The 130,988-nt window shown below is 46.3% G+C and overlaps 2 protein-coding genes across 2 annotated transcripts; one reads left to right on the top strand and one right to left on the bottom strand.

Annotated features, from left to right (window-relative positions):
• Window positions 1–33,866: 33,866 nt before the first annotated feature.
• On the top strand, window positions 33,867–53,942 carry LOC142563350 (uncharacterized). Its single transcript, XM_075673912.1, has 5 exons — window positions 33,867–33,989; window positions 40,925–41,103; window positions 48,886–48,965; window positions 52,425–52,523; window positions 53,778–53,942. Exons 1-5 carry the CDS (start codon window positions 33,867–33,869, stop codon window positions 53,924–53,926), a joined length of 630 nt encoding a protein of 209 aa, XP_075530027.1. The 3' UTR covers window positions 53,927–53,942.
• A 3,750-nt stretch (window positions 53,943–57,692) lies between these two features.
• LOC142564629 (uncharacterized) lies at window positions 57,693–110,619 on the bottom strand. The gene is made up of 5 exons (XM_075675698.1): window positions 110,463–110,619; window positions 105,552–105,709; window positions 90,290–90,366; window positions 62,435–62,518; window positions 57,693–57,891 (listed from the first exon to the last, which is right to left on the bottom strand). Exons 1-5 carry the CDS (start codon window positions 110,550–110,552, stop codon window positions 57,755–57,757), a joined length of 546 nt encoding a protein of 181 aa, XP_075531813.1. The 5' UTR covers window positions 110,553–110,619; the 3' UTR covers window positions 57,693–57,754.
• Between the last annotated feature and the right edge of the window lie 20,369 nt (window positions 110,620–130,988).

The raw sequence follows: 130,988 nt of genomic DNA, 5'->3' as shown, positions 1-130,988 counted from the left end.
TAAAGCATTGAGAGCTATGGAAAGCGGGAAGGCAGCTGGGGAGGATCAGGTAACAGCAGATTTGTTGAAGGATGGTGGGCAGATTGTTCTAGAGAAACTGGCCACCCTGTATACGCAATGCCTCATGACCTCGAGCGTACCGGAATCTTGGAAGAACGCTAACATAATCCTGATCCATAAGAAAGGCGACGCCAAAGACTTGAAAAATTATAGACCGATCAGTTTACTGTCCGTTGCCTACAAACTATTTACTAAGGTAATCGCAAATGGAATCAGCAACACCTTACACTTCTGTCAGCGAAAGGACCAGGCATGATTTCGTGAAGGCTACTCAACAATAGGCCATATTCATACTATCAGTCAGGTGATAGATAAATGTGCGGAATATAACCAATCCTTATATATAGCTTTCATTCATTACGAGAAAGCGTTGATTCAGTCGAAACATCAGCAGTCATGCAGGCATTAAGGAATCAGGGTGGAGACAAGCCATAATAAATATAATGAAATATATCTATAGCGGCTCCACAGCCACCGTAGCCCTCCATAAAGAAAGCAACAAAATCCAAATAAAGAGGGGCGTCAGGCTGGGAGATATGATCTCTCCAATTGTATTCACAGCGTACTTCAGGAGGTATTCAGAGACCTGGATTGGGAAGAATTGGGGATAAGAGTTAATGGAGAATACTTTAGTAACTTGCAATTGAATGATGATATCGCCTTGCTTAGTAACTCAGGGGACCAATTGCAATGCATGTTCACTGACTTGGACAGGCAAAGCAGGCAAAGCAAGCAGCAGCAGCTAAGATGTCATTAACTCGTCTTTGTTCCCTCATTCAATCTGCTCTTTTCTAAACCCTTAACGTTACACCCATCATTCTTCTTTCCATAGCCCGTTGCGTGGTCCTGAATTTAGGTAGAACCGTTTTCGTAAGCCTCCTGGTTTCCCCCCTGTAGGTGAGTACTGGTAAGACACGGCCGTTGTACACTTTTCTCCTAAGGAATAATGGCAGCCTTCTGTTCATGATCTGAGAATGCCTGCCAAACGCACCCCAGCCCATACTTATACTTCTGATTATTTCAGTCTGATGATCAGGATCCACTGTCACTACCTGCCCTAAGTAGATATATTTCCTTACCACTTCCAGTGCTTCGCTACCTATCGCAAACTGCTGTTCTCTTCCGATACACTTAAACATTAGTTTTCTGCAGATTAATTTTTAGCGTCTAAAAATTAATCTGCAGAAAACTAATGTTTAAGAAAAGTGTACAACGGCCGTGTCTTACCAGTATTCACCTACAGGGGGGAAACCAGGAGGCTTACGAAAACGGTTCTACCTAAATTCAGGACGAGGCAACGGGCTATGGAAAGAAGAATGATGGGTGTAACGTTAAGGGTTTAGAAAAGAGCAGATTGAATGAGGGAACAAAGACGAGTTAATGACATCTTAGCTGAAATCAAGAAAAAGAAATGGGCATGGGCAGGACATGTAAGGAGGAGGGAAGATAACCACCCATAAGGGTTACGGATTGGATTCCAAGAGAAGGAAAGCGTAGCAGGAGGCGGCAGAAAGATACGTGGGCGGATGAGATTAAGAAGCTTGCAGGGATGACATGGCCACAATTAGCACATGACCGGGGTAGTTGGAGATGTATGGGAGAGGCCTTTGCCCTGCAGTGGGGGTAGTCAGGCTGATGATGATGATGATGAAGATGATGATTAAGTCGTGAATACCTGTTGCTAGAATAAACCACATTTCTTTTTGCCTCTTCCTCACAATGTGTGAAGTGTTGTCTTGCCGAGGAGACATGTTGGGCCACAGAGTATGTGCAACTAGGCATGTAGAAATGTATTCGCGCCTATTCTTGGCTAATGCCCCTGAAAAGAGAGACAGAGAAACAGAGGACAGGTATGTTAACCAGATGCGTGTCGGGTTTGCCAACCTTCTCTGGGGAAGGGAATGTAAGGATGCTTTCGAAAGTTTTTTCCACTTGTTAAGTGCCCAACTGCGCAACCAGAGCAGGAAGTCAGAAGGAAAAAAAATCAGATGGGATGCAAAAAAATTGTGCGTCGTTCTTTGACTGCAAAATAGATTCACAAGTGGTTGAAATAAATTCTAAGGTTTCGAACTATTCCAGTGAACTCCAATTATTTCAGAGCCTCCAAATACGGGATGTCGAGGCTTGAATGTACACCTTTGAATACAATTTATCTTTATTCACTCCGGCACAATCAGTCTTAAAGTAAGCGTAGACGTCAGAACTCGTTTATACATTAGGGCCTCTATTAACAAAAGCTGTTGCGCTAGTACTGATAAAGTTGATAGCTTATAAAACATTTGGTGGGCCTTTACTTGAATATGCCTCAGTCATCTGGTGCTCTTATCAGAACGCAATGACTAAAGGTTAGAAAACCTTTGCCATTGTGCCATGCGTTTCATATGCGGAAAGTACCGTCGTTTAGATTCCGTCACACAGACGTTGCAGTCGTGTGAACTGGGAACACTAGAAGCGAGAAGGTAGAATAATCGGCTCAGTGTTTTTTTAGGATATTACACGGATATTTAAGAATTAACAAAGATGAGTATTTGTAACTTCCAGGGAAACGAAGTAGTCGTGTTAACCACTAATATGTTTTACAACCATACTTCGCTCACAGTACTGTGTTCCGCTATTCATTTCTCCCTGCCACTATTGGACTGTGGAACGCGATACCATGCTTTGTGGCAAATGGCAGTGATGTTTGTGAACTTGAAAAATCCTTAAACATGTATTTCTGTGATTCCTCTGCCGCTTGATGTAGCTGTTTACACGGTTTGTCTGTATTTAAAACCCTCCCTGTAAGAACACTCAGCAGAGGGTTGACAGTATGAAATAAATAAATAAATAAATAAATTTTTCTTGAGAGAAAACGACAGTCGGTCATTATGCTGGACATGTTATCAGCGACGGAGGCCAACTAACGGCAAGCTCGGCCAAATGGAATTCCTTGCAATATTGTAGGGAAAATTACTGACAACAAAGTTTTACAGGATGGCGACGGAAGAAGCTTCGTCTCGCCACGTTGATTTTAGTTCTGCTAGCGTTTTTTTCCACCTGTAGGAACTATCTTATTATTTATTACTAGGCAGAAACGCGCCCCACAAACCACTCTACTTGAATATTTTTATAAAACGTCCTAACCGATCAGCCTGACCTCCCACTTCAAACAGTTTTGTTTTTTTTGTTGATGGAAATGGTGGACTTATCAAAATTATCGACAATAATATTTCTAATATCAATTATGAGCTTAGTCTTCGTGATGATCTTGATGCTTTCATTGAAGCTTTTGAGCACACTGTAAAAGGTGTGCATTTCTAAGTTGGTTTACCTGAAGAATAAAACGGAAAAGCCAGTAAGGTTCCCTCAATAAACAACAGTATACTACAACCAGTGTACCTTCTCTGTCGTGTGTGACGAAAGGGATAAAGCAAACAATCATAATAACATCGCTAGATTTAGCATTGCTAAAGGAGAAACGCCTACCCATTTAAACTCAGCTAACTTTTAGTCCTGTATCCAATTCTCGGGGTTATTACGAGCTAACCCACGGAAATTCTGCTGCTACAATTCCCGACACCACCGCTGTAGTATCTTTTCGATAATTTTTCCCTTCATAGAAGTTGAGCGTTGCCTATGCTTCAGTCCCCGAGTTGATGCAACTGTAGAGGATGCTCTTTCTTAGGCATCGGTAATACTCCTTGCTAGAGGAAGAAGAAGGCGCCAACTAGTGCGGACCTGGGAAGATCCGCTCCCGCTTTCGTAAATGTTTTCAGTCTGCTTTTGTGTCACTTATCGCTGAAGTGCACTCCATTCTACGCGGCTTTTTCCTGAGGACTTCCTTCTGTGAGGGGCCCTTGTGCGTAAATTGTGGAACTTTTTTGTGCCGACCACGTCGCGGCTACGCTAGGCACGTGTAGGCTTAGGCCCAACCCGAAGAAGAAGGGCATTATGCCCGAAGTAGAAATGGTGGCAGGACAGGAAAAATCCTTCGAAGAAGTCAACAACCCAGGTTGAACGACAGCGCTGCGCAAGAAGAAGAAAGCTCGGCAAGAAACACCAGCTTCAAGGAGCGAGAAATACCACGTGGGCTCGAAGGGTGGCTGCCGCACGGCTGACCCTCAAGACGTGCTGAAACTTTTCGCAGCCTCGTCGAGGCTCCCCCGACTACCTAGCGAGTACATACGAATTATCTTCTGCCCAAGGGGCGGGCTGGACGTCAAGAAGATAAGCCAAGTTCGGCTGGCTCAAGCCATGCACTTGTAGAGGGGTCATACGAGGGGTCGATGAAGACATCAGCCATGCCTAACCATGTCTGTTAGGGTACGTAAGATAAACTTTATACAAAACTCTGAAAAGGACTAAATTGTTAAGCAGAAATCTCCGATTGGTTTTGTTTTAGAGTACGTCTTGTGTATTTGCAACCTATATAAGCAGTGTGCAATTCAAGAAATGGGATCTACAAAGAAAAGGAATTCGTTTCATTTGTCATCGCTCGAATCAGCATTTCGCACCATCGTTCGCCTTGACTTCCCTGAGTTTTCCCTACTTCTACGGAATGAGCGGGACACTGAAGCTGCTGTACTCCATTATTGTCTATCTGCCGACGCGTGCCTCACGTTTGCCACTCCTTGTTCTACTGGAAGTTGACGCGGCCTCAAACTCAAGCATTTATTTGCGCGCACTAACAACGTCAAACATAGGTTTGCTGCCTAAGAGTTGGCGAATGTTGTAGCGAGATGCCGTGTACTCTTTGTGAACCACTGCTGTCAACCACTGCTGACCACGTTGTCCAAGAAATTAAGAAACGCACCGCTGGCCATAAACTCGTTATAGTAGGAGACGTTAACGCCCCACACAGGGCCTAAGGATACCAGACCTCCACGAAGAAAGGAATCCGAGCACACAACACTACACAACAGCGCAGACTCACCATGTGGAATGACCCACTCCAAACCACGAGGATAGGCAATGGTGTCCCCGGAAGCACAAACACTTATCTCCCTTTCACGCTTAACGTGCCCTTGGCAGAATGGAGCCGACTCCCCGAAACTCTGGGCAGCGATCGCTACGTGCTCCAGTTAATCGTGGCTGACAATCGCAAGCCAGCTAGGGTTGGAACGGCCCGGGCAATGGAGTGGAAGTCAAATGGAGACGTGCTAAACGTTGAGACCACCATCGAGAATATACATAGATTACTGGCTGAAGAAAGTCCTCGAGACAGCGGACTGCCACACCGAAAAAATACAGCCGAATGAAGTAGTGCTAGCCGTCGACACGCACCTCCTCTACCTTTGGGAAGCCAGAAGAGCTCTCCTCAAGAGATGTAAGAGACGGAAACTAAACAAGAATTCAAAGAAGTGAATGTCCCTCCTCACCGAGCAAGCACAGGCATACACGGCGATATTAGGTAGACAGAACTGGCACGAATTTTACAACAAACTCCAGGGAAACCTGAGCACAAACATGACGTGGCATCTCCCGCGAGTTCTTTTTGACAACGGACTTACGAAGACGCAGCAGCGACAGCACCTCTGTAGGCCTGTGCATAACGATGCCGGATCGGTAGACAACCTCCTTCGAGAAATTCAGAAGAACCTGTGTGGCGACCCACCGGCAAATGCGATTGCACATGAGAAAAACTATGGTGGAAAACAAAACTCCGAACTTGACCAACCCTTTACGCATACCGAGCTCTCTGCAGCACTATCGACGTTCACTAGAAACATCACGCCGGACAAAGATCGGATAATCAACTAGCATCTCTTGAACCTTCTGCAGCAGGCTACAGCACCCCTACAAGAGTGCTTCAATGCATTCTGGGAGAAACGAGAGCTACCGGGTGCCTAAAGCACTCGGAGATCACCATGATCCCGAACCCAAATAAACACCGCAACATCGAGAACTTGCCACCAATTTTCTTTAGCTGGTGCGTAGGAAACTATCGGAGCACGTTATACACAACCGGCTAACCTCATATTTCAAAGACAACGGATATTTTCTAAACAGTATGTTCGGTTTGAGGCTGAGCTTGTCAACGCAAGATGTCTTCCTTCTACTCAAGGAAGACCTCTTTGACTACGTGAGCACCAGAAGCAAGTCATCAATTTTAGCAATCGACGTAAAGGGAGCTTTTGACGTCAGTCACGAACCTGTCCTCTGCAACCTCGAAGACCTGGGGTGTGGGTCTTGGACCCACCACTATGTCAGGAAGTTTCTCACGGACCCCACGGCTGCAGTTAGAATATACAACCTGCACAGAGACGGCTTCCGACCCCCGAGCAAATGCGCACTGTAGGGCTCGGTCATATCGCCATTGCTCTTCAACGTCGCCATGATCAATGTACCCAGCCTCCTCGACGTCATACAAGAGCTACGACACGCTTTTATGCAGACCATATCACTTTATGGAGAAGGGCCTCACACACTGGAATGCAAGAAACACGCCTACAGGAAGCAGCAGACACCATCAAGAGCTGCTTGCCAAAAATGTGGCCTCCTCTGTGTTCCCTAGAAGTCAGAACACTTTGGCCGGAATTAATGAACGAGAAGCAGACCACCCGGCTAGGACGAGCCTGTTCGCACCATCACCCTCAATGGAACGTCCATCCGAAAACCCACATCCACAAAGACGGTTCCGCGGCGGCCACTTTTCTGCGACTGCAGCGAATGCTATCACAGCTCACGCATCTCGTCAGGAGAGTTGCAAGCCATATAAGCGGACCTAATGAACAAGACGCACTACGCGGGGTGGAAACACTCCTCACCAGTCGTATAACATACGGCGCGCCCTACTTCACGCTGTAGAATGCCGAGTTAGAAAAACAACTTTCACATACGCAAACCCATCAAACTCACCCTGGGCCTACCATCCACAGCTTCGACTACGAGACTTCTCAAGATGGGCGTACACAACAGCTGGCAAGAACTTGCTGAAGCTCATAAAGCCAGTGCACTAGAATGACTGAAGCTCACGCCCACCGGAAGATCAGTGCTTCAACTGCTGAGCAACGGCGACACCTTTATAGCCACCACGGAAAGAAAAAAAGGAATTCCTCCAAACATGCGCGAATCTTGGTGCATAGCACCATTTCCACGCATCGTGAACCCCATGTACTACAAGGACAGAAGACAAGCCTGAGTGTAAGTCCTGCTGCGAAGACACTGGCAAGATCCTAATACCAGATACACTGACGCAGCCAAATACGTGAAAAAAAAAACGCTTACGCCCTGAGCGTCGTAGATTCTCAGGGCAGAGGGATAGCGTCTGCCACAGTCCGTGTACAAAATGCTGCGATTGCAGAAGAGGCGACCGTTGCCCTTGCAACTACCGCATTCGCTCCGAAGCTGCTGTCAGGAACTACGCTAAGGGTCGCGTGTCGACAGAAGCACTAAATATATTGAAGCACTGCGGCACTCCCATCCCCTACACCTGCGTGACGCGAGTTCCTGGGTATAAGGGGCTGGAGGGGAACGAAGCAGCACACGCCACCGTCCAAGGTAACACATGCCATGCCAAACCTTCCAACTCTCGAGACGCCCGGTCTGTGTCAGGGGTGGCAGAGACCGTACCCATCACCTACTCAGCGATCCTTCATCATAGGCTGGGTGCAGGGTGTAAGCACCGCCTCACCCGAAGCTCAACAGAGAAGTAACACACACACAAGACTAGAGAATAACACTTACACCAACGAGATCTTCATCATCATCTTCAGCCTATCTTATGTGCAATGCAGGACGAAGGCCACTCCCTGCAATCATCAATTACCCCTTGTCTTTCGCCAACCAATTCCAACTAGCAGCCGCAAACTTCCTAATTTCGTCGCACCACCTAGTCTTCTGCCGTCCTCCCTGCGCTTACCTTCTCTTGGTACCCATTCTGTCACCCTAATGGTCAAACGGTTATCTAATCTGGGCATTACATGACCTGCCCAGCGCCATTTTTTTTCTCTGAGTGTCTATTAGAATATCGTCTATACCCATTTGCTCTTTGATCTAAACCACTCTCTTTCTGTCTCCTAACGTTGTCTGGTATTCTTTATTCCATCGCTCTTTGTGTGGTCCCTAACTTGTTCTCAAGCTTCTTTCTCAGTCTCCAAGTTTCTGCTCCATATGTCAGCACTGGTAGAATGCACTGATTGTATAATTTCTTTTCCAACGATAACGCTAAGCTCCCAGTCTGGAGCTCACGATGTCTGCTGTATGCGATCCAACCCATTTTTATTCTTCTGTGAATTTCATTCTCATGGTCAAAGTTCCCCGTGATTAGTCGACCTAGGTAAACGTACTCTTTCACAGACTCTAGAGGCGGACTTGCGATCTTGAACTCACGTTCTCTTGTCCGGTTATTCGTGATTATCTTTGTCTTCTACATATTTCATTATTTGCCTTCTGCATAGCTCGTATGCATGGCCAAAGGTAACATTCGGTGATAAGGTGCCACGTTGGCCTTATGCCTGGTTGGCAGATTGAGTGCCGCGTATCAAAAACAGCACGGCGAACAGCAAGAACATAAACGCGGTTATTTTTAGAGAAAGAGAGAGAATCAACTTTTATACTGAGCCCTTAGTAAAGGTTGGTGCGCGCTGGCACCAGATAGCGTGGACCTAGCAGTTCCTGGGCCCTAGCTGCCAACGCGAGCTGGATCGGTAAGTCAGGGCTGGACAACAAGGTCTCCTATCACTCGGAGGTTGGGGCTGGGGAGGGTTTAGACAAGTTCTGTCCACCTTTTGATGTTTTTACTCGCGGCGGCTCAAACATCCGACGATGAAGCTCCACGACTCCGACCTTCTACATCCATCCGCTTGGACAACGTAAGCATTCCCGACCAGGGCGTCACACTCTGATGCGACATTTCAGCTAACAATGACCCGCCATCCCTACCCCCCACCCGCCCGGGCTATTGTTAGCTGAAATGTCGCATCAGAGTGCAACGTCCTGGTCGGGAATGCTTACATTGTCCAAGCGGATGTATGCAGAAGGTCGGATTCGTGGAACTTCATCGTCGGATCTTTGAGCCGCCGCGAGTGAAAACATGAAAAGGTGGACAGAACTTGTCTTGGCGTTGACGGTAACACGATTGAGAGCGTCCGTTGCCCTGTTAAGGCTGCCTTTGGCGTAGCGTATGTCGGTGGTGAATTCTTTCACTTTCACTTTAACTTTGACTTTATTGAAATTTAGATAATATACACTTGTCCAGGTGAAGAGGGCTAAAGGTGACACACGTGGTGATCTGACTAGGCCCTAGACACCCTGCATTCCCGCAGGCACAGTTTTGACATGGTGAGTGACGAAGTGCAAGAAAATTCATAAAATAAATCTACAATAACGCACATACAGCAATATATATAGAAAAGTACACCATACATTCAAATCAATATAATTAAAAATTTATAATACTAAAGACATGTTCACTTGAGAAGAAAACAAAGCAATGAATCCTAAATGCCCTCCTAAACAAGAACAAAAGATGTTCACATGACAAACACGTTCACTTGACAAAAAACAATAAATGCTAGGTGTCGGAGCTTTCTAGGAGAATGGGTGGCACTGCAAGAACGTGAAGCAAAAAGTGGTTTGGGGTTGGTAACAATTATAAATTTTCGCCCTTAAAAGAAGTGCCTGAAATGCTTCACTGCGAGATAGACCGCAAGGAGCTTCCATACAAAAGTACTGCATTAGGATGTTTCACATGACGCGAGTGGGGCGAAAAAAATCGTTCTGCCGCGCAAGTCGCAGAGCTATTTTCGCTGACAGCTTTCACATGCGTTTCCGGCAGCGCGATTTCCGTCGCAGCAATGCTCAAGGTTGCTGCCTGCATCGTTAAATAAAAACAACATGAAAACTAGTTAAATATTGCAATTTTCCTATTATTATTCGATACTAGAATAAGTACACCATTTTCCAACATCTAAAGCGTGGGCACGTATATAGAGCTGTGTATGTTGAGTGAGATAAGAGCTGCACTATAGGCATCGCAGGCAGTTTTAATTGGAGGCAAACCTGGCAAGTGCGCCTCGAATGATAAATTGTTTTGTCTAAACCGAAACAGCGCGAATTGGTAGGCTGCATGAAAGAGAGACGTTCTTATTGAATGACAGGAAGTTATTCGGCATATATCTGGCGATCACTCAGGAAATGGTTGTTGTGGAACGACGAGTCGGTTCTCATGTACGTCGCTATAAAAACGCGCGAGATAGTGTCGAGCAGCCTATATTGGCTTTTGTATTCTAAATATTGTAAGGCAGTTTGTCGTGTGCGTATCATGGACACGCATGCTTATATCGCCTTCCGTTTCCCTACCACGGTTGCGCTTTAAAACCAACAGCGCGCGCATGCGATCCCATAGATGAGATGAATACATATATATAGAAAAGTATCAGTCATAGCTCTCGTAGTATAGCCTTCTGAGCCGTTTCCCTTTTCTTTTTCTTCTCTTTTTTTTTTCTTTGAAAGAAGTCCTATTAGGGTTATTATAATTACACGAAGGTATTTCGCCCTCGCCAGCAGCAGTACTTGAGATAGCTATTCCGGCGGCTAGCTTCCTACGCTATGCGTGCCGCCCCCGCACCTGTTTAAGCTCTTTCCTAGACGCTAGAGTTATACAATGTCCGCGCAACCTTGAGCGATCGGAAAGCGCGTTTTCCACCCTGGGCCGGCGGAGAGGGGAGACTTTATTCTGGCCGCGAAGCTCTCTACATCTCAGTAAGGTGCCTGGCGGTGGTCTCGTGCTGACGATGCCCTCTCGGTGAGCGCATATTTCCCCCCCTCATCTTTTAAGAGATTCAATACATACAAGCATTTGTCTCGCAAACCAGATTTATTTCAAGGGAATTTTCCACGTCTCAATAATTTCTCTCGTCGTATACGAGTGCTGATTGCCGTGTTATAGTTTGTTAACGAAGCTTCCCCTCAAGTCTAAATATTTTAAGGCAGTTTTCCTAGTCTATAAAGCCGCTCGAGTTCACGCTGCTCCTCTGGCGGCCATTTTTCCAAGAAATTATGCATTCCAACCACTCAAAAATCGACTGTCGCGGACAACACCAGCCCCTTTCCACATAAGTATGAGGCTCGGAGCAGGAGCTATGGCACTCGAAAGTAACCGCTTGCTTGACGAACCAACCGACTGAGCTACCTTTCCGGGCAACATTGAAGGATCGCGAGTTCAAATCACATGTTATGTTCGTTTTTTTCCCTTTATTTTTCTTTCTTTTAATGTATTTTCCTTCCTTTTATCACTGTACGGAAACCCTGCTAAAAAAAATTATATATCATCAATTATGTGTGGCCACACATGTGCAGGTCATAAATACCAGGTTCACTAGCCGAGTGCCATCCATGCGGTATAACCGAGCTCAGATTGGTCCACCTTGACTGATCAAATAGGGCACCACTGTAGGTTAAATGAGGCGTACAACTCCTGCGGGACCCGCCGTGGTTGATCAGTGGTCATGGTGTTAGATTGCTGAGCACGAGGTCGCGGGATCGGACCCCGGCCACGGCGGCCGCATTTCGATGGGGGCGAAATGCGAAAACACCCGTGTACTTAGAATTAGGTGCACGTTAAAGAACCCCAGAAGGTCGAAATTTTCGGAGTCCTCCACTACGGCGTGCATAATCAGAAAGTGGTTTTTGTCACGCAAAACACCATAATTCAATTTTTAATTTAACTCCTACGGGGACGGTAGAGTATCCGTCTCCAGTGCAAGAGGACCGTGATTCACATCCCGGTGCCGCGCAATTCTCCACCGAAAAAAAAAACCGTGTGTTGAGAAAATTGCACAAACAGGCCTGGAGTGCGGCCTGATCCCGGTGACCAGAACCGGTAACGCACTCTCTCACCAGAGCAGGATTGGCCACCCTGGTGCAGTACTTGGCCACAACCTCCTATATGAATACAACAATCAAACCCCGGCCCTCAGTCCCCAGCAGCCGCGAAGCAACTGACCACGGCGGCGGTCAGATCTGTAACGCTGCAGAGGGTGCTAAGAATACCTGGCTCCGGACAGGCCGCCATTGGAATCTGAACCTGGCAACGTTTAACGTTAGAACGCTATCTAGTGAGGCGAGTCTAGCCGTGTTATTGGAGGAATTAGAGGGTAGTAAATGGGATATAATAGGGCTCAGTGAGGTTAGGAGGACAAAAGAAGCATATACAGTGCTAAAAAGCGGGCATGTACTGTGTTACCGGGGCTTAGCGGAGAGACGAGAACTAGGAGTCGGATTCCTGATTAATAAGGAAATAGCTGGTAACATACAGGAATTCTATAGCATTAACGAGAGGGTGGCCAGTCTTGTTGTGAAACTTAATAAGAGGTACAAATTGAAGGTGGTACAAGTCTATGCCCCTACATGCAGTCATGATGACCAGGAAGTCGAAAGCTTTTATGAAGACGTGGATTCGGCGATGGGTAAAGTCAAAACAAAATACACTATACTGATGGGCGACTTCAATGCCAGGGTAGGCAAGAAGCAGGCTGGAGACAAGTCAGTGGGGGAATATGGCATAGGCTCTAGGAATAGCAGAGGAGAATTATTAGTAGAGTTTGCAGAACAGAATAATATGCGGATAATGAACACCTTTTTCCGCAAGCGGGTTAGTCGAAAGTGGACATGGAGGAGCCCGAATGGTCAGACTAGAAATGAAATCGACTTCATACTCTGCGCGAACCCTGGCATCATACAAGATGTAGACGTGCTCGGCAAGATACGCTGCAGTGACCATAGGATGGTAAGAACTCGAATTAGCCTAGACTTGAGGAGGGAACGGAAGAAACTAGTACACAAGAAGCCAATCAATGAGTTAGCGGTAAGAGGGAAATTAGAGGAATTCCGGATCAAGCTACAGAACAAGTATTCGGCTTTAAGTAAGGAAGAGGACCTTAGTGTTGAAGCAATGAACGACTATCTCATGGGAACCATTAAGGAGTGCGCAATAGAAGTCGGTGGTAACTCCGTTAGACAGGAAACCAGTAAGCTAGCGCAGGAGACGAAAGATCTGATCAAGAAACGCCAATGTATGAAAGCCTCTAACCCTACAGCTAGAATAGGACTGGCAGAACTTTCTAAGTTATTCAACAAGCGTAAGACAGCGGACATCAGGAACTATAATATGGATAGAATTGAACAGGCTCTCAGGAACGGAGGAAGCCTAAAAACAGTGAAGAAGAAACTAGGAATAGGCAAGAATCAGATGTGTGCGTTAAGAGACAAAGCCGGCAATATCGTTACTAATATGGATGAGATAGTTCAAGTGGCTGAGGAGTTCTATAGAGATTTATACAGTACCAGTGGCACCCACGACGATAGTGGAAGAGAGAATAGCCTAGAGGAATTCGAAATCCCACAGGTAACGCCAGAAGAAGTAAAGAAAGCCTTAGGAGCTATGCAAAGGGGGAAGGCAGCTGGGGAGGATCAGGTAACAGCAGATTTGTTGAAGGATGGTGGTCAGATTGTTCTAGAGAAACTGGCCACCCTGTACACGCAATGCCTCATAACCTCGAGCGTACCGGAATCTTGGAAGAACGCTAACATAATCCTAATACATAAGAAAGGGGACGCCAAAGACTTGAAAAATTACAGACCGATCAGCTTACTGTCCGTTGCCTACAAAGTACTAAGGTAATCGCAAATAGAATCAGGAACACCTTAGACTTCTGTCAATCAAAGGACCAGGCAGGATTCCGTAAAGGCTACTCAACAATAGACCATATTCACACTATCAATCAAGTGATAGAGAAATGTGCAGAATATAACCAACCCTTATATATAGCTTTCATTGATTACGAGAAAGCGTTTGATTCAGTCGAAACCTCAGCAGTCATGGAGGCATTACGGAATCAGGGTGTAGATGAGCCATATGTAAAGATACTGGAAGATATCTATAGCGGCTCCACAGCCACCGTAGTCCTCCACAAAGAAAGCAACAAAATCCCTATAAAGAAAGGCGTCAGACAGGGAGATACGATATCTCCAATGCTATTCACAGCATGTTTACAGAAGGTATTCAGAGGTCTGGAGTGGGAAGAATTGGGGATAAAAGTTGATGGAGAATACCTTAGCAACTTGCGATTCGCTGATGATATTGCCTTGCTTAGTAACTCAGGAGACCAATTGCAATGCATGCTCACTGACCTGGAGAGGCAAAGCAGAAGGGTGGGTCTGAAAATTAATCTGCAGAAAACTAAAGTAATGTTTAACAGGCTCGGAAGAGAACAGCAGTTTACGATAGGTAGCGAAGCACTGGAAGGGGTAAGGGAATACATCTGCTTAGGGGAGGTAGTGACCACGGATCCGGATCATGAGACTGAAATAACCAGAAGAATAAGAATGGGCTGGGGTGCGTTTGGCAGGCATTCTCAAATCATGAACAGCAGGTTGCCACTATCCCTCAAAAGGAAAGTGTATAACAGCTGTGTGTTACCAGTACTCACATATGGGGCAGAAACCTGGAGGCTTACGAAAAGGGTTCTGCTGAAATTGAGGACGACGCAACGAGCTATGGAAAGAAGAATGATGGGTGTGACGTTAATTGATAAGAATAGAGCAGATTGGCTGAGGCAACAAACGCGGGTAAACGACATCTTATTTGAAATCAAGAAAAAGAAATGGGCATGGGCCGGACATGTAATGAGGAGGGAAGATAATCGATGGTCATTAAGGATTACGGACTGGATTCCAAGGGAAGGGATGCGTAGCAGGGGGCGGCAGAAAGTTAGGTGGGCGGATGACATTAAGACGTTTGCAGGGACAACATGGCCACAATTAGTACATGACCGGGGTAGTTAGAGAAGTATGAGAGAGGCCTTTGCCCTGCAGTGGGCGTAACTAGGCTGATGATGATGATGATGATGATGATGATGATGATGATGATGATGATGATGAAAGCGTGGACGCTTTACAACAGCTTGACGACGCGGTTATTGAGACGCTGCACAGCTCCGCACGTATGAGCGCGCGGCTTGTGCGGCATCGGTGGGGTGGTTCTGTTTAGTACACTCGAGTATCGTTGTTACTTTGGAAGCGACAACTTTTTTCCTCTATGAGAATTTGCTTTTGCAGAAGAACAAGCTACTGTAGAGCGTACATGTATAAGCAGCTGGCACATTTTGTTGCGATGTAGAGGTTGACGACGGTGGTGATCGAGTGGTACTTCCTTATGTTGAAGCGGCGTCTTTCTCCCGACCTGGATTGCGTGCAGCTTCTCCTTATAACGAATTGCGTAAGTTGAAGAAAAACAAATTGTTCATGAAGCTCCTAAGCCAGAGGCGCTGGTGGGTACGCCTTATTAAAACATAACTAAAACTGGTGCGCGACATTGCTCCAAAGAACTACCAACTACCGCAGAGCTAACACAAGAGGAAATCGCCTATTTTGACGACGCTTTGTTTCGTAACACATTGCTCCTATCACATGGCGCCGATCGCTGCGACTTAGCGACTGCGCGACCAACTTGTTGTAATCCAGTCACGGAGCGTCCACGACGTCGCGGCGGTCACTGAGCGACGGAATTCGCTGTGTCGCTGACTGAAAATCGCGCCATGTGAGACAGTCTATTGACGTTCAGTGTCGCTTAACATCCGGAGAAAGGAGGATATAGGTGCCCATGCACCATTATACACCCTGAGCAAGAGCGGCTCCCCCGCCTTTCGAAGAAGCGTCGACCACAAGTCTAATGGGAACAGTCTATGAATGGCGATGCGCAGTGGCGGCTTGTGTAAGTTCGGTATTATAGATGGCGAAAGCTTGATCAACGACCGTGTCCCAAGGGAGGGCGGTAGACTGAGATTTCGAAACGAAATTGAGCGCTTCAAGAGGCTGCACCAACGACTTGTAAGATTAGTCGGTCTAACATCTGAGATAATTGAACGCTAACAGGCTGCCAGGAGAGATGACTCAGTCATGTGTCATGTGTCAGTCATGACTCAGATGACATGACTCAGTCATGTGTGCATCAACTTTGCGGCACAGAGCCAAGACGTCCTGAATGTACGTGACATAGGGCTCTGTTGACGTCTGCACACGGCCGGAAAGCGCCTTCTGCGCGGCAAGTTTGTGACCGTAGGGGTTGCCGAACAAGTCTCGGAGCTTTTGCTTGAGCGAATCCCAACTGGTGAGCTCCTCTTCGTGCGTCCGAAACCAAACTCGAGGTGTGCCACCGAGGTAAAAGACTACGTTGGCGAGCATGATAGTAGGGTCCCACCGGTTATTGCGGCTGACGTGTTCGTACAGGCTGATCCGGTCGTCGACGTCTTCCCCATCTTTGCCCGAGAATACGCCAGGATCAGGAGGAGCAGGAAGAGTGATGTAGGTCGTCGAAGTGGCAGCAGGTGTCGGAGGCGGCTGAGTCGTGTTGTCATCGCCGGGAGCCATGAAGCTAGGCTCGACGTACCGTCCACTGCGAAGCTCCGTGACGAGGTACAGGGAACGTCCACCTCCACCAGATATGTTACGTAAGAAGACGCAGATGAAAAGCTATATACAAGTATATTTACAACGTAATACGCCGCGCTTGGCCAAGAGGCAACAGCCCGCGCTAGCCTCCAATCGTCGTCGTCGTCTTCTTACTGCTAGCCTCTTCGTCATCGGTAATACTATTCCGTAGCAATATTATTCGACAACTTTAAAACTCGGAGCTCCTTCGTTATCGGTTGGCAAATATCGAATACCAAGAGGTGTAATCGGTAGTTCTTTTTTAAGTGTACGTTGTAAGATATCCCAATGAAATGTTGGGTCCCAGCAATCGATGAAAACGTGTTCAATGGTCTCTGGCTTTTTACAAAGTAAGCAGTTTACTGTCCACGGCACATATATTCCTTTTTCGTCTAACCATGTTTTTACGGGTAGCGTGTTTGTGTGTAGCTTAAAGAAAAACGTTTTTTGAGAGGGTCTAACTGGCATTTTTTTCACCCGTTTAAGTACATCATCTCCTTGGCCTCCCCAGTTTACAGACCTGTACAATGGTATTGGCAACATTGTATCAACTAAGTCTTTATACAGTGTTTTTCTTGTCACAGAGCACAGATATTCCATGGAAAACCGCGCACGCAACATACGAAGTGAATCAACCACTTCGCGCAGATATCCCCTAATACTTCCTCCCTTCACATCACTGGTCGAACGAAGGAGGAGTTCCGTACGTTATGTTTATGCTCCTTGGCCTCCACAGTCTGTGGAAAACGAGAATGGCAGTGCGACACTCGGATGTCGATACCCGTCCGGCGAGAATAAACTTCATCGAAAGTGTCGCGTATATTCGGGAAATATATCGTGCCCAGAGTGAGCTTCCCGAGTGGGTGGCTATGCTTGATGAACTGATCAAGCTGAAGCGATTTTAATATATAATGTTAGCCAAAGTGTGGTTGACATGTTTTAGCATTTGAATGTGTTCTTGGTTTGTGCTGCAAACAGGCAATAAAGAAAAAAAAAGAAACTTTAAAACTCGGAGCGCAGTGACAATGAATATGTCTATCGATGAGTTCCTTTGAAATCGGCGATCTTAGGGAAGCTTTGAGAAAATAAAAAAATGTAACTAAGAAGAAAATATCAATGCCATGCACGTATGTACAAATAGTTCGTTTTGTTGTAAAGAAAGAAAGGCGAGATCTTAATTGGCCGTGATTTTGAGCAAGTAAGGCAGCTAATCTATGTATTTTCGGAACTATTGCTCAGTTCATACCATCTGTATAACAGAATCATATGATTCGTGAGAATAACTCGAACATGACTTTGCCATTTGTGAAATTTTATGAGGCATTCTTCAGTGAATAATAAGTTTTCCCTTTATAATCAAGCCCACAAATATAAACTACCGGAAGCCCGTTCTTCATCTTCTTTAAAAGAAGACAACACTTTTTCAGATATCACATATTTAGTTTAAGAAAAGTCCGAGATATTGAATTGGTTAACGAAATTTGCCTCTACGAAACATGCAGCAACGCAGCAGTGTTGATCGGTATCCGGGCTGACGTAAAGGTTGGAAACGAACAAATAATTTAAATGCTTGCTTGTAACCTCTATAAATCATTCGGCAAAACCTTCGCGGTCTTTTTCACATACTTCAAGATTTCAGTGCCTACATGACATCTTTTGCGGTTTTGCAATCTGTGCATATATTTTCACTCTCACTTCGATGATAAAACAGTAAAATTTGCAAGAATTGCAGCAAAATTCCGAACCAGATGATAGGGCGCGTTGGTTATGACGCAGTATGAGCCGCAAGAAATGGATATGACCAGATGTTCGAAGAACTACGACATGCAAAGTAAAACACGATAAAAAAATGAAGAGTGCACTGACCTTAGTTACTGCGGATGATGAATATTTTTATGCCGTGTTTATACTTTACACTTTATATATTTCAACCAGCATGAGCCGACAAAGAATTGTCCAGTAGTAGCAATGTTCACTCAGGTAATTGATAAATACCAGAGGACGTTAACATGGAATGAAATGACGAGAGAAATTTTGTAGTTGAAGTAATGATACATAAGATATATTATGTACACTGTCTCTGGTTATTTTTGCTTTTCACTATCTTGAAATTCGAAGATGGTGCGTTTGGATGACGCCGCTGCTTTGTGGAAGATGAGCACTGGCCCAAGCGTGCGGCAGTACCTGACTTAATTGGTCGGTGTCACGTTTGACAGAGCCCCTAAGTAGACGTGGTTAATGACACTCCCTCCCTTCGACGCGAACAATTATCAACCCGTATCAAGAGTTCTCCGACGGCGGCAGCTTATGGCACGGCCGCGCCGGCCCTAGGTTCAAAGCCAACTGCGTTAAGGACCGAGTGCGCCGAGTGCCGATAGTTTCATATGCGCTGTGTTCACATCGCTTATTTCGCTTTCAGGTGAGAGGCAGCACGAAGGTCACTGTGCTCGCTGCTTTGGGCCCTATACTGAAACCGATTGCCCTACGTGACGGACGTGAGAGGTGCATTTCCTCGATAAGCAGGAATAGAAATGCCGGCGCATTTCAATTATTCCATGCCTAATATGTTCCTTCTGCTACTTATCTTCCCGTCACTATTATCACTTAGAACTTTGTGCATTCTAAAGGAACTGAGGGTGTTCATATAGGTGGTTAAACACCCTTAGTTCAACCTCCGATATGAACACCCTTAGTTCCTTTAGAATGCACAAAGTTCTAAGTGATAATAGTGACAGGAAGATAAGGAGATAAGGAAGATAAGTAACTTTGTTCCATATCTATATAGAGCTTCGCTGTAATAGATATGGAACAAAGCGTATTTGATCTGCTCCATTTTTTTCCTTTAATGCAACCGCTTCCCCATGCTGCCTTAGGATTTTTATCACCCACCACCCTTAGTTAGCTAGTAGGTCAAAGGAACTAAGGGTGGTGGGTGATAAAAATCCTAAGGCAGCATGGGGAAGCAGTTGCAATAAAGGAAAAAATGGAGGAGATCAAACGCGCTTTGTTCCATATATATATACAGCGAAGCTTAGGAGGCAGTGTTCACGCGCACCTTCTCTTTTGGCTCAAGTATTTCCCGAACGAAGACCTCTGCGATGAAAAAAATGGCTGTGGCTTAGCTAAGGTTAAGCCCAGGATGCGAAGCATACTAGCCTTTATTTTAACGCGGCAGCGTTAAGGAGCTCGTGTCGCTGAAAAGCCGGTTTCGTCGGCGTCGGCGTCTGCGGCGTTGGCCGTGAACGATAAATCCCAGCAGGTACTTCATGAATAAAAACAACTTGCAAGATGGGCTGGGTGCGAATCGAACCAGGGTCTCCGGAGTGTGAGACGGAGACGTTACCACTGAGCGACGAGATTTTCTTTCTTTATTGCCTCGCTTTTCGCAGAGTTTACAAGATCAGAACAGATTAACAAGATAATAGTACCGAGAACCGTCAGCTGTTTTCTGACTACACGCCATCAGTATTTCGGCATCTGCAACAATATTTCTAATCTTGGAACCCACTCTGGTACATACGACTGCACCTTCTGCTCTTCGACAAAATGGGACACCGATTCGCAAAAATATTCGCGAACCGGTCTAGCGTCAATATCCGCATTGTGTACAGCAGTCCAAGTTCGCCATATACTGTGCAGGCCCAGGAGCATAACCAGATTGAAAGGCACACCATCGTTGTTTTCGACCGTGAGATAACGGATCCCGTGCGGACTTAATGGCAACTCTTTTTTCAAGGTTCTCTGTAAGATGTGCCAGAAGAACACTCCACACCAGCAATCTAAAAACACATGCTCAATTGTATCTGGTTTTTTGCATAACAAACAATGAGTACCCCACGGAACAAATAAACCCTTTTCTTCTAACCATGTTTTAACAGGTAAGGTTCCTGTGTGCAGCTTACAAAAAAAGGTTTTAACCCCTGGCGCAACTAGCATTTTTTTAACGCGTTTCAAAACATCTTTTCCTTTGCCTGCACAGTATAATTCACGGTACAATGGCACAGGAAATAGCACATCCACAAGGTCCTTGTAGAGTTTTTTGCGTGACACATCTGTCAAATATTGCAAATAAAAACGCACCGATAAGAAGCGGAAAGATGACACCACTTCTTTTAGATATCCACGTACTGGTCCTTGCTGACACACTGAAGACACAACAAACTCTGGTAGCACTTTACCCAGCCTCAGTTGAATCATAGTTTTGAGAAAGGTATGGTCTACATCTCTGATAAAAACAAATCGACTGACGAGTTGTCTCACATACAGATGCACTAGACCAAGCCCACCAGCACTCCCTCTTTTAAACAGATTTGTTCGGCTCGTTTTCTCCCATAGAGAGCTCCCGATAAAGACCGCGAACACTCTGTGCATTTTTTGTACATTTAACCTGCTGCAATGCAAAACTTGCATTACATACCATAGCTTGCTTACAAGAAACAGGTTGCACGTCGTGGCCCGTGCGAAAATCGGCTTATCCCATCGTTTCCACTTTTGTGCATTTTCACGTAACACCTCTGTTTGTTTTTTCCAATAAGGCTCATTATCAGAGTAGTACTGTAGGGGTACTCCTAAGTATTTTGTCGGTGTTTCTTGCCATTTATTGTTCAAAAACATCCTTGGTGCGACGTCCCATTCCCCATGCCAGAACCCAACGCACTTGTCCCAGTTTACTGCACTACCACTTGCTTGACAGAAACTTTTAACAGCATTGACGGTATGCATTCTACTTTCATGATCAACACAGAAAACTGCAATGTCACCAGCGTAAGCAAGAAGGCTTAACTCGGCCTGATCTAACTGAAATCCACGTATCGCGTTGTTCCTAATTACGCTTAGACAAAAGGACTCAATATATATGCAAAAAAGAAGCGGTGATAATGGGCACCCTTGTCTGACCGAGCGCTGTACTGGTATGTATTCACCTACTGATTTGTTTATTATCAATCTCGTCGCACATCCAGCGTAAGCCATCCGCACACCTTCGCTGATCACATTGCCTACATTCACATATTCAAGCATACATAGAAGCAGATCGTGCGGCACGCGGTCGAATGCCTTCTCAAGGTCAACTTGCAGCATAGCGACACTTAGTTGCATTGCGTCACAGCATTCAACGATTGATCGTGCTATGTGTATATTTGTCATAATTGTCCTTCCTTTTATTCCGCACGTTTGATGCGGACCGACTAAATCTTTCATTACGGTCTGCAACCTGTTAGCAAATACTTTCATTATTATTTTATAGTCTATATTTGTCAGGCTAATCGGCCTATACGATGTGACGTTACGTAATTTGATTGGGTCTTCAGTTTTTGGTATTAGGACTGCGTGTGCTGACAAAAAGGACGGCGGTAGATGTTTGTTCGCGTAAGCCTCGTTGTATACTTCAGTCAAAACAGGCGCGACAACACCCTTAAACGCCTTGTACAATGCAGCGCTTAAGCCATCCGGTCCCGGTGATTTGCCATTATTTAAATGGTCAATCGCATCCTTAACTTCCTCTACTATTATGGGCACTTCTAATACTTCCTTAGTTTCATCATCTAATGTTGGCATCAATGACATAAAGTCTTTTTTAAATCTATCAGTGTCAACTTGGCTACGAGAAAACAATACTTTGTAATATTCCAAAAAACAACTGGCTATTGTTTCTTTGTTGGTAGACATTAACCCGTTATGTTCTATTTCTGTTATTGCATTTTGGGAAGCATATTTCTTTTCGACTCCCAAGGCACGTTTTGTCGGCATTTCTCCTGTGCACCATTTTTCAGCTCTGGCTCGAATCAATGCTCCATTGTATCGCTCTAGGTCTATCAGTTCAAATTTATGCTTTATGCTTTTTATGTCTTCTAAGAAATAACCGGGTCGTATACTTTCAGCTTCCAATAATTGCTTCAGATTCAATCTAAGACGGGACTCGAGTTCTTTTTTCGCGTGACTTAAAACACTGGCCCTTTCAAGTGCTTTCAATTTAATTGTTTGCTTACAAACTTCCCATTTATGTCCCCAACATTCTAAGTTTTGAGTTGTTGTTTTATCTATAGCCTTGAGAAACTGCTCACAAAACGCGTCGTCTTTCAGCAAGTTTGCGTTAAATTTCGAAAGATCCCAGGAAATTTCTTTGCTATTTGTTTTTTACTTTCCAACACGGAAAGAAACCAAACAATGATCCCTAAATGCAACAGGTGTGACTCGATAATCTCCCCACGACTGAATTAGTTCAGCCGACACGTACACTCTGTCAAGTCTAGCATGGCTCGCACCCTGAAAGTGGGTAAAGGTGACCGCTTTTCCACCGCAAAGACATTCACCCACGTCTTCTCGATTAAATTCTGCAATCAAGTCTTTCAAAACAGCAGTACTTGCATCATAGTGTTTCCCACTGGTTTTGTCACGTTCCGTACAGACACAATTGAAATCTCCAGCCAAGATTAGTCTACGCTCGCATTTCACACGTACGTCTCCATTTCTTCAAAAAAAAAGCTTTCGCCCTTGAGCCTGAGTTGGTGCATAAAGACAAATTACTCGCCAATTTTCTGTTGACAGGGAAAAGTCAGATACAATGAAACGGCCTGACTCACAGGTAGTCACCGACTGCACTACAGCACCAAGACTCTGCCGAATTAACAAAATGCACCCCGAAGACCTCCCCACCGCATGGGCAACACGCACGTTATAGCGTCTCGTGAAAGGACGCACCATACGCTCTGTCTGATACTCTCTCTCTACTTTGGTCTCCTGAATGGCTACAATATCAAAATCGTGCTCCGTTACGAGGCGTTAAAGTTGGTTTTGCCGCCTCTTGGCACTAAGCCCTCGGACGTTAAGTGTTGCAACATTTATCGACCTCTCTAAGGACTCCATATTGGCGAGTGACACCAGACCGAGCCTACGGCGCTCCCCTCACAGACCTTGCCTTGTAGCAACCCACAGTCCAGTCGACGCTCAGGGCGTCGACTTGCCGCCGCCGCGTGTAAGCCACGCCGACCGCTTATGGCTGGTGGCCACCCGAGGCTTTTTGGTTCCAGGCTCGGTCCCACGCCTCTCCGTTGCTCGTAGCCGGGTGTCTTGAGAAGCCGTGCTTGCTTTGCTGAGTCGGCGCTTCGTAGGTGTTGCCTCGGCGTCCATTGCAGCCTTGTCCGTCGAATCACTGTCTTCGAGCGTCGCAACGACCTCGCTTACTGCGGTCTTGAGTTCAGCTGTTTTCTCACCACTCCCGGACGCACTTAGTGGCAGCTGGTTTCCTAAAGAGTGGGTTTCAGAAGGGCGCTCTGCCGAACCTTCTTCGTACTTTCCTGTCGAAGCATCCTCCAGAGTGGCGTCTGCTGCCCGAGCATCTGCAGCCCCGTTTTCTTGCGAACCTGCTGAGCTGGTAGACGCCGCCACTGCGGCCGCGTCGCTGATAGACGCCACCATACCAGCCACGCTCTCCGCTTCCTCCTCGTCCATGAGCATCTCGCTCCGGGCTGCTTCCGCCTACGCTTGCAACTCTGGCGTACGAGCGAGTACAATTAGCCTGCTCGTGCCCGAACGCTCGGTAAGCAGCACACCTGGGCACTCGGCATTCACGTCGTATGTGTCCAGTGTTGTGACAACGAAGGCATAACGGGGCACGTCCAGGCACAACCACTAGCGCAGTGCCGCTACCAAGACGCATCTGATGTGGGATGCGGTCTGGTGTGACACTATCACGCAGCAGAAGACGCACTAGAAGAGTAATAATAATAATAATACTTGGTTTTTTACGTGCCAAAACCACTTTCTGATTATGAGGCACGCCGTAGTGGAGGACTCCGGAAATTTGGACCACCTGGGGCTCTTTAACGTGCACCTAAATCTAAGCACACGGGTGTTTTCGCATTTCGCCCCCATCGAAATGCGGCCGCCGTGACCGGGATTCAATCCCGCGACCTCGTGCTCAGTAGCCTAACACCATAGCCACTGAGCAACCACGGCGGGTGCACTGGAAGAGTCGTTGACTCGGAGCCCTCAAAGTCCTCGGCCTTCCACCGATCACAGACGACTTCCTTTATCTCGCTATACTCTCGGAGGGCTCGTCGAATGCTCTCAGAGCTGACGTCGAACGCGACACAATGTAGCTTAATCCTGAGTTCTTGCCTCGCTGGATCAATGACGAGGCATGGCCGGTTCTTCACCAGTAGTGGTCCGGCGTCTAGCAGCGTCTGCTTTGCCTCATCTGTCTTCATGTTCAGCAGCCACACGTGCGACATTTGGTAGGCGCCAATTCCACCTACTTGCTGAATTACTCCAGCATCCTTCAAGGGCTTCCGGAAGTCGTCGATTCTATAAGGCCGTCCAGTGACGTCGCCGTGCAATACAACTGCGCGCCTTTGTCCTTCATCTGTTGGTGACGGAGGCAAGATGACGCGGTAATCCTTGGGCAACGCAGAACACGGGGTACCACGGCCAACGTCGGCCGCTTTCGCAGCTCTCGAGGAGCCCTCCATTCTGCGTCCGTACTGCACGGCGTCCGGAAGCAGAATGACTGAGCCACGAGTTCGATGCTTCAAAGCGGTACAAAAGCGCCTCTAGTGAACGCGGTGTTGCCTTAGAAACGAGCTGTTTCTAAGGCTCAGGCGTGCGTCGCTTGCTCAGGCGCACATTTCGTTGTCGCGCCGAACGCTGCGTTGCTCGACGCTCACCGCGTCGGATGCGGGGCGCCTAGTCGCTGCGCCGTAGCCCATTGTCTTACACCCCTTGGCGGGTCGACGGGAACGCTGTCCCGTTCCACTCTTGAAGGCGAAGCTAAAGCGTCTGCTTTGCAGCTGTTATGACTTCATATGGTAGCTACGCGGCCGCTCGCGGCGCAGCAAGGAAGAGCGTGGTTGTGCGGCTAGTATGCTTCGCAAAATACGCCATGTACCTTTGAAGGCAACCACCGTTATAGAGGCTTAAAGAGGCAAGCTGCCTTTCTGCGCCGTTTGTTTGGGGTACTCCATCTCACCTAGAGGCACAGAGGTGACGATCCAAGGAGCTACCAGGCGGTGCAACGCATGCGCAACGTGAGACCTCCACCTCCGGTGCCCTCTCGCCTGTCTCATCACAGTTTTACGCATCATGGCCCCCTTGTCCTCTGTATTTGTTGCTAAAGACCCGCATGCGCAGGCCGGCTTCTGTCTTCTACGTTACACTACTGTGTGGGAAGTAGTGTCAGACATCGCTCCTAGATGCCGGCGCAGTCCCGCAGACGAATGTGAGCTAATCGTCGAGAATGCACGAACAACAGCTGCAAGTGGTAGCCATGGATGGCAATAGAGGTGTAGGGGGGTTCGCAAAGGAATCTTCGCTTTAACTGTACGGCAGGTTATTGGAAATGAAGAAGCTGATCGCTTTGCTTCAACTTGGGCTCACACCGGGAGTGACTGCCCAGAAATGTCTTGTATGATTGACAACGCCAGTGTGTTAATCCTCCGATACCTCCTGAAGCAGCACAGACCACAGTGCTGCAAATGGGTCGTTACCTCCCCGTGTTCCAGGTAGTGTCTTGCCTTGTAATATTAGAGCAGTGATAATGACATTAAGAGTCGGCTCTTTGTTGCTGCGTGAACGCTTGTATCGTCAACGACGTGAGGACAGTTGGTCGTGTACTTCTTGTGACTCTTGTGAGGCACTTGAACACATTATATTGGAGTGTCCCGCATTCGTCAGTCAACGTGCACTGCTAATTAAGGAATATGGACGCTCATGCAGGATCGTGCCTCTTTTTAATATTTCGCCAACATGCGTATGACACCTTTTCTTGCCCTCACCTCGCACCTGAACGTGGTAGCACCCTAGGACACCTTAGTTCAGGCCTATCGCTGCCTTTCCTTCAATGAAATCTCTCTACTTTGTCATCCACAAGAAGCAGAAAAGGTACAGTGGTCACACAATCAGCTTGAAAATTGTAACTTGATCATCAAATATCGTCGTGGTTAATGCTACAAGAACATAGTTTTGGCTAAGATAAACGCTGGTGAAATGCCACAGCCGCACAAGAAGCAATTCGAAAGCTGCATATATATCCTCTGCCAGTTCTTCGGTGCACGTCTGATATATTCGTGGCCTTGTAGTCGTCATGGCATGCTTGACATTCTTTGTAACTTTGAACGTTGCCGTTTCGCCTATGTGTTATGGTAATATGAATGGTGTAGTTATTAAAGGCGCTGGATATTCAGTACTCTTCCCCATAGTGAAGGGCTGATTATGTAGCCGTCTATGATGGAGAGAATATTTGTAACCATGTCTCTGGACGTTGGATGCACTGCAAAATGGAAACTACAAAGTGGAAACCAGAAGAAATGACTAAGTTTGTTAAGGAACTATTCAATGTGTCCTTTTTCAGCCTTTTTACTTCCTGGTGTGCAGCCTTACAAGGAGTTTGCCAAACAGAAAAATTGCCGTCGGCAGGAGCCAGTACGCAGCAATGTACATTCAAACCCAATGAGGGTACATGAAGGTCTCCGGCACTTAAACATTAAAAATAATAATAGCAAGGCTCAGAGAGCTCTAATACATTAAGTGTTGATAGCTATTCGGCACACACGCTAGGCCTTTTGTCCAAGAGATGGCTCGGTGTTGAAATGATGACGCAGAAGGTGGTAACGCGGGAGTAGGACATTTCGACGTTTTCATACTCCTTCCTGGGTGCCCGGTAGACTGCTTGGCTGGTGAGTAGATAGCCGGGCAAGGGGTTACACCTATAAAGTAAAGCAAACAACGGAAACAGCTTTACACAAGGCGGAACCAGAAGTCTGGTCTTAGTCTTTTGTTCTCTGTCGTTTTCACTGATCACTTTCAGGCAAAACCTGCTTTGATGCTACATGGGGCCTCGTAACGAGTAGCAGCACAGGAGGCCACTGAGTCAGCCGAAGCAACTGTGAACACACCGCGGTGTCCTCCTCCGTATTGACCCCTTATTGGAGCATTGACGTCACCGCACAGGATCCTGCTTGGAAACTAAACAGGAACAAGTTGTACGAACGCTAATGCATAGTAGATATAACGCTTATTGCCTTGCAAGTATTTTCTCATGATCTTTGGAAGTCGTGGGTCTTAATTTAGCGGAATAAATGAGAATTAGAAAATATAATGTTAGGTAGACATTTAAAGTTGTTCCAGCAAGAGCGTGGCATTGATGTAATAGATATTGCCGTCATCCAGGACGGAGAAAGATGCACAATAATACGAATATGTATAATAGCAGGAAAGATATATAAGAGAAAAATTAAATGATAATTAGAGACGAGACGCTGGCGAGACGTTAAAAACATCAAGCAAAGGGCAAGGTTTGAGTGTCTTCAGTGCATGGGGCGATGAATGTTCCGTTAAATATGTGCGAAAAAAAAACAAGGACACATTGACGACAGCACTGGCGTCAATGCCCCCAGTTTTTTTTTCTTTGTCTCTGTAGTAGCTAACGTGTTTGAACAAATGGCAACTTTCTCAGAATGAAGTTGTAATTAAAATGGGTTGGTGTGGAACTGGAAACCCGCTTAGAGGCTACGGTGAAAGTGCCGTCGGTTTTATGAGTCATCACGCTCACAACTGTAGTACAGAAACCCAAAGAAACGCTTCGGACTATGACACTTGGCCTCACATGTTTGTGACGTTTTCATCGGAGACGAAATCAGTATGAATATTCGTCAACTGCGACACCTCAAGATTTCTGGGGGACGCCATAATGCAGTCAACACTCGAAGTCCGCAGCCGTTTGAAGCGTTTAATGTAACTGTTACAAACAAGATTGTTATATTTCTTTTGTTTCTCATTATCAATGCTTTAGTTTCCAAGTAGAAGAACAGTTTTTAAAACTGGAATTTATCAGAATATCTTTCTTCTCCGCCGTGTGCAATGCTATTTATCACCGATATTTTCCCCAGCAATGCAATGTTTAAAAAATATATAATTTTACAACAGGAATCAAGAAATCTTCAGGAGCGAAGCACCGAAAAAAGAATAATAAAAGAAATGTGCACCTATTCTGAGAGTTCAGTATAGTATGCTTAGTACCTTACGATACCTTAATTGCCATTATGTGCGCATAGTTATGTAAAAACGCAACTGTTTTCTTATTGCTCCAGACTTCACGTTACGTTTATCCCTTCTGCCATAGTCATGTTTGGGGGTTAGAGCTGGTGGGAGGGGGTTTAGAAATAGCTAAGCACTGTGGGTGCCTGATGGCAGAACTTCACCACAACACTATGATCATGATTCTGGTGCTAAACGCACCCACCGTTAGTTGACCTGCTACACGTTTCTTTTGTGACTACATCCACTGTATCTGTGAGACTAATCTAATACGAATGACACAACCTGTTTAATGGAGAGGTTACAGGCTGTCTACCCCCCACGAAAACCGGAAAAACCGGGAATTCTTAGGGGTTTTGAGTAGTCTGGAAAAACTCACGGAAAACACAGGGAATTTGTGCCTCTATTAGAGAAAATTAGCGGTAATTTTGTTGAAAAGGTCGAAAGTCGCTGTAATGCTGGCTCGGGTAATAGACAGGAATCGTAATGAATCGTCTTTGACGCCCTGTCGTCGGCTGGAGGAGTTTCCGGTGTACAGTCAAGACCGACTTTCGGGATGCTCGATAATTTGGACGGCTTCGCGGCACCACCGAGTACCCCATATAGTCAATGTATCGGAACGTATGAAATTTCGGACGCAAGAACCCTTCGCCGTTCGATTTTTCGGACTTTCTGCCGTGACCGCAGGTCCAAAACGTCATTAATCAAAGTCACCACCGCTGCCGTTTTGATTACCTCGAACCGGCACTCTCGCACGCAGTTCCGCTGGCAGCCGTAGCCACCACTTTGGCGACGCTAGGCCTAGCTACTTCGACGTTAGTTATTGAGCTTCTTGACGTTGGGTGCCGTGTTTTCCATTGACAGAGTTCACTGCTGTCAGCAATGGCCCCGACGGCGCCTTTGTGGTCCTCGCAATTGGCTTCGAAACTCGGAAAGCATGATGCGTTAGAGAACGCCGGTTTCTGAAAGTCAGCTTCCCCTCATAACACAAGTGCTCCGTGGTGAAGCATACGCACACATATTGCGGTGAAGCATTACAAGTGTCGGAAGGGGCAATTGTCACGGTTCACCATATGCATTCCTTAATTATGCACGCGTGCATCCGGGATCTCCTGTTACAGTGTGAGTACCGATATGCCTAATACGTGTACCGGCAGGCATTCAGAGCGTTTTCGTATGTGCCTGTGGCGGTTTCAGCCCTAAGGGCCGTAAATGACATGCATTTATCTTTTCCAATTGGCCGATTTTCTGGACGTTTTCACGGCCCCTAGGGAGTACGAAAAATCGGATGTGGACTGTGCAACGGACCGAGAAGATGCTTCAAATGGTCCGTGGGGCGAAGGAGTGACGGAAGGAGGGCAAGAACAGAAAGAACGTATGCACTGAGGAATTAACAGGAAAGGAAGCGTGCTGCCACCCTTTTGAAGGAGCTTAGCCTAAAAAAAGTGTTGGCTGATGCCGGGACGCAGGTGTCCATCATCCACACCAAAATAAACTTTTTAAAACAGTGAAACACAACACTGAGGCATCGTGCGCAGGCTGACAGTATGTCAGGACAGCTGAGGTTCTCTTACGAGCTCTTGAGAGAATGTCAATTGGGACAAAGTTACGGCCTCATACCACAGAGCTTGCTATCGGTGGATAGAAATAGCTCATATTCGAAAATATTTGCTTCTGTATGCATCTCCTTTTTATTCGTATTTGAGGATGTCCGACTCGATTTCCAATTTTTTGAAGGCATTTTATTTGCTGTGCATTTTACTAACCCCTCCTTTCTATTGTCTTTTTGAATAACATAAAGACTACTCCCTAGTATTCAAACTGGATTTAGTCGATTTTTTTAAATTTTCCTATGTTTATTAGAGAGTGACAGCATCAGGCGACGTGCTTTCAGCCCGTCTTGACATAAAACATAGTTCTGTGTCACTCAGGGAATTTCGCAAAGTCACTCAGGGAAAACCTGGAAAACTCAGGGAATTTGGAAATGTCAACTTGGTAGACACCCTTGGTTAACAGTTTGCTGCGATTTGTCTATTTTTCTCGTCTTAACAGCACTCTCATTTATCACTGTCATGTATGCATCTGGCTGCCGGGAACGACTAGGTCATTTACTCTGTGCACAATGTATGATGTAGCTTAATCTATGTGGAGTTTAGGTTTTCGCAGTATCCATGCCGAAGACTTCAGTGTTAACATAGAATTAAGAATGTCATAAGTATGCTATTGTCAACATTGGTCATTCATTCACCGGGGTTAACGTCCAAAAGCAATGCTCTGGCTATGAGAGACACTGTAGTGTTGGACTCGGGATTAATTTTGACCACCGTCTTGTGATTTAAGAACACGAGTATTCGGCACACACAGAGACATAGCTTAGCACATGATTCAGTGGCATTAGACTGCAGGCCCTTCAACCTCAAGAAGGTCTTAGGTTCTTGGTCAACGTACTCATTGCAAAGAGGAGCGTTACTGACCCTTCAGAGATTTTGGAAGCCAGCATTATTCTCGGAAGCTTTTGAGGAAATTGTTTTAAAATGATAATGTCATTATGAGGTATTTTTCCTAGACTGCGGCCAATTCAATGCTTGTATTCAATTGAATCCGATCCGTGCTTTTTTGTGCGCTGGTTTTAGTTTAGTTATGCTACCGAACATTGTACTTACTTTAGTGCACCTATGTGACTGTACTTTGTGTTGTTATCATTAGGAGTTGACTTTCAGTTATTGTGTGGAGCCAGAGTATGGTGGGAGTTGACTTCACGTAATTATGGTTTTATTATTTTTGATCATGATTTATTCTTGAAGATTTCTGTTGGAAAAGGAGTAGCCGGTGCCAATTAAAGGTGACATCTCCTAAGTGCCATATAATAAATAAAAAAACAAGAGTGTTTTTGCATTTTGCCCCTGTTGATACGTTTACCATAAATTACAGTAAGTAGCTTATAAGTAACTTATGTGCGACATGCTGGATAATCTCTATGTGATTCTTCCGGAAATGATAGTGCAATGGGAAAAAGATGGACAACTTTGGCAGAGCTATCTGGCCTGCTTGACAGTCACCTCAGAACTTTTTGCATTGGTAGCTTCAGGTGACCCTATGCGTACTGCATTTAAATGGAGAGGGAATTGTCGAAAATAAATTGCAACCTAAAGTGGAGATCAATTTGTCCAGGACGTTTATATCAGATGGCTAAAACCTGTACTTATTCAAGACTCACTATTGAATTGTACATTTTCTGCAAATTTGTGCTAACCTTGATCCGACATCGAATCGTTTAGGCGATAACTTGAAGTAGTTTAAAAAGCCACGGCAACAAGTATACACGCTCGATTTATGCATTGAGTGAACGTGCAGAAATGTACGCTTCTCACAGCTTGCTGGAAAAATTGGGGTGCAATAGAAAATTTGTATTTAATTTTTTTTTCTATCGCAGCCAAGCCACATAGCAGTCAGGCAACAGAGTGAGTTTCGAAACGCACGCCTTAGTCGACGAACTTAGACTAATGCAAGCTAAGGTAAACGCATAATTGTAAGTCCGAACGAGCCCTACAGAACAGAGTTTGGTGGATCAGCGCCAGAGTTAGTGAAAAACAAATTTATTTTTACACCCCAGTGTGCTACTCAATCTGTGCCAGCCCCATCTTGATTCTAGTGATGTACGGATATCTTTGCACATAGGACGCAGTGCTTACTAATGCGGCTACTTCAGAAAGAAAATGGATCCCGTGCATAGTGATAAGATGAATTTCGTGCTTCATCATTCATTTGTGGTCATCACGTCACCACGCAGTTGTAATTATGTAGTCTTCGTAACACAGTCGTCGTCATGGTCGTACTTTCATATTTGCAGTGTCATGATGTCATCGTCGATGCGGTGTCATTATACCATCGTCATCATTTTTTAATCGTTATCTCATTGTCGTTCGGTCGGCGAAGAAACACCGCTTTCCTCGTTCCATCACCGTGCCTGTGTCGTCGTCCTAAACTCGTCGTCATGCTGGCATGCTCATGACCGATCGTGGCAACTGAGTATCATAGCAAAGTAGGACGACACAGCAGACAGCGTATGTCGCATATTGCCGAGTCAGTGGAAGTTTGAGAATCATTACTACAGATTCTAAATAAAGGTGACATCAGCGCATTGCTTGTTATACTAATCGTATTGCCATCGACAGTGTGGGCGTGATAGGCTACGGAGGAATCTTTCATTAAATCGGGGTCAGCGAAAATACGCATAAGGCACCTCAGAATGTGATAGAAAGCCAATACCGCCATTTCCATGCGTAAGTCAAGTAGTTCTCTCCGAGATGAAGCTGGTTCAACTTATTGAAAAGCGCGGCCGTGGAATTTCAGAGGCTACGTTTAGCCGCTGTGCAGTACAGGCGTCGACCGTGTCAGCAGCGGTGTGATGCGTCCTGAGTACCCACCAAGAGTGCAGCTGTGAACGCTATCTGGGCGCGCTCTCCGCGGTGGCTATCGGCGAGTGTTAACACCCTAATTGCTCTTACACTATGAGACACCGTAAGCGTGTGTTAAGAAAGAAAGATCAAGCGAATCAAGCCAGTGAATCGGCCAATTTGACATGCAGCGTGAACAAATGTGTTCACACTGTGGTTACTTCAAAACGTGTTGAAACTGTGTGGCAACTCACCGAGCTGAAAGACATACGAGGTGATATGTAAGAACAGCTGGCAGTACACGAGCCAACAAAATTCCTTGGGGAGTACGTAGCTTTTGACTATCTGCGGTTCATTAAATCGCCCCTATATATAAATAAGTTTATATATACAGGCGAAATATATTTATTATATATATATTTACGAGTGCAACATCATAGCAACTAAACCGCCATAGTGGGTTACAGAAATTCAACAAAGTAATTAAAGAGCGTTGGTACTGCAAAATTACCATGATGCATCATTCGGAAATTGAACACTAGGGTGCACTGAATTCGATTCAAGAATTGCACAGAAAATCAATAATGGAAATAAGCATCCGTGAATGTTTGGGACTAAATACTGTAGGGGTGGTCTTAAAGAAAAAAGAAGAAAAAAAGAACTGATGACCTCATGATTGACCGAAACGCCTGAAGTGCCTGAAACTTGTTTTTACACATATTACCAAGACTTAAAAAAAAAATGATTACTCCAGTTCATAAGCGTGGCTTATAGTCAGTAAAGGTCACTGAAAAATAAAAAAAATGAGAAAAGCAGATAATGTGGCGTTAGGAGTGGGGTTAATTGTCAGCTTTGGCTTTTTGTTTTAGCAATGACATTTAATTCATGTACGTGCGCATAGAGCTACACTGATATAAGCATTCTCTGATACGCACCGATCATTCGACGAGGAAGCGCTGCGTCGTAGAGATGTTCTTGTTGAAAGCATATATTAGCATTGCAGCAGCATCACTATGTGTGATAGCGAACGCCGAGGGTAAACTTGCCAGAGGAGGGGAGGCTGCCAACCGTACAGGCCTCCGTATTGTAGAGGTAAGCCGACACATTTTTATGTGCTTCCAGTTGATTGTACCGCGAAAAAAGTGCCGAAAAAGTCCTACATGGCGGCTGTGTCCAATCACATGTACATATAATGCACACGAAAGAAACGTTCTGCGATGATACATCCCTCGCCTTTCGTTTGATGTAGAAAGTGACAATTCTTAGAAACGAAAACAAAAATGCGTGTTGGCACAACATTCATGCCATTTGGCAGAAACCCTATATGTCGCATATACGACACTATCTCATGACGAGCTCCCTGTTATATCTTCCAGAACTTCAGGACCTGAACGCTAGTAAATGATGCGCTCTGCTACCGGGCACGAGGCTCGCTGGTCTCGGTGGCGACTGGCCGCATTTCAATGAAGCGTATGGCAAAAACGCTCGTGTGCTAACACGTAGGAGCAAGTGAACGAGCGCAGGAGGTCAAACCTAGTCCGGAGTACTTCACTGTATTTCGCATAGCCCCATAATTTCTTCAGTACGTTACAGTTCCCGAATGAATGAGTACATGAGTGAATGAAATAACGAATGAATGCTTTACTTAGGTATTCAATGAATCAGTCAATAATGAAATAATTAAATGTATGCAGCCCAATATGGGAACAGCTCAGTAAGCAAAGAGCCGCGGGAATGTGAAGAGGCTGAGCCGTGGAGCTCTGGAAATTGGAAGGCTTATATTACTCTGGTGCTATAGCACTATATCGCTACAGTTTTGAAGAAACAAATGAACTGACTCGTGGGAAAAATAATTAACCAAGCGATCTGAAGACCAAAGTCGAATTCCAGAAGGTTGCGCTGGCACCTGTGAAACTTCTTTTCAGAGCTGGGGCGCTATAACGTAAAACTATTCCAAACTTTTATGTTAAAATTCTGCAATCAGCCCTACGCGATTGGTGAAAAATTTTTTGGACCACCTCCACTTCACTTGTCTGTCACGCGATGTCACGAAAACTGCGATCGCTACCAACTAATGTGACTTGTACACACCGATCATTCATGATTTGACCGAACCAAAGAAAAATGGTTATTTCGGATTCCCCGCCTTTTCGCCATTAGCACTCGCCTATTGGTCAAAAGATTTCGGGCTGCACCCACTTCACCTGCCTTCCACGCGATGTCACAATACCGCAAAATCTCACCGCGTCAAAGTGACGTGTATGCGTTAAAGATGCATTAATATGCTGAACAAAACTGAACTTTCTTCTGAATAGCTGCAGGCTGCCCCGTTCCGAAAGGAATAAAAGATGGCTGCCGCCCATCGGTCAGGCACTGGCTATGCGCACCGGCTGGAGAGCATGGGTTTATTTGCGTTTAATAAAACATTCTTCGTTACCGTGTAACATTTTCGAGCACTTTCGGCATGTTTACGACCTCGTTCTGCCAACTCTTCTTTGCTGAGAATCCGGTTTAGCCTCATTCTTAAGCTTCCGTTGCATGCCACCGTGATTTTCAATTAGCCACTGCAAGCTAAATAAGGGAAAGTGGACCAAGCGCAGATGCCGGCAACACCCTCTTCGTGCGGTTATCAATTTTCACTGCAGTGTCTCGGCCCCATCAAATACCTTTCAACATGAGCGTGCTCCTTGCCTCTTGTCAGCCAATTAGATAAGACAAGCCGCTCAGTGTAGGCAATGTTATTTGTTTTTCAAACAAACAAAAGTGACTTCCTATCAACGATGAGAGCGTTTGATTGGTCTGTTCAGACAACACTGCGGGTTACCGCCCGATGCTTGCGTCGGCGGTTAGGCAAGTTTGACCTCAGGAGATTGGAATAAAAACACATTGTAATAGTTTTAGGTTATAGAGCGCCAGGTTGCTTACTTACCGTATCCAAAGTTAGGTTTTTGAGGCGAAAGTGCCAAATGGCCCATTGAGCGACAAACATGCGCCAGTCGGTTTGTAGCAGCGAAACGGCTGATAAATTCGCATTGGCTGCGACGCCACGTCAGAAACGTGCCTCGACAGAGCAAAGCCGGTGAAAGGGAACACCTTCTGGCTGAGCAGCGCGGCAGGTGTAGCGTGAGACGAGAGTTTGTCGCCTCGGCACCACGCCACCCTCGCTCTCACTTTAGGAAGGCGGCGCGCGGTCCACATCTCTCTCCCTCTCCCTCTCACCCCTACTGGACTATGCTGCTGCGCGCGCCTGCTGGCTTTGGTGGCCGCTGCTGCTTCCTCGGCGTCTCTTTGCGCAGGACGTCAGTGGCATGCGGCGTTGGACGCGCAGACTGCTGCTGCTTGCTCGATTTCGGAGCCCGTAGCGCTAGAGTGCATCACTGGCAGCGCAAACTCAAAAACCGCACAACGGTGTTCAATTGCCGAATGATGCTTTCATGTTCAGAACTCGTAAGTCCTAAGTGCGTGAGTGTCCTCGGATTATTTTGTAATTTTTTTATTCTCACAATAAGTGCAGTGCCTCGTGGACACTACAATATATATATATATATATATATATATATATATATATATATATATATATATATATATATATATATATATATATATATATATATATATATATATATACGAGTCCGAATCAGAAAAGCCCTGCCTCTATTTCTTTAGCCAAATTACGTCTGGATAGGCCAGCTCGACATATCAATTCCCAGTGGTGGACTTTTCTGGTCGGCCCTGCCTTATCTGTCGGTACCTCCTGCCGTATGGAGGGTAATTGCTTCCGTTAAGGTTTGCTGCTTGGTTTCGCAGTTTTTCTCGTCTAACAGGATACTGTCTATAGGTGTACCACATAGCGCAGAAATTATACGTAATTCACCTCAGATATAACAAGTGGAGTTTCCTGAAGTACCCACGGTGGTTGAACAATACGCATCTGAAATAGATGTACTACCTAGCAAGCATTCGCTAGGTCAGGGCCAACTTATTTTTTCCAAATTAATGATACGATTATTGTTCAATGAAGTTTTTTTTTCTCTATGTGAAAAGGCTGATTATATAGCACGCCATAGCCGAACAGCCGTGAACATTCTTTTACCGCCCGAGGTTTTTTACCATGCACATACATCTGAGTACACCAGCAGCTTAGTATTTATGTAATATCTAATAGATGCCCCCTTCGTTAGGATGCAACCCGCAACATTGATCTAAGGAGTGCGGTGTCATAGCAATTCAGCTTCGAAGAATTTTATACTGTCGAAATATTTTGTGAGATTCTGCAGAAGCCAGGGATAGTTCCTGCTGTTGAAAGCGTTGACGACCGTTTTTATGTACACCATATTTCTCGGTAACAGAAAAGCTAGGCGGATTCGACGGCATTGTTGGAATCTAAGTTAAGCGGGTACTTAAACCCTATTCAGCAACGACGTGCATAGCTGCGGTTATTATCGTCCAATACAACGCAAAATCTCGCGCAATGTTTCCTTTACCGCATTGCACTGTTCGGAAGCTATGCCACAATTTAGACAAGAAATGGGGCTGACGCACACTGGGAGACGCCGACGCTGCCATGTAACGAGGGTGAAGGCGCTGTATGATGCTTGTGAAGGGAAGGAAAGTGATGGGTGCTGAGTGCAAGGACGCGTACGAAACATATTTAAATATACTTAGGCATTTATAGCCCTTGTGGTATGACGGAGAGTAATAAAAACGCATAATAAAATAAATCAAAAGCGAAATCTCGAATGAATCCAGAAGGATAGCTACATTAATCTTATCATAGTCCTGAGCAGGTACAGCAGCACAGTGTCATAGACGGCTTTTCGCTGCGCAGGGGTCTGACTTGAAAGGACCCATGCGTTCAATTGTACCCGACCGGTGGAATTGCGGTGAACCTTTCGCAGCGTGCCATGTTATATGAAGGTGTCCTGACCTATACTTTAAAATGCCTTTTGTTAACACAGAAAGCAGCTCTGCTTCGGGCTCTCTATATCATCGATGAATGAGTGTTATCAAAGGACGACAACTGTCGTATGACAGGGACTACAAGTAGTTCTGACCGACCGCAAATCATTGATTTAGAGTTCCAACTTAACATCTCTAAGTGCTGAACGATGTCAGGGAGGGTGGCAGGTCACCAATCGCGAGATACGATAGTATCTCGCGATAAATGCAATACGATTGTATTGCTTATTGCCCACATAATTCCAATACTGTATTTTAAATATCGAAGGATATAACAGGTTCACAACGGAGGAAGCACGATTCAATGATGGGCGTTTTAGTAATCAAAGAAGACTGCACTAGAGCAGACACCTACGTATCCGAAGCACTACGTTGCCATCACTACGTAGTGAAAAATTTAAATTATGGGGTTTTGCGTGCCATAACCACGATCTTATTATGAGGCATGCCGTTGTGCGAGATTCCAGAAATTTGGATCACCTGGGCAGCCCAGGTGGTCAAAATTTCTTGCCTGCACCCAAATCTAAGCAAACGTATGTTTTCGCATTTTCCCGCCATCGAAATGCGGCCGTCATGGCAAGGATTTGATCCCGGGAGCTCCTCCTTAGCAGTTCAACACCATAACCACTAAGCGATGAGGGCACGTACAACGTAAGTGTTGTCTGTAGTGCTTGTGATGCCCATAGACCCAAGTCGGAAACAAAAGGACTCATTCAGCAGCGGACGCATACCAACTTGCCGTAGCGGCACATACCCAAGTTGGGTTGAAACAGTACAATTAAAAAGGGTGTCATACTCACTAGGTATGCAGACGCAGAGTGGTACATAACCAAGTTTCGAACAACGAGGCTTTTTGAAGAGCAGTGCATACCCCTTTGCAGATGTCCTGTCGCTCTGAGGCTCATACCCTGTGGCCAAAATGGCACATAATGAAACATGCCCAGTGGCCCCAGTTCCACAAACCCAATTACACACACACAGTTGTGTCAGGGGCGCATACCAAGTTGCAGGTGCAAGCGGCCCCAATGGCACGTATCCCATCACACACACCCAATAGCACATACCCAGTGGCACGTACCCATGACGGGGTCAACAATGTTCATCGAATAGCGGCCCATACCCACTGGCTATGCCCAAACTCAGTGGCACATACGCACGTTGGCGTGAAACGCTTGAAGATCCGCACATAGCTAGCGGCAGTGGCAGATGCCCAGTAATCGTTGGCACTCAATCCAGTGGCATATACCAAGAGGCCAGTGGTGTGACCCCAGCGGCCTCAAGGGCACATGTTCCTGTGCCACGTACCCAGTGACACCTGTCCAGTGGACGGAGTAGAATATATCCGATTTGGTCTGTTATGGTAAAACTTTATTCAAGTCCTGCAGATCGTCAGTCTTCACGAAGCGGGCGCGCCCACGTGCAAACTGGGAGGCCGATTTGGTGTCAAAGAGGTTACCTGAAAAGTGGCATCCACCCACTATCCATGCACACAAGTGAAACAGACAAGTTGGCGTGAGAGAGTTTCCTCTAAGACAGACGCATACTGCGTAGATACCCGGTCGTCCCAGGGCACATACGAAGTGGACCCAACGGCACATTCACCAATACTAGGTGACAGTTAGGCATCGTAATACAGTTGACAGAATGTGACACGTACGCAATTTCCCAAGGGCACATACCGAGTGGCACATACCCAGTCGCCCCTTTGGCAGATATTTTCAGACAGCACTATCTTTGGCATCGGACCCTCAAAACGAGCAGGTGGACACAAAAAAAACTGGTTTGACTCGGAAAGGAATTACCGAGAAAGGTCAGCGGAGGGGGCTTGAAACCCTTCATGCACATTGTAAAAAAAAAAAAATCCCGCTAATCTATAGACGAGGCTCCTGCAAACATTTGAGGCAAGCATTGTTGCACTGGGTGCTGCAGCGAATTTACAATGTCGCAGAAAAACGCCAAAAAATCGCTTTCTCTCATTTTCGCAATGTCGTCGGAGCAAAGCGCTCGAAGCGCTATTGGCTGATTTTGTGGTCGCGACTGCATTCTCAGTAATACTAGTATTAATATTTTGGAGTAAATAAAGGAAGAAAGAATACGTATGTCTGCGATCTCAAAAAGACCGCAAAATATTTCACCTTTGCACTGCCAGTATACACACGACAGCAGCGCGTAGCTGCTTGGCGTTCGAGATGTCAGCGGTGTGCGGTGCAGCGTAGATGCTGCGGCAATCACCGGATGCTGTGACGAGCTCTCTTGGCTGTGAGATGCCCAATTGACGGGTGGAGGCTTACCGCCTTGCCATTTCTGCTGCGTAGTTTCCAGCGCCCTTGCGTAGACGAAAAGTAGAGAGGGAGAGCGGCTGATCCATGAGATAAATACGCATAACTCCGCTTATGCTTGAAGGATGCGATATTTTTTTTTCGACTTGAGATTCGTAAGGCGGCGTTCTTTAACAGTAAGGTGATGTTATGAATAATTTGACGAATGTTCTCACAGCCTCAATAGTGCGCGCGCCGTCAAATGATCTGCGTCGAGCATCTTTGCCGTATCGTATTCCTCTTGTTTTGCGAATCGACCATACTTTTGGACACGGGATTTCAGTACGTGATCTTGCAACCAATGAAGTCGGTATGCTACTGTAATTAGCGGCGATGAAGAAGAGAAAAAACTGAAAAACTGTGTGGAACAGCACTGCCACTGAGCTGCTACCGGGCGATTTCAGCCATCGTTTCCCTGTAGGAGTGGCTGCGCCATCAATAGAGGAGCACTGCACGACAGAAAATGTACATCCTCTAGGTGCCATATGAACAAATAGAAAAAGAAAACGTAATATAAGGCAAGCTTTTGTAAAGAACAGGTTTTAGTGCAGTTATGCGGTTGAAGTTCTCTCGTCAATTTGGCATGTAGTTGGCATGTTTTTGGTCACCCAGAAAAGCAACAGGAACATCATGGAACGTGATTTTGTTTATTATGTTATGGAATGGTAAAACCTTACTTTTGCAGCAAAAGCTAAATCCTACGCCGTATTTAGCCGTTCGGTTGATGTTGTTTGTTTCATTCGCGTGCAGGTTTTCAACACAACTCAGAAATTATGGTTGTATCAGCAAAACTACTCGAACGATGTGACTCTGCGAGAAGGCACGACTTCAAATAAAACTGTGAAAGAAGAATGCATATTTTTAAAAAAGCGTAATATTACCCAGGACGACTACTACTACTGGCGAACGTCAATCAAAGCGAACAAGTGGTAAGTAGGAATATATGTTATTCTCATGAAGTAAAACAAGCAGTTCAGTCATAACAGAAATCTTCGCTCACAAGATATTCTTCAGTGTCTCCGATATTTTTGTAGCTCGTAATGTTGAGCCCCCAAATAGGTCCAACTCGCATGAATCCAGTCTGCATAGGTAATGTAGAAAGAAGACCTTAAAAAGAAGGCGTTTATGTAAGTGCCACCATGGCTCACAATAGAGCAATGCAAACTAAACCTGCATCCATGCAAGGTTTAGTTCTGTAGTGAATGAAATAAAAATAGCAAGAAATTGCAAAAGGTGAACTGCTGTGACGACAGGCCTATTATTATTTCCTGTGACGTGGGTGACTCAGCGGTGATCTGGTGCTGCTGTGAAGATGTGCTGACTATACCATTTCAGTCATACTTGGTGACTGGACACGCCGCCACACAAATTGGGAGGATGTGGAGCTGTCACCAATACGACTGCGATCTGCTCATGGCAACAGACCGGCACTCTTGAGCCGGGCAACTTGCTGCCTGTGGCCGCTCAGCTATTTTAATAGTGCCACTGAGATTGCCTGCTTAATCAACTCAATGCGAGGGAAGTTCTTGGTTGCCTAAAATAAACTGCCTACGACATGAAAAAAATAGCTTTGGGGTACGTATTTCCGGCGGGAACTCATTTTACCGCCCCGAAACAAAATGCAGGTTGCTTTCGCACGATGCGATGTGTCGGAATGATGTACAGTAGCACAAGGCATTTGTTCAAGGGCGGCTGTCAGACGTAGTCGCAGGGTAACCTCTGACTCGGTATGTAGCCACACCTGCCTACATCTAGCAAAAAGGGTCAAAAACTTAGCGCCTGCCACAGAGGTCTGAACCCGAGCTAGTCGGCCAGGCCATATGTTTGAAGGCAACAGTGCTAAAAATGGAACGAGTGGGGAAGGCACGCAGAGCGGTGGACATCCAACCGAGTTTACTTACCCCAAGTTCCCAACTTGGTGGTATTAACACTCTGTTTTTAAACATTCACAGTCAACAAATACGAACGTCAGGTCAGGAAGTGGTGGACATCCACAGGCAGCAAAGTGCAAGGCCGATTTTTGATATTCTTTAGACTGAATGTCTTGTTTGCATGCATTCGCAGGTGATTGTTCAGGCATCGGTCGGTTTGACCTATGTACACACGCTCACACGAATGCGATACCTCGTCGACTATGTGAAGTGTAAATTGTCCAATTAGTGTTATAATGAAATCAACTGGAAGTCAATACTCTATCTACGTGTTGGTCACGCGCGTATGCTGCTTTTATTATTCCTTTCAAAGATTGAACGCCTACCGCTCTATTCGATGGCTGAGACTATGTCAGTAGGATGATGTAAGTGCTGTGACAGCGTTGGACTGTTAGTTTCCTTCTTGTAGGCCGCACGAGGTGAATGTTTGGGCAAGAAATAAACCTCAACTGTGAGGACGTATATAGAAGACAGGGATAGTAATACATTTGTATAAATTATATATGTCGGATATAAAACCGCTAATCAGTGGCCTTACTGTATAGTCAAAATGCGTCTTGCTGAAATCCATTGTCTTACAACGAAAGCCATATTGTCACTTTGTCGAGACGGTGACGACAGACTGCACCAAATGGCGTTTCACAAAAGTAACTAGTTATTCGTCGGGCCTGTACCCATGAAAGCAAGTAACATTCGGGCAAAGCGATAGTGACAGCGATAATGACGTCAATCGTCGAAATGTGATCGACGGATCAGTCGCGGCGGCTACTTATACAAGACTCACGTATGATTCCTGGGTAACAGCTGGTGCTTGCACGTCTTCCAGAATGTAAAACACTTTTCCAGTCGCATATGCAATCTGACTTGTAGGTACTGGGACAGCATGGAGTCTAGATGGAATGGGCTACAACAATCGAGAAATTGATAAACACAGGAGTGCCTTTCATCTAGCGTTAACAGTGGTTAGCAGGTGAAAGATTGGTCAACGGCAAAAGGAGAGGCAATACACGCATGTGAATATTTAGACCACAGTCTAAAAAGCCTTCAGCATGCTTCGTGAATAAGATAGACCATCAATGAACTTTAAAGAATAAAGCTTGATGATGACGGGCTGGCACTTTCCAGAGAGGTTTGTTTCGCCATCTATGCCCATGTGATTGCTTTATGATTAAGGGGTTCTTCAGGGCTCCGCATCGTTGTCTGCATAGTGCTTGCACGCTTAGGAAAGACTGTAAGCACAGCCTTCAAAAGATTAGGTTCTCTCTGCGTGACAACTAATCCTTGAAGCGTCTGCGATGTCGGCGAAAATCAGTTCCGATTACTCGCCTGTGCGGTAGGGATTTTAACGCACTGTATCCAGACTACCTGAGAGTGTTTTAAAAGCATTCTTCGTTTCAACACGAAACCTAAAACTACAGGAATTGTAGGAACTGGTGGGGAAGACAACAGCTTAGTATGGGCTATTGATTTTGGCGGCAGGAGAAGAAAGCCGGTAAAGCGTAAGCGGCATTGGGGTGCGGCAGAAGGTTCTGCGAGAATCGGCAACTCAAGTCTAAGGGTACTGGAAGAGCACTCAATAAGAGCAGAATGCGCGGAGAGAAAATCGAGGCCGAGAATGAGGTCATGGGGGCAATGAGCAATTACAGTGAAGAGGACAGGAGTCGGTCGGTCGGCGATGCTGACACGTGCCACACACATGCCGATGATAGGCACAGTACAGCCATCCGCAACGCGGACGACGCGTGCCGACACTAGGGTGAGAAGCTTCTTCAGTCGTCGTCGGAAGGCAACACTCACAATAGAAAGATGTGCTCCTGTATCGATGAGTGCCGTGATAGGATAGCCGTCAACGTCAACGTCAAGAAGGTTTTGCTTCGTAGGTAACGTGAGCAGAGGATTTCAGGGCAGGGTCGACAACGTAGCTTTACCGCCATAAGCTGCAGTGCCTAGTTTTCGGGCTGGATCTGGGAGGCGATAGGCGACGAAGGGAAGCGACGGGGTTGCGGCGAACGAGACTGATGGCGTCGAGGTGAGGGCGAGCGGCTGTACCGAAGGTTCGGAGCAGGAGCATCAGCGGCAGTACGTTCATCGCGGGTGGTATAGGGAACTAATGTGCGGAATTAAGCGGCGGCGTATGTCCGAGAATGTGGCCGATGCGACTGCAGTGGAAGCAGATTTGTCTGCCATCAGGGGTACGCCACTCGGACGGTTTGGGGCGCGATGTGGCAGAAAAGGGCTGTCGGGGACGAGGAGGGCCGCTAGACAACTGGGGAACGCTGGGCTGAGACGTGGAACACACGGAGTTCAGACCCATGTTCTCAAATTCTTTTCTGTCGACTGCCTGAATCATCGAAATGTGGGTTGCTGGTGGATTGGGAGGCGTCGCGGAGAATGCTGATGAACAGGCGGCCTCGAGTTCGCAGCGAACAATACGGGTGACGTCGTCGCAGGTGGTGGTCTGACGCGGTCGACCTTCACAGGTCGATGCAGCAGCAGTGTTGGGTAGCCGCGTGATTTGGTGTGGTGATACGGCGGCTCTTAGCTTGTTCAAGGCAACGGCATTCTTTTACAATGGCGTCGATATAGTCGAGACGTTGCCGAAAACAAGCAAATTGAAAGCGACGTCGGCGATGCCTTTTAGCACATGTGCCTCTTTATCTGCTTCGAACATATGATCGTCAGCTTTGCGGCATAGAACCAAGACGCCGAGGATGTATGAAACGTACGGCTCTGTAGATGACTGAACACGAGACGCAAGAGCCTTTCTCGCGGCAACCTTCCGCCCACAGGGGTCGCCGAACAGTTCCCGTAGCTTTTCTGTGAAACTCTCCCAACTGGTTATTTCATCTTCATGCGTTTGGTGCCACACGCCTTGGGTGCCGCCGAGATAAAACATGACATTGGCGAGCGCAATAGTTGGGTCCCACCTGTTATTAGTACTCGCATGTTCATACAGCTTGATCCATTCGTCAACGTCCTGTCCCTCCAGGCCAGACAACACATCAGGGTTGCGATGTGGGGCAACCGTGATGATCGGAGCAGTCGGACAAGCCGAAGCCGTTGCAGAGGCAGACTCGTCACCGGCAGGCGTGGTGACAAGCTCGATTTGCTGACCACTTCGCAGTTCCGTGCCGATGACGGGGATCGCTAACCTCCACCAGAATGTTACGTGCGAAAACACACACGCGAAAGAGGCTTTTTACAGGCTATTTACACTGGAGCCAGACAGCCAGACCGACCCTCACTCGCGCTAAGGGCAGCGACCAACTTCGTCGTCGTTCTCGTGGCGGCCAGTCTTTTGAGCATCGCTCGATAATATCGTAATAATATTTTGCTTGCCTTCGAAAACATCGATGGTTTTAAGGGAGGCGGGACAGTTCGTTGGCCTGAATGACGCAATTTAGCTTGGAATTTATGTGGTCAATAGGGGACAGTAGAAAAAAAACGAGAACAGAAAATTGACATTTCTTTTTGCGCCAATAATAAGGTAAGCTAAAGTTCGTGAAACCAGGGATGGTTTTTTGTGGACCACTAGTTACTCTACCTCAAGATGGTAGTGTGCAACCATCAAATATTTATTGATGATTCTTTTATCACCCGTTTTATTATTTTCTGACGCTCAGGTATTTCTACAATTTATCTCTACAAAATTTGCAGAGGAACTTTTTCTATTTCTGTAACCCCTTGCTAAAGAGCAATCTCGGAATTTTTATTTCCTAGGTGAAGCCATGAATTTGCCATGTTTCGTGTCGACCCTGCTTCGCAATGTCTTTACCAAGTATAGCAGCTCATTATATTATTTCACAACTTCGTCAGCGACACGAGACCTTGCTAGATTTGTACATCGTCATATAAGAAAAAGCTGACAATCACTGTAGCGTACGCTATAGAGGATGAAGGCGAAAGCCTGTGAGGTTACGGGATACTTATTAAATTGCTTGACATCCTCATCCGAAAGCATTGTTACTTCCTATTGCTTGCAGCCCAAAAGGTCGTAGGTTCGATTGCCTTATTAAACTCTAGATTCATTAACCGTGCCTTAATTAACTTCGCGTTAATTAACACCCAAGGCGATGGCAACGACTCCCATGAAGTTTAGTGCCATTAACTTTGCCTTAATTAGCTGTGCCTTAATTGACGCCAAAGTTCGTGGGATCGAGTACCTTCAATAGCTCCATATCAATATAAGTTTAGCTTAATTAACTTCCCTTGATTATCACCAAAGGTTGTAGATTTGACTCCGCCCAGAGGTCGTGGGTTCGAGTGCCTTAAATAACTATGAACTGATTAACTGTGTCTTAATATACACCAAAGGTCGAGTGTTCGACTCCCACCAAAGGTCGTGGGCTTGAGTGGCTTACTTAACTGCATCCTAATTAAATATGTCTCAATTAGCACGAAAGATCGTGGGTTCGACTTCCACCAATTTTAATGCCTTTGAAATTTGGTGCGATACGCCGGACGGTCATTGCTGCGATAATGCGGGACAACGAACGGAATTTTCGACCCATGAGCCGCTCAAGGCTTTCGACTGAACAACTAATTAAGGGGTGTATCTACACTCACAAGCGCAGCAAAACAATGCCTTGGCATAGAAGTGACAGCAAAAACAAATTATAATTTTATAGAACAGCTATAGAACTAGACCCGCCTCACCCAAAAACAAGAATTAGCTTAAAGGTACAGCATCCTTGCTATTTTTACATACAGAGAGATAGGGTCTTTATCAGAAAAACAGAAACCGGCGCGTACACTTCAGCTGGCATGCTATTAAGTATAGGGATGAAGAATGGGATTAAAAGTCCCCAGAGGAGATGGAAAAATCAAAGAAAAAGAAATAAATATGAAATGTGCAATCGGGCCTGATAACAATATTTACAGGTGAGATGACAGGTAAACTTTGGCTCCGGTACATGAAATCCTGCAACTCTTTAAAGCTCTGACAATAGACAAATTTCTGACAGGTATTCGAACAGCAAATCCAAAACGCGCCGCTGTTTGGAAGGGCCGGGCATCGGACCTATGATTCTGGGTAGCGGCAAGGGATAGTGGCAAATCATTTCTATTTGTCGCTCAAAAACGGGTATCTCGCCTTGTACGCGGAGCATTCAAGTAGTATGTCCTCCACTGTCTCTAAGGTACCACAGTTATCACAGTAGGATTAGTGTGGTATTATCTGTACAATTACCTGCACCCTATGTGGTAGAGATGATTGTGCGTGTATGCCAAGTTCAGTACAATGACTCTAAGCGTCGAGGAAGTGATCGTCAAATTTTCGATCTCACTTCTGGGGCGCTATAACGTAAAGTTATTCCAAACTTTTCTATTCCAATTCTGCAATCAGCCCTCCGCAATTAGTCAAAAACTTTTTTGGACCACCCCCATTTCACCTGTCTGTCACGCGACGTCACGAAAATAGCGATAGCTCCCCATCTGATATAACACATAGACAACGATTATGCATGATTTGACCGAACGAAAGGAAAATAGTTATTTCTGATTAGACGCCTCTTCGCCATTAGCCCTCGGCTATTGGTCAAAAGTTTTCGGACTGCGCCTACTTCACCGGCCTCTCACGCGACGTCACAAAACCGCAAAAACTCGCTACGTCAAAGTGACGTGCACCCGACAAAGATGCATTAATATGCCGAACAAAACTTAATTTTCTTCTGAATAGCCGCAGGCTGCTCCGTTCCGAAAGGAATAAAAGATGACTGCTGCCGATCGCTCAGTCACTGGCTACTCGCACCTGTCGGAGAGCATGGGTTTATTTGCCTGTAATAAAGCTTTCTGCGTGGCCGTGCAGTGTTTTGAAGCACTTTCGGCATGTTTAAGGCCTCGTTCTGCCAACTCTTCCTTGCTGAGGATCCGTTTTAGCGTCATTCTTAAGCTTCCGTTGCATGCCGCCGCGAATGTCGACGAGCCACCACAAGCTAAGTAAGGGAACACGGACCAATCGCATATGCCGGTACAACCCACTTCGTCCGGTTGTCGATTTTCAGTGCAGTGGCTCGGCCCCATCGAATCCTTCTCCACTTGAGCGTGCTCCTCGCCTCTTGTGAGCCAATTAGATAAGACAAGCCGCTCAGTGTAGGAAATGTTATTCGTTTTTCAAGCAAACAAAAGTGACCTCCTATGAACAAGGATAGCGTTTGATTGGTCTCTTCAGATAACCCTGCGGGTGACCGCCCGATGCTTGCGTCGGCAGTTACGCAAACTTGACGTCAGTAGATTGGAATAAAAACATATTGGAATAGTTTTACGTTATAGGGCTCCTGGATCACAATATTACGCAGAACGCTGTCTTGGTGAAGCGGTAGATTTCTGAGGCAATATTTTTCTTGATAGGCATAAAATGCCTATCGCATTTCATTGCCGCATTTCATTTTTATTGTCGCAATTTATGCAGCAACGCATAAAATGAGTTGTCGGGCTGAATTTAAAGCGACATCACTTTATAAGAAACGTTCCCACGCCCGGAGATAAGGTGGACCAGTTGGTTGTGACGTTTGACAGCCTAACCTGGGAAATTGCACCTGAGCATTCTGCATTGTTGCTTTCCGTCTTTACCTACCAGTATAACAAATATCATTAGATTTATTGCCTGTATACCTTATGCGAAAGAGCCTTAATTATAAAGTGAGAGTCAGAAATTAAAGAGAGGACTGGTAATAGCGTAAAAAAGACAGCAATGGAATTGATCCACAAACGGTACTGTCCTCTCACTTTGCCATTAAAATTATTCATCTGCCTATGCCGTGTTCTTTTATTGCATTGTAGGTTTAGGGGCCCCCGCCACGGCAGATTTTTTGAAGATGTCCAAGGTGGACTTGGTTCCATGAATGTTTCCAACCCTTCAAGTGAGTGGCAATACATACACCAGATGAGAGCCAGCGACAATGCCACCATTGCGTTGTTGTCAGCTTGGTTGAAGAATGCGCATGAAAGCTGTGTTTGTTTCTGATTCCTCTGCCATTCGACGTACAATCCGTAGTGCCACGGAGGTTAAGTGTGCGGTACTCATACGACGACCCCTGAGGTGGCACTGCGGATTGTGTCTTAGGCATTGACTTTTTCGCTGGTATGCATGACTCGTTGTTCACTGGCATGATTACCAGTATTGAACGCTGCGCACATGAAAAGGTTATTGTTTTACCTTGAGAACCAAACTGGAAAGCACAAAATAAATCGCTCTATTCCGCTCGCCATAACATATTTGCTATGTCTGATATAAATATAGCGATAATGGTCAATTCTTGTATGCTCAAGTAATCTCCACAGCAGACAAGAATATTGACGGGTGAATACTGAACAAGAACATGATGCCAGATATTTATCTCAGTGTTTGTGAGCCACTTGTAAGATACCCTTTACACCTTCTTTACTTCCCATTTTATTGAGGTCAATCACGATTATCGTTCATAGTTGATCTCTATATTTTCTACGAAAAGAGAGAAACAAGTACAATAATATTATAGGGAAAAACATAACCAATAGGCCAGGTCTACTTTGGCCGGTCCATTAGAAGAACAAACACGCTGAAACGCAAAAAAAATAGAAGGCTTGACCTTTCGAGGCTAGGACGAACTATATAATAATATATATTTCAATGCAATCATGCAAATGAAATAATTCGCTGTGGAGGTTACTCCCATTTCAAGTAGTCCGCGGACTTAGCAATGTATTTCGCATGCGTAAGGTTTCAAAGCAGCACGCTGCGTATAAAGGCCAGCGACAAACAGCGCCTGCAACATCATCGCTTTCGGCTTCAGCCCGTAGTTGCTGTAGTTGATTAGCGGCTTTGGCGTTGCGCTACATAGCACGAGGTCATGGGATCAAATCCCCGCTGCGGCAGCGGGATTACTACGGGGCTGAAATTTGAAAACGCCCATGTAACGTGCAATGGGGGCAGGTTATAAAACCGCAGGTCGTCAAAATTAATACGGAGTCCACCACTATGGCGCGCCTCAAAATGAGGTCACGGTTTCAGCATGTAAAACACCATAATATAATTATTTCACCCATACACCCATGTCCTTTATTAGAAGCAGTTAACGCTACGTAGAAGCTACACGACATTGTACTGCCTTCAAGACTGGCCCATGCAAGTCGTAACGGAAGAGGCTGTAACTTTTTTTCACTGTGTAACAAAAAATCAGTTGTCATGCACTCACCGTCATAATACCGTCATTGTGGTGACATTGCTGCTATCGTGACACGTGCATTAGTGTCTCAGACACAATTACTTTTCTTAAACAAGCATTCTCATCTGCTAACGCTTTACAGAAACCTAAAATATGCTCAACGAAAAGCAGCTCCGAATTTAATGCGTATTTGGCAGCGCCCCATGCACGATTGTAGATGTTAATCTTTGCCGTGATTGTAATAACCACCATTTGTTTCCTCTTAGAAGGTCACTCTAAGATTTTTGTCTTCAGCACTTTTGATTGTAGTAATACTCCATTTACGTTTCATGAATAATATTGATCAAAATAATCCAAATCAATGACAGGAATTAAAATGCTTCGCACAGGGTTGCTTCCCCGGGTCCCCGGATGCTGAATGCTATCTGTTCTCTTTATCAGTCCTAAAAACAGAACAGAGTTATAGCATTTCCTACAATTCTTAATAAGAATATATGAGCAAAACCACAACAATGTATAAGTGGGAGCAAATATTTCATATATAATGTGCGGAGGGACATATATGTCGCCTTGAAAAAGATAAGTCCACCTGTCCAAACGCTGGCTCCAGCTTTAACCTCGTTCTCCTTTTGTTCATCGTCTTCAATTAGCATCTCCCGCCTTTCCCACGTTTTCCTTGCATTCATAAGCTTATAATTAAGTAAGTAAGGATTATTTTCATACGACACTTCTGATCAATTTTCTGTTCGATGAGGTGTAGACTGCACAAATAGGCAGGATAAAATTTGCGCCAAGCTTATATCTATTTTCAATGATGACGCAGTTCATTTATTTACGTTTGAATATGCGATCACAGGAAGCTTATAGCGAGGCAGTATATAGAAAATTGTTTAATAGAATAAGGCATAATGTGCGCCAAATGAGCAGAGGAAAAAAAATGAATGAATAACAGAATTGTTTGCGAGGAAAAATTTATCAAGAAAGCCACAAACAACACAGCGGAATTAAAAAAGAAAGAAAACAAAGAAAAACTGTAACCGTTTCTCAAATCGCACCAACGATTCTAAGGTTGCAACATTACAAAGACTGTTTCATTGAACTATCGTTTCCGGGAAATAAAATTGTAATTATAGAGGTTATTTCGTGGAACTAACGGCGTTACAGTAAACTGGTAGCATATCCTTCAAAATGACTGATAACATGCGACATATCCGTGTTAATACACCATTTGACTAACTGATAGGAGAACCTAGGCTGACATACTTGATTTCTATTGGTAAGTGAGTGTAATTAAATTCGTTTTGTGGCCTCACTAAATCCCATATGCCCGAAGGAATTATAGGTACAGCACAGTACTTTCTTCGGTATACTTTCATGTTTGTTGATGTCGGTGCCTCGTGTACAGTGCAAACAATATATAGGCGCACGCCTGTAGACGATAAAACAGCGTCATAGCACAAGACACTGGTGCCAGTATTCGTGACACAAAAGTTTTAAACTGGTATTACAAACTATTATTGGTTCACCTTTCAGGTTTATGCACCGCGGGAGCAAAAGTCAGCTAGGATTCATTAGCCTGATTCTTTTCGAAAGGAAATGTATATTTATATTTCTTAATATGTATTTAATATTTATGCACTTATCGCAAAAGATTGAATTATGGAGTTTTACGTGCCAAAACCACTTTCTGATTATGACGCACGCCGTAGTGGAGGACTCTGGAAATTTTGACCACCTGGGGTTCATTAACGTGCACCTAAATCTAAGTACACGGGTGTTTTCGCATTTAGCCCCCAATCGAAATGCGGTCGCCGTGGCCTTATTGCAAAAGATCAGCATTGAGACATGTGTGATTGCTAGTTGAAGCTTTAGTCCTGCAGGTAGTGTAAAACAGTCTAATGATAAACTTGTGACAGAGTAATGGAGACATATGCATGACACTTTCAAGTGAAAAGGGCCAAATAAATTTTCTCGCTTGAGAATTATACTACATACGTCAGGTCTTAATTTTTATACCCTGAATTGAGCGTTTTATCTGGTGGCACGGTGCACAAATTTTGTCCGCGACAATACTTAAGTAGATGGGGGTGTGCCGCAGAAAAGCCTGCTGCTGTCGGAGTACAGAAGTTCGGAGCGGGAGAAATTGCTGAAATATTAATATTTTGTTTTTTTTAGAAAACGATACAACCCCATTCGAAGTCATGAAGCTCATGTATGCCGAAAGAAATTGCAGCGTGTTCTTCGTAACACCGCTGGAAGAGAACGCTCAGACAGGTATGATGTCGGAATTTCTAGTTCAACATGTATTTAGTGGGCTGCATGGTGTCTAAAAAAATGTTATTTTGAGTTTTGATGATGTTGATGCGTGGTATTTTATGGCGCAAGGGCCAGGTTTGGCCGAAGAGCGCTATAACGAGTGGTAATGTTAACGATGTATTGTGGATGACATGAACAATGAACTAATCATGGTAGATTATTTTGAGTTTTGAGATAACGTTTGCATATTTTATTATTGGTAGGTTTCGGTACGTAAACCTATTAGCATGTTCCATCAAAGAATATCTACGGAAAATCTAAAATCGCGGTTGATGCATAGCAAATGACACTTTTCCGGTAGAATGAAGCTTCGCACATTAGTTACAGTAAATGTTTATTCGCGTCTTCAGTCAGGCCCAATATTTGGTGCTTTTACTTATGACGGCAATGCAGTTAAAATTTAAAATAAGTCCAATGTGAGATTCCTCGGCACTGAATCGACACCATCTGGGAGAGTGCTAAGCTCCAGGAAAACTTTGTAGCATTCAGGACCTATTTTGTCTCGAAAAAGTAATCGTTATCTAGGTTGAACATTTTCCCTTACTTTCACTCCGCGCACCCTGCACTTACAGGATAGGCATGGCGTGCGCGTTAACAGCGCGACGCAACACAGTTGACACGAAAGTAGTGTTGACGCTGTTGACACGAAAGGATGCCGCCAGTAGCTCATGCAGCATTCCTCGGCTCTAGGACAGTCACCTGTACCCAACCTGTATTTGGCACCGATGCACCTGATTGTCCATTCCCCAGTTCTTGTCGCCTGTATAGCGGGCGTGTGGACGATACCTGCCATAACCATTGCGAGACGGTGTTTGAGCAAGGGAGGACGGGTGAAAGTGACTGAAAAGGAAATGGATCTATTGAAAAATGCAATAAAGTATGCAGGTATTGGTGTCACTCGACCGTATCCTGTACTGTTGCCCGATTGTCTCGGTAGCTACTTGGCTACAGCACCCACGAAGTTTTCGATACAGCAGGTGCATTTGACGTGAGAGCGGGCACAATAAGCAGGTGGCAATAGATGCGTATAAATAAAGGAATATCCTCATGCCTTTCCAACTGAAAATATAATTGATGCTTTGGGCTTGAAAGATTCTGTCTCTACCCACCATATTATTTGGGGGAATAAACATAGGCCACGATAGCAAAGTATAAGCGATTACTTAGCCCTCATTGACATGCCTTTTATTTGGCGTTATGATTTTTTTTCAGGCTGTCAACTCTACGTCCGAAACAAGGCACTTTGGCACGGGCCGTCAGAAAACTGCACAGAATATTACAAGAAGCATTGTAACAGAACGATTGATGTGTACGACATAGGGTGTGAATATGGACCGATGTTCTTCTGGAACGAGCGCTAAAGTCAAAGAAAAAATGATGTAACTCAACGAAGGCGCCCGCGCACATCCCTAAATAAAGCAAATTAACTCGGCAAGACATCCTGCTATCATCAAACCTATGCTAAAAATTAAAACATGTTACGGCACTGCCAGTTTGCGAAATGGATTCAGTTGATTTCATTTATTATCACCTTAAAGGCGCGAAAGCGCTACACATTTGGGGGACGGTAATGCAAACACACGTAAAAGTGGTCAAATCATCCAAGCAAAGCGAACAACCACATTTTGCCGATTTGGTGCAACTTGAAACAAGCGAACCAAAACTACGAAGGCGAAGAAGCAACACAGCATAGATAAGCCAAAAGAAACAGACCAGGTGAAAGGATTGACAGAGATAGGCTATTAAAAGTACTTTATGTTCAATTCTAAACGGTGAACACTGGGAACAGAAAGTCACGGAAAAGGATGCACTAGGTATTCACGACATTTCCTGCGGACAGTACACGTCACGAAGCGGTGAGGGACTGCATTCCAGAAAACTATTGCATTAGGGAAAAAGGAAGTGGTCATGGCTGTTGAGCGGCAGGAACGTCGTGTGGCGGAGATCTTCTCAATGGTGGCTTAAGTGTGCATTGTAAGAGAAAGAGTGAAGGAAAAAAGGAGGTGATATGATGCGGCATGACTTCAGTGTTGACAGACCTATTGATTGCTTGAAGGAAGTGACACTAGTGAACCGTAAGGATTGTGAAGTAATAAAGCAGGTGGCTCGGTTTTAGATGCATTCCAATGATACGGCTAGGGAAGCTTGAGTTGGATGCCAGGCAGCTGAAGCAAATTTGAGTTGCGGTAAGACGAATGCCAGGTATGCTATCTTTCTATTACTTCTGGGGATGCGTTTTTCAAGTTTCTTTGTAGATATCCGAGTGAGCATGCATCATTGCGACGTATTCTTTCGATATGTGTTACCCAAGAAAGGGATGACGTCGTTTGAAGCCCGAGGTACTTGTAAGATGAGGTTGTGCTGACGTGGACAAAGCTAACACGATAAGTAGACTGGAGGGGACTGTGCTTTAGGGTTGGCAGTGCGATAAATAATTAGGCATGTGTCATTTTTCGCACCGTAACGAGATTGTCGAGTTTGCTGCGAGAGCGGTGATGCAAGCGAAAGAGTGACGCCACTCCGATGTAGCCACGTACCCAAAAAGCCCCGTGTTTATTAGACGGCCGCTTTTTATCCCTTTCCTCAATGACTTCACAGAGCCAGGGCACACGAGTGCTTGGTCAGATCAGAGATAACCGATAACACTACACATTCCTTTTTTTAGAACACATAGAATACAAATGAACCACAATATAACCAAACAGTATGAAACATACAAATAGGATCAGTATGCATCGCGAATCGCAACGGCACCGAACTGCAGTATGCAGGTCTCAACTGTAGCCATATCGCTGAGGTGGCCCTATTTCATGACTGTAGTGTGTCATATAACCACCGGGTCTCCCGTCCTCATATGAGGCAGCAGCTGGCGTTGAAGTAAGCGCGAAAGGCTCTGCCGAGGCCTTGTGTTCTTCGGATTGGCCTGCAGCGTCCGGATTCGCACGATAGGGTCGGATGATGATTTGCTTGAGCTGACTGAAGCGGAACTCCTGGAGGGCTTCAGTGAGCAAAATGTGATTAATCTCAAAAGAATAAAGATGAGGCGGGATGGCAAAGAGATTCAGACGAAGCACCTAATTATTACCTTTGGTTCAAGTGTCTTGCCCGAGTCAATCGAGGCCGGGTACATTAAGCTCCGTGTTATGCGGTACGTGACAAATCCACTCCGTTGTTTCAAATGCCAGCACTTCGGCCACAGCTCGCAGAGCTGCCGAGGCCTCCAGACTTGTGCGAAATGCAGTGCCCAAGAACACACCTCTGAAGCTTGTGAGAACGCTCTCCACTGTGTAAACTGTGACGGGGATCACGCCGCGTAATCGTGGTCGTGCCCCTCTTGGAAGAAGGAAAAAGAAATTGTAACGATCAAAGTAAAAGAGAATATATCGTTCAAAGAGGCACGCAGGTGGGTAGCATACCTGCCAAAGAAAAGCTTTGCCAAAATGGCGCGTCAGGGGGCAGAGTCACAACGGCCTCCGGCGGCTGTCCGATCCACAAGCAGTGAGTCGGCAGTTACGCCATCTGCCCCACGGTGGACACAGCTAGCGCTGCTCCACCAACCGATTAGAAGGGACCATCCCCGGCCCCTTCCAGCTCTGGCAACAGCCGGCACAGCCAATATAAATTCCTATGTAAATTCCAATGTAAATACTCCTACGTCTGAGTGAATAAAGTTGCCATGCTGTATCGGTTCACGACAACGCTGTTGGCACCTGCTGGTCTCGCCGATGGGCCCAGTGTGCTGTTTCATCTGCGCTGTCGTTGCCGAGAATTCGGCAGTGTGTTGGCGCTTACTGAAATATAATAATATGACTATTTTTAAAGCATGCGGGGCACTGTGTTTAATTTCATATACCATTTGTTCATGAGTTTAATATGACTCGAGAGAAACTGTAGTGTTTATAGGGCGGGCTCGGAACCACACAATATTGCCCATCGATTTGATGGTTGTAGAATCACTCAATACACGCCACCTTGGAGAGCCGCAAATTCTACTGCTGTAGATGTTATAACGTGCGTGAACTTCAGCTTTATAAAGATAGAGCTTGATGGGACAATCACAGCTCCGGTAGAACTGTTCCGACTGGTAGAAGCATTCGTATATATACACGCGGTGAAGATACGACTCATTCATAAGAAAAAGGCTGCTTGGCGACATGCCAGCCCTCTTGGCAATCCCAGTAGCTGATAGGCCCACTTGAGGCCGCCGGTGAGTCGATGACACTGTAGCGCAGTTTTAGGACACTTCGAAGAGCTGAAGGCAGCTGGTAGTGAAGTTCGTGGCCGGCCACAAGAACCTATATCGTTGCCTGTGGTCTCTGCACTGACAAATGGGCTAGGAGGTGCGAAACTAGCCGTCATAGGTGTCGCATGTACACTTAAATGTCGCAACGGTTATGCATCTGGTGAGCATGTGCTGTGGTGCAGCAACAATCGTTGCAGCTGTCAAAGCACATCGCGAGAGGCCAAGACATGTTCGAAGTCGTTGGGCTTGAAGCCTCTGTAGTGCCTGCATGTTGGTCTTGCGTGTGTTGGACAAAGCTGGAAGACTAACACAGACGCGAAAAAAAGGCGCTCCTTATAGCTATAAAGTAGTGCACACAGATGAATACGACGATTTACCCGCGACGAAACTGAACAGATGATCAATCCACATGAATATTTTTTTTAGAAAGGTAATGTTCGCACCCCAGGTTAGAGCGCAATCGACAATAACGCCTTAAAACTGGTGAGATTTCTTGTACTCAACTCACCGACTATGAACGTATACGGGATGGGATGCTACCGGTTTGCACGTAAATGCTGCTAATTCGTGTTTATTTCGCATTTTTGTTTAGGCATACGTAAACCCTCCAGTATTCCAGCTACGTTGTTGCAGGAATGCTGCTAAAAATGAAAGGTAATTAAAAAATAAAATGCGCTGGGAACGTGGATTGAGGTTACGCGATGGCAAAGTGCAAGAAAGTGAGAGAAAATGCTTAACTGCGGGTGCAGGTACATCTTTTCTTTGTATTGGTGTTCGCATATTTCATTAGGATGAGTTGATTAAGAAATTAGGCATTTGTTGCCCACTGACGCTGAGTTCTTGCACAACTCATCTAACGAAAACAATTACCGAAAGACAGAGGAAAACGAATGCTCCATATTTAAGTTTGTTTAGGAAACATATTTTGCTCTCCGATTGTATCCTTTTACACTGGACAGTAATATAAGTAAACGCTGTGACTTTTGCGTCCAGGGCATTGGTAGTCATATTCTTCTTCGCAGTTTTTGTAGTTCCATTGGTATGCTTTCTCTTTCCAAGTATGTAGTTCACATCTCCAGGTGCCTATTAAATGAATTGAACACAAGCATACAACATTATACAACATATACCCAGTAAGGACGATGACATTACAGAGCTCTATCGTAGATTGTTGCTCAAGTTCGCTACAAATTTGACATGCCCAAGCATCGCAGACAACAGCACTGATTTTGCATTTCTCGGACGTGCATGTGTCAGATGCGTCGGCAGTGCGCGGTCTCACTCTCTGCAAGCCAATAAAGTCACCTAAGCTAATCGGACGCTTAATCTTGTTTCGTTCAATAAGCTGCACAGTATAGCGAAAGCAACGTTCTGCTCAACCTCTGCCAGCGTTGCGCGTACTAGCCATGGCATTTGCACTGTGCAGGTGCGCTGCTCCTGAAACCACATTATGAGGAAGCCCAAAAATTGCTGCGCACGTGGTTGTCCTCAAGCGCATGTGAAGTCTGGGCCTGGTCATGAAAACAGTACTTAACAACATGAGTATTAATTTAGCTCTCTTTGTGTAGCCGTTAGTCAGAGGATGATAATAAATTATCAGTCGGAGAGGGAGGACTGCGATATTTCTGAGAGAAACAAGCAGCCTCGATCACTGAACAGTTTCACGATAACCATGGAAACAAATGTATGGCAGGTAATGCGGCTTTTTCAGCCTACCTATCAAATGATTAGGGGCCACGACCAATCAACAGTGTCCAGCGCTAGATACGTCCTCTTTAATCCTGAGAAGGGTCCAAATAAATAATTTCCGACGCAATCAAATAGGTGGCTGGGTGAGGGACAGCATGGACGTGGGTGGTACATATTTGCCATGTTGGCAGGCAAGGCATACACACATTTTCTTATGAAGCCTTACGTGTGATGCCATATCGCATGCGTGATCGCGTGTGCGTCTTCGACACGCCATCCTACGCGCACCGGATGCCGCAGTGAAAGGTAGTCCATAAATATTTCCAGTGTTGGCACAGCACTATTATTGTCAAGTTTCGGTGATAGAAAAAAGAAGAGCTGTCAGGAAACCAAGTAAAAGATTCAATTCTTTATTAAGAAAACTTGTGCCCAGCAAGACAAGGAATACTGTAAGTTGAACAGTAGCAGCAAGCACAGTAGCTGAATGTGCCTCGGCTATTTACGCATGACTTGCACGAGTGAAGTATTCGAGGAACTGGCACGTGATGAACGCGCCAGACGTTCTAAAGAGCAATTTCGGCACAAGAGAAGCCTACGGGCGATCGTGGCGCAACGGACAGATCACTGAGTGGCTGTTCTGGAAGATCGTGGTTCCATTCAAGAGTGGGTAACGCAATTTTGACAGCATCATAGACTGATTTCACCCAATTAGGAAGCATCTAATAGGAAACACAAGAAGGGGCCTTAAGCGCTCGTGAGCGTGGTACAACGTCCTAGAAACACAAGTTTGTTAGAGATAAGAGATAAACAAGCAGTACTTTGGATAATCAGTGCGCAAGGTCGCCCATGACGCATACGGGCAAAACTCTCGAGATGTCATCACCGCCTAACCATACCGTGCCATGCTCTGGCCTAGTTTTTAGCAGCGAACGTGTTTACCGCTACACCCCAACGCCTTTGTCATGTCCGTGGGCAAAAGCTCAACCAATCAGAGCTGAAGGTGTGTGGCCCATGCCCCGCTGGGTTCCTTGCAGTATCATCAAATGGCGCTCGCATCCCTGGCAGCGGCAGCGCCGGGCGGGCGGGAGAAAGAACACAAAATAACCAGAAAGCTCACCTTCGCGCATAGCCTTCTCTGCGCTAAGATAACCGGGTTCAAAACCAACCGTGGGATCATGTTCAGCCTCAGGGTATATAACACTGGGTATATGACAATCGTCAAAGAACCTCTTTAACGCTAACTTAGGTCACTGCGGCAATTGCATTGCATATGTGCCCCTCTTAAATGACAACAAAATACTTAAAATTTGTTTTTGGTGCTCGCTGGAATCAAACGTCCCTCATGTATATTTACATATCCATTTACACATGAGCCGCGCGTGGGCTGTGCGGCGGCGCAGCGGGCACCTCATCGGCTCCAGTGGTAAGCGCGAGAGAAGAGTGCCGCTGCATAGACGCCTAGTCGACGACGCGTTTCGACGTTGGCAATGGGGTGTGTAGTCACATTGCTTCAATGAAGGTGTTATTACTGTCGATAATGATGGTGAGAAGGTAGCGGCGGAAATGTTTTACAGCGGCGCTGTGTATTAGACAAGGATCCCGGCATTTCGTCGCCACGGTCGGCAGGCAATTGAACCAATCCCAGAGGAAGACCCGCGCGGCGTGCACTTCTGGGCTCCTTGCGGCACCACCAGAGGGCGCTCTCTTCCACGCAACCACGGCGCTGGCCGTTAGGGGAAAAGAAAGAAGAACGCGAAAGCTCACCTTCGAGCATAACGATCGCAGAAAGTGTTTCCCTTGAAAGAATACGCCTGCATAAGCTGCAGTTGCCGGGAAGCGGCAACTGCAAACAAGGAGTGACGCAACTACACTTTCATACGTAAAAGAAGAACCCGCTTAGCAAACTATTTCATTTGCGCTCTGACAATGCTATGGAAAGGCCAGACATAGCACCCCCGAAGAACAGCCTGAACACGAGGAGCGGCGACGAGAACACCAGTGGAATTATGCGTCACAGCCTTGTGCTGAGGCCTAAGTAGGACGCAGCGGTTCCTGCCCAAAGCAAGCCACACACAGTTTGGCCGCCTGAAGAGCAATGCGAACACGATGAACGATGAAAGAAACAGGAACCTCAATTTGCACAGCGACGTCGTGCTCAGGCTCGGCAGGACCCATTTTGAAGGCTACGTCGCATAGGTTTATCGGATCAGGTGATACTGCAGCGACCGTCCGTCACTATACGTCGTCCCCCGCTTCGAAGAAATTCAGTTACCCCGCCTGACCTGGAACTGGGGGTCATTTCCCCTTCCCTTCCTTGGAAGTTAAGCGACTGCCCGACAGGGGCTCACCACAGCAACTCCAGAAACCTACTTTCACTGTGAAATAACGCCAGTCGACTCTGTTTTGAACCTCTCAAAACCTGTATTACTTGCGTCCTTTAAACCGAGCACCGAGCAGTACCAAAGCGTCGCTGGTGACCCCCTTCGCAGCGTGGATTGGGGCCTATTTTTCTGGAAGTACTTTCATCACGTCTGTAAACGGTGAAAAAATGGGAAATGGCTGCGATGTGGTACAGAAGGCCGTGGTAGTCTGCTGCTGCGAGAAGAAAATCCATCTTACCCCACGAAAAATAAATGCGCATACGCTCTTCCTAAGAAAGGTGGGAAAATAAAGATGTTTGCGTTGGTTTTAAGCTAATGCAGGCACACTCTCGACTATTCTAGTACAATCTATCAACACTCACATGCGGCCCCCTAATTTCCATTTACCATATTTCTCGATTTTTATTTCTCGTGAGCCCAGCTAGCCTACTTGTGGCCAATGATTTCTGGTGCGTGTAGAAACAAAATCAAAATATATTTTGATTTTGTCCGTGCTCATTTCAGCGATAAAGAAACACACCATATAGCATTTCCCTCAAAACGATATAATTTGTTGTTTAAATTGTCTACAACTTCACACATTCATATCTACTTGTATATCTTGAAAAATAGTCACTGGAGAATACTGAAGTGTCAGGATGTGTCGTTTTTTTTACTTAGAAGTACGCATGCTCTAAAACCCAAAGCGTGCTGCTTTTTACAATTTCGATAACCTGTGTGTGCTTGTATACCCTCGCTGTACAGTCACGTCTATCCAGATGTTTACACACCACAATGCAACGCGTGCGGTGCGGTTCGAGTCGACCTCGACAACATAATCTGGGCACGTCCGGCAGCGACACAGACATTTAAACGCAGCACCAACCCTACATTTAACATGCCCATGCCTGATCTGCGGGCGGCTGCGCTGCTCAGCGTATGCCTGGAGAATCAACTCGTGGCTGTCCTGCTGGCCGACGCCGCCGCCAAGACTCAAGGTCTGGCCGCGGCCTGAGGAAGGGAAGCTCCAGTGGATCTAGTCTCTCGGCCCCTGCCCCCCTTGACGCCAGCAAGGTCATTTAATAAAGTTTTCTCCCTCTCTGTATAGATAAGTATGTAGATACGCATGTCTGTATACAGAAATATCGCCATATTTTCGTTTTTGTATGTAATTGATGAAATAATAAATAATGCCTTATAGAGGTATACACAATCATTATGAAAATATAGACGTGTGTGTATGCAAGACAATGCAATCATAGGATAACCGATGATGTTATGTTGGGCTTGTGTTTTGCGCGATGAAAAGAAGGGTATGGGTTTGGCTTTCTGCATAATTTAGCAGCTTCTAAAGAGAAGGACAGAGCTGGGCTTTTTTCTGCTTTTTTAATCATAAGCGTCTGCCCCTTTTGCAAGCTGCGTGTGAACTATTTGTTGGAACAAAGATGAAAAACACTTCTTATTAACTAGCTACTTCACAGTCATCACCAAAACATTGATTTCCATGTCGGCAATGCACAGACTCAGAAGGCCCATTACCCTGCCCCCTTTTTTTTTTCTCTTCGTCCTATACACACCTGAGTAGTCTTTGAATGTTATAACGGCACACTGATCCATCGGATCGTAGAAATGAAAGATATATTCCCTTTTCTGCTTAGAATCTGAAAGAAAGAGGCCATAATACAACTTAATACTTTTGTATGGAACTGCACACTAGCAATTATAGGCATAGAATATCAACAAAAATGAATCTTAATGTTGTCATCCACCAAAACATACGCTGAGCTAATACGAACACTAGCCTTGCTAGAACACGGCAGTGACGAGAGACCAAGACCTCAATGCGTAGGCACAAGGCTACTAGCAATAAAATACTGGCACACACACAATTTGCATCACCGCTTATATTTACATAGGTCTAGTTTGTTGTTCATGTCCATTAAACTGGATGCAAACAATACACACTGCCAGTCAAGGATGACAGAGGCCTCTGAACAATGCGTGCACGTTCGAGCAGTGTTTTAGAAGAAATATGTGGTAGAATGTAGGCCGCATCTTTTTCTTTTTATCTGCATTCTATATTTCCGTGATCTCCGTGACTTGGGAATACAAATCAGTGACCTTTACAGTAACGTCTCGCCGTTACGGCGAACATCCAAGGCAACTTTTCCACTAGGAATGAATCTGAAGTTATATTACAAACGACGGATCCAGGGAACTGGTGTTCACATGGTACACCTATACATCAATACCCCAATACCACCACTGCTTATCTAAGTAAAAATAGGTTGAGGCCGAAAAAGGAACTACTCATTGACACTTTCACTGCATGAAAGTTGGCATTTTATAAAAGTTGCAGTGACACTCCGCCATTAGCACATTGATCATAAATGTGTATAAACTTTTTCGGTGTAAGCCTAAGCATACAGTAAAGGGCAAATTTTGTTAGGGTATTTCATTTTAACCGAACTCGGTATGTGAAAACAAGTTTGCCTGAGGGCTGAAGCGGAAATTTTATCAAAAGAGCTCGTATCTAAGTGCATTAGCACAGGAAGGAAGTTTTTCCCGGCAAACTTTCTAGCCAACATTTTCGGGGATTTCTTGCATTCAACAGAAAACGTCAAAGCTCAATGAGTGTTCCAAGTGGTTTTTCAATTTACGCAACTTTTGCGACGCTACTTCGTCTGTACTTGATACTCCGGCATCATGGTGCACTGGAATATGAGGTCGTGCCCGACGGTGTTACGCAATAACACCAGCGCCATGCGCGACCTGAAGCAGTGGATGTTGTGCGCCCTAATTCATCTTGCGTGCACGCTAACAAATTGTGATTAGTTTCAGTGGCGTTGTTGGTTTCCTTCATTCCGTGTACCTTCCGCAATGCGTGCGTTTCTGTATGGGAACTTTATATCATTTTTCCCAAATTTTACGTGTTACGTTACGTGTTACGCCCAACTTTGTGTGGGACGTGAACCATGTTGTAAATAATACAACGCACGCGAAGAACGGGTATTACACTAGAGCCTATGCCGCATTAAGCAAGAGTAGATAGCGCGTCTAACCTGTGAATCATATTTCGACGACGGACGCGTGTTTACGTCACTATCACTTTGCCCGAGTGTGACATCCTTTCGTTTGTCGTCGGGCACAGGTTCGCCGGATAAAGAGTTGTGTTACTCGCTGTTGCGACACAGTCTGATTCTTCACTGCCACGACAACGTGACTATATAGTGAGGCGAAAGCCTAAGGTGTCTATGTTGGCGGTTACCGTGGCGAAACTTATCCGTGACGAAAAATGGCAGACATCGTAACAAGTGAAAACACGGCCGAAATTGCTCCGATTGTCGTCACATTTCTCAGGGAGGTTCCTGCAAACAAAACAAATCAGTGGCTTTGAAAGTAGAATTCGGTACATTACGGTCTGGGCGGGAATCGAACCTGGGACTGCGGGGGGGGGGGGGGGGGCGAGACAAGCTTGCTTTCCGGAAGCCACGGCTGCTCCTTGGTTCGCGTTGACTAAAGCTGTGCCTAGTGCGTGCGTGATGGCCCAGCTCAAGGAGCAGCTATCTCGCTACCTAGTACGTGCGTCATTGGGTGGAGCACGTGACGGTGGGGAGGTGGTGGCACCACGTCATGCGTGATTAAAACGAGCGCCTTGATGACGTTCCGAGGTCTATACATACGGCATAGTGCTCTTGCATGCCAACACAAGGCAGCCTGCCGATGTTTAAGTTTAGTCATTGCTGTCGCGCCAATTGTCGCGCATAAAAGCGGGCGCGCGCGCTCTGCGCATTGACACCACAGTCGGAGTGGTGGCGGCGGTTGTCGGCGTTGAGCGATGGAGGAGCGTGCACGGACTTGCTGCCCGCAAGGACGGCCACGCAAGAACGCTACTATAGAAGAAGCGTGCGCCCCTGCCATTAGTGAAAAGGTTGCTTTAGTGCCACACGTCTACTTCCCATTGCGGCTCGTTATCTCATGCAAGAAGTGCAGCTCCGATTGTATAACTTATAGCATTACCAATATGTCTTACAAAGAATTATAACGCCAGTTGTATGCCTTAATGTACTAGCAAATGTACAGCAGGCTTTCGTCTTCTTGTGTTAGAAAAGTGCAACACCTGCCAAACTTTTTTTAAAGGATAGTGGGAATTGCAAAATTAAAACAAGACTCTGGTATCATATTGACACAAAGAAGTGGGGCTCCCGCACCGCAGGACGGCGAGCGCAAAGGTCGGCGCCACGAAAGACGATGAAGTGCGTATGCTGCACGCTATTGTTGTGGCCCGCCATTAAAGAGAAGCGTATATTTTGCAAGAATCCGTCTCCAATCCACGTTAAATTTTCCTGGTGGAGGTGCGGGGTACATGCTACCGCTCCCAGATCGAACATGGTCTACAAGCCCAGTACGAAGTCCGGTCGCGCTAACTCCTGTGCACGTACGGACAAGCCGCCGACTTCAAGGACTGCCGCCTGAGCACGAGCCTCTACCCAATCAAGTCAGAAGAATGAATACATCGGTTCCATCTTCTTCCTCGACCGCGCCGACCAATTTCGTCCTCAACCAGCCGCGAATCCCCACGTCCTTCCATGGGGACACCTTCGAGGATGTAAAGGACTGGCTCGATCACTTTGAGCGTGTCGCAGGATTCAACGGCTCGACTCCACAGCGCAAGCTACGCAACGCCAACTTTGCCCTCGAGGACAATGCGCGGACATGGTTTGCGAACCGTGAGGCGGCCCTTTCGACATGGGACGAATTCCGACGGCTGCTAATAGGCACATACGCCAGCCTCGATCGCAAGGAGCGAGCTGAATCTGCATTTCAGGCGAGAGTACAGAGGCCGAACGGAAGCATCGCAATGTTTGACGAAGATATGTCCCGACTTTTCCGAAGCACGGATCCGTTCATGCCAGAAGAGAAAAATCTAAGGAACGTGAGGCGTTTTGTCAAGAAAGAGTTGTTCGGTGCTCTAATACGCAACCCACCAAAGACCTTTACAGTTTCTCGCGGAAGCCATATCAATGGAAAAGGCACAGCAGCAGCGAACAAAACAGTACAACTGCGACGTGTCAACCCTATCGCGTGACCCTCTGTTATGCCCTTGGAAAATACCGACGCCTTGCGGGAGCTTATTAAGCTTATGGTTCGAGAAGAGCTCCAAAAGCTTCAGCTGGCTCCAGCATCGGTACAGCGACTCACTCTGGCTGAGGTCGTCCCGGAGGAAATCAGCCAGGCAGTTCATGTCCCAGAGCGAAGCGAGACACCCCAGCACGAGGTACGGCAGCCACAACCTCGCATGTCATATGCGGAAAATGCGCGAAGTTCGTTGTCCCCGATGTCTCGCGATAAGAGCGATGTCCTGGATTGGTGTGCGCGTCGTTGAACAAGCAAGTGGCGACTTCAGGCCTCGCCGCATGCCATTCATGGCAGAAACACGACCACCCCGAAAGAGCGACGTATTGTGCACCGCAGACCAGAGGCCCTTGTGTTTTCATTGCGGTGAAGCCGATCACCTCTACAGGGCATGTCCTTACCTCCGAGCTGGGCTCCGTGGATTTTCACTGAATGCGCCGTGCCCGCGCAATAGTGAACGCCCCCTGGAGATTGAAACATACCTCATGGACGCCAGGACCTCGTTTGCCCCACGATGCCCTGAACCACGGTCACCTCCACCCGCCCGAAACAGGTCTTCCAGCCCCCTATTCATGCTGAGGGCAACGAGGCATCGCTCACCCAGCCCAGCCCCCGGGAAAACTGAGTCCAGCTACCTGCGGAGGTGACATTGCTGACGTTGCGAACGCTGAAGATCCTCCACTACGACCACCGTGATATGACGTAATTGAGACGCAGAAAAAGCAGTGTAGGTCCGTGTCAGTATCCTGTGATGTACCAGTTACCATAGATGACAACGAAGTCAAGGCGTTAATCGACACGGGTGCGGACACGTTTGTTATGAGCCAAAATATCGCGCGTATATTGAACATAGTTTGGCCGCAATGGTCCGGCACTCAGATTCGTACTGCAGGAAGGCATCTCATACTTTTTTTGGGTCGGTATATAGCACGAGTCAACATTCGGGGCTTCACGTACATCGGCGACTGCGTCGTTCTTCCTGAATGCTCAAAGGACCTTACACTCGGCATAGATTTCCTTCAGACGAACCGTGCCATCATCGACCTGCAAGAGTCTAGAGTCAGCTTTGCTACTACGCAAGCCATAGCAAACAGTAAGGACAACGACCGTGACATCGCGCTTTGCGGTGCTGACGATCACGTCACGTTGCCACCCAAGAGCAGCGTGCTTACCCTTGTCCGATGCGATATAGAGGACGACGCCGAAGGAACTGCTGAGGCAAACACGCCCCTGCTTCTTGAGCCTCACATTTGTATAGCCAGAGGACTTCTTCAGGTGCAAAACAAATGTTCACTCGTTTTGCTACCAAACCTTAGCAACGAGTATCGGCATGTACCGCCAGGAACGACGATCGCATTTCTTCGCAATATCGCTGATGTTACTGACATTGCCACATTGGAAACCTAATCGTCTCAGCAATCTGAGTTACCCAGCATAAAAGAACGGATTCACGCTTGCGCCGCTCTGCCAGAGCAATAGAAAGACCGTCTACTGAGCCTCGTGAAAGAAATTGTGAACTGTTTTTCAACGTCATCCAAAGTGCGGCGCATGTCCATCACAAAGCACCGCATTATTACGGACGAGTCCGCACGTCCTGTTCGTCAGCATCCTCACAGAGTCTCCAGTGGAAAGGGAAGCGATCATGCATCAGGTGAAAGAGATGCTGCAAGACGACATGATCCAGCCGTTCACCAGCCCGTGGGCCTCCCCGATAGTCTTAGTCAGAAAGAAAGACAACACAATGCGCTTCTGTGTAGAATACAGAAAGTTTAACCATGTCACCAAGCGCGATGTTTATCCATTGCCACGCATCGACGATGCATTGGATCGTCTACAACAACATGACAAGTTTTTTCTTCGTTGTATCCTTAATCATGGTATTGCAAATCGAAGTTGATGAACAGGATCGCGAAAAAACAGCGTTTGTGACGCCTGACGGGCTTTATGAGTTTAAAGCTCTCCCCTTCGGTATCTGTTTCGCACTTGCCACCTTTCAGCGGATGATAGATACCGTGCTGCTGAACTCAAATGGCAAACCTGCCTCGTATACTTGGACGACGTTGTCGTGTTCTCGAGCACGCTTGACGAACATCTCGCACGACTCGAGAGTGTCCTCGCTGGGATCCATGCTGCCAGCGTCACCATCAAGCCTGAAAAATGCTACTTCGGGTTCCAAGAGCTCAAATTTCTTGGACATGTCATTGGTCCTCAAGGCGTCCGACCAGACCCCGACAAGTCAGCTGCTGTCGCCGAGTTTTCACCACCCTCAGACAAGAAGGCTGTCCAACGCTTCCTTGGTTTGTGCGCATATTATAGATCCTTCGTCGAGGGATTCTCGATAATTGCTGAGCCTCTGACACGGCTTACACGCTACGATGCGCGTTTCATTTGGGCGGACGAGCAGCAGCAGTCGTTCAATGAATTGCGCAGGAGTTTGCAAGAGACCCCAATACTTGCTCATTTTGACGAAGACGTTGAAACTGAAATTCGTACTGACGCCAGCAATGCGGGTCTTATGCAGATGCAAACTGGTGCGGAATGCACCATTGCTTATTCAAGCCGCAGTCTCACCAAGGCTGAGAAAAACTACTCAACCACTGAAAAAGAAAGCTTAGCGGTTGTGTGGGCAATTGGTAAATTCCAACCCTACTTGTACGGTAGACCGTTAAAGGCTGTCAGCGATAACCACGCCCTGTGCTGGCTTGCCAACCTCAAGCATCCTTCAGGCAGACTAGCCCGTTGGAGCCTGCGCCTACAGGAGTGCGATGTGACAGTTGTCTACCGATTTGGAAGGCAGCACAGTGACGCTGCCCGTTTGTCACGTGCACCACTCCTTACGACGTCATCGGACCCTGACTATGACTTGCCATTTGTCGGCGTTATTGACGCCATAAATATGGCTGAGCACCAGCGCGCTGACGCTAAGCTGCTGCAGCTGATCGAGCACCTCCACGAAGTTGAAGGTGTTTTACCGCGCTCGCTCGTGCGCGGCTTATCATCGCACTACGTGCATAACGACGTCCTTTACAAGAAAAATTGGGGGACGCTTAAGCTTCGCCTTCAAGAGTGGAACACGATAGCGTTATCGCACCACGTTCGCACCGCCCACTCATTCACTCGGCATGCTCTTGAGTCACTCGACATTCCTAAGTCCACAGCACAACTTTCTTTAATTATTTGCTACAATAAGTGCTTCTTACAATCTACATTGCGCACTGTGTTGTGCACAATACAACGTTTCTTGCTCCCCTGTTCGTTTAGCTTTCAAACGCACTGAGTATCTCGGTCACTCAGCACACGCATACACTCACACCACACTGGCATTTTCACTCATCATAGTCATTGTGGACTCCTTGAAATCGCTCTTCCGGCATGACATACCTGGATGAATGTCGTCGTCGGCGCAGCCATCACTTACGAAGCGTCCCGCATCGGACTTTGCAGCCACCAATCACGCGGTGAGCGCCGAGCAACCCAGCGTTCGGCGCGGCAACGACATGTGCGCCTGAGCAAGCGGAACAAACCAAAGAACTCGGTGTCTCGGAGGGAGAAACGATCTATGCGAGCCAAACGTCGTGATCGGCACGGACAGCCGGGCCACGACGCGCCATGAAGGCGGACGCAATCATGGGACTGACGACCCGATGGAATCGTCCTCTATCTCGCTTGGGAGCACCACGCAGACGCATGGCTCCTCGCCAGCAGTACGGCACACATCGCAGGGGACGCTGTCCTACCAGACGCACTAAGGTGCAGCGATTACTCAGAGGCGTCACGCATCGGGCGCTGCACCTAGGAATCGCGCTGTGAGCGGAAAGAGGAGCCGCGTCGCCTAAACACGACGGTTCGAGTGATGCACGCTGGAAGTTGGAATGGGAGAGAGCGAGAAAACTTATTAAACGCCAGGGTATTGGGCATCCTAGTACCGGTCCCCGCACGGCACGATGTGCTCAAACGAGACGAAGGGGAGAAGCAGGCGAGTGGAGCCCCACCTGTCGAGGCGGCGCTGTAGATTGCGAGGAGGGGGTCTTCTGTCTTTGCCGCAAGATGGCTCTGCGTGTGCGCCAAGCGCAGAAGAAATGTAGCGCCAACGTACTAAGCTATTGGTTTGACTGCGACTTCTGTAATTTAAATGCTCATAATTAGCGATATACACCGCAGTATAAGTTTCTACGGCACGTTTCTAAGGCAACACCGCATTCACTAGAGGCGCTTTTGTCCCGCTTCGAACCATGTAAATCATGGCTGAGTGTTAGCGACTCCGTCAGACACTGCGGAGACCCTGGTCCGATTCCCGCCAAGCCCATCTTGCGAGTAGTTTTTTATTTATGAATTGCCTTCAGGGATTTTTACTCATGGTCAACGTCGCCGACACCGACGCCGCCGACACCGGATTTTCCGCGACACGTGCTCCTTAACGCTATCGCGTTAAAACTGCGGCAGCGGTCCCAATACGTACCTCCTTGTTGTGCCATCAGCGCTACGCCAAGACATTTGAAAGCCTGCCATGATGAGCCATGCGCGAAACACATGGCATTTGCTGGTTTAACAAAAACACAGCCAGCCGGTTTAACCACCAGTTAAACCGGCTGGCTTTCTCCATCCTGTGGACCCTCCTCAAGCACCGTTCCATCAAATACGAATGGATTTACTTCGACCATCCCCAGTGACCTCTTCGCGCAACAGATGGATAGTCGTCGCTACAGACTACTTAATCCAGTACGCGGAAACTATTCCGCAAGCAAATTCGTATGAAGTGGCCAAGTACTTTGTACGCCACATCGTCCTACGACATGGTGAACCATCTGTTCTCATCACCGACCGCGTTACAGCATTTACAGTGGCGCTTATGCAGGGCGTTCTCCAGCTGATGCACAGCTCTCAGTGCAAGAGCGCTGCGTAGAACCTTCAAACTAATGGATTAACGGAGCGTCTGAACAGAACGCTGGCTGATATGCTCTCCATGTATGTCGACGTAGAGCAAAAGTCGTCGGACGAGATCTTACCCTATGTGACTTCCGCATATATTACTGATTTACATGAGACTACACAATTTGCGACGTTGCAACTTGTATACGGGTGCCACGTCACGTCAACACTTGACGCCATGCTACCTCTGGCTTATAATAACCCGACCAGCGAACACGCGGAAGAGTTCGTACAAAGAGCAGAAGAGGCACGCCAGCTTTCTCGGCATCGTATCCGGAGCCAACAGCATAGCGACACCCTTCGATACAACCAGGGTCGAAGCGACGTCCATTACAATACCGGCGCCTTCGTGTGGCTCTGGACGCCCGTCCGCCGCCGTGGATTCTCCGAAAAGTTCAACTGCGGGTATTTTGGGCCCTACAAGGTTACACACCGCCTCAGTGACGCGACCTAGGAAGTCGTCCTCTGCAGTTCTGACCCCAGTTCACTTCGTCGTCGTCCTCGGGCTGAAGTTGTTCACGTAGTGTGCATGAAACCACACTATGCGCGTACGTCAACGCCGAGATTGCTCCTGAGGAGCTCCATTTCTTATGTCACTAAAAGAACTTTTTGACGCGACCGAGGCGGTCGCTTTTTGCATGGGCGGCAATTGACACAAAGATGTGGGGCTCCCGCACCGCAGGGAGGCACGGGCGAAGGTCCGCGTCACGAAACACGATGAAGCGCGTAAGCTGCACGCTCTTGTTCTGGCCCGCCATTAAAGAGAAGCGTATATTTTGTAAGACTCCATCTCCAATCTGCGTCACAATATTGATAATTCATATTCACTAATAAAAATAACCCAATTGCGTAAAAACTCATATGTTCCACCAGTTCGAATAACATCGCTAATTCGTGAATAGTACTTTCGTAAAAGTCCTCTCAAATTTTTTTACAGTTAACAGATGCAGTTGATAAGAATCAAAAATCTACTTTTAGTGCAAACTGAGACAGTCGGTAAGCTTCTTGCTTCTGTTCTTTGAATCAAAGATTCGGTCATTCTATTGAAAAATGAAAGTTTCCAAATCAAAGTGCGTTTTTTAGACTTGCTAGAATTTATGTATTTGACGCAGATACAACAAATCTGATTCAAATCGATGCATTGGTTTTAATAACATTCATAATAGCATTGCTATATTAGTGTACTCGAATAGAGAATTGAACGTGGGGCCTAGCTAAACATTCCCTTCAAGACGGAGATTGGTACAAAGCGGAGAGCCTTCGCGCATCCGCCTGCGACGAAGGAGTTTATACGTTTAATTCAAAGAATTCCTTGCGTAGTACCAGAATCAAAAAAGGGGCAGGCAGATGGAATATCACATTTTGGTATAAAGGTTATAAACAGGGACAAGGCGCCTCAAAAAGGCTGGACAACGTTTCGATAAGAGAACCTATCTTCGTCAAAGGCAGCCTCGTCATCCTAGGCATGTTACTTTTAAAGATTTAGTACAGTGGGGTCACGTGTGGTTGTTGTCGGTAGCGACTCGTTGTAAAGGGAAAGACTTCAAAGAGGATGAGCATTGTCACTTGGCGTCTGTGAGCGGGGTTCCCAAAACGAGGGAACAAGAGCGGGAGATTGGGAAGGAGAAAAAGGAGAAAAAAAGGGGGACACCGAGAGAAAAAAAGGAGAAGAAAAGAAAAAGAGGGGCATGGGAGGGTGCTGGGGAAGCGACAGATTAGGAAGCATTCAGGGGTGCCGTTGGCGGCACGCTTTTGTGGCTTTAGAAGGGCCGGTCAGGCGGTCAGTGAGCGAGTAACAAAAAAGACCCACAAGTCATCAGTTGAAAGATTGACTTTAGTAGCGTAGCAGCAAATGCGTCGTGTAATTTTCAAGCAGTTCAGAAGGCGACAAGGACTCTGGGCTGAAATGCATGGGGTAACTGGAAGGCAGCGGCATGATCTTTCAAAGAACGTTAGTAGCCACAGTAGCTCAACGTAGGTGTCGTTACGGCGGTATACAGAAATGGCGATACCCTGTGTGGATGAGGCGCTCATAAAGGCATCTTGGCGTCTGGGACTTTGGAACGTGAAGGCGTGGAAGTTTCAAAAAATATATATAATTCAAACAGACAAAAAAACGGGGGAAGCGAAACTGGAATAACAAATCGAAGGATGACATGTGTAGAAGCGCGCGGGGACAGGTGTGCTTAGGTTAAGGGGTCCGTACAGTTGATATAGAATTAAAAACATGAAAGAGTGTATTAAATTGAGTAGTAGGCAGCAAAACGTTTTCGAAATGGAAGAATAGGTGAGGTTAAGAATTAAGATTAGCTGGTGGCATAAGGTTTTTGTGCCTTAGTTGATGATATGAGAATTTCAGATTTAACTTACCGCGTTAAGGATATTAAGTTGCCACGTGCCACATTAATACCAGTCGGGTGTAGGCAATTAAACTTGTGTAAGAGGTATGCTTCCGTATATTGCCTTTCGCGAAGCGAACAGAAATATGTTTGTAGTATATAGAGCCTTGCTTTGTCGAATATATGACCATGTTCAGTGAAGTAGCTGGTTACTGCTTTAGATAAATTGTGTTTTCTATCCGTGCGGTGGCCGTTGGGTCTTGTATAAATTTGTTGTCCAGTCTCACCTATGTATTGTTTGCTACAAGTCGCACATTCTAGACAGTAGACTATGTTGCTTGATGTGCAGGTGAAACTCGATGTTACCGTTTCTAATTCGGCCCTGTACCTTTTACTCAAGTAGTAGATTGAATATGTTTACATGTAGAGAACCTTGGGCCGCCACAGGGACCAGTTCGCAACTTCGTCTTTATCCTTAGCTTGGCATGCGCAAGAATATTTTTAAAGTTAGTGTTGCGTCCGTAGGCTACCTTGCGTGGGTGGGGAAAATCTTAAGTTTCTGGTTGCTCGTGAGAATTGGTTGGTATTTGCTGAGGATGTTGCTCACGTTTGGGAGGGCGTTTGAGAATTTGGTAGTAAGAAGAGGCGTTGTTGTTCTCGTGATCCTCGGTCTGGGCTTGAGAACCTCGGCTCGATCAAGTTTGGTAGCAGCAGTGTAGACTTTCTGAATGTGATTGTTTGGGTGGTTGTTCTTTGATAAGGTCTCCTTAAGGTTTTCGAGTCTACATGTGCAGTCTTGGTTTTCAATGGAAATGCGACGTAGTCATGTGGTTTGGCCTTTAAACATGCTTTGTCTGCAATAACTGGGATGGTGGCTCGTATATTCTAGGTACTGTTCGTCGAAAGGTTTCATATACAGTGTTGTCTTTGCTGCCCCATTGTGAATGTATATTGTTGTGTCCAGAAAGTTTATGCGCTCAGTTGAAGATTCTGATGTCAATTTTATTGTTGGGTGAAAAGAATTTAAATGCTACATATGTACCTAGAATATCTTGACCATGTCCGCATATTATGAATATGTCGTCTATGTATCCTATATATGTGTTAAAGTTTGTCAGTGCCGCGCGACATGATATCTCTTTCTATAATCCCCATAAATATGTTCGCGTTGGTTGGTGGAAAAGGCGTACCCATGTTTGTCCCATGTCATCGTAGGTAGTAACGCTTCTCAAGTTTGACGTAGTCATGCGTTAGAACTAATTCAAGCAGAGACAAGTAGACTTCAATGGAGTGTTGTGCATTGCATTTAGACAGCGTTTGTTTTATCGAAGATAAACCATCGGGGATGGGAATGCGGATGTACAGGGCCGTCACATCTAGTGTAGTGAGAATTATGTTGTGGGGTAGTGTGCCTTTAGTATTAATGTCCTTCATAATTCTTAGCAGGAGGGGCGTATCTTGTGCAAATGACGAAAGTGCTTTTGGCAAGTCACCAAGGAAGTAAAGAAACGTCCACATGCTCTCTTTCGGGTGTTGTTTGATACTATCGGGCGACCTGGGATAATAGCGGTGTATAGTTCACTGGATGGAATTTTGTGAATTTTGGGAAGGAGGTAGAAGCGCCCGACAGTTTTGTTGCTTGGTTTAAGAAATTTGCCTTCTGACGGTGTTATTAGTTCATCAGCCAAAAGTAATTTCAGCCTGTTAATAGCCACAGTGTACGATAATGGCGGATCGTTATCCAGCTTACGGTAATGTTCTGGGTGGTTTAGTCGTCTGTAAGCCACATGCTTATATTTTTCTACATCCAAATAACTATACTTCGACCCTTATCTGCTTCCCTAATAACAATGTCATACCGGCAACTAAGATTCGAAATGATACGAATGACGGAATGAAATTCTTGTTAAAAAGATAAGGATGGAAGTATAGTTATTTGGACAGTAGAAGTAGAAAGGTACAAGCACAAGTCTTGCAGACAACTAAACAACCCAGAACATTACAATAGGCTAGATAACAATCCGACAATATCCTACACAGTGACAATTACGAACAGGCTGAAATCACTTTTAGCTGATGAATTGATAACACCGTCAGAACACAATTTTTTAAAATCAGGCATCACAATTGCCGGTCGCTTCTACCTCCTTCCAAAAATTCATAAAATTCCATTCACTGAACTAATTCCCGCTATTATCCCAGGTCGCCCGAAAGTACCAATCAACAACGCCCCGACAGAGAGCATGTCCCCATTCCTTAACCACTTCCTTAGTGACTTGCCAAAGAATTTCCGTCATTTGTAGAAGGTGCGCCCCACTTGCTGAGAATTATGGAGGAGATTAATACTAAAGGCGACTACCCCGCAACATATATTCTCGCAACACTCGATGTCACTGCCCTGTACGCCAACATTGCAATCCCCGATGGTTTATCTTCGATAAAACAAACGCTGTCTAAGCACAATTCACAACACTCTACTGAAGTCTACTCGTCTCTTCTTGATTAGTTCTAACACATGACTACACCAAAATTGAAGAGAGTTACTACCTACAGATACATGGGACAAGCGCGGGTACTCCTTATGCACCGACCTAGGCGAACATATTGTTACGTGAAGGACGAGTCAATAAGACGAACAACTTATCACAGCTTATATTGACAACATCGGTTGCAGCGCTGACCGGTATGATTCACCACGCAAGCCGACTTCGTTCTTCCTCCCCTTTTCTCGAGTGATGGCGCTCACGCGCCTCGTTCAAACAATCAAATAGCACACGCATGTAGCATAATCACCCGGCGGCAGAAGCGACGTCCCGGAGCGTCTAAATCTTATCACTCGGAGGGTGATATTGCTTCAGTCGTGTAACGTGCACGATATCACTCGACTGGAAAGCAGATGGGGCGTCAGGGGCGATCTCGTAGGTTACTGTAGTCACGGCACGAAGCACTCGGTATGGGCCTGTGCAAGGAGACAGCAGTTTTTCTAACAGGCCGACCTGACGCAACGGAGACCATAGAAGCACCAAAGAACCACGCGGGAAGTGCACGTCTCGGTGTCGCCGGTCGCACAAACGCCTTTGACTCTCTTGGAATTTCAGAAGACGGTCACGGGCAATTTGTCTTGTGTGGGCACAGCGGCCGAAGGCGTTAAGTGCATATTCACTGGTCGATGCCACGGTGACAAAGAGGGTTGGGTCGAGTGGCAGTGCAGGTTCTCCGCCGAACAGAAGGAAAAATGTGGCTGTGTCGTGTCGCAAGCAATTATAACCAAATGTGACAAACGGTAGAGCGAGGTCCCAGTCAGTGTGCTCTGAAGAGACATATTTCGTGAGCATGCCTGTGAGAGCGCGATTGAGACGCTCCGTGAGGCCATTTGTTCGCAGATATTATGGCGTTGATAGCTTGTGCATGGTGGCACAGGACTGCAGGACGTCCGCGATAACTTTTCATAAGACTGTCCGGGCACGGTCTGTGAGAACTTGTTGCGGAGCTCCATGTAATAAAATAACGTCGCGTAGAAGAAAATTGGCGACATCTGTGGCGCAGCTTGTAGGAAGCGCTTGGATAATAGGGTAGTGCGTGGCGTAATCCGCGGCAAGAGCGATTCATCTGTTCCCAGGGATAGCTAGTGGAACAGTCCCAAAAAAGTTCAAACCAACCCGAAAGAATGGCGCCGCGGGAATGTCGAGGTGCTGAAGGTAGTCAGCAGGGAGCGTCGATGGTGTCTTGAGTCGCTGGAATTTCTCACACGCAGCTACATATCTTCGAATGGAGCGAGCTAGCCTTGGCCAAAATAAGTGTCGGCGTATCTCGTCGTAGGCACGTGACACACCCAGGTGAGCGACAGTGGGGAGGTCGTGAGGTTCGCGGAGAACAGCCGCGAGAAGGTGTTTAGGGGTAACAAGGGGTAATGCAGGACCATCGGGGGGAACTTTGTGGTGTTGGGTACGCCATCTTGAAGTGTGAATAAGCGAAGGGAGCTGTCGGCAAGTGATGATTCCAGACGGTCAATGAAGATACGCAAGGAGGGGCAACGGCGCTACTCGTCGGTGACATGGAGCCGTGAGAAAACACAGATAACACAGGCGTCGGTGTGACTATCAGATGTAAAGGTCGCGTCTTAGACTGGGTAGCGAGAAAGGCAATCTGTGTCCTGGTGTTGGCATCCCGACTTGTAAGACACTGTGTGGGGATACTCCTTTAGTTGAAGGGCCCAACGACCGAGCCGACCAGTAGGATCCTTGAGCGACGAAAACAAAGAGAGCGCATGATGGCCTGTGGTTACTGAGAAGGGCTTGCCATATAAATATTGGCGGAACCTTGAAACAGCCCAAACGAGAGCAAGATATTCGCGCTCGGTAATCGAATAGTTGCACTCTGCAGTTCTCAGGCGTCGGTTAGCGTAGGCTATAACGCGGTCGTGTCCATGTTGGCGTTGCCATAAGACGGTGCCGATCTTATAACCACTGGCATCGGTGCGGACCTCTGTAGGTGCGGACAGGTCAAAGTTGGCGAATACCGGTGGATTGGTGAGAATCGTGATAAGGCGTCAAAATGCGACAGCCTGAGGGGAACCGCACGTAAGAGGCACGTCTTTCTTCAGAAATTCAATGAGTGCTGCAGCAAATGCTGCGAAATCTTTGACGAACCGTCGGAAATTAGAACAGAGCCCACAAAATTTCGGACGTCTTCGACAGACTGAGGTACAGGAGAAGCCGCTACTGCTCAAAACTTTATGGGTCGGGTTGTACTCCGGAAGCGTCGACGAGATGGCCTAGCACTGTAATCTGCCAGCGCCCGAAGTGGCACTTCGATTAGCTTAATTGAAGCCAATCCTTGCGGAAGACGTCACGGATTGCTGCGACGCGCTCAAGGTGCGTCTCAAATGGAGGAGGAAACATGAGGACGTCGTCGAGGTAACAAAGGCAAGTTGAAAATTTGAAACCTTGAAGTAGAGAGTCGATCATCCGTTCGAACTTGGCGGGGGCATTGCATAAGCTGAACGGCATAACCCTTAATAGGTAGAGGCCATCTGGAGAGACGAAAGCGGTCTTTTCTTGGTCTTCCTCATCGACGGGAATCTGCGCATAGCCAGATCGAAGGTCGATGGACGAAAAGTATTTGGCACCATGAAGACAATCAAGAGCATTGTCGATTCGTGGTAAAAAGTAAACGTCCTTTTTTGCAATTCAGTATAGGTGGCGGTAATCAACGCAAAAACGCCACGTGCCACCTTTCCTTTTGACGAGCACAACCTGAGACGCCTAAGGACTCGACGAGGGCTCAACAATGCCTCCGGCAGGCATCTTGTTTAATTCCTGCTGAATAACTTGCCGCTCTGTCGTCGGCACAGATACGGTCGGCGGTGAATGGTAACAGCATCACCAGTGTTTAACCGATGCTTAACAAGGGACGTCAACTGATCAAGTGGTTGACCGTCAGTGTCAAATATGTCGCGGTAGCAAAGCAAAATGCGATATAGGACGGCTGCTTGGTCAGGTGCCAGGTCCGGGAGGACCACGGGACGTAATGGGCCATTAAGGTTCAAGGGATCCTGCGGGTAATCAGAAGGATCTGGAGACGCGTCGGCTGTAAGAGCATGACGTGGTCATCTGTCACTGACCGGAGCGTGGCCCCCGCTACGCCTTCAGGTAACATTTGCTTCGTCAAGCCATAATTGATAACGATTAACAATCAGAATAATGGCTAGGATTACGCCGGAGTGTGGCACAGAGATGTCACGCGCCAGGAGGACATCACGAATAGGCGCGACGACATAGTCGCCATCAGGCACGTTTCCCGTTGAGGCAAATTCGACGAAGGTTAGGGCTTTTGGGGGTAAGCGAACAAACACTGTAGTGCAAAGGCTGTTCCGCTGCCCGGGACGAACGTCTGAAAGAAGAGACAGCTCGACGCACAGCGTACCGGTGGAACCGTCGATGAGGGCGAAATTCGTCCTCAGAAAGTCGAGCCCTCAGGTTATGAGTGCAACTAGTGAGCATGGTCAACAGGACTGGAACTTGGCGGCCAGAAATTCCTATGCGAGCAGTGCACATACCCCCGACAGCAACGGTGGCGCTATTAGGAAAGCGTACGGCTGGAGTGATGGCAGGCATAAGAACTTTTTCGAGACGACGACATAGATTAGGGCTCATTATGGACACTTGTGCTCCAGTATCAAATAATGCTGTCAACGGAACACCATGTACGTTTACTTCAATTAGGTTGGTCTTGGTGCGGAGGGACAACGGGGGATTTGGACAGGGCGAACGTGATGCTGCACTACCTCAAAGAGCTGCGTGGCCTAGTTTTCCTTCCGTCGAATAAACGACGGAAAGCGGTGCCGTTGGGCTGACGGGGAGCAACGGCGTTGAGGCGACGGCAATCGCACGGAGGAGCGGCTGTCAGGGGCATCAGAAGTAGGGTACAGAAGGCGAGGTGAATAACGGCGAGAGTCGGCGTATGGGCGACAAGCAGAAAATGAGCTCCAGTACGACGGTATCCAGGTGGTGTGGCAGTGGTGGGATATGCGACCAACGCGGTGGAAGCGGAAGCAGATCGGTTTGTTGTCTGGGGTTCGTCATTAAGCAGGACTACGTGGTCTGGGCGCAATATACTGGTCAGTACAGGTTGTGGACATAGGAATGGGTGCCTATTCATGTCGGGAGAAAGAGCAGGCAGTACGGATGCCAAGGTTTGCGATTTCTTGCCGCATAACTGCTTGAATAACAGAAATAAGGGGGGGGCGCTTGGTCAAAGGTATTGTCAGGGGGGCGTGGATGAAGGGGAGCCAGACTCGCAGCTTCAATCTCACGGTGAACGATACGTGTGACGTTCTCTTGAAATGGTAATGTGGTGGTGAGAGTTGAGCAAGAGGACGTGGCACGGGTGTTTTGGCGCCGGGAAAACTGTGGGACGACGCGGCATCTTTTGCCTAGCTTGAAGCGGCGGCATTCTTTGACGATGGCGTCAACGGTAGGAACCTCGTTCATCATCATCATCATCGTCATCAGCCTGGTTACTCCCAATGCAGGGCAAAGGCCTCTCCCATACTTCTCTAACTACCCCGTCATGTACTAATTGTGGCCATGTCCCTGCAAACTTCGTAATCTCATCCGCCGGCCTAACTTTCTGCCGTCTCCTGCTACGCTTCCCTTCACTTGGAATCCAGTTCGTAACCCTTAATGACCATCGGTTATCTTCCCTCCTCATTACATGTCCTGCCCATGCCCCTGCATTTCTTTTTCTTGGTTTCAACTAAGATGTCATTAACTCGAGTTTGTTCCCTCACCAAATCTGCTCTTTTCTTATCCTTTAACGTTACGCCTATCATTCTTCTTTCCATAGCTCGTTGCGTCGTCCTCAATTTAAGTAGAACCCTTTTCGTATGCCTCCCGGTTTCTGCCCCGTACGTGAGTACTAGTAAGAAACAGCTGTTATACACTTTTCTCTTGAGGGATAATGGCAACCTGCTGTTCATGATCTGAGAATGCCTGCCAAACCTACCCCCAGCCGATTTTTATTCTTCTGATTATTTCGGTCTCATGATCCGGATCTGCGGTCACTACCTGTCCTAAGTAGATGCATTCCGTTACCACTTGCAGTGCCTGGCTACCTATCGTAAACTGCTGTCCTCTTCCGAGACGGTTAAACATTACTTTAGTTTTCCGCAGATTAATTTTTAGACCCACCCTTATGGTTTGCCTCTCCAGGTCATTGAGCATGCATTGAAATTGGTCCTCTGAGTTACTAAGCAAGGAAATATGATCAGCGAATCACAAGTTACTAAGGTATTCTCCATTAAATTTTATACCCAATTATTCCCAATCCAGGTCTCTGAATACCTCCTGTAAACACGCTGTGAATAGCATTGGAGAGATCGTATCTCCCGGCCTGACGCCTTTCTTTATTGGGATCTTGTTGCTTTCTTTATGAAGGACTACAGTGGCTGTGGAGCCGCCTTAGATATATTTCAGTATTTTTACATATGGCTCGTCTACACCCTGATTCCGTAATGCCTCCAAGACTGCTGAGGTTTTTTTATTCAGCATTGATATAGACACAGTGAAGGTGTTGGATGGCAAGACTAAAGGCAGTATATTGTCTGCCCGACTCCAGTATCGACTGAATCAAACGCTTTCTCGTAATCAATGAAAGCTATATAGTTAAGGGTTGGTTATATTCGGCACATTTGTATGTGACCTGATTGGTAGTGTGAATATGAAACGTCGTTATATAAGAGCAAATTGAAAGCGTCGTCCGCGATGCCTTTTAAGATATGGCCCACCTTGTCAACTTTGGTCATGGGCTCGTCGGCTTCCGGCAAAGCGCGAACACTTCCTGTATGTAGGAGACACACGATTCGGTCTGCGACTTGACGCGGGTGGCAAGCTCTTTTCACGCAGCCTGTTGGCGACCTGACGGGTTACCAAATATGTCGCGAAGCCGCCGTTTGAACATGTCCCAGCTGGAGAGATCGGTCTTATGGGTGCGAAACTAGATACGCGATGTCCCGTCCAGATAAGAGATCACATTGGCGAGCAGGATGGTAGGGTCCCAGTGGTGGCTTTGGCTAACACGCTCATACATTCTGAGCCAGTCGTCGAGGTCAACGTAACATTGGGCGGAGAATGTCCCAGGATCACGGAGACTAGGTACCGTAACGTACGTTGTTGTGGGCACCGCAGGTCTAGGTGGGGACGGGGTGGTTCCATGGGAAGCCGATGACGGTGCGGCCGCTTCAGAGCTCCGTGGCGAGGATGGAAAACGTTCCACCGCCACCACAACGTTACGCGAAGGACGAGTCAGTAAGACGAGCAACTATTTACAGGTCATATTTACAACAGTGGTTGCAGCGCTGGTCGATTTAATTGAACACGCGAGCCCAGTTCGTTCTTCCTCCTCTTTCTCGAGTGATTGTGCCCATGCGCCTCATTCAAACAATCAAATAAAACAGCCGTGTAGCATATTTATGGAGATTATTGAAACAGATTTGCTATCACGCTGCACTGACAAGCCCCACACGTGCTTAAGATAGATAGACGACATATTCATAATAAGGAGACATGGTCAAGACAGTCTAGATAAATAGTCAGTATTTCTAAACTCTTTTGATCCGACAATGAATTCACTTCAGAATCTTCAACTGAGCACATAAACTTTCTGGAGACCATTATATACATTGACAATGGGGCACTAAAGACTACGCTGTGTAATAACCTTTCAAGAAACAGTACCTAGATTATACGAGCCACTATCGCAGACGTTGCTAACAAGGCATCCTTAAAGGCCAAGCCACATGACAACGTCGCATTTGCGTTGAAAACCAAGACTACATATATAGACTGGACCACCTTAAAGAAACCCTATCAAACAGGAGCCAACCAAACAGTGACTTTCAAGAAGCCTAAACTGCTGCAACAAATCTTGACCGAGCCGAAATCCCCAAGCCCCACCCCAGGATAACAAGAACAACGCCTCTTCTTACTACTAATTTCTCAAGCGCGCTCCCAAACGTGAGAAACATCATCAGAAAATACTTCCCAATGCTCACTAGCAACCAAACACTAATTTGCAATATATTCTTGTGAATGCCCAACTAAGGACAAAGACGAAGTTGGGAACGGGTCCCTGTGGTCACCCATGGTGATCTACATGCAGACATATTCAATTTACCACTATAGTATAACGTACAGCGTCGTATTACTCAAACAAGGTAACTTCGGCTTTCATCTGCACATCAAGCAACGTAGTCTACTGTCTAGAATGTCCCGCTTGTAGCAAACAATACATAGGTGAGACTAGACAGAAAATTCACACAAGACTCAACGGTCCATCGCACGCATACAAAACACAATTTACTTAAAGCAGTAGCCAGTCACTTCAATGAACATGGTCATACATTCGACAAAGCAAGGCTCTATACAATAAAAGCAAATGCCTGTTCACCTCGTGAAAGGAAATATGCGAAATCATACCTCAAAAGGAAGTTTATTTGCCAACACCCACCGGTAACTAATTTGGCATGTGGAAACTTAGAAACGTTAAAAGCGGTAACTTAAATCTGAAATTCTCATATCATTACCCAGGGCACAAAACACATTATGCCACCAAGCTAACCTTAATTTTTAACCTCATATAATCTTTCATTTCGAAAACTTCTTTCCTGCATGCTACTGAATATATTATATTCTTTCAGGTTTTTGCGTTTATATCTGTAGAGGTCACCACAGTCCAGCCCTGTTTGTTAGGCTGTCACCAGAGTGTGGCACACCCTGTGACCTGTGTGTCTCTATATATATTCGGGCCCAATAAAGGAGGGGCATTCCCTTTATTCCCGTCCCTGCGTGCCCATGTCCCGCGGCACTAACCACGCGACATGGTGTCAGAAGTGGCCGGATAACGCCCCCCTGCCTTAGCACCCCTACTAACAAGTTCTCATAGGAAGGCGCCAAGATGGCCCTAGAGACCGGCGAGCAGCCGAAACTGTACGGCGTCAACTTCCAGCAGCCGGCACCGTTCGACTTGGCGAACCCGCCAACGTGGGCGACATGGCTCAGACGCTACGAAGACTACGCAGCGGTTTCAGGACTGACGCAAGCGTCGGATGACATGCAGGTACGCTCGCTACTGTACTGCATGGGCCCGGAGGCGCGCCCGCTTCTTGAGACCTTTTCGCTCGACGCCCAGTCGCTCGGTTCATACCAAGCCGTTGCCACCCCCTTCACTAAGCACTTCGTGCACCCGGCAGACGAGCTTTACGAGTCGTTACGGTGCCACAGACATGTTCAGCTACCCGACGAAAGCGTCGACACGTACTACGGAGAGCTGCGCAGGATGGTTAATCGTTGTAACTATCCGCCTGCTGCTGTCGAGGAAAGGCTCGTACGCGACCGGTTCGTCGTCGGCCTCCGCGACTCCAGTCTCTCGGACCAGCTATGGCGGAACGCGAAGTTGACCCTCCAGGACGCTTGGACACAAGCTCGTCAATCCGAAGACGCCGACAGGGGAAAGGCTTTGCCCCAGAACCACACCGAGCACTCCCGCGAGCTCAACCTCGACGCCACAAAAGCTAACAAGTTCCCCTCTCGCCGTCACTGCGGCACTAAGCCTCGTCCGCTGCAGCCGCAAGCAAACCGCTCACGCGAGCCGTCCACATGTGAATTCTGTGGCCGCACGCGTCATCGAAGTTCAGACTGCCCTGCCCGACGCTCCGCCAGCAACTTCTGCAAAAAGAAAGGCCGCTTTGCTGAAGTATGCCGCTTGCGGAAGTTCAAGCAGCACAAGCTCAGCTCCGTTGACCTGCACGCCGTCACGACGCCCGCCACCGCTAAGTTTGTCGACGTCACCGTTGACGACTTCACTGCGCAGCGCAAGGTTGACTCCGGAGCCGAAGTATCTGCCGTTCCCAGCGACTTTCCTACGTTGCCTGACAAACTCGACCAAGTCGACACTCTGCTCTCTGTCCCGGGAGGACAGCCACTGCGCGTGTTGGGCTTGTATCTGGCACGCCTTCAGTGGCAAGGGAAAACAAGCTGTCAGCGCCTCTACGTGATCCAGTCTCTTACTGTACCTCTTCTGGGACTGCCAGCGCTCCAAGCCCTCCAAGTAGTTCGATTTCTTGATCAACTCAAGACTTCAAAAGTGACACTGCACGCCGAGCTCTTCAATGGATTGGGCACTCTCAAGGACGAATACAACATCCGGTTGAAACCTTATGCCGTACCTTTCTCGCTAAGCGCACCTCGCAGGATCCCCATCCCGCTGCTCGAGATCGTCCGCCGCGAGCTGGACAAATTGGAAAGGGCAGGCGTTATCCGTAGGGTCGAAAAGCCAGCACAATGGTGCTCGGCTCTCGTCGTCGTTCGGAAAGGCGATGGTTCCTACCGGGTCTGCGTTGACTTGACACAACTGAACAAGGTCGTCCTCCGGGAACGACATATTCTACCAACTGTCGAGCAAGTCCTTGGCCTCCTTGGCGATGCAACAGTTTTGACGCGCGACCGCAAGCTTCCACCAGGTGAAGCTCTCTAACGCCTCCCAAGAGCTTAAGACATTCATCACCCCATATGGCCGATACTGCATCTGCCGGCTCTCCTTTGGCATCACCTCCGCACCGTAGTATTTCCCAAAGCAGATTGCAAGAATCCTGGAGAGCCAAGAAGGAGTCGCCAATATGACTGATGATATTTTGCTTTTTGGACGCACCCGCCAGGAGCATGACGACAGACCGAGCCAGGTGCTATCTCGCCTTGCAAAAGCAGGTATCACATTGAACCAGGACAAGTGTCGTTTTCTGGTATCCGAGGTCTCCTTCCTCGGTGTCGTTGTCTCAGCATAGGGCATCAGGCCAGATCTGGGCAAGGTCGAAGCAGTCAAAGCCATGGAAGCTCCAACTGACGTCGCTGGCGTTAGAAGACTGCTCGGAATGGTGAATCATCTTGCCATATTCTTACCACACATCTCGGACGTCACAGCGCCCATCAGAGCCTTACTGAACAAGCCTGCGAGTTGGGTGCGGCAGCACGACCAAAAGGCAGCATTCGAGAAAATCAAGGAACTCTTGACGTCAGACAGGTGCATGGCGAAGTACCACCCGTCGTACGCCACTACGGTGTCTGCAGACGCAAGCTTATTCGGACTCGGCGCAGTTTCGCTACAGACGCAACACTCAGGAGAGCGCCGCCCAGTCGCGTTCACTTCGAGGTCAATGACCGAGACCGAGCAGCGTTACAGCCAGACAGAAAAGGAAGCTTTGGCAACGACATGGGCTATCCGAAGGTTCGACGAGTTCGTCCGTGGCATCCCCTTCGACGTCGAGACTGACCACATGCCACACCTTGCACTTCTGGGCAAGATGGAACTGGACATGTTGCCGCCTCGTATTCAGAGACTACGGCTGAAGACCATGCGATACCAGTTCCGTATACTGCACGTGCCAGGAAAGCTGCTAGCCACAGCCGATACGTTTTCGCGCATCACCTACAAGCCACCCACTCCTCTAGACACTATCGAACTTCTTGCAGCACAGGTAGTCGGCTGCATGTCGGAAGTCTTGCCACTCAGCCCTAAAGACTTGCGACAGGCACAAGAGTCCCATGGCGAGTGCAAAGCTCTCGCCTCCTACTGCCAGCATGGTTGGCCACAAAAGACCAAGATACCACTGCACCTCTCAAAGTACGCCTCTGTGGCAGACGAGCTTTCTGTCTGCGACTGTGTACTGCTGAAAGGCGCCCGGATAGTATCCCATCGTCCCTTCGGCCAGCGGTCTCGACGCTGTTGCACGAAGGTCATCATCAGGGCATTAACAGGACCAAAGCCCTAGCTCGGGAGTCAGTTTGCTGGCCTGGTATCTCGACAGACATCGCCTCTCTCGTCCCTAACTGTGAACAGTGCGCTTCCACCCGCGTGATCGTTGCAGAGCCCTTGCTCTCCGCGTCCCTACCTGGACGTCCCTGGGAATTCCTTTGAATGGACTTGGTCCACCTCAACGGCCAGACGTTCATCCTGGTGGTGGAATATTACTCAAAGTTCCTTGAGGTGGTGACCCTGAGGAGCACGACAGCTCAGGCAGTCATTGACGCTTTCAAATGCATCTTTGCCTGCCTTGGAATCCCGCAAGAAGTCAGGTGAGACAACGGCCCACCGTTCTCGTCGCAAGAGCTCGCAGCGTTTGCAGCGTCATACGGCTTTAACCACGGGACCAGCAGTCCACACTACGCTCAATCAAACAAAGAGGCGGAGAGTATGCTGCGTACAATCAAGGACCTGTTTCGCAAGTCAAAGGATCCTCATCTGGCTCTTAGATATCGGGATACTCTAGGAGTCGACAGCTTTAGTCCAGCCCAGCTGTTGATGGGAATTCAACTCAGAACCAGAGTTCCAATTCAAGACTCCCAGCTACGTCCCAACTGGCCACCAACGAAACATGTCGTCGCCAAGGATGCGGCTTACAAGCAGAAGCAGGATGACAATTACAACAGGCATCGCAGAGCTCGAGACCTACCGCCACTCCAAACAGGTCTGCGTGTCTGGGTGCGACCTGATCAAGTGCAGGCTACTGCCCTCAGTCCGAGGCAAAGACCAAGAAGCTACGTGGTCGAAACGGAGCGAGGTGGCACCCTACAGCGCAACCGGCGTCACTTAGTGCCTTTTGGGCCTACTGCCTCCGGAGAGGAACCACCACCACTGCAGCAAGTTCGCTGTCAGGAACCCCTGCCTGCCAACATCGTGGAATCAACGGTCCCCATCGGACAGTCTGTGCAACAGTCCCCTGAAATCTGGGACTGCAGTGTTGGTGTGACACGAACACGTTACGGCCGGCCTGTTGTTCCGCCGCGCCGCTTGAACTTGTGAAACTTTTGACACGTTTGGCTTCCTGAGTCCCTCCCGTCAAACCTTCAATGCTTCAAGGGGGGAGATGTAGAGGTCGCCACAGTCCAGCCCTGTTTGTTAGGCTGCCACCACTGTGTGGAGCCCCCTGTGACCTGTGTGTGTCTATATATGTTCGGGCCCAATAAAGGAGGGGCATTCCCTTCTCGTCTGAGCAAGTGGCCGTACGTGTCGGTCCGTCCCTGAGTGCGCGTGCCCCGCGGCACTAACCACGCGACAATATCAAATGTACGACTCCCTTTTCCCAAGCATAGCTGCCCCCGCCAGTTTCTGCGCACGCCACCCTCCAATTTGTTATTCCGGTTTCGCTTCCGCCCCCTTTTTTGTCTGTTTGAATTATATATATATTTTGAGACACACTGTCCAGTACATTCCAAAATCCCAGACGCCAGAATACCTTCTCCGGCGCCTCAGCCACACAGGGTACCGCTATTACTGTATACCGTTGTAACGACACCTATGTTGAGATGCTGGGGCTAACGTGCCTTGAAAGACCATGCCACTGCCTTCGAGTTACCCCCGGCATTGCACACCAGACTCCTCGTCGCCATCTTAACTCCTTCAAAATTACTCGACCCATTTGCTGCTATGCTGCTAAAGTCATTCTTTCAACTGAGGTCACGTTTGGGTCTTCTTTGTTATTTGCGCACTCACCGGCTCATTGGCCCTCCGAAAGCCTCAAAAACATGCGCCAATGACACCCCTGAATGCTCCCTGACCTCTCGCTCTCCCTGACCTCTCCCTGCCTTCCAACTCTCCCGCTGTCGTCCCCTCGTCTTGGGAACCGCGCTCACAGACGTCAGGGGACAGCCCTCAGTCTCTTTGAAGTCTCTCCATTTACAACTGGCCGCCACCGACAGTAGCCATACGTGACGTCACTGTACTAACACTTTAAAAGTAACATGCCGAGGATGACGATGCCCCTATTCACGAAGATAGGTCCTCCTATCGAAACGTTGGCCAGCCTTTCTCAGGCACCTTATCTTCGTTTATAACCTTTATACCACAGTTGCCTAGCACCAGGTATTTCAGAACGATGGGCTGACACCGTCGAAATTATGACGACGCAGTAGCCATGACAGGGTAACAGCACTATGTCACTTCACTGATGAAACTTATTCTAGGAAGTAAAAGAGGCGAAGACAAAGAGGTTAACCAGTGCTTAGACTGGCCAGCTGCCCTGTGCAGGGTAACGATTGCAAGGAGAAATAAAGATTCGTGCCATAGGCCTAAAAAGGCTGCACTAAGTAAGAGAAGACACAAATACGAAGAAAAAAGAGAGAAGGAACTCACATACGTAGAAAAGATAGAAACTTACACAAATGCTATTTATCGCACGAAGTATCTCGCTCTGCCACTGAGTTTAGTGGTCCTCACCTGTTTTCTTATTATTTGAAAATATATTTTCTGAAGAATGTTTTAAATGGTGGGGCAGGAAAAGACGATCAGCACCACTGACATTAATCAAACCAGCGAACTTGTAGCAGGAAACCTTGTTTCCCTTTCTTGCCTGAATTCCAGCTTTATCAAGGTGCTCAACCCGACTTCTCGCTGTTAATGCCTTGGTCAACCATCTTTGCAAATTTCTTCAGGCCGCTTCATCTAACGTCTCTTGAGACTGACACAATGCGCTCACGTGTTTTTCACTTGTCCTTGTCAGTTCTTCGATTTTCCTGTCGTTCGAGAAGCCATCCTCGCGTACCTTGAAATCATATGCAGAAACAACCAGCATAACCCTCAGGTCGAACGCAGGACGAATGATCAACTCCCTGAATTTAGTCGAACGACCACCGGAGAGATTGGTCGGCCAAAGCCAAAAGTGCTTATTGCGAGTAACGTTGCCTACCACAGATCTGGTGCAGTCGAAGGGCCGGTAGCTAGCTGGTCCAATCACCCGAATACGGCAAATGCTATTGTAGGTTACAATTTCGTTCTTACGCAAAATTGTAACTAATCGAACAAAGCTCCATCAAACGTGTGCCTCCTCTTCAAAGCAGCGCGGCACGAAACCACTTGCATGATTGGAATCTGCATTCAGTTTTCGCTATTTCCTCAGCTATGTAACCTATCTATTACTAAGTTAGGTCACTGGGTAGGTGCCCGAACTAACAATTTCGACCCTCGGGAAGTCACAGTGGATATGTGCCACTGAGTATGTGCAACGAGTGGTTCAACTGTTATTCACTAGACGGTGTACTGACTCGGCGCCAGAAAGAAATGAACACTGCTGCCACTAACAAGACACAAAAACGCGCTTCATATAAATAAAACCAAACAGTGATGAGTATCCTGATTGTGGTAAACTGAGAAAACATCAATATCAATTCACGAAAGGACTCAAGTACAAACAGACTGCATGCAACAAAACTTTTAACAATGCTCTTAGGCTCACGCGACGTGGAGATAAATTTGGAGCGTCAAGAAAAAAGTGGGAATTGCTCGCAAAAAAATTAATGCTTGGGAAAGAGGCTCACCGGTGGTAAGCTTTTCCTCTTGAGACGCAATTTGCCAATCTAGCTTACTCATAATGAAAATTTATTGTACGGTGGATGCAAACAAATGTTGCAATACCCTAAACTTTAATGTCAACGCAAGATGTTTTTTTTTACAAATGCTGCAGAGGAACAGCTGTCTTACCGTCTTTTCTAACGGCCAACATTGATGGCGCCTGATCTGTCACTTGATATGTAGAAATATCTACCTTGACTGGGTATCTGAAAAAAATAAGTGTAGGCTTGCTCAACTGCCAAGTCCCTTCTCTGAACACTTGAGTGTCATGCTCTTAAAATCAAGCTTCAAAACACCCGCTTACACGATTAAAAGTCTGGCTTCATTTTTAAACAGGAAACTTCTACTAAATATGTTATTGAGGCCATGTACTGGCTGACATGCCTCGAGTATGTGAAGTAAGTGAACATGACGTGTATAACGCGCCATCTGTGCTCAGAAATATAAAGCCTGGCCACTGGCCGCTGCTTCTTTTGCGTGTAATTCAGGAAACGAGCGAAAACGCAGGAAATTTATTTCTCCGTCACCCTTACTCTCTATTACGCGGTGCAGAATGCTAAAGCGAGCGTTTGTCACCTAACGTTCTTGATAGCCTTCTCTGCCTAAAACCAGCAATAAAAAGGCACTTATCCGTTTCAGTTCACGGTTATTTATTGTCTTGCTACTGCACCTCAAAAGTGTGCACTTCGTCACTACATGGATATTCCTTCCCACACATAGGCTCTGTCCGAACGCCCTTCCTTGTTGGCTCTGCCTTCTCCTCTCTCCTTGCAGTACAGACTCAATTCTGTTCAGTTTGCCTTTTCTGACCTACAGCTGTTACACGCCCATTTGCGCTTTTCCACTATGGTTCTCTCTACATTTTGCCAGTCGTCGCCTGGCGCTTACTCCACACCGCCCTTCCTTATCTATGATAGAAAGAGTTGCGCATATAAAAGGACAAAGCATTTATTGACATCAGGTGGACTTCATTTGTCATCTCTCCTCCTCCTCCTGCTCGTTTTTGACATGTGAGAACACTGCCTACATATGCAGCTTTGAAGCGAATAAAACAACTTGACAGTTTGCCCTCCCTCCGTCTACTTCTTTTTTTTTTCTCTGTTCGTCCTTTTATATGCGCGACTCTTTCTAATAACGCCATGCACCAAATCGCCCAGCGAGGAGTTCTTTTAAACTACCTGGCTTGCTCAGAGTGCCCTTTCTTGGATGTTTCTCCTACTGTTTTTGCAAGTCAACGCCTGTGCTCATCGGCGGCTCAATGTGTCGCGCCAGGTACATAGACGTCTGCCTGCAAAACAGAACCATACCCGAATATAGTGCGATGTTCAGCTTCCTCCAACCGCGAGTGGGCCTTTTGAGGTGCTTATCGAGGTATTCAAGATTAGAAATGTGGCGCCGATTGCGAAGGTTCCAAGATCGTTTACGGAGGCTTTGCTATGTCTCTGGCCCAGCCTGACCAGCCGATATAAAGCTACGCTCTGCTTGAATATTTGCCGCCCAGATGACTGAACTTTGGTGCGCTCGGTGCCTTCACCAAGTCCTCACCTGTACGGAAACAACGAGAAAGACGAATGCGCCAAGAGGCTTTATAGTTCTGGGAGAGGCGCTGCCTGAAGAAGTTTCAAGCGTACTTGGCAATAGTCCAAAGTACACTTATCAACCTTTGGAACCAGCCCGTGACCTAATAGCGCTTCCACGGCGTGTTTCAAGCACGGCTGACCATGAAGGGCGGGAAAGGTGTCTTTTAAGAGGTGTAGAAGCTGTAACAAAAACTGTGAACACGACGTCCACCAAGCACGCCAAGTACCCGACTTGAAGTGTAGTTTCATTCTTCAAGCGAAACAATCTGCGGTTGCTTTAGACTGATAATAAGGGAGGATTCGTCGTCTCACGAGAACAATATTTCAAAGAATAGCTGTGTGAAGCTATCGCTTTGAACACTGTACGCGTAAGACCCAGTGCCACAAGAATCAAGAGCAGAGCGGCATCTCTATGCAGGGATCTCTAGTTGTATAGGCTTGCAAGTTCGATAATTAATTGTAGGAAGAAAGTGCTTTCGGTCATTTTCACTGCAAGAACTCGGGAGGACTCTGTGCCATTCAATACAATCGTAAGTGAAAAGGGTTGGTGGAAGTTCCTATTCAGCGAATAGGTGAAAAAACGTTTCATTTCTTTACAGGTTGAAGACCCACTCAGCCCAAAAATTGGTTGAACATGAATGCTCATGTTGGCTACGTTTTTTTCTATTGATGTGAAGGAGTTGTTTTATTCGGTGCTTGATGTTGACTTGTTCCTAGCGGTCAGAGAATACATTGCTATGAATGGGGAAATAGGGTTGGAGAACTGCGCTGTGGTACCAGTAGACAGCTTCATGTCTTTGTTCAAACTTTCTTGTCATGCCATCTTTATATCTTTTAACAACGACTTTTACATGCAACGCCAAGGCCCATTGGTTCTCGTGTCCTCCCGATCCTGTGTGATGTATTTTTGGCTACCATTCACCTCTCCCTGACTCATGAGTTTTCTAAAATGGGGTTACTTAAGGCTTTTAGATATGTTGAGCATTTTTTCATTGCATCCAACCAAAGAACTTTGGCCTGCACTGATTCCGTAAGCAGTATTTTAACCCTTTTTAAACAATATGGGAAGGTTTTTGTATTTTATGCACGAGCTTCGTACTAACAGTTCGTTACAGTTTTTGGATCCTAATTTGCAGTTCGGCTCGTATCATATCTACTGGCATTACGGGCCGCAAGCACAGAAAGACCTCCTACTTTATGATTCTGCGCATTCGAAGTTAGTTAAGAAAGCAATTGCAAGTACATGTCTGGAATCTGCTCTTACAATATCACGCTCGCATGTAATGCACGACAGCTTCCATGAACAACTTAAGAGGCTGCTTTCAGCCGGCTTTCCCCACGAGGTTATCACAGCGGGGGCTCAGAAGCTTCTTAAGAAGGTAGAAATAGAAAACCGTGGCAGCAGCACTGAGTGTTTGCTCATAAAGAAGACCACAGTTGTGCCATATATGCAGAAAGTGGCCCGCAACATAAAAAGCGGCAAAAAGGCACGGCATTTTTGTGATTATTTTCTGCTGCGAATAGGCTCGATGAGTTATGCTCGAGGATCAGCGGAGATGAAGCCCGACGAAGTGGTTGCGGAATAAAGCCGGCCGAAATTTTCGCGAAATGTGCCATGGACGCGGTATATCAAATCCCACTCAAATGTTGACGAGTTTATGTGGGCGAAACAGGGTGTTGTGTGAATGAACGCGCGGGGGAGCATGCGTTGTGAATTCGGAAAAGAGAAGGAGCACACTTGTCCGCTCATTGCATTGCATAAAAATGATTTAAACCGCTGTTGAACAACATTAAAATTCCAGCCAGGACCAAGAACAAAAGAGCCAGTAAGCGTTGAGAAGCTTTACACCTAAGCTTTATAAAAAGGCAATGACTGCGTAAGCGACATTTCTGTTTACCTTGCATTATGCGGAAAATAATTTTCTGCGCAGCTTTTGTTGAAATGAGGCCGGCTTGCTTTACCACCACCCCTCCTCCTCCTCGTTTTCCTGCTCATCCTCCTCCTCCACTTCTTTTTTTACAAGTTCGTGCACTGCCTATATATGCAGCTTTGACACGAATAAAAGCAGTTGTTAGTTTGAGCTCTTGCCGTCTCCTTGGTTTGTTTACTTTGTTCGCACTTGTATACGCGCAACTCTTTCTAAGATAGACATGCGCCAACTCGCCCGACGAGAAGTTCTTTTAAACTTCTTCATCTGTTCTGTCATCAGCATTTTCTTTCTAAGTGCATCTGTCACTCTAATAAACAAGTACTGCGCCTCTTGTCACTTCCTTTGCATTCTTACTGATGAGCTGGCGTACGACTGACAATTTAAAAAAAAAACCTAATTGATATACAAAGTGTTCAAAGCTCGAAAGACATGAACCATCAATAACATTAAACCTTGTATTGTTGCCGAAGACACGTTTTCTTTCAACTCCTGATGGAGGAAGGTCTACGAGTGAAAATTTAATATTTAACACTAGTTCTCGCTTATCTCGTTGCATCACTCAAGATTTTACGTAATATAGGTCGCCTCAAGCATTTTAGTCCAATTTTTTCAGAGTGTAGTAGGAAACTTTTCACATGATTAGATATATGCCCAAGCACCCTATGACGAAGCGGTGACATGTGTGTTATCGCCTATTACTTGGAGCAAGGAACACTGTATCTATATAATGCTTAAAGTCATAATAAGTTTGGGTGGGTGACAGAGCAAAATTTGCAATGAGCATGCTGCAGAGTGTCATATAAGAGATCTAAATCGGATTTATGAACTTTTTACTTCATACGTAATTAGATTTTTCTGTGTTCTGAAGGAAACCCCAGCATTGTGAAAAGAAGTCGCGGGAACTCATTTAACGATGACTATCGAGGGTATTGTGTTTAGCACTGAATCAACATAGGGACCCAACGTACTGCCACCATCAAAACGAATTATTTATGAGGCGTACGTTGCAGCGGGATTCCTCTTTCGTGCTTTCCCAAGAACACTAGGCGCCATCCAGCGCCGCCGCCTCCTAGCCTGCGCGTGGCCTCCAAAGTGAATGGCACGCGGGTGCGCGCGAACGTTGAGAAACATAACATGCGTCAACAGGGCACCTCTTCCACACTTTTTTAATGCGTTGGCTTTCTTAGAGTACTGCACGAACTTTCCAGGGGGATATGTATATATGTATGTACGTATGTATGTATGTACGTACGCACGCACGCACGCACGCACGCATGTATGTATGTATGTATGTATGTATGTATGTATGTATGTATGTATGTATGTATGTATGTATGTATGTATGTATGTATGTATGTATGTATGTATGTATGTATGTAAGTATGTATGTGTGTGTATGTATGTATGTATGTATGTATGTATGTATGTATGTATGTATGTATGTATGTATGTATGTATGCATTTATGTATGTATCTTTGTAATGTATCTAACCGTTCTCCCGGCCACCTAAGGCACTAGGTCACTGCAGATGCGAGACTTCGGTATTCACCGCTGTTCGACGAAACACTTTGACAGCAACTTGGAGTACTATGCATGTGTCTCTCGGTCTGTGGGGATCTTCAATAAAGCACCTTGATGAAAATTTCGGTCCTTGGGTATGTGCAAGTAAATGTGTGCCACTCTTCGATGAACGTGTAGCGGCTGCATTTCGCCCAAGGCAGCGCCATTGTCGCAGCAGCGGAGGCGCGCAGGCTGGCGCTACGTGCGCTAGCGCTTGGGTTGGACGGCGCTTCAGCCACCTTATGACGCAGTCGTAATAAGTCTAGTTTTTGTTTGAGCCTGACGTCCCTTCGCTCTGCTCCGTCCAAGACCCCAAGGTGTGTTGACCCGTACCTTTGACATGACCCTCTACCTTTAGGTAGGGCCATGTCAACCGAGCAGTCAACACAGCCCGCCAAGAGCCAAGGCACCATTCATTAACTTTAGCTTCTTTAATAACTTCCCCTTAAGTTAAAAAAGTCATTGGCTTGACTCCCACCAAACGCTGTGGAGTCGAGTGCCCTAATAATTCTGTAATAATTCATTATGCTTTGATTAACTTTGTGGCAACTTGTATGAAAGGTCGTGGGTTCGAATGTGATCAAAGATCAAGGTTTCGTAACCTTTCTGTGCCATCGTGTGGTCACGGTGCAAACGCTGGATTCTCCGTCTCATGAGCCATTAAATTCTTTCTGCAATAATAACCAGCGGCGCTTATAAAGTGGTACTATAAATTGGCATACTAGGAATTATAAAAGCTCTCGGCAATAATAACCAGTGGCATTTATGAAGTGGTACTATAAAGTGGCATACTGGGAAGCATGCTAGGAAGCAAGCGAGAAGGCGACATAGTCGCCGACAGCCAACGAGAACTCGCGCGCATTCTAGTTAGATTGACCTAAGTTGGCGTCAAATGAGTTTATTGAAGAGAGGCACCCACCCAGTGGCATATACTCCGTTGTTTAGAAGTTGTGGCACATAGCTACGCAGGAAATAACCAGTCACGCACACCGAGTTACCCAACTTGGCATAAAAGAAAAACCTTTAAATACATACATACATCAATACATCTTTATTTCAGCAGCTCACTTCTTATTACACATATCGTGCCCGCATAAGCGCAAGTCGCTTGTGGGCGGGTCACGGCAGACATGAGGTGCTAGCTCGCTGCTAGCAAATGAAGTACGACGTATATGTCAGATATCGCAACAGCTTGAAGAGAACACTGAACAGGAATATTTTACTGTGTTAGTATAGTGAGAAAAAAACTAATTTGAAAAACAAAATTCCGCTCTATTTCCTTGGGGAAAGGTAAAGAAATACATATCGAAAGAAGATCACAATCTCTTTGTTTACAAGACAATAGTGCACTTAATGATAGGAACTGTTTAAAAAACATAAGCACACAATACCTGTCAAGTATTTTGATAATGAAGTAATCATGATTTAAATTGTTGTTTGGCTTCTTTTTGGGAATTCTGCTGAATTATTTCTTTCGGCAACTGGTTAAAATAAAAAGGAACGTAATATTCTCGACACTTTTTACCATAGTTTGTATATATACGCGGTAACTGATAAAGGCATGTTTTTCTTAGTGTTTTAGGTTTAGTTTGTATTATTTTGTGACGATTTGAGAAAATATTACGAAGTACCACTTGCACAAACAGATCCGAAAAGTACTCAACACCTGCAATATTACTTCTTACGTTATTGTTGGAACAATCCGTGGAAATGTGGAAATTAATTCTGGAAAGTGCGTGAATTATCTTAAAATTGCTTATCGCATTAAAAATCAGACATCAGTTTTGCAAAGTGCCCCTATTGAAGCATGTTAATGGGACACATTTGATGAAGTAGTTTTCAGCTTACACGAGTTTTAGGGTCTACGAGTTTCCTCCCAAGTCATACTCAAGAAATAGGTGTAAATATTTGACAGTGGTGTACAGTGCGATACGTTTGTGGAGTAGCGAAGTTGCGAAACGAAACACAGAGGATGGCTTTTCCGAAATAGCAAACGCCTTATCCGTTAGCACAACACCACGTAGACAACAGGTCTTCACAGCGTTTCGTGGCAACGTGCTACTTGTCCCGAAGTTTCCTCAGTGAAGTGCAGTGGCAGAAAATCATTGACGTAATAATCGGCTGGCTGAGTTCCGAGCTTGCCCAGTTGAATTGATTAAGGTCGGGCCAGGTAGCACGATACTCAATAGAGTCTGGGGCCCTTCTACTGTCCTTCCACGTAGCGTTGGTTCGAACATTGTTGAAGGAAAGCGGAAGCCAAATGTACGGCAAGGAGCAAGTGTGGTGCAGTTATTCATAATGCAAGCAGTGCGTTCCCGAGGCAAGCAGCATGTTTATATTTGTTGCTGTCATCCGAGCCGACGCAGTGTGCAGGCGTAGTAGCTGTGCCTTCACATACACACTAGGTGTTGACAGTGGAAGTGCCTCCACGTGAAGTTGTGGCGACAGTGTATCGCCACATCACGCACCTTCGGAGTTAAGAGATCTCAGTGTTGAATTGTAACCGACTTTCATAACGGTGGTGTAGGTCAGGAGAGTTCGTCAAGTCCCTATGGCGCGCGGGGTGTCTGCTGCTCGTTGTAGATTATGTATGCAAGATTCAATTGGTTGACGGAAATGTAGATGCATTTCACTTTGATGCGCATGGGAAACTTTGTCGTTGCGAGGAATAGCACAGCAGGGTCCGGTGTAAGGCGGCTGTAAAGAAGCATGGATGCTGTCATTACGGAGAAAAGCCAGCGTACGTGTTGCGAGCTCCTTGAAGACAAATGACGTTGACTTGGAATGGTGCGCTCGTGGCGCATAGATGGTGGTCATGGTGCATCAGAGCAGAGCCATGAAATTGAGGGAATCCGAGGTGGTCACGTCAGGCGGTGCCGAGCGAAACTGTACGGCAAGGCACAGTGGTACCCAGTAGACGAGCTCTGCAGGCGTCACTTGCAAGATGAGTTTGGATGTAGTACGATCTATATTTACGGCTGCGAGAGCTTCGAGCCAGGCTGAGTAGGGAGGGCACATGATGGCTACTCTGGGTTGTTGGTGAAAGCGTCCGACCATCTCGTTGGCGCAAGGGTGGGAACTCGTGGTGTTAACCAGCACAAAACGTATGGCGGGCCCGAGGATCCTGAAGAGATGAGATTGAAATTGCTGTCCTTAGTTGGTTGTGGCCACATGACAGATGCCGACACAGCTGAAGGTGATGTGACGCCTTCTGCGGTGATGCTCTGAAACTGCCATACTTCAGGCCATCAACTGGAGGGATCGATCGCAGAGACGGAAATACTCTAAGGCGGGTGGAGAGAGTCCAATAATACCTAGGCTGACCTGCTGGAAATCTTTTGAAAGTCAAGAACTGCTCCGAGTGGCGGAATGACGTGCCAGGCAATTTTGGCACGTTAGGTGCGAGCCCCGGTACGGCAGTCATGAAGCATCAAATGACAAACGTAGCGGTCTCGGATGACCAAACATATGGAATGACTGAAGTTGTTAAGCTTGTTAAACATTACCGGAACATAGGGTCTGGCAGGAACGTTCTTGCGGGCCTTGATTATATCAAACGCGGAGAAGACGTGGCAGCCATGTATCATCATCATCATTATCATCAGCCTGGTTACGCCCACTGCAGGGCAAAGGCCTCTCCCATACCTCTCCAACTACCCCGGTCATGTACTAATTGTGGCCATGTTGTCCCTGCAAACTTCTTAATCTCATCCACCCACCTAACTTTCTGCCGCCTTCTGCCACGCTTCCCTTCCCTTGTAATCCATTCCGTAACTCTTAATGTTATCTTCACTCCTCATTACGTGTCCTGCCCATGCCCATTTCTTTTTCTTGATTTCAACTAAGATGTCATTAACTCGCGTTTGTTCCCTCACCCTGTCTACTCTTGTCCCTTAACGTTACACCTCTCATTCTTCTTTTCATGGCTCCTTGCGCCGTCCTCAATTTAAGTAGAACCCTTTTCATAAGCCTCCAGGTTTCTTCCCCGTACGTGAGTACTGGTAAGACACAGCTGTTATAAACATTTCTCTTGAGGGATAATCGCAGCCTGCTGTTCATGATCTCAGAATACCTACCAAACGCACCCCAGCCTATCCTTATTCTTCTGATTATTTCAGTCTCATGATCCGGATCCGCAGTCACCACCTGTCCTAAGTAGATGTATTCCCTTACCACTTCCAGTGCCTCACTGCCTATCGTAAACTGATGTTCTCTTCCGAGACTGTTAAACATTACTTTAGTTTTCTGTAGATTAATTTTTAGACCAACCGTTCCGCTTTGCCTCTCCTGGTCAATGAGCATGCATTGCAGTGGTCCCCTGAGTTACTAAGCAAGGCAATGTCATCAGCGAATCGCAAGTTAGTAAGGTATTCTCTATTAACTCTTATCCCCAATTCTTCCCAATCCAGATCTCCGAATACCTCCTGTAAACACGCTGTGAATAACATTGGAGAGATCGTATCTCGCTGCCTGACGCCGTTCTTTATTAGGATTTTGTTGCTTTCTTTATGGAGGACTACGCTGGCTGTGGAGCCGCTATAGATATCTTTCAGTAATTTTAGATACGGCTCGTCTACACCCTGATTCCGCAATGCCTCCATGATTGCTGAGGTTTCGACTGAATCAAAAGCTTTCTCGTAATCAATGAAAGCTACATATAAGGGTTGGTTATATTCCGCACATTTTTCTATCACCTGATTGATAGTGTGAATATGGTCTATTGTTGAGTAGCCTTTACGGAATCGTGCCTGGTCCTTTGGTTGAAGGAAGTCTAAGGCGTTCCTGATTCTATTTGCAATAACCTTAGTAAATACTTTGTAGGCAACGGACAGTAAGCTGATCAGTCCACAATTTTTCAAGTCTTTGGCGTCCCCTTTCTTATGGATTAGGATTATGTTAGCGTTTTTCCAAGATCCCGGTACGCTCGTAGTCATGAGGCATTGCCTATACAGGGTGGCCAGTTTCTCTAGAACAATCTGCCCACCATCCTTCAACAGATCTGCTGTTATCTGATCCTCCGCAGCAGCATTCCCCCTTTGCATAGCTCCCAAGGCTTTCTTTACTTCTTCCGGTGTTGCCTGTGGGATTTCGAATTCCACTAGACTATTTTTTCTTCCGTTCTCGTCGTGGGTGCCACTTCTACTGTATGAATCTCTATAGGACTCCTCAGGCACATGACCTATCTCATCCATATTATTAATGATATTGCCGCCTTTATCTCTTAACGCATACATCTGATTCTTGCCAATTCCTAGTTTCTTCTTCACTGCTTTTAGGCTTCCTCTGTTCCTGAGAGCATGTTGAATTCTATCCATATTATACTTCGTTATGTGAGCTGTCTTGCGCTTGTTGATCAACTTGGAAAGTTCTGCCAGTTCTATTCTAGCTGTAGGGTTAGAGGCTTGCATACACTGACGTTTCTTGATCACATCTTTCGTCTCCTGCGATAGCTTACTGCTATCCTGTCTAACGGAGTTACCCCCGACTTCTGTTACACACTCCTTAATGATGCCCACAACATTGTCGTTCATTGCTTCAACACTAAGGTCCTCTTCCTGAGTTAAAGCCGAATACCTGTTCTGTAGCTTGATCTGGAATTCCTCGATTTTGCCTCTTACCGCTAACTCATTGATCGGCTTCTTACGTACCAGTTTCTTCCGTTCCCTCCTCAGGTCAAGGCTAATTCGAGTTCTTACCATCCTATAATCACTGCAGCGCACCTTGCTGAGCACGTCCGCATCTTGTATAATGCCAGGTTAGCGCAGAGTATGAAGTCTATTTCATTTTTAGTCTCGCAGTTCGGGCTCCTCCAGGTCCACTTCCGGCTATCCCGCTTGCGGAAGAAGGTATTCATTATCCGCATAGTATTCTGTTCCGCAAACTCTACTAATAACTCTACCCTGCTATTCCTAGTGTCTATGCCATATTCCCCCACTGCTTTGTCTCCAGCCTGCTTCTTGCCTACGTTGGTATTGAAGTCACCCATCAGTATATTGTATTTTCTTTTGACTTTACCCAGGCCAAACTCCTGTACGTGATGGAAGGGGTGCCTGTCGGGAAAATTGCTGGTTTTGAAGGCATGATAACCACCACGGTTCGCCAGTCGGTGGTCCTTAGTACCAGTGAATTGGTGAAACCCATGGTCCGTCGGAAGATTGGGCACTTTGTTCCTGGGGCAAATATTTTATCTCAGCCTGGGTGATGCGCAGGCACTTTGGAGTTAGACGATAGGCGCGTAAGGAAACAATAGAACCCGGAGTGTTCCGGGTGAGGTGGAAAATACTGTGTGGGCCCCTACTGTGGAAGCCCGCTACTAAGTATGAAGTCGGGATATGTGGCAAGCAAAGTGTGGTAAAAACACAGATAATGACGTTTTACATGCGCGCATTTGATTTGAACCACGATTTCATTATGAGGCACGCCGTAGTGAGCGACTCCGGAAATTTTGACCCTATGGGGTTCTTTAACCTGCACCTAAATCGAAGTACACGGTGGTTTTTGCATATCGCCGCCGTCCATAAGTGGCTGCCGTGGCCGGGATTTGATGCCGCGGCTTCATGCTTAGCAGCCAAGCACAAGAGTGTGGTCCTAAAGCAGTTTTTCGCAGGCGTGTACCTTAACACTCGGCAGACTGGCATGGCGAAGAAAAGCCGGTAGCCGTGGTCTCAACGCGGATGTTTTGCTATGGGACCTCAGCAATGACAAAATGCGCACGAAAACGACAGCGTAGCTTTTTGATTTGGATCGGCAGAGGAATTGAGCCGTAGGTCGGGACGGTTGAGCTGTTCGCGGCACTGCGTTCTAAAGTCGTAGATGCACGGAGATTGTCTAGGTGGGCTCATGGATAACATCAAACGTTTGAGCTGGAATCGACGACTAACCATTACCTTGTTATTCTTTCGACGACAGATATACGATGACTTGCAGTTTGGCAACTTGCGGCCGTGCTTCCGAACTGCGGCGAATGTTTCCCTGACGTCCAGCAGAACATGCCGTTTGACATTTGCGGGCTGTCTCAGACGCGTCGATTGTAGTAGGAGCTGTAGGCGTCACCATACTGTTACGAGTCGGGTTCGCGCTGGCATCTTTGAGATTGGTCACCATAACAAGACTGCTAGCATTTGTCTAGACGCTGTTGGATGGAGCGGATTTGTCGAGTGACATCACCGATGCCGCGAGCTAGCTCAGTCGTGTTTGGCAGCACGCTGACGGCCTCAACGATGGGTGACAGTGCTGGCAGAAATGCCTGAAAAATCGCATCGGCAATCTGTGCTAGTTGTTCTCGTGGTAGTGTGTACTGAGCTTGGAAAATGGCCTAGACGTAGAGTGGTAGTCACTGCAGACCTAGATTCTACAGCAGTATGTAGGCAAAGAACCTTTACAACAACAACAAAAAAATTGTAAAAAGCAGCACATACAGAGGTTTGTTGGTGACTGTTGTGACTATGTTTTATAAGATTCCTCTTTTATGCAAGCGTTTTTATATCGGCCAAAGGGGCGGTGCACCAATGACCGTATGCGCGAACACTAAACCAAAGTTGAAAAACGAGCTAGAGATAGTCACTTATCACTGCATTGCAATGAATGCGGCTGCAAGCCGTCTTTTAAACATGTGACCTACCTATCAAAATACCACGATGACCGCGCATGTCTTTTTTCGGAAGCTTTCCACATTCATGTTAGCTGCGAAGCATGTTTAAGCCTTCCCTCTATTTCTCTCCTTCCGAAGGAGATTGCCATCCTATCGCATTATTTGCATTTTTCTCCCCCGCGCATGCTGAATTCTGCTAATCCTGTGCTTTGAGATAGCGGCAGAGTATACATATGCTGACTGAAAGAATAAAGACACTTGGTTGTTAATCAGCGCTGTTGTCTGTGTCCATCTCTTGGTCCTGTTGTTTAGCGCTGTTTTATTGCTCGTAAAGAGCCTTTGTGTTGCCGGCGAGGGGGCGCGCATGTGTCGAAGGAACTGCGACGGCTTGTGGTCGGCGAGTTTATCGGACTTGAGTAATTGATGTACCTTGTTGTTTTTCGTAGGGGACATACGACGGCTTAGTTCTGCCTTGAGGTACGGGTACACGTTCAGTGACTAGTGTGCTGGCGAGGATATACCGTAGCTCGGTGGCACATCGTGTGTTCAGTTGGGCTACGAGATAATCCTAGCACGTCTGGTTCTGGGTGATCCGTGTGCGGGAGAACAGGGCCTCCACTTACGCTTCACCTGAGCCCGCCTTAGTATGGTGGAAACTTCACGACGACACGTCCGGGCTGACGATGCGTAGAATTGCAACCATCGAGCCGCTCTGATCTGGTACAAGCTGCTGCTGTTGGTTCAGGATCGAATTGTTAACGGTCTCGTAGCTGCTGCTGGAGTTTTCACACCTGCTCTTGAAAAGTGACGAGGGCTTTTTCCTGGTCGCCCATGGTGGTGCGATATGTTCCTTATCCAAGTAACCAATGTTTGATTACAATGCCGCAAGTGCTAAAATGGAGTCGTATGCGGATTTATGATTTTCGTTGCAAAAAACGAGCGCAAAGTGTGCTACAAGAAAACCGGCAGGCGCAGCTATGGCTCGGAGAAAGTTTCATTCAGCGATTCGCATTGTGAGGACTGCGCTACCGGGGTAGGCAACCTATTTTTATAGGAAATCTGTTAGCCTCTACCTGGTCGGGATCTTGAGCCGGCTTTTGCTCATCCGAAAAGAGTACCGCCACCTAGCGGCTGCGGCCACTCAGACCGACCTCAAACGGCAGCTGGAAGATGGCTTTGTCTTCGAGTTTCCGCGTAACGGAATTGTTTTCTCGTATATTTGAATTACAAACCGCAGCTAACGTGCCTGTAGCTTGTGTGCAAGTTGCGCCTTACGAATTTCTCGAAGCATTTTACTTTGGGAAAATCAAAACATCAGTTGGTTCAGTAAGGCATTTGCGGTTGGAAGAGGGCCTAGGAGAATGAGGATGTATGCTGCACTTCTGCGCGCCTGCGTGCGCACGCGAAGTACGTGTACACACATTGTATTTGTCCTTCATGCGTGGGGATTTGCCTGTTGCATATGCTGCATAACTTGTGCTGCGACCATATGCTGCATCAGGTTGAGGTTGTCTAAGGTCAGTTGGGATGGTGGTGCTTGTATGACGCCAGTGGTGCTCGTCTAACGTCGTCAACACCTCGGCTGTACATCCACTTTCATAGGGCGTAATGAAGGCGTATGCTTTTTTAACGCGAAAGCATTGAATCACTCATGAGGCGGATAATCCGGCGTTGGCGGCGTGACCACACGATGGCATCAAAAGGCTGCCCTCAACCTCTGGTCGCACGCCCAACCCATGACCTTTGGTGTTAATTAAGGCTACCAACAGTCGACCTTCTGTGGGTGTTCAACCCACGACCTTTGGTGATAAGACGAATGTGCCTAATGTACAGGTAAGTAAGACAGTATTAAGGCACTCTAGCCCACTACGTTTGGCGAAAGCCAAACCCATGACTTTCGGTGTGAAGGCGAAGTTATGTAGGCACAGATAATTAAGATAAAGTTAATTATGGCGATTTATTTAAGGCAACGCTATTTAAAGCACTCGAACCCGCGACCTTTGATGGGAACTAGTCCCTGGTCCTTTGGTGGGAGGCGGAGCTAAGACTTTGCTCGGGGGCATATTCTCTGAGCATCGCGTGGTGGCCACAATATTTTCACGTTAATCTACGGAAGAAGAAGTACGTCGCCGTTGAATTTTTTTTTTTGTGTCACTGTTATCGAGACTGGTGCGGTACGCAAGCATGGAAGGCGTGCGACACCGGACGAAGCGGTGATACTGCGAGCATTTCCATATGTGATGGTGGTGATACTGTATCTCAACAATTTGTCCGCCTTAAATCCAATTATAGATGCAGTTTCTGAAATTGCAATATTGTTATCTTATGAAGTATTTGTACTCAAAAACGCGGTAATGGGCCAGGGTTTGTATTCGAAGTAATTGGTATGGCTACATTTTGAGGCAGGTAAAGCGCTCATTAACTACGGACAGCTGATAAAATGAGTACAGGCAGAGCGCTTGTTAATAATTGCGAACAGCAGTAATACGTAATAGCAGCAATTTTTATAATTTATATTATTTTGTTAATAAAACATCTGCGCCGAAGTGTGACTACTCATTGTAAACTATTCCTTTAAATAAAATACACCTTATCAAAATCGCTGCCGTGATTGCCAAGAAAAGCAATTTCTCCGCTTCCAAGTATCTAGATAGGAGCTGCACAACATAAGCTACATCGTAAAGCATAACTAATAATATATAAATTATTTGTGGTCTAATATACTCACCGAACTTGATAACTACCATTTGTGTACCCTTGTTCAAAATTTATGACGTTTCCAAGTACACCATCCACTTTGTTGTAAATGCACGTCATCTCCTTGCTATTAAATTGCACTGTGTAAGTTCTCTTGACCACATAAGTTGTTATTCCAGGTCGGTAGAACTAGGGTGAAAAAACAGACCTTTGTATTAGAGCAGTAGTACATTTATCTTTGTTATGAAGCAGCCGGAACTACTGTGAATCCCAGACTCGAACCTATACAAATGCGACATACGTAATGATCCGCCCTTGGAACTGCGCAAACATTCCCTTTGGGCAAAACCAAGCCTATTTTGTTGTCTTATCACAGGCATTAAAATTTCAACTTCTTTATATCGTTGCGCTGCGTGTTAGTGGCGAAGGAGATTGAAGAACTGCGCGCTGTGTAGAAAATGCCTGACTGCCTCCGATCTCATTTCTACGCCCCCTCGATTATCTTGCAAATAAAGCCATATCCTCGGTAACAATGTTGGTGGAGGTGCTGGATAATCTCTCTGGACCCCCTTCTCCGCAACGGGTGAGGAAACCGGTGCTTGGATGGACTAACGCCTGAAGAGATGCATGTGAGCGAACCGTCAGCCACTGGCGGCAGCCATGACACAAGCATGCAAGATGACAGTGAGCGCACAAGGCAAGTAATCTGCTGGATCCATCAGAAGGCATCAGGTACGTTTTCCATCAAAGCTGATGAAGATGTCCACGATTGGCTAAGTATAATCAAAGGGTAAGTGGTAATAACGGGTGTAACTCAATGGCGCGACTTGCTAATGTCGTTTTCTTTCTCACCGGAACCGCACTTCTGTGTTTCGACAGCAGCCAGAGCACGATGAAACCATTAAAACGGTTCGTTGAGGAAATCAAGGGCTTCTTCAGGGACTCGCTGTCAAAACGAAGGAATCCTGAGCATATGCTTTCGCGAAGAGCACATTTGCCCGGAGAAACATGCACAATTTACATTGAAGGAGTATTGAAAGTGTGCAGAGTTCTACGCACGTTTATGTCAGATGAAGATATGGTCAGACATCTGCTGAAGCACATCTCTGAAGATGTCTAGAGTTTTCTTAGATCAGTAGAAGTTCTGAGAATTCCGTCTGATTTAAGGCGTCGCTGCCGTGCTTTCGAGGCGCTGAAGACGCGACGAGTATTGCCAATGTGTACTTGACAACGTGACCAAGGAGGCAATCGTGGACATCTAAACCTATCACTACATCGTGTTCTTTGTACGGCAACTGGTTATAGAAGAATTGGCGCACTTAAAAGCACAACGTGGGGGAACAGACACCGGACGGGAGTATCACCAATACAGACTTGATGTACGTTGTCCTGCACAGCCGGTACTTTGACAACTGCAAACTAACAGTTATAATTGGCCCTTGCATGATTAACGTGACCGCGTCAACAGAAAGGGCTTTCGGCATCCTTCGCGCACTGACGACCGCCGTCAGGCTAGGCTACCCAAACGTCTTTCTCCCCGATACAGCAAGCCTCAGACCCCATTTTATGATTAACTGGTGTACCGCGAGCCACCCATTTGCTTTAGCTGAAGAATCCGCGGACTTATCGCCATGTATTGTCGTCCACAGCAGCAGCACGTTTTGGCCATCCTTGATTGTCACTATGGAGGCCAAGACAGTGGTTCTTCGACGACATTTGCGTGAACGTGTATCGCTGCGTGAGTCTCCAGCTTGCGACCGCAGTCTTACTCTACCTCGGACCGGCGATGCTCTCCATCGCCCCACCATCACTCGCTTTCACCGCCATTCCAGCTAGAAAACTAGCTGGTGCGACCGACGATGTCAGGCGGCGTGACGGTGACATTGTCTTCCGCTTGCCACCATACTGAAAAACAGTGTGGGTCTTTGTTGATGGTTGAAATGCAGTTGTCGTAGTGGATACTGGTGCTACACTTTCATTAATGAGTGGTTGTTTAAAAGTCATCTTGTACACAAGGTTACGTTCGTGTGGCACTGATGAACTACATTTCGTGGAGTTTGCGGCCAGTTGATGTTCGCTCTGCTATGAGTGCTGGTGGGCAAGATTTTCCAAGTGAATTTATCGTTGCGGACACACTACTCACATCCTCCCTGCAATTGACTTTCTAGGTAAATTTTGGACAATGTAGATTGTGAGGCTGGTGAAATTTCTCTTCGAAGTTACGTGATAACATGAAAACACCAAGTTTCTGACGTGGACAGGCAGGGAGAATTTTCTGTTTCCCATATTATCGTTTTGCCGGCTCAGACTGCGGCATTTGTTTCGGTGACTTCCACGCTTTGCCCTTCGCATAGCTGTCATCGGCTAATCAGGCGTTACTCCACTACAATTTTGAAGAAAAGTATACTGGTTACTCGATCCATTGTAGAATTATTAAAGGGTCCTTATCACGTGCGGACGGTGAACACGTCTTTGGAGAAATATTTACTACCGCCATAACTCAAGCTGACTACTTCTCAGGAACGGCTGTCAGTATTGATGCCGTTGACGCTCCTACCGACGTGAGGGCAGCATATCGCGATTACTCATTGGAATTCTTACGCATGACGAACAAGCCACAATCCTCTTCAGAGTGGGAGGTTTCGTAAGGGGTGCTCGTTCGTTAAGCGCCTGTATTCGATTTCGCGTAGGACGAGCGCCCCATTTTGCAACCTGGCTCGTGCAAGTAACACTGCATAAACAGGGGTTCAGCGACGTCTGTTCGACAAAGCCGCACCACGTATTTCGTACAGAACAAAAAGCAATCGACGGGATTCTTGTAATACCTGGGTAGCTCCAGTGATACTAGTCACGAAAAAGGGCTATTTTAGGAGACTGTGTGCGTTCTATGGAATACTTAACGCTGGCAGAAAGAAGAACGTATATCATCTGCTACGCATGAAAGATGCTATCGATGGCCTTCATGCAGCCTAATACTTCTCCGTTGACTTACAATCAGCATACTGGTAAATGCCGATGCGCCCCTCAGATAAAGAGAGAACTGCCTTCGTGACTCCAGATAGACTCTACGAGTCTAAATGTGACGCCTTTTAGCTTATGCAAGGCGCCAGTAAGTCGAAATAAGAAATCTACATGTGCTATCGCGAGGATGTAGCCATATTTAACAGAACACTTCATGAGCACAATCACGGACTCGGCATCGTATCGGACAGCATTCGAAACGCTTGACTGGTTGTAAACTCAAAGAAGTTTCACTTCCGTGAGTGCCAGACCCTCGTGCTGGGTTTTCTCGTACACAAAGATTTCTACACGACGTGACCCTGAAAACTAGCTGCAGTCGGCGGTTTAAGCGAACCAAAAGACAATAAAAAACCTCCGAATTTCTCTAGGCCTTGTTAGTATTTTCTGCGGTTTATTACTGACTTCGCCCAATTTGCGAACCCACTCACGTGCCCCCTTCCCAAAAATAATCCGTATGTTTGCAGTACAGAGTGTGAGGACGCATTCCATTAGCGAAAGTTTACTACCTTCTGGCCCTGTCTTGGGCCATTTCGATCCCGAGACCATGACTTAGCTACACACTGATGCTAGTGGTGTGGTGTTGGCGATGTCCTCTCTCAGCTTCATCATGGGCGCCAGCACGTCGTTGCGTACGCAAGTCGAAGAAAAATTACTTTGTCTACGAATTGGAATGCCTGGTAGTTAGTAGTCTTCGCCACACAGAAGGCTCGGCCATATATGTGTACCTAGCAATTTCAAGACAGTGACGGATCATCGTTACCTTTGCTGGCGTGTTGCTGCGAGATCCTTAAGTATGGCCGGCACGTTGGGCGTTACGCCTTCAATATGACAACTTTTCTGTCGCCTTCAAGAGCTCTGGGTGTCATACCGATGCCGAATGCTTGTCTCGTCTCCCGTCGCCACACTCCGACGCTAAAGACCATGACTTCCAAAACTATCATACCAGCATTACCGAGTTACCTGACTTCAGTACCATTAAACGTAATCAAAGTCGCCATCTTATACTGATGCTACCCGCACATCAGGTCTGACCATCAGGTCTGTTCACGCTCTCTCACGGCGTGCTGTACAAAAATAATTACTCTGATGACGGTTCTTCTTTGCTCCTAGGCGTTCCCAAACGCCTGCAATTCGTCGCGCCATTTATGATTTCACTTCGGGTTACCTTGGCTTGGTTACCTGGACGTTTCATAGATTAAGCCAGCGCTTTTATTGGCCGAAGCTATGGAACAGCACGAGGCAGTACATTGCCAGTTGTCCAGGTTGCAAATGTCACAAGAAATTGGTGACGCCTCTGCAGGCTCTTTGCAACCACTGAAGCCACCACCTTAGGCATCTGAAAAAGTTGGTATCAACTTGCCCGGCCCCTGTCTGAAGAGCTCTAGCGGCCGTCGCAGAATTATTGCGTGCGTCGACTACTTGACGCGCTGTACTGAGACTGCGGCTATACATCTACTACTGCCACCGATGTGTTGTGCTTTCTGATTCGTTCCTTCATCCTGCGACATGGAGCTCCAGGTCTTGTTATAACTGACCATGGATGACAATGGACCACCGATGTTCTTGAAGATCTGCTGTGCCTTTGCGGTTCTACTCATCGTCATTCAACACCATACCATGTGCCATCCACAACGGCCTCATCGAACGCACGAATCGTAGGCTTACCTACATTTTGTCACAGTACGTCTGAGCTGATGAAAATAATTGGCATACCATGGTGCCCTTCGTGATGTACGAATATAATACAGCAAAGCGCGAAGTAACGAGGTATGCATCTTTCTGTGTGTTGTATACTTGGAAACCTCAAATATTCCACCCACCCTCAGTGAATGAAAAATGAAATGTCGGTTCAATGGATAGGTGCAATTGTCGTTCTGTAAGAAATTGTTCCCCTGGTTTATCGTAAAATGGGGGTTCTTACCTTTAACACGTCTCCAAATGTTGGCCTGGGGTAGTAGTCGAAGTCTGCGGCCGCTATTGCAAGAACAGAAAAAAATATAATAGATATCATTATAGACGGGGTTTAAACGCTTCACAACAAGCTTGTGAAACCTAAAAGGAGTGGCAGGGAACATATATGTCGTCTTGTACGTCAGCGTTCTCTGAAAAGTCAATGAGGTGGAAATTCTCTTTATTCGTTGGTAGTTGAAAGAGCACTGCGCCCTACGAGTGCTTCGACATTTAAATGTCAGCTGGCAAGTTCGTGACATTACCTGTCCAACCTATCCCATGCAAGGTGATAGAGATCGTTTGATATATACTCAAGTTTTCGCAAAATGCGTCCCAAATTATTTAGTTATACCAAGGAATAAATAATGAAATATCTTCCTCTGCATTTGTTCCCCCGCAAAATCACTAATTTTAAAATGTTTTGAGGTAGTAATAGAAGCGACATACGCAAACTAGGCTGGATCATTTTATCCAAGAGAACTAGACGATGGACAGCAGAAGAAGACTCGCAGCCATTCAAAACCGGTCGAAACAGGTTTAGAAACCAGTCATTACTATTTGTTGACACGCAGAAAGTTGGCGCTGGCAATTTTGACAGCGTATTTAATTGTTGGAATTTTTCAGACATAAAACCTAAATTGAAGTGCCGAAGAGGGGCGCTGTCGCGTCCTCAGGAAACGGACGTCACTGACGCCTATGTCCACGCTTAACCTTCGGGACAGCATGAAGCGAGCGTCCATGTATGTCAAGCGGCGATATCGCTTGCTTCTTGCATGCCTGACGTTGAGGCGTGGACAGTGACGTTACTAATGGACGTCATCGCTACAGACGTGGCAGTTGCGCTATTCTTCTCTTCGATTTCGCTATTCCGCAAGAAATGGGCGGGAGTTTAGTGCATTATAAGATTATCAGCCTCGACGTTTTTATACTTCTTGAAGCACTCATGACTTCCACGAATGGCGCGTTTCAAATCTTCCTTTGAGAGATTTTGTATGACCATTTCGGTTAACAAAGCTACTCAGGCTAGTTTGCCCCCATAACCGTTCTTGAAATTAAATTGTCCACTCGCATTATAATGCTGATTATTGTGTTAAAATCTTTATCGCGCAAATGTTTTGGTCATCGAACTTCCCTATACTTGGAGGACTAGGAACGCATTTGGCCGCTTGCCCTATATGTATTTGTGTATGTATGTATGTGCGTGCGTATGTACGTATGTACGTATGTATGTATGTATGTATGTACGTATGTATGTATGTATGTATGTATGTATGTATGTATGTATGTATGTATGTATGTATGTATGTATGTATGTATGTACGTATTTATGTATGTATGTATGTATGTATGTATGTATGTATGTATGTATGTATGTATGTATGTATGTATGTATGTATGTATGTATGTATGTATGTATGTATGTATGTATCTATGAATGTATGTGGAGGGCAAGGAAGGAAGAGGGGTTGTTCAGTTTGTCGAATAGAAGCACGAAACGCAACTGCGCTACCAAAGCTCACTAATGTTATTGAAATGGCTCCGGGACATACGATGTTGACGGGCTTTTTAAAGTGCAGTAATCCCCAGAAAAAACTGAGGATCACCTTCTTCGCATTGACCTTAATCTGCATGCGCAGAGGACTGTCATCAGCAGCAATGCCCAAGCCGGCCAGTTATTCAGCCTGTGAATGTGGCTTACAGGTGTAAACGCGTAGTTTGCGCAATTAACACATTTTTTTACACAAACTGATTCCTGTCAGCACTGTCGGGAAAATTTTTGTCAACAGCATTTTTAAGACGTTAACTTCAATGCCTTCGATAACAGGCTTCGTCTTAAGAGCCTGGCATCGCGACGTCTAGGACCTTGCACCGGCGAGGAACCCTGCCCAGTGACACACACGCCCGTTAAGGGTATCAGACATAAAAAAGCAGGCTCTCATTTTGCTAGCAATAATGGGGGGATTTAACGGCACAATTTCGTACATGCCGTCTACAGAGTGTGCTCACGCCATGTGATCGCAAGAACGAAGAACCACGTGACTGAGAGAGTCATCCAAACACATGGAACATGTACCGGCGCCCCGGGGACACAAAGCAGCGGCCATAAATTGTTCCAGTTATTTAGGTATATGTTGTGATCTTGCAGCCAGACTGCCTGTAGAAAATCTTGTTCCTACAGCAAGCCAGCAAGCCATCAATATTAACAGACTCTCGAATGGCGCTGTTGGTGAAGACCCTGCTAGAGGGGAGCCACCAGTAGCCAAGGAAAGCGAGCTGCGCAAGTCTGCGAGATTCCGCCGACCCAGGGAGCATTACGCGTCTTAAGGTTAAGGAAGACTGCTGTATCAGTATTAGAGATCTGCAGCTAATGACAAAACATTCCGCGTACCTAAGAGACATCGTTTCTGCTCCAAGGGTTCAAGCTGGTGCTTGAACTCTTAACGACGACACGAATCACGACAGGAATAACGACATGAGTGAAGACGTCGCGAAACGAAAAATTCTCAAGGCTAATGGTTTAAATAAACGTTGTTCAGTCCCTGGTACCAAGTGAGCCTGTAAATAGCATAATTTAACTTTAGGATACCTCTAATTATCACGGATCGTTTATTTATTATTGCGATAGCACTTATACAGACACAGCGGGTGCATTTTCGGCGTAGCCGTTAGCGTCGGCGTCGCCATTGGTGTTCCGTATATAGTCGAAGTTCTTTAACGTCATGGCGGATCTCGGTATGCTGCAGTCGCGGGCATTAGCCACAGATGGTGGTTGGATCAAGCGCACGCAAGGGAGGAAGGTGGAGAGGAAGCGCTCCGTCTTCCATCGCGAGTAAAGCACCGGGGGAAGGGGGGGAGGGGTTAGAGTCGTTTTTATCCGTCGGTTGCTGCCTATAAAGCGGCCATGCGCGCCTGCATAAGTCGTATTTTAAAAGCAATGTACGATGGGTACACAGTCTAGATCGATGCGCTTACGGCTCAGCTTCGTGTGCGCTCTGCTCACGCCGTTCAATTGAAGGAACAAGCAGTACAAAGTTAAATTCGCTTTCTACTGCTGCCGTTCTTCCTCACACCAGCGTTTTGACAGCCGTGTCTGCGTGCACTTAACTTTCGGGACAGCATGAAGCGAGCGTCCATGTATGTCAAGCGGCGATTTCGCTTGCTTCTTGCAAGCCTGACGTTGAGGCATGGACAGTGACCTTACTTATGGACGTCATCGCTACAGACGTGGCAGTTGCACTATTTTCCCCTTCAATTTCGCTATTCCGTTAGAAATGGACGGGAGTTTAGTGCATTATAATGTTATCAGCCTCGACGTTTTTACACTTCTGGAGGCACTCATGACTTCCACGAATGGCGCGTTTCAAATCTTCCTCTGGGAGTTTTTGTATGACCATTTCGGTACAAAGGCTACTAAGGCTAGTTCGCCCCCATAATTGTTTCAGAAATTAAATTCTCCAGTCGCATTATAATGCTCATTGTTGGGTTAAAATCTTTATCCCGCAATTGTTTTGGTCATCGCAACTTCCCTATACTTGGAGGACTAGGAACGCATTTCGTCGCTTACCCTACATGTATGTATGTATGTATGTATGTATGTATGTATGTATGTATGTATGTATGTATGTATGTATGTATGTATGTATGTATGTATGTATGTGTGTATGTATGTATGTATGTATGTATGTATGTATGTATGTATGTATGTATGTATGTATGTATGTATGTATGTATGTATGTATGTATGTATGTATGTATGTATGTATGTAGAGCGCAACGGAGAAAAAGGGGTTGTTCAGTTTCAAAACGCAACTGCAGTACCATAGCTCAGCAATGTGTGTGAACTGCCTTCGAGACATACGATGTTTACGGGCTTTTTAACGTGTGCCTCTTCCCTGCAGTAACCCCAGAAATAACTGAGCATCACCTTCTTCGCAAGGACCTTAATCTGGATGCTCAGCGGAGTGTCATCAGCAGCAATATCCAAGCCGGCCAATTATTCAGCCTCTGAATGCGGCTTAGAGGTGGAAACGGGTTGTTTGCGCAATTCACACATCTTTTTGCAGAAATTGATTCTTGTCAGCACTGTCAGGAAATTTTTTGTCAACAGCATTTTCAAGACGTTACCTTCAATGTCCCCGATAACGGCCACAGTCTTAAGAGCCTGGCATCGCCATGTCTACGACCTTGCACCGGCGAGAAACCTAATTTAACACCGGTGACACACATTGCCTTTAAGGGTATCAGACATAAACAAGCAGGCTCTCTTTTTGATAGCAATGATCGGGGGATAGAACGCCACAATTTCGTGCATGGTGTCAACAGAGTATGCTCACGCCATGTGATTGCAAGAACGAGGAACTACGTGCCTAAGAGGGTCATCCAAACACATGAAACATGTGTCGGATGCCCGAGAACAAAAAGCAGCGGCTAGAAATTGGTATAATTATTGAAGTCGCTGCTGTGAGCATGCATTCAGACGGCCTGTGCAAGATCTTGTTCCTACAGTAAGCCAGCAAGCTACTAATATTAACAGAGTCTGGAATGGCGCTGTTGGTTTAAAGCCTGCTAGAGGGGAGCCACCAGGAGTGAACGAAAGCCAACTGTGCAAGTCTGCGAGATTCCGCCGACCCACGGATCACTAAGCATCTTAAGGGGAAGGAAGACAGCTGAAAAAGTATTAGAAATCTGCAGCTAACGACAAATCATTCGGAGTATCTAAGAGGCGTTATTTCTGCTCCGATGGGTCATGCTCTAGTAACGACGCCACGAAGCGAAAGTGCTCAAAGACTAATGCATTAAAAGAATGTTGTTCAGTCCCTGGTAGCATGTCAGCTTTTAAAAAGTATAGTTTAACACTAGGGCACCCCTAATTATCACGCATCATTCATGTATTATTCCGATAGCACTTATGTAGACACTTCGCGTACAATTCCTGCGTAGCCGTTGGCGTCGGCGTCGCATTAGTGTTTCGTATATAGTCCAAGTTCGATAACATCGTGGCAGCGCTCTGTATGCATTAGCCGAGGATGGTGGTTGGAGGAAGCGCATGCAAGGCAGGAAGGTGGAGAAGAATCGCTCCGTGTTCCATCGCGGGTAAGGCCCCTGGGGGGGGGGGGGGGTTGAGTCGTTCGTCTGCGGCGGTTGCTGCCTGTAAAGGGGCTGAATGCACCTGCGTAAGTCCCATATTGAAAGCAATCTACGATGGGTGCACAGTCTAGATCGATGGGCCAAGGGCTCAGCTTCGTGCGCGCAGTGTTGTCACCGCTTAGTGCGAATTGAAGGAACAAGCAGCACAAAGCTAATTCGCTCGTTACTGCTGCCATTCTTCCTCATGCCAGCGTTTTGAGAGCCGTGTCTGCGTGCATTGAGTGGGATGTATTCATGTTTGCCAACGCGCACGTGACACAATGCTTGTTAACGCAGCATGGCTGTGTTTGCAGGCTCATACGGCCGATAAGACTACTATCCTTAGCTATTATAGTTGTCTAATAATTTGCAATTGCAATCGATGCGATAACAAATGTAGTTCCCCTTTGCGGGCGAAACTGCGATATTTTTGTGATGACAATTTTAATCGCGACGCACACATTTTCGTGCACGCACGTAAATTCCCGTCCTCCATCCTTTCTCTCCCGCATAAAACAATTTTAGTAAAAATAATACTGCATGAAAACAAATATTTCGCTAAAAGCGGACAAATTTCATATGTAAACAAAAGAACATCAAGCTATAACACGATAGCTGCTTGAAATAATAAGCATAGTAAATTTATCACCGCATTGTGCTGTGAAATACTTCAACATTCGCAGATAAGCGAGGACAGTCTTTTCTAGAAGCAAATTTTTTTCAACGAAGCCTTCAGTTCAAAACGTACTCATTTGTGTAAGTGGTGACTCTCGATGGCAGAGTACCGGAGAGGCACAACGCGTTCTTTCTCCTCTTTCCTATCGCGACTCTCGCTTTTTTAATTGCCACGGGTATGGCTTATATATTTTCACTCTGGAGCTGGTTTATAGATAACACGCAGTATGGCGCCAGCCGGTTGCTTTATGCATTGCTAAGATAGCCCGCCACGTTGGGGCAGGCGGAGCACTCTCCGTTTCGTTGCCTGCGAAGCTGCCTGAGATGTAGAATATTCCGCTCACACTCTGTCAGCCAGCAGCTGGAATCCTCCCCAGTGTTTATTGTTTGTTTATAAAATAGTGACTACGTATTCTTCGATGCCAACGACAAACAGCGATGGCGAACAAATCGGCTACGGGAATGCGCCCATAACAGTGAACACTGGCAAAGAGAGTGCCGCCAAGGAATTCTCTTGTAGACTTGAATGTCAGAACTAGTGCATGCACGAAAGAATTCCGTCTCCAGCATGACCTCCCACGTATGAGCTCACCTGTTCACGAGGCTGAAAATCTTTTCTATTAATGGCGTTCCTGCTTCAAGCGCGTGACGTCAGAAGTTTGACCTACGTGCCGTACTTAGAGAATTTCATTGCAACGTGCATGCATGCGGAGGCTATTGGAGTGTAATGATACCTCTTAAAAAGGGAAAAATTGGCGTTCCAGCTACTTTTGTGATTGAATGCATAAAATGACATTTTGTTGAGAAAGTATCTGGAACGCCAATGCATTACTCTATAATGTTCGAGAATTAATCTCTCGAAACTGGTGTCATCCTGAGAATTCCTTCCATTTGGATGCATTTTGCATACTCCACGGCTAGAATTTGTAAATTGAAATATGGGCGTAAGATTATTAGTTAAAAGGCTAATTAGCAAATTTTTATTATTTAGTCGATTATGCATTCTACTTTTTTGTGCAAGTAATTCCCGCTTCTTCGAGTAGAGCAGCTCATCAACTAGAATTGTGCTATCAGCTACACGCAACTTTTAAATATTTTTGACTGTTTCCGCGGAAACACCCTGAAGCACCGGCTTTACTCTAACTGGTCGGTGCTTGCTCTTCTTCTTTCCCTTATCAACTTTGCCTTTGTACAAGTTCATCGGGCTTTTATTCCGTTGAAACGGAGTTTGCTTCGTTTTAGTCACTTGCTCTATGGCATTAGTCAGCAGTGCATTGCTCTTTGAAACTAGGTATCTGATTATCTCTACTGTGATTTCATTGTGTCCTGCGGCGGTGTAATTATATATATTGTCTTTTTCTTTTCTTCCAGTGAAAGTTCTCGATGCAAAATCTTTACCTCTCTGGCTCCGCTGTTGGAGTCAAAAGTTTGACGAAAGTTCATTTTTCAGGCAGCATGATAGTAGTGAAATTGCGGTCGCTGACCGAGTCATTGTGAAATCCACATATATGCGCTTCCTGGCCCATACGGGTTCATTGATAATAACAAAAGCCGGCAGGAGCTGTGTGTCTCTTCTGTCTAAAAATGTGACGTAAGGAAGCGGTGTAGTTAGCAGGCAGATTTCAATACTCGTGTTGATGCTCTTGTCTGTCGTTTGCATGAAGTTAACAGTTACTTCAATATACGTTAAACAAGACGAAGGCGAAAGCCTATGCTCTCACGAGACATACGTTACATTATTTGACATCTTGCTAATGTTACTTGTTTGCTCCCACCGACGGTCCTGGGTTGGAGTGTCCTAATTACCTCTACGCTAATTAATGGTGTCTTAGCTCCACCCTAATCAACACCGAAAGTGGTTTTGACTTCCACGAAAGTTATTGGGATCGAGTGTCCTAATTAACTACATCCTATGTAATTGTGCCTTAATTAACTTCGTCTTAATTATTACCAAATATGGTGGCTTCCTCTCTTCACCGTCATGATGTCGATTGGAATTCATTTGAAGATATGACTGTTTCGCCCATGTCTCCGTGCTGGGTCCTGGATTCGAGTGCTTTAATTAACTTCGTCGTAATTGACACGAAATGCCGTGTGTTCGACTCGCAACCATCACAACATCAGTTGGAGTTCAACTGGGAGTCCAGCCGGTTTGTCCACATCTGCAAGTGGGTTTCACCCCCCCCCCCCCAAAAAAAAAGTCATAGGCGCGAGTGCCTCAATTACCTCTATCCAAATTAAATACGCTTTAACTCAATTCGCATTAATTAACATCAAAGGTTGTCTGCTGGATTCTCGATTATCACATTATCAATTTGAATGTAACTTGGACAGGCGATTTCGCCTATCCCCCCATGTTGGTTCACAGGTTCGAGAACCTGAATTCCCTCCAAGGGTCGTGGGTTCGACTCCCACCAAAGGTATCTGCTGTATATACTACAGAGATGCTGTATTTGACTTGGGTCCCAGAATTTGTTTATCTCTGCCGTCACAACAGCCGACAGAAATAACATTAGACTTATTGAAGCGAAAAGTTCTTATCTCAAATGGAATTACTCATACTGGACACAGCCCAGTATTCATTACAAAAAGAAAAGCACACAACAAGTGTTAAAACCACATGATAAGGCGCGTTAGAACAATGCGAAGCACGCAGCATTCGCCGCATGCGTTTGCCCCGCTAAAGATAATGATTTCATAGGCTGCAGTTGCTGGAAAGCGGGGTAACTGTAGCCTACGAAGCAGGGACTCACGTCACTAAATTTTAAAATTTAAAAGAAGGACCAACCTAGCAACTGTTTCCATTTCTATTGTGATAGCGCTGTGGGAGTGCCACGCATAGTTAGGGCGCCTGAAGAGTTGCGCGAATACGATGAGCGACGAAGACGTCATGATCAATATGCACATTCGCGTCGTGCTCAGGCGTGGCAGGATCCGGTGGATTGTTGGTACAGTTTTGTTACAAGGCATTCATTTGTCTTGCTGTCAATCATTTCATGTAGTGGATTGCTCAAACGCTCAATGCTACGTCACATTTTTCTATGGGATCAAGTGATACTACTGCTTCACTGGTCAACTGCCTTAACAGCGTTGATTGGAACCCAATTTCATTTACACGTGCGTTGCTTCAAGTAATGCGCTCAAAACTCCTGGGAAATAGGAAAGATGCAGATAAGTTAAATTAGATTGCAGCAGAGCTGATAGTTGGGGGAGTTGGTACGAATTCGTAGTAAAATATTTAGCGTGCACAATTGTCAAGGACACAGTGAAGGGGGGCACACGAGTGTTTGTGTCTCCCCCTTCACTGTGTCCTTGTCAATTGTGCGCGCTCAATATTTTACTATGAATACTTTAAATCAGACTATTTAGCCTTGTGAGCGAGTGAGCCATACCACTGGTGCCAATGTAAGAATATAAGCCTGGTAGCTGACGAGTTCATAACCGTTTCTAGAAATAAAAAAACTCTTTCATGCTTACAAACAGGCTTCCCAGAAGACTTCCGGTTAAACCCTCTGGAACAACACAAGTTACAATAACCTATAAATTTGAAGAACCCTCCAGCTGGCATCAGTTTTGCTATGAACTTTAAATGTTCTACAAGTGGATCTTATTGTTCAGTGCAACAAAGCAAGCCCGTACATAAGATCGCCACATGCCGCACTTGCTTTACATTTGAACACACCAAGAATGCGTGCCTGCAGTAAACTATGCGCTAAATACTTCCGTTTTCTTCGCTAACTTGACTGTCAGAAATGCATGACCGGAAGTTTTCTGGAGTCATCAATACACTGCTGTCAAAGTATCGACAAAAAAAGGTCTATTCCGGCCAATTTCACTGAGCAACCATAGACAGATCTGCCGAACATTGCAGCATATCCGCCCTCTGCAGGCACCCCCAAACAATGTGGCTGTTTGCTCATTATTGTCGGGCGCGTCTCAAGTTAGGATCCTTAACAATTCACGATACCGCTGGTTTTGTCTTTACCACACAGTGTGGCGAAAACAGTCACTTCGCTCATGGGCGTCGGATAAAGCCTGCAATTTGACGTTTTCAGCAGCTCTGTTTTTGTTTTTTTGTGTGTGTAAAACTCAAAAAAAATGTATTAGGCCCTACAAATTAACATCCTCCAAGACTGGCATTATGTAACACGCTCGGATCTACTCTGATGACAGGCTTCAATTGTTCTATTGAAATTAGCTTCCTTGAATTTTTTTATAAGAAAGACGATTAGATCAACTTGTTTACCATGTTTACTGCTTACGCCTGCGTTTAAAATATGCGCCCGTGGACTAAAAACGATACTGAGGAAATTGCTGAACTGTAGGACTTTCTCTAAATTTGAATTATTTCGTACGCATTGTATGCGACGTTGTGAGCCGCGTCGTGATTCAGGAAATGGTTTCAAACTTCTTAAAAAATACCAAAAATAAGTGTTTAAACAATATTCTCTGAATTATTATTACCACAGAAGCATACAGATTACTCGTGGTAATATCAGAAAAGTAGTTACATAAATTAGGCTAAGAAACTAAACTTTTATAAATGGTATAGCTATGAGATTTATGTCAAAGACTTGGAATTTGCCACCTGAGATGCTCATAACCGTTTCTATATTTGAAAAACCTTTACACTGCAGATTTTCAGCCAGAACAGTTAAGTGCTCAAATTTGGGTTTACCTTGTCCGTCCCCCTCCTCATTCATTGTTCACTGGCAATGACTACCGTCATCATGGAGGACATAAAAGGATGACTTTTGTCGGTTAGGGCACCTCGACATCCCAGCTTTGAAAGTGCCGCAGAGGTAAGACAAAGAACGTATTCACAACAGGCCCCACCGGGATTTGAAACCATTGAAGTGTTTTGAAACCATCGACCCTAAAACAAAAGAAGCCGAAACACAAGAAACCGAAACTGCATCCTCAGTGCAGCCCTAAATAATGATTTTAACAAAAACGGAAACTAGAACGTGGTGACAGGACTTATCTGAAGGTCATCTAAGATTTACACAGCACTCATTTTGAGCATGTGGGTCCTTGTATGTTGTTCTACTGAAAGATGAAAAAAAAAATGAAATCGCATCGTTTTAGAGTTAGTTAAATGTTGCCTAGTGGCGCAAAAGCGACTAAGGCTATGCTGCGCCAAACACGAGCTGTCTTTTAAAATCAAATTTGAATAGAAGAAGGCTGTGTTAATCTATGTTTTGTGTAATGAGCTGGTGTCATCTAGAAATTTACGCACGTCATGTAATGCGACTAGCGGTTCATCTCCTAAAACTAAAGGAGGGTGTAAAGGTAGGTGTAGTTGATATAGATTGTGCAAAGGTTTCGTATGTGTGCTTCTGTATGTGTGCATATAAATAATATATGCCTACCTGTTAGTGATTCTTGGCATTTCTCGCACGTTGGTGCGTCTTCTTTTGTACGAAATAATCGTGTGGGAGGTGTATGTGCCAAATGCGTTGTCGGCACAAAACTACTTCAAAGAACTGCTCCTGCTAAGTTTACACGACTTCACTTACCAAGTACGGGTTTAGTGAGATGTAGCTTTTGTCTGCACAATGGTCCCATTCGTGTTGCCACTTTGGCGTGAAGAGCTACCTAATCGCACGGATACTAACTTGATATGCTAGTGTTGCTCTTCTTTTGTCTTTACACGCTGCCATCGAAGTACATCTATGAGCTGCTTCATTACTCGGTATCCCAACATGGCTTGGGACGCAGCAGAAACGAATTGATCTCCCGTATTTGTTTACGGCCACCACGTTTAGAATATCCCACAGCAGAGGTTCACACTCAGATTTCAGATGTAGAGGCTTTAGTGTAATTAAGGAATCCGTGTATGTGACTGTATTTTTGTGTTTGTCAGTGATAACTTTTGCAACTTCAACCCATACAGCATAAACTTCAGCAGTGAAAAGAGAGGCATGTTTTGGTAAATGAATACTTGTGTCCCAATTTTCTGTTACGGATCATATACCCACGTGTGTTTTTTTTTTTGTTATAGAGCCATCATTGTAAAATTTCATGTTATTTTGATACTTGTGCTGAAGTGCACGGAATTCTTGTATAATGTGTTCGTGTCGTGTGGCTCTTCTTTAAATGTATTAATACCCAGTCACATACCTGTGTGAAATCATACCACGGTGGCAATCGTTGTGGTAGTTTGGCAGCCTGGAGGACTTCATGAGGAATGCCATACTCCTGACAATATTCCTCATATCGCAGGACCAGCGGCCTAATCATGGTCGGTTTATCTGTGTAGTGTAAGCGGGAGTTGTACTGTGTGACGATGTTGTAGTATATGTGTTGTGGGGAGGATTGAAGTATGAGCACGTACGAAAAGGTGAGTAACGCTGCTGTAAGCTGTTGTAACCTGCTGTAAGGAAGCTTCATTACACTCAAAGTATAAAACTGGGACATGTGATGTTCTGTAGGCACCACTTGCGACTCGCAGTCCAAGTTTATGTACTGGATCAAGTCGTCGAATGTAAGACTGTCTGGCTGAGCCATAAACCCCGCAGCCGTAGTCTAGAATGCGGCGCGCAAGAGACCAGTAGACATGTAAAAGACACGTTCGCTGGAAACCCCAGTGCGTATGAAATAAAACTTTGAGGATATTCAACCCCTTATTTGCTTGAATCTTTGGTGTTTTCATGTGAGCTAGGAAGTTTAGTTTCGTGTCAAAGGTTACTCCTAAAAACTTGTGATCTTGTTTGACCAGAAATATGGTGTCATTCAACTTTAGGACTAGATCGTTGTGTAGCCCTCGTTTCAGAGAAAAGAAAACTAACTGCTTTGTGTGTGCAAAAACGGTAGCCATTTGGGTTAGCCCATTACGTAAGTTCATTTATTGTGATTTGAAGCTTACCTTCACAGGCTGGCAAATTTGAGGCGCGTCGAGGCACTTGGAGATGGTCTACGTATACAGAGGGCATAAAAGACGAAGGTATAATCTCATTACCTGAGTTCATTTTTACTATGAACAGTGTCGTGCTGAGAACACAGCCTTGTGAAACGCCATTTTCCTGTGTAAATATTTGAAAGTGTACTAAGCCGAGACGTACCGGAAACTTCTATTAGACATAAAAACAGCTAGGCAGTTCAGCATTTCATCACGTATCGCGAGGTCAGCCAGGTAGGTCTCTTAAGATTCCATATCTCCACGTGATATCATACGCTCTATCTAAATCGAAAAAAACTGCAAGACAGTGCTGTTTATGTACAAATGCACATCGAATTTCACAAGATGGTCAGTAGTTAAACACCCCTTTTTGTATCCACACTAGTGGGAGTCTATTAGGTGTCCTGAGTGAGTGAAAACTTTACTATAAATGCCCGCCGAGTTTGGTGGGCTGGAGCCATAAGCAACCCAGCCTAGGTGAGGGCCTCGCGTCCTTGGACACGGGTGGGTTCTCGCCGTGCCGGACGCCCAACAGCTGATTGGCGAGGTCGTGGCTGAGCAGGGCCGCCTCCCAATGCACCCCTCGATTCGAGACCGCCATGTCTGCCCCGTCCGTCGGGGACACCTGCTGCTCACTACCGGTGCACGCCCACAGCACGTGTTGCAGCGTCGCTTTGGCTCTGCACGTTTCGCAATCGGCGGACGAATAAATGTCGGGGCAGCAAATGTTTGTAGATTCTAAAATAAATCAGAGCCTTATATTGGTAATGCTTTTATATGATTTTGCCAAACAGCTCGACCGGGCAATGGGTCTGCAGCTGGTTGCGGATGTTGGGGATTTACCAGATTTTAGAAATGGGAGTAATATTGCCTTTTTCCACTCTTCCGGCATTATACCAGATTCCCAGGTTATGTCGAAAAATTTTAAGAGAACGTCTACTGATGCTGGATATAGATGTACCAGCATGCCGCAGTGAATACGGTTGTGACCTGGCGCTGTTTTTTTTCCCCTGCAAAACGGACTCTCTTAATTTCTTGTGTGTGAGGGGGGAATTGTACAGTTGATTTGACGTGCCTATAGTGGGCAGCTTGTGCTTTAGAGCGCACTGTTTATACATTAAACATTACATTGAATAATTCACTGAACTAGAGGTATTATAAAAGCATTCGCCATGTATATCTGCCGGTTTTTGTTGTGTTGTTTGTGCGCCTGGAGTTGTAAGTAATGGTACTGTGTAAGATGAGTAGTCCCCCGAGACTTTCCCACCTGTTCCCACATTCGCTTAGATGTGACTGAAATGTTTATTGAAGATATGTATTTCTTCCACGATATGTTTACCGCCTGCCTTCGAATAAATCTTTACTTTGGCTTTGGCCTCTTTAAAGCATAAGAGGTTGGCGTGGGTCGGGTATTTTGGTAAGATTCGCCAGGCCCTGTTTTGATGCGTTTTTGCTTCTGTGCACTCGCGAGTCCACCAGGGATAGATCTTCTTGCGCGCAATGCTAGATTTTTGCCGTATCGCATTTTCTGCCGCTGAACCCGAAACCGCCGTGAACTGTTCATAATTTCGTTTGCGCTTAGTAGACGCGGCGGGAGGTAGCGGCAGTTTTACGGTGGGAACGGCCGTCAGCGGCCGGTGTATTCCCGTGACCGCTGTCACTCTGCGCGGGTGCAACATAGAAGTTGCCGTGGAAATTGCGATCGCATTAGCTTGCGCTGGAACGGACGCGAAATTTGTGATCAGTGACAGCAAAACTGCCATACAAAATTTTAGCAAGGGAAGGATCTCGCCCTTAGCGGCCAGAATCCTAGGCCAGAGAAAGTTAGATAGAAAAATTCAAATAATTTGGACTCCGGCGCACGAAGGCGTCCTCGGCAACGAGGCGGTCCACGAGCTGGCTCGTGACCGGTCCCCCGATGACCGAGGGAGCGGAGAGCGCATGCTGAAATATGGCGAGATCACGCGGCATTATAGATTGGCTCGTAGACCGGTATCCCCGCCAGACCCAAAATTAACAGACAAGCAGTGGCGTGGAGACGACTACAAACTTATACGTATCCGCACCCGGAGGCCAGGAGCGATAGATGCAATCTTTGTGGGGCGAGAGAGACCCTCGACCACATAATATGGGAATGTCTGTACTCACCCGAGGGAACGCACAAAATAGGTACTAGAGACAGCTGGGAGACCCTGCTGCGCAGCTCGGACTCTGAGCTGCGGCTCCGGCTCGTCCAACTGGCTGAAGAGGCTGCGGGGACCCAAGACCTCCCAGCCTGCATCTGAGGCGGCGGCACTCGCCCCCTGACCTGCGTGTCGGGGAGTGGGTAGATCACCTTATCCGTTGGACAATAAAGATTATTCTATCTACTTGAAAATACTTCCTGGAGTTTTGCATGTTTCACGAAAAGCGGCCAGTCGGCAAGATTTATTATCCAGCGACGAGGTTTAAAATTTGTAATGAATAGCGGTGATGCGAATTTGATAACAGCAGGTAGATGATTGTGCCATATGAGGTGTTCACAACTTCCCATTGAAAATCAGTAAAAACACATGGTGAGCAAAAGACAAAATCTTGGCAACTAAAATTCCGTGAAGTGGGAGGGAAATAGGCTGGCGCATCTGAGATTAAAATACAAAAGTTATTCGATAAAACGAACTCTTCAATAAGCTGCCCTCTTTGGTCAGTTTTATCGCGTCCCCAAGAGCGCAATGAGCATTAAAATCTCCGACTAAAAGAAAAGGCTCCGGTAGCTAGTGAATTAAATTTGCCAGGTCTCGAGTTGTCAAATGGCTATGGGGAGGAGTCTACCATGAGCAGATGGTGGCAGTCTTAAATGATAAAGCGGTGACAGCTACTGCCTGGTGGGGAGTATTTAATAAAACGTTCCGTGTCGGGATGCCGCCATGGACGATAATAGCGACACCTCCTGATAGACGACTGGAGTGCTCGCGGTCTTTTCTTACGAAAGTAAGACCTTTAGGAAAATGTTTATTTTCGGGCCACAACTTCATTTCTTGGAGGCAGAATGCTGCCGGTGATAACTTATTTATAATGCATTTGATGTCACCTAGATTGTGAATCAGGCCACTTCAATTACAATGAATGATGAAAGACATTTTAATGGAACTGAAAAAAATTTACTGATGTGTGTGCGTCAAGTTGTAGGTGACATGTATTAAACAGATGATTACTCTTATTAAAGGCGGTAATCGTTCAGGTCACCTGTCCCTTTTCGGCACAGATACAAGATTCTCCTTCTTGGCGCACTCCAAGGAGCGCGGACCTTCTGGCGTCAGTGACGCCGCCGTTTTCGGGTCGCCCTCCATCGCCATGATCGAGAACAAGGCACCGAGATATGCGTTTTGGGCTGTGGAGTTCGGTTCAAATTTGGGCCCTGCGGCACTGCGGTCTGCCGGCCTGTCTTCGATGATGGTGGAGCAGCACTCGCTGCAGCCACCAAGCAGGCGGTTGGAGTTTCTACAGAAGTACGGAACGTGGACCCTGTAGAACGTGGACCCTGAAGGCAAATTGCCTTCGTTTGGTTTCAGAAAGGAGTGTAAAGCTGCTTCGGCGCCACTTCATTTCAGAGGCCGATATGAATGCGAGAACACTTCCGCCATTGGATGGTTTCAAAATTCGGCGGCGGTGGTAGCCACCCACCACCGCGCCCAACAAGGGGAGGCTACAGATTCCAAAAAACCAGCAGATGCTGGCTACGCACCACTACTACAAATTAATGTACATACTAAAGGCTGAAAATATTACACATGGTTAACCCTTGCCGCCCATAAATTCGGAAGTAAGAATAAGTGAGTAGAAGACTAGAAAGTTGTAAAGTAAGACGCAAAAGAAAAAAGATTGAAGACGGGGACAGGAAAAGGCGACTGCCGATTTCCCCAGGGTGGGTCAGTCCGGGGTGCCTGCCGTCTACGTGAAGCGGAGGCCTAAGAGGTGTGTTGCTGCCGCCGAGGGGCCGTAAAGGTCCAAGCACTCGGAATTGGCTCAACCCCTAGGTCCCCTTTTCCCCAGAAACGGCTAAGCCGCGCACGGCTACACGCGGGAGGGTCCAACCCTCGTGTGCTCAGGCACGTGGGGTCGCAACACATCAAACATATGCTGACGCAGACAGCGGGGACTAAGACGCGGGGTAACCGTTTTAGAGTAGTCATGTAAAATTGTTGCGCCGACTAAAACGCTGCTTTTATTTTATATTATATCTTAAGAAATAAAAATAAATATGATGCAGCAAAGATAGTCCCGACCAAACACATTTGCATAGTCAAATGCTGAACTGCCTGAAACAAAACAAAAGTACAATCCTTTCATCAAACAGCTGCAAATAATTACCTTCATAATGCTACACAATTTCACAAGATATATAGGCTACCCAGATAGGAGAACTATGAGAGCGCTAAAAAATCTACATACGCGTTGTTCAAACTCTAAAACATGCATTACTATGTCATGTAGAAAGGAAGATGTGTCCGTTAAAAAGAAATAAAAGTTGGAACTTACTCATCTAATCGGCAAGAATTGTCACGTCTCATCCCACAGTTTAAATAATGAAATATACATTCAAATTTGTTAAACTTGATATTATTTATTTCATTTATTATTGTTTTGCACAACCGCGCCCTTGCCTCCTAACATATCACCCTATAACGGCTGGGTTCTCGTCCATGTTCCCGTAGTCAATAAATGCAATCATTTGAGAAAAAAGCAGGCATTTGAAACGAACAAGACGGTTTTCACGGGGTGTGCATGCTGCTGCCACCGTAATTGAATTGGAAGCCGAATAAACCACCCAAGTACTCTGTACTTTGCACAGCTTAGTGTATACAGGCCAATTCCGCACAGAAACGCTAAACCGAACCACCGAATAGCGCAGCTCGCATGTTCAGCTGATGCCATTGCTCGCGTCTGCCCGTCCAGGAAGCATCAAGGGAAGACGAGGCTGTGATCCTATTGTGCATATATATATATATACATATATATATATATATACGAACAGACACACGTATAGCACGGACGTATGAGCAGACGTTTACATGGCCTACGGCTACACGCACAATTCATAGCTTTGCAGTGCGCATTCGGAAGACCAATAATGGTATTCCGTATCTTTGTTTCTGGAGTTGCAATAGTGAGCGCGAACTTCGACGGCCCCTGTAGGCCACACTTAGATGACCTGAAAAACGTAACGAAGTCCCCTTCGCGAGGAGCCACGCAACTATATTTGCCAATGCACAGTTAGACCTGCCTGTCGTGTACCTATATGAACAATGGCCAATTTCACACAGAACGTCAAACTGAAGAGACGTAGAGCGCAGCTGACATGCCCTTAACAGACGCCTATGAGTAAAGTCATTGCTGACGTCTGTCCGTCCGGTGAGCTTCGAAGCAACGCCTTCATCCGCCTGCGATGTGGCTCGTTTGTATACATATATATATATATATATATATATATATATATATATACGTCGCTGATACACGACCAGACATTTAAACGCCCTAGCGCTGCATTTCAAACTCACAGCTTTGCGGTACGTCATCTGGACACCAAGAATGATATTCGCTATCTTTGTTTCCGTACTTGGTATAGCAAATGCCATCTTCGACCACCCTGGCAGGCCAGAGATAAATGACCTTAAGCAGGTAAGAAAACTCATTTTGCGACGAACCATGCAAAATTTCTCCCAAGGCGCATTTCCAACCTCCCTGTGGTGTACGCATTAACGCTGGCATGAATCAGTGGGGAGCTTTTGTTTTCGGTACACGGGAAGACAGAGGGCGCAAGTATTTAAAAAAACATGACTTTGACATTGTTCGTGAAGTAATACCAAAATGAATATTCTAATGTGTAAAGCCGTAAGTATATAGAAATTATTTTGAGCCCACTGCCGATCAGAATTAGCTGCGGAAAGTCTAATACTTCTGAGCAGTTTTTAACAATTGACAACAACCTAACTACTCTACGAGATACTTCTCGTGGGGAATGTTATCCGCCAAATTGTGAGGACACGCAGAGTTTCAGGCAGCGTTCAGTATCCGCATGCAATATATATTGAATGAGAAAGAATACTCAGCTTCAACTCTGAGTTTCATTGTCAAACACAAGTGTTACGCGCATAGGGCACTAGCATATGTTCCTTCTGCACTGCCGTCCAGCACGCGCAGTCCAGTGAGACTACAATAAGATAGGCACGGTGGTTCTCTATAGCACCCCAAGCGAGTACCACACTTAAACGGATGGGTAAAGAACAGCATAAATTTCACCATGGAGTTGTAATATTTGTGCCGCAAATATATGGAGACGCCAGGTGAGCACCGTAATGTTCCTCAATTGTACAAGTGCAATAAAATCTCGTCGCGTCTCCCGCCCCATATATTATGGGTGTGAAGCAATGCCTACGAGGGTGAGCCAAGAAGGTGACTTCATGGGGGCCGTGTTCCCGCGCCCCGAAATTTTGAAGGTCACGTGTTCAAACCCATGCCAGGGGACGGGGGAAGTGAGATCGCCCTTTTTGTCCAGTCTGGCCGTGGCTGTGCGTGGCTCTCCGCGTGACTGATTGAATACGTGGACCATGCGCCATATTGTGGAGGTAATCTGCGGCCTGTTCAACGTCACAGGGCGACCTCAGATTGATGGCGTCCTCAGGGGCATGGTTTTCCCGCACGCTTTCTGGTGGAGGTTGGCTCATCTATACGTTCACAACTTGGTGAAACGAGAGGCCGCCCACAGTGTTCTTTCGCCGTGGCCGACGCTCTCCATCACATCAGCGTTCTGACGACCAGCGTTCGTGGTCATTGAGTTAGATCAGTAGATGTTTGCGTGTGGCCGCTTGACACTATGCTTGTTAATTTAATTAGTAAGCGAATGTTTACCCAACTATGCGCAGCCGATAAATCTACAGGCCTTTCTATCGCAGTTAACGATCCACTTTTCGGGCAGAACTGCGAGTTTTTGTGGCTTATCAACGAAAAACACAATGATAAAACTTGTATGCATCCTGGTCCGCGTATGCTTCACTGTGATTGTGTTGGTTTAGCTGGAAAGCTGCTGTAAGCAGAAAATGCGGGTTCACTAAAAATATTTCATACCAACCAGTGCAATTTTCGCAATCTAAAAAAATAGACACTTTCATTCTATTACGAATAAATAATTTTTGTGCAAAATATTTACCTATAGACAAGGACGCAGAATACTCAATATGAATAAGCGCGAATTGTAATTTGGGAAAGCGCTTTGTACAGTTTGAAGAACCTATTTATCGCGAGCTGTAGAGATACAGTTTGTGCTGATTGGGAAGAGGGCATGTGTTAGATAATTTTATACAACCTGAAGTTGCAAAACGACCACCGTGCCATCAGAACGAAAGCTGCTTGAGCGCAAGAAACGGTAACTGGTGAACACGAAAATAAGGTACACATGAAGAAACAAATGATAGTGAGAGAGAGTTAAACGGGATGAGAAAGACAGGGAGGTTAACCAGATAAGATTCTGGTTTGCTACCCTGCACTGGGGGAAGGGTAAGGGGAAATGAAAGACGAAAGGACAGCAGAGAGAAAAAGCAAAGAAACGAAAAAAAAGGTAGGGAAGGTCGGGAATGTGGATGGGAACTACAATCTCTCCAAAAGACCACTTGAACTTAAAAATTTCAAGAGTGCCTTCACTGTCTTGAGGTGTGATGACTCTATAGGTCGGCATTCCAGGACTGTCTGCTCCGAAAGTGACCGGTCGTGAAGACGCGCCAGCGCGGTCGCGAGTGACTGCCTGTATGCTGTGTACCG

The sequence above is a fragment of the Dermacentor variabilis genome, chromosome 11 (assembly GCF_050947875.1).
Source record: "Dermacentor variabilis isolate Ectoservices chromosome 11, ASM5094787v1, whole genome shotgun sequence".
In the NCBI taxonomy this organism is placed as follows: domain Eukaryota; kingdom Metazoa; phylum Arthropoda; class Arachnida; order Ixodida; family Ixodidae; genus Dermacentor; species Dermacentor variabilis.
Note: the sequence above shows the minus strand (reverse complement) of the source record. Positions and strands in the feature narration are given on the sequence as shown.

Excerpts from the sequence above, each read along its gene's own strand:
- LOC142563350 (XM_075673912.1), top strand. The coding sequence starts at position 33,867 with ATGTTCTTGTTGAAAGCATATATTAGCATTGCAGCAGCATCACTATGT. Across the intron at positions 48,966-52,424 it reads GAATGTTTCCAACCCTTCAA|AAAACGATACAACCCCATTC; the intron begins GTGAGTGGCAAT and ends TGTTTTTTTTAG. Across the intron at positions 52,524-53,777 it reads GGAAGAGAACGCTCAGACAG|GCTGTCAACTCTACGTCCGA; the intron begins GTATGATGTCGG and ends ATTTTTTTTCAG.
- LOC142564629 (XM_075675698.1), bottom strand. The coding sequence starts at position 110,552 with ATGATATCTATTATATTTTTTTCTGTTCTTGCAATAGCGGCCGCAGAC. Across the intron at positions 90,367-105,551 it reads AATGGTAGTTATCAAGTTCG|ATACCCAGTCAAGGTAGATA; the intron begins GTGAGTATATTA and ends TATTTTTTTCAG. Across the intron at positions 62,519-90,289 it reads GTTGGCCGTTAGAAAAGACG|ATTCTAAGCAGAAAAGGGAA; the intron begins GTAAGACAGCTG and ends TCTTTCTTTCAG.